The sequence below is a fragment of the Notothenia rossii genome (genome assembly GCF_949606895.1).
Source record: "Notothenia rossii genome assembly, chromosome: 8".
NCBI lineage: Eukaryota > Metazoa > Chordata > Actinopteri > Perciformes > Nototheniidae > Notothenia > Notothenia rossii.
In genome coordinates, this window is record NC_136906.1 from 11,854,133 (window position 1) to 11,998,311 (window position 144,179).

The 144,179-nt window shown below is 40.3% G+C and overlaps 1 gene segment (V, D, J or C); it reads left to right on the plus strand.

Moving 5' to 3' along the window:
• Positions 1-74,712: 74,712 nt before the first annotated feature.
• LOC307014380 (immunoglobulin heavy variable 1-24-like) lies at positions 74,713-75,135 on the plus strand. The segment is given in 2 exons: positions 74,713-74,755; positions 74,831-75,135.
• Positions 75,136-144,179: the final 69,044 nt, after the last annotated feature.

A 144,179-nucleotide genomic window follows, 5' to 3' on the forward strand; every position in this document is an offset into this window, starting at 1 on the left:
CTGATTCAGTGACTAAAAGGCCTGGAGAATCTCACAGATTGACCTGTACAGCCTCTGGATTCACATTCAGTAGCCACTGGATGGCCTGGGTCAGACAGGCTCCTGGAAAAGGACTGGAGTGGGTTGCGAGTATGTATGATAGGAGCAACATCAACTACTCTGAGTCATTTAAAGGCCGGTTCACCATCTCCAGAGACAACAACAGACAGCAGGTGTATCTGCAGATGAGCAGTCTGACGGCTGTAGACTCTGCTGTTCTCATTCATAACACTCCGTTCGATGTCTCACTATGGGATGCGCCTCATCGCGGAGCAAACAGAAGCATTAATCTCATTACGCCAATCCTGATTGGCTGGTGATCTTGACGTCAGCGTCAGGGAATCCACCCCCTATAAGTAGCTTGCGCTACGCCGCATGCGTCATTCAAACACCTCTTCTCGCTTCGGAGCACATCTCGAGAAAGATCAGTAGCTAGCTAGCTTAACGGTCCACAGACTGATTTACGAAGCTAACCTTCGGTCGACGGGCGCTCGCCGGCTACTTCTATATATACTTCTGCAAGAAGACTGTTAATACCAACACACCAGTTAGTATTGCAAATCGACCTCGCCGTTTTCTCCTCGGGAATAAAGGTAAGGTTTTGATTTTTTCAAGCTAGCAACACACGTGTTGCTAGCTTGTCTTCCCTCACTACCGACACCACGGTAGCAAGGACGTTTTTTCTTTTTCTCTCTCACACCAGAGGAGGGGAAGATAAAAAGGGTATTAACACACCAGTTAATATTCTTTGAGAATAAAATTCTACACCGTCGTTTTTTCTCCGGATTAACGACAGTTGGGGAAGTATTTTTTCTCAGCAACGTACCTGTTACGAGCGGGTCCTCTCCACGCCGTCACCACGGCGACCGAGATGGACGCTTCTCTCCCTCACACCAGAGGAGTCAGGGACTCGGAGGCTCGGCTCTGTGGCTGCGGGTTGAAGATATCAGGCACAGACTCACACCAGGTCTGCTCGTCCTGTCTCGGGCTGGAACACGCCCAGGAGGCTATCGACAACCCCGGCTCGTGCGGACATTGTGCCCGCTTCACCATCAAGAGCCTCCGCCGACGGCTAGCACGCCAAGCTAGCTTGTCGGGTCAGGACTCCCTCATGTCCTCTGATTTACCGGACGGAAATCAGGACACGGGGGCGTCCACCACAGAGATGGAGCCCCGCACTGTGTCGGTCTGGGGCTCATCAGTAGTGGCAGCTGCAGAACCGGAGTCCCGCGCCGTGTCAGGCTGGGACTCGGTGGCAGCGAGGGACGTGCGAGCGGAGCCACGCGCTGTGTCAAGCTGGGGCTCCCAACTGGACCTCACCATGGTCTCGCCCGCGGATGATGTCCCGGAGTTGGACTACATGGAGGACGAAGAGGATGAAACCTCTGGATTCCTCCTGTCCGACTCTGATGAGCAAGACGATGATGTCTTCTTGTCATCAGCTCAGGCTGCAAAGCCGGGAGCGATGGCTGCTCTCCCGGGCGATAGCACACCAGCTTCGCCCTGTCTGAGCATAGACCTGCAGGCCGTGTGTCAGCGTGCCGCAGCCAGCCAAGACATCCCATGGCCCGAAATGGCCAAGGAGACCTACAGGTCCCGTTACGAGGGGAAAAATTTGCCCCAAGCAACGAGGACAAAGAGGCAACTCCTGCCGGTCTTCCCGGAGATGTTGGATGAGGTGTCGGTCTCGTGGAGAGACCGGCCCTTCAGCAACAAGGCCCCAATCCAGGGTGCCTCCTCCCCTAGACTGCGACGGTATGGAGAGGCTCGGCCTGCTCCGCATACCGCCGATGGAACCGCTGGTGGCAGCTCACCTCCTCCCGAGGATGGCGACTACACCGAGCAGGAACCCCACGCTGCCGGCAAAGGCGGACCGGTTCCAGTCAACCATGACTGAACGGTCCTACAGAGCCGCAGCATTGTCTGCCAGGGCTTTGAACATTTCCTCGCTGCTAACCGCTTACCAAGCGGAGCTCTGCGAGGATCTATCGAGTAATCCTGGACCGGCAGTACTGGACGAGATAGCCGCGATCACGGACATCTGTCTCCGCGTTCAACGCTGCGCCGTCCAGGCCACGGGAAAGGCAATGGGAATTATGGCGGTGCAGGAAAGAGCTAGATGGCTCAACCTCACCAACCTCCCAAAACCGGGAAAGAGAGGATGTGCTGGACATGCCCATCGTTCCCGAGGGGATTTTCGGATCTGCGCTCGCTTCTATGCAGAAGAGATGCGAGTCCAAGAAGAAGGAAGACGAGGCCCTCCACCTCTGTCTTCCTCGATGGGTCCAGCCGCTGCCTTCACAGCGGCAGTCCCTCGCCCAAGCTACCTCAGCTGCTCGGTTTAAAGTACCGAAACAGCAGAGGTCACGGCCCGCCCCGAGTCCCCAGCCCAGGCAGGAGACGAAGGCGAATTGGCCCAGAAAGTCTCCGGTTCCGGCTGCAGCCCAGGCGCAGCCAACCCGGAATTTCGGCCAGCAGGCGAGGAAGAAGAAGCTGGCGGCCTGACAGCCTCCTCTTCTTCCCTCGGTGACGGAGCTGGAAGGTTCCCCAGCTCCAGATGTGTTCCCGCTGCCTCGAGAGATGCCTCAAAGCCATCCTCAAGTGCACCAAAACACATGTCACAATATTGCTCTGTTTTCTCGGATAAAGCATTTTCCGCTGACGCATCCAGGCCTCAGGCTGAGGGCGCAGCTCAGAAAAATGAAAGAGAAAACAATAAAACCAATAAACAGCCCGCCATTTGTTCCCCTTTTGAGAGCAGCTACGGCCTCTCTCAAAAGGCGGACGATGAACGGGTCTGTGAAGGCACCGCCGCCACACGCATGCGCAGTAACGACTGGGGCTGTGAGGCTACCACCGTCACGTGCAGGCGCAGTGCCGGCTGGGGTTGTGAAGGCACCTCCGTCACGCGCATGCGCAGTGTCGGTGGGGACTGTCAAATCGGGGTACCACCGTGTTCAGACACTAGAGGGCCCCATAACACAACAAATAGAGACTCAGAGGGCAAAAGACGTGACATCTCCGCTGGCTCTAAGGAGCGAACAGTGGAAGATGCTCACAACGTCTGCTTGGGTGTTCAAGACAGTTACACGGGGTTACAGACTCCAATTCGCTGTCACCCCCCCTTGCTTCTCGGGCGTTCTGTATTCACAGGCCCGAGGGGAGTCAGCCCACATTCTAGAAAGAGAGATTCTCTCACTTCTAGAAAAGGAGGCTATATCTATAATACCCGCCGAGCAGAGTCAGAGCGGCTTTTATTCCAAGTATTTCCTCGTTCCCAAACGGGGAGGGAACGGAATTCGGCCAATACTAGATTTGAGGGCTCTGAACAATATCTAAGAAGATACAAATTCAGAATGCTCACTCACACATCTCTGCTGCGTCTCGTGCGACAAAACGACTGGTTTACATCAGTCAACCTGAAAGATGCGTATTTCCACATCCCAGTATATTACCCACACAGGAAATATCTGAGGTTCGCATTTCAGGGGATCTGTTACGAATACAGAGTACTTCCCTTCGGTCTGTCTCTCAGTCCAAGAGTGTTTGTACGATGTACGGAAGCCGCGATAGCCCCGTTAAGACAACAGGGTATTCGCCTGGCAACCTACCTAGACGACTGGCTGCTTCTCGCACAGTCGGAACAGGAGGCTATTACGCAGACAAATGTCCTCGTAAAGCACCTGCTCAACCTGGGTTTCATAATAAACACAGAAAAGAGCATGTTGTGCCCGGCACAGACTGTACTCTTCCTGGGTTTACACCTGAACTCGGTGCCCAGCCCGCCTGTCAGCGGAAAGAGTGAAAGCTTTCAGAGCTTGCCTCGCTCATTTCCAGCTGCGCAAACATGTTCTTTTCAGATCATGCCTGCGGTTACTGGGGCTCATGGCGTCAGCCATCCTGGTTGTACGGCTGGGACGGTTACACATGAGGGAGTTTCAGCGCTGGGTAGCCGCTCTAAAACTAAACCCCGTGCGTCATGGAGCACGGAGAGTGATGGTTACTGTGAAATGCGTAATGGCACTGCGCCACTGGCTGCACCCGACTTTTCTGGTACGGGGCGTGCCTATGGGTGATGTCCTTTCAGGGAAGGTGGTCACCACAGACGCATGTCTGACAGGCTGGGGAGGTATTTACGAAGGTCGTCCGGTGAGGGGTCTCTGGAGCAGAGACCTCCAGCGGTCGCACATAAATTACCTGGAGCTTTTAGCGGTGTTCCTCACCCTAAAACGCTTTCTGCCTTTTCTCAGAGGACACCATGTCCTTGTGAGGACGGACAATACGACCACAATATCGTATATAAACCGACAAGGGGGTTTGCGCTCTCTCCAGTTACACATGCTGGCACGCAAACTGATCTTGTGGAGCTGCGGCCGTCTCCTCTCTCTGAGAGCGACGCACGTACCGGGTGTGATGAACCTCGGTGCAGACCTGCTGTCCAGAGGTGTACCACTATATGCAGACTGGACTCTACATCCAATGGTTGTGAGCCAGCTGTGGGTGCGTTACGGCCGAGCCACGGTAGATCTGTTCGCATCAAAAGAAAATGCTCACTGTCAGCTTTTCTTTTCAATGCGCGATCAAAACGCACCATTAGGCGTGGACGCGCTCGCGCACATTTGGCCTCCGGTCCTCCTGCTTCCTCCACTCGGTCTCTTTATGACTGTAAGTGGAGGGTGTTTGAGGACTGGTGCCTTCAAAAAGGGCACACCTCTTTTCAATGCCCTGTGGGAGTGATTTTATCATTTCTACAGGACCTAATTGATAAACACAGAGCTTTCTCCACGATCGAAGTCTACCTGGCTGCTATTGCTGCATGCCATGTGGGTTTTGAGGGTAAGACGGCCGGCCAGCATCCTCTGGTCTGCCGTTTTATGAAGGGAGCTCGCAGGCTCCTTCCTGTTTCCAGGTCACTGGTGCCCTTATGGGACTTGACAGTGGTTTTAGATGGGCTCACTCGAGCCCCATTTGAACCCCTGGAAGAAGCTGACATGAAGCACCTGTCACTCAAGATAGTGCTGTTACTGACCCTGGCATCCGCCAAGCGAGTCAGTGACATTCATGCGCTATCTGTACATCCTTCATGCACTCAGTTCGCCCGAGGGTTAACGAGAGTGTTGCTGAAGCCCAATCCTGCCTTTATACCTAAGGTGGTTGGTTCATGTACCCCCTTTGACATTGAGGTATTTCCTCCGCCGCTGTGTCCCTCCGGGGAACAGCAGCCGAATTTGCTATGTCCAGTCCGTGCTTTACGCACTTATATGGACAGATCAAAAGAGTTTCGTCATAATGACCAACTCTTTGTGTCCTGGGCTAACCCTCAGAAGGGCAAGCCTGTTACTAAGCAACGGCTCTCTCACTGGATTGTGGAGGAAATTGCTTTGGCTTACACGAGTCAGGGTCTGCAGGCACCTTCGGGTTTGCGTGCTCATTCGACTCGTGGTCTGGCTACATCCTGAGCTTTGTTCAGGGGTGTTTCCATCCAAGACATTTGTGCAGCAGCGAGCTGGTCCTCGCCGCTCATTTTTGTCCGCTTTTACAGATTAGACGTCTTTGCTCCCAGTGTGGCCCATGCAGTGCTGGGCCCCCTGCTGAGTTAGAGCTCTAACTGTTAAGTTCTGGTTGGTCTTGGTGACTTTTGAGATAAGCTCGTCTGGCAATTCGGGAGCTACAATATCCCATAGTGAGACATCGAACGGAGTGTTATGAATGAGAACTATAGGTTACTTACGTAACCCCAGTTCTCAGAGTAACATGAAGTGAGATGTCTCACCAGACGGCCCTCCTTGCTATGGTGAAGCGAGAAGAGGTGCTTATTTTGAATGACGCATGCGGCGTAGCGCAAGCTACTTATAGGGGGTGGATTCCCTGACGCTGACGTCAAGATCACCAGCCAATCAGGATTGGCGTAATGAGATTAATGCTTCTGTTTGCTCCGCGATGAGGCGCATCCCATAGTGAGACATCTCACTTCATGTTACTCTGAGAACTGGGGTTACGTAAGTAACCTATAGTTTATTACTGTGCTCGAGAGACACAGTGACTGAAGCTGGTTTAGCAGCTGTACAAAAACCTACAGTCCTCATCCTTGATGTGTTGATAGAGTACAAAGAGAATTCTACGTTGACTAAATCATTCGTTGTCGAAGTTTTTATGAAAAGGAAAAAACAGTTGCTACTGAACCAAGTTATAAAACACATTAATAAATGAAAATGTCTTTAAAAAAATGATTGCCTCATAAGACAGGCAAGGACTGAATAAACATATTGTAAATATATTTCATGTATGGGCAAAAAATAAACTCTAAATGTAGATATGTCAGTCACATTACTCACACAAGCACCAACAGGTGGCAGAAGAGGATAAAAAGACAGATGACAATAACGGGAATATGACAATGTCTCTAAACCCATACTATGAAAGTCTTGAGGCTTTCCTTCAACAATAATGTCCCATTATTAATTTATTAACAGCAGGTATCAATAATATATGTATGCATAATGTTTCCAGTATGTGGATGGGCAACCAATGTTGTGCAAAGCAGAATAAATGATTACATCTTATTTAGGTTTGGATAAAAGGAACTGACAAATAATTTGAAATTCAATCTTATAATTTAAGGATATAAGCATTCAATCATAGTATGCAAAAAATAAATCTATATCTTATTTATTCAGGGGATGTGCTGTGTTTCTGTTTGAGGAGGAGGAGTCAATGCAAACTCGGACCTCTTCCATCTCTACATATGTGTTGCAGAGTGAAGGACAGACACTAAATCACTGACACACTGTAGACTGGACAGAGACAACTGGCTTTCACAATGATCAGACCTGATTATCTGCTGGTTTTTCTCATCCTGTCAATTTACTCTGCAGGTAACAACAAAACCTGTTTTTCTGACAGAGCTCCTGGTACAAAGACAATATGGCTGCTTTACAGAAACTAATGAGCTGTTTACATGTCTGTAGGTACTGAGGGTCAAACACTGACTGAGTCTGAACCAGCGGTTAAAAAGCCTGGAGAGTCCCACAGACTGACCTGCACATATTCAGGGTTTGGTGGTAATATCGATACTGCTTGGATCAGACAAGCTGCTGGAAAAGGACTGGAGTGGGTTGTTACTATCAGTGATAGCAGTAGCAGCATCTACTACTCTGAGTCAGTGAAAGGCCGGTTCAGAGACACACTGTGACACACACCATCAGTAGAGCTGAACAAAAACCCCTCAGAGCCTGAACACTTGTAACATGAAGCCACCAGAGGAGGAGCCCCCAGACCAGAAATGATCTCAACACCAGCTCAGTGTTACATCATCAGTTTAAACATTTAGAGGTTCGAGTCACTGATACATTACTGTATTTATTCCCAGAAAAAAACATGAATAACTCTTCTTTAAATTGTTAAACCTCAGCCTTTTCAAGTATCAAGTGTTATATATTTTCAGTAATTTAATTTTTTGCTCTAAATTTAAGTTTCTTTACAACCAATTTCAGCTCTAAGAATATTGTTCAAACTATTTATTCACAAATACTAAACTGTACATCTACGACCGAGACACGAAATAAAAAATGTATTTCAGAGTCTTTTCCAAAAACAAATGCATGCAATTCTGTTCTTTATTTGACTAAAACCTGTAAAGTGATTTATTTAATAAATTAACCCTTTATTGTAATCAACAGTAAATAACATCCATTATTTGTTTGTTTCATCTGACAAATCTGAATTACATAACGATATTATAATGTTACAAAGTGACTTACAGCGCAATAAGGAATGTTTACCAATTTAAATGTGAGAGATAATGTTTTTAACAGTATTTTATGTTTTTAACATAAAATACTGTTAAAAGAGGACAATGTTCAATCAGAAAGGAGGAGTCAATGCAAAACTCAGATATATCCTCCTCTACTTATGTGACTGCAGAGAGGAGGACAGAGGACAGAGGACTCACAGTTGAACATGATGGACAAAAGGACAGGACTGCTGCTGCTCACTGTCTGCTGGGCAGGTCAACATCTTTACTGATCTGTATCTAACACAGCTTCTAATTGTGTCAACAGTTTATTTCACCAGATGTGTTTTTATCCTCTTGACAGGTGTTGATGGTCAGACTCTGACAGAATCTGATTCAGTGACTAAAAGGCCTGGAGAATCTCACAGGTTGACCTGTACAGCCTCTGGATTCACATTCAGTGACTACAGCATGCACTGGGTCAGACAGGCTCCTGGAAAAGGACTGGAGTGGATCGCTTATATACAGATTACTTCTACCTATTACTCTCAGTCGGTCCAGGGAAGATTCACTATCTCCAGAGATGACTCCAGCAGTAAAGTGTATCTGCAGATGAACAGTCTGAAGGCCGAGGACACAGCAGTGTATTACTGTGCCAGAGAGACACAGTGAGAGACAGTAACAGGAGAGTCGTACAAAAACTACTTCCTCTATTTACCACCACCCATGAGAGCATTCACTTTATATTGAAATACTGAGTAACTGAATATTGACGTCCTATTTCATCTCATTTGACGCAAAGTTTAATTCAGTTGCAACCTAAATACATATAGTGAATTCAAACAGAAAATATATATGTTTTGAAGGAAATATGTATTTTTGTGTCTTTTGTGCCTCCAACAAAATGTATCATAATATAAAAATGTCCCATTTCAAACAACGCAATCTGTTTATCTGATTCAGTATGGTTAAACTGTGCCCATGTATCTCTAGAAGTACATTCATGAATGCTCACTTTGATTACATTAATACACATCTTTTTACTTTGCTGATTGTACACCAATCATCATTATATCCTAAACATTATCATCAGGGAAGTTTTATCTGTTTGAAGTGAGTATTTTGACCATATCATAATTTGTATGCATATTTTGTAACCCCAAGCTGTATAAACTTGAATGCGTATTGGATTTAAGCATATATATACATATATATATATATGTATATATATATCTATATATCTATATATCTATATATATATATATATATTATATGTATCTATATCTATATATAGATATATATAGATATAGATATATATCTATATATATCTCCGTTATTTAACCAGGTAAAAGTCTCATTGAGATTAAAATCAGGTGATGTCTAAAGAGGGAGGGTGTGGCCTATATCACGGTGTGAACAATTAGAAGCCATTTCCTTTGTCTCTTGCAAAATGGGTCAAAAAAGAGATTTAACTGACTCTGAAAAGTCAAAACTGTAAAAAGTATTTCAGAGGAATGCAGCACTCTTGAGATTGCTAAGATATTTGGGAGTAATCACAGAACCTTCAAACGTTTGGTGCAAATGGTCAACGGGGTCAGCAGAAACGTATTGAGAACGCAAAAGAACTGCCAAAGATTTGCGAAGAATCAAACGTGAAGCTACCAGGAAGCCCTTATCCTCGAGTGCTGTCATATTCAAGAACTGAAACCTACCCGGAGTGTCCAGAAGTACAAGATGTTCAGTGCTCAGAGACAATAAAGGTTAGGAAGGCTGAAACCCGACCACAACTGACCAAGACACATAAGATAAAATGTCAAGACTGGACCAAGAAATATCTAAACACAGATTTTCCAAAGGTTTCATGGACTGATGAGATGAGAGTGACTCTTGACGGACCAGATAGATGGTCCGTGGCTGGATCAGTAACGGGCCCAGAGCTCCACTTTGATGCCAGTAAGGTGGAGGAGGGGTTCTGGTATGGGCTGGTATTATTACAAAGTACTATAAAGTCAACTCCCAAATATACTGTCAGTTTTTAGACATTTTTTTCAAGCAGTGGTACAGGAAAAATCTGCATCTTTCAAGAAGACCATGATTTCTATGCAGGACAAATGCTGTTTGTTTTATTGTTCTCTCTTTAACAGATGAAAATAAACAAGTAAGATGGGAGCATTTTAGTTGTTTTATTTAGTTTAGACTACCCCTCAATCTATAAAGCAAGGAGAGGGTTTCCTCATACTTTACATCAAGTCTACTTGTTTGCGCTTTATCAATGGCCTTGCAAAATTAATCTGAAAAAGACACACACACTTAGCTATAGGAGGAGTCAATGCAAAACTCAGATATCTCCTCCTCTACTTATGTGACTGCAGAGAGGAGGACAGAGGACAGAGGACACACAGTTTAACATGATGGACTATAGGACAGGACTGCTGCTGCTCACTGTCTGCTGGGCAGGTCAACCTCTTTACTGATCTTTATCTAACACAGCTTCTAATTGTGTCAACAGCTTATTTTACCAGATGTGTTTTTATCCTCTTTACAGGTGTTGATGGTCAGACTCTGACAGAATCTGATTCAGTGACTAAGAGGCCTGGAGAATCTCACAGATTGACCTGTACAGCCTCTGGATTCACATTCAGTAGCATCTACATGAACTGGGTCAGACAGGCTCCTGGGAAAGGACTGGAGTGGATCGCTTATATCCACCCTACCAGCAGCAGTGCAATCTACTACTCTGAGTCAGTGAAAGGCCGGTTCACCATCTCCAGAGACAACAACATACAGCAGGTGTATCTGCAGATGAGCAGTCTGACGGCTGTAGACTCTGCTGTTTATTACTGTGCTCGAGAGACAGAGTGACTGAAGCTGGTTGAGCAGCTGTACAAAAACCCCTCATTATTACCACAGTTTTCTCCCACTGTTAATGTGAGATTTGGAGTCTTTAAATATCATGACACGACGGTAGTTACACCAAACAATGTAAGATTAGAAAAATATTTCTTAACATATAGCTGAATGTAGAAATGAAATCACTAAATATATTTATCATGTTTATTGCAGAACAGAGCCTTATCAAAATGTCTCTTTGGAGAAGACAGCAGCTGAACCATAAAAAGCATTTATGTGCCAACATTTAGAAAATGGTCTAATCTGAGATCCTACGGCTTTTAACTTATTTAATTTGCATTTTTCATGCACTGCAGAAATGTGTTTTTGCACATTGTCAAATAGGTTTCAGTTCCTTAGTAGTTTATGTCCTCTTAAGGCTCCAAGTTTCTCTGTATCTGTCCTCAAATTGCCACTATTTGAATACTGAAACCTCTTAAAGTAAAAAAAGAAACAAAACCCAGGTCTTCATCCAGCTGCAGCAAACACAAGTAAACATTTAGACCATCATGCTTTCCTTCATTGCAGTTACAAAATAAAAAATAAAAAAAATGAATTTTTTTCGAACTGTTACAACTAAAACAATGATTAGAAGGCTTGTATATGATGCATAGGAGTTATAGTCAAATTAAAGAAAAAAAATCTGCTGGAGCCTTAGTTGTAAAAATATAATTATAGTATTTTAATTTAATCAAAAGTTCATTTTTGTCAACAATTGCCTTAAATAACTATTTGCCGCTAGTTTAAATGATATTTAATTCTGTTTGTATAGTCTTGAATTTGACATTTAAAGCAGAATGAGAAGTAGGAGGAGCTAATCGTAAAATGAATTCTCAAAGGGATCAAGTTTACTTCATATTTAAAGAGGGATTCAAGCTTTTGAAAACACAAGAAACTGTGTGAACATGGCTCAGGGAAAGCTAACACTCTTGGTGGTTGCTCTGTTTGTTTGGTCTGTCGCTGAAGGTCAGACCATAACTGAGTCTGAACCAGCAGTCAGGAAACCCAGAGAATCTCACAGACTCACCTGCACAACATCTGGATTCAACTTTGGAGGCTCACGATGGAACTGGATACACACTCAGAGTACTCCTATATCTTACTCTCAGTCGGTCCAGGGTAGATTCACTATCTCCAGAGATGACTCCAGCAGTAAAGTGTATCTGCAGATGAACAGTCTGAAGGCCGAAGACACAGCAGTGTATTACTGTGCCAGAGAGACACAGTGAGAGACAGTAACAGGAGAGTCGTACAACAACTACTTCCTCTGTTCAATCCCACCACTTGAAAATTAAATAGATCCTTAACTACATTTATTGCATTGCTCATATTTTTTAAAGGCGTCCCTTTTTCACTATTCAATTATCTAAGGATATAACATAACTAATGATGTAGGTACATTAAAAACTCTTCAAATTCTTCTCATGAAAAAAGGACAAAAATAAAACCATCTATAGCAAAAACAGAATGAACTGTCATTAGTAAACCACTCAAATAAAAAGATCATTAGTGTTTTTGTTTTAAAAATGTTTTAAGGACAATAATAGCAATGTCACTCTGTCTGTGACACTTATAACACTGATTTGAAAAACATACAGAAAAAATGAATTCACTGCCCTTAATAAAGTATTTAAATATACATTTCAGGAGTGCTGTTTTGTTTAGTAATGGATATTGAATATGGAATAAAAGTTTTGACAAGATCTGGTGTAGAAATGATCAAAACTAATTTAATGATCTGTTTTTGCAAAAATAAAGTATACAAAGTTGATTGTAGACTCTTGAAACACTGAGGTGATTGTATTCTTGTAATAGTAACAATTTCATTTCATTTCATGGTTTACTTGAATCGGGACAGTGCACATTGATGAACACTTTAAAACAAAATAATGCTTACAAGTGTAAATTAGCCGGATTTGAGCTTTGAGCTAATTGCCATCCTTAGTCCCGACACATACAACATATAAGAACATGACATTTATATACATAGCAAAAATAAAAGCATGATATGCAGGAAGAGCAAGAGCAGCATGCAAGCATTTACCACATGGCAGTACAATCTAGCAGCAACGGCATATAAAGTGCAAGAGGAGAAACCCCTGTATAAAAGTGGGTGATTGCACGTCTGTTTGTTTCTCAACCATTCTTTAAGTTGACCTTTAAAACTATTGAGAGTGGGACAATCCTGTATCTCAGTTGGAAGGCTATTCCAGAATGAGCTGCCTTTAATGGAGAGGACATTTTGTCCAAAAGTTGTCCGTCTACGGTGGACTTCACAGTCTCCTCTGGTTTCTGACCTAGTGCAGCGTCCAGTGTGTTTTTTGTGAATGAATTCCCCTAAGGGAGGGGAGGGGAGGGGGCAGTCCATGTAAACATTTATAAAAAAAACACAAACTTTGAAAAGACTTAAAATGGTCAAAAATCAAGAAATTGTGTTTCTCAAGGATGGTACAGTGGTGGTATGCATTTAGCTTTCTGTCAAACACCTTGATAGCTCTCTTGTACTGTTGTTCTATGGGTTTCAGGTTTGTGGCAAAAGCAAACGACCAGTTTGTCAAACAGTATTCAATGTGGGATAGAACAACCCAGTCTCACGGCATGTCGTGTTATAGTCACAACATTTCATCTATTGATTCGTGTTCACCAACACCATTTCCCCCTTTTTTTCGTGTCACACAGAACAATTTTAAAAGCAATGTATTTCTAGTGGTAGTGTGTTTCGTCTTTTTGTCCAGTCGGGTCTTGGAAGACCGGAAGCCGTGTGGTTCATAAAAACATGTTCTTTATATATACAGTACAGTCTATGGTTCTTACTCAATATCAAGCCATGATTATTGTTTTTAATTAGCATTTTTTAATGACAATAATGTTAATAAATACCTTTATTTTATTCAACAGTAAATAAAATCCATTATTTGTTTGTTTCATCTGAAAAATCTGAATACCATAACAATCATACAATGTTCCAAAGTGACTTACAGCCCTATAAGAAATGTTTACCAATTTAAATGTTAAGAGATAATGTTTTTAACATAACATACTGTTAAAAGAGGACGATGTTCAATCAGAAAGGAGGAGTCAATGCAAAACTCAGATATCTCCCCCTCTACTTATGTGACTGCAGAGAGGAGGAAAGAGGACAGAGGACACACAGTTTAACATGATGGACTATAGGACAGGACTGCTGCTGCTCACTGTCTGCTGGGCAGGTCAATATTTTAACCAATAATTATTTGACATAGATCCTATTTGTGTGCCAAGTAAACTCATGTTACTTTCTTCTTCATTTTTACAATTCTTTATTTTGTTTTATGTGCATCTTATACAATGTTACATTCATGTTACTTTTTATCCTCTTGACAGGTGTTGGGGGTCAGACTCTGACAGAATCTGAACCAGTGACTAAAAGGCCTGGAGAATCTCACAGATTGACCTGTAAAACCTCTGGACTGTCATTCAGTAGCTACTACATGGCCTGGATCAGACAGGCTCCTGGGAAAGGACTGGAGTGGATCGCTACTATGCACCCTACTAGCAGTAGCAGCATCTTGTACTCTGAGTCAGTGAAAGGCCGGTTCACCATCTCCAGAGACAACAACAGAGAGCAGCTGTATCTGCAGATGAACAGTCTGACGGCTGTAGACTCTGCTGTTTATTACTGTGCTCGAGACACACAGTGACTGAAGCTGGTTGAGCAGCTGTACAAAAACCTAAAGACCTCATCCTTGATGTGCTGAAAGAACACAAAGAGAATTATACGTTGAATAAATCTTTCCTTCTTGTAGCTTTTATGAAAATTTAAAAAACTATAGGTTACTTACGTAACCCCAGTTCTCAGAGTAACATGAAGTGAGATGTCTCACTATGGGATGCGCCTCATCGCGGAGCAAACAGAAGCATTAATCTCATTACGCCAATCCTGATTGGCTGGTGATCTTGACGTCAGCGTCAGGGAATCCACCCCCTATAAGTAGCTTGCGCTACGCCGCATGCGTCATTCAAAATAAGCACCTCTTCTCGCTTCACCATAGCAAGGAGGGCCGTCTGGTGAGACATCTCACTTCATGTTACTCTGAGAACTGGGGTTACGTAAGTAACCTATAGTTCTCATTCATAACACTCCGTTCGATGTCTCACTATGGGATATTGTAGCTCCCGAATTGCCAGACGAGCTTATCTCAAAAGTCACCAAGACCAACCAGAACTTAACAGTTAGAGCTCTAACTCAGCAGGGGGCCCAGCACTGCATGGGCCACACTGGGAGCAAAGACGTCTAATCTGTAAAAGCGGACAAAAGTGAGCGGCGAGGACCAGCTCGCTGCTGCACAAATGTCTTGGATGGAAACACCCTTGAACAAAGCCCAGGATGTAGCCAGACCACGAGTCGAATGAGCACGCAAACCCGAAGGTGCCTGCAGACCCTGACTCGTGTAAGCCAAAGCAATTGCCTCCACAATCCAGTGAGAGAGCCGTTGCTTAGTAACAGGCTTGCCCTTCTGAGGGTTAGCCCAGGACACAAAGAGTTGGTCATTATGACGAAACTCTTTTGATCTGTCCATATAAGTGCGTAAAGCACGGACTGGACATAGCAAATTCGGCTGCTGTTCCCCGGAGGGACACAGCGGCGGAGGAAATACCTCAATGTCAAAGGGGGTACATGAACCAACCACCTTAGGTATAAAGGCAGGGTTGGGCTTCAGCAACACTCTCGTTAACCCTCGGGCGAACTGAGTGCATGAAGGATGTACAGATAGCGCATGAATGTCACTGACTCGCTTGGCGGATGCCAGGGTCAGTAACAGCACTGTCTTGAGTGACAGGTGCTTCATGTCAGCTTCTTCCAGGGGTTCAAATGGGGCTCGAGTGAGCCCATCTAAAACCACTGTCAAGTCCCATAAGGGCACCAGTGACCTGGAAACAGGAAGGAGCCTGCAAGCCCCCTTCATAAAACGGCAGACCAGAGGATGCTGGCCAGCCGTCTTACCCTCAAAACCCACATGGCATGCAGCAATAGCAGCCAGGTAGACTTCGATCGTGGAGAAAGCTCTGTGTTGATCAATTAGGTCCTGTAGAAATGATAAAATCACTCCCACAGGGCATTGAAAAGAGGTGTGCCCTTTTTGAAGGCACTAGTCCTCAAACACCCTCCACTTACAGTCATAAAGAGACCTAGTGGAGGAAGCAGGAGGACCGGAGGCCAAATGTGCGCGAGCGCGTCCACGCCTAATGGTGCGTTTTGATCGCGCATTGAAAAGAAAAGCTGACAGTGAGCATTTTCTTTTGATGCGAACAGATCTACCGCGGCTCGGCCGTAACGCACCCACAGCTGGCTCACAATCATTGGATGTAGAGTCCAGTCTGCATATAGTGGTACACCTCTGGACAGCAGGTCTGCACCGAGGTTCATCACACCCGGTACGTGCGTCGCTCTCAGAGAGAGGAGACGGCCGCAGCTCCACAAGATCAGTTTGCGTGCCAGCATGTGTAACTGGAGAGAGCGCAAACCCCCTTGTCGGTTTATATACGATATTGTGGTCGTATTGTCCGTCCTCACAAGGACATGGTGTCCTCTGAGAAAAGGCAGAAAGCGTTTTAGGGTGAGGAACACCGCTAAAAGCTCCAGGTAATTTATGTGCGACCGCTGGAGGTCTCTGCTCCAGAGACCCCTCACCGGACGACCTTCGTAAATACCTCCCCAGCCTGTCAGACATGCGTCTGTGGTGACCACCTTCCGTGAAAGGACAGCACCCATAGGCACGCCCCGTACCAGAAAAGTCGGGTGCAGCCAGTGGCGCAGTGCCATTACGCATTTCACAGTAACCATCACTCTCCGTGCTCCATGACGCGCGGGGTTTAGTTTTAGAGCGGCTACCCAGCGCTGAAACTCCCTCATGTGTAACCGTCCCAGCCGTACAACCAGGATGGCTGACGCCATGAGCCCCAGTAACCGCAGGCATGATCTGAAAAGAACATGTTTGCGCAGCTGGAAATGAGCGAGGCAAGCTCTGAAAGCTTTCACTCTTTCCGCTGACAGGCGGGCTGGGCACCGAGTTCAGGTGTAAACCCAGGAAGAGTACAGTCTGTGCCGGGCACAACATGCTCTTTTCTGTGTTTATTATGAAACCCAGGTTGAGCAGTTGCTTTACGAGGACATTTGTCTGCGTAATAGTCTCCTGTTCCGACTGTGCGAGAAGCAGCCAGTCGTCTAGGTAGGTTGCCAGGCGAATACCCTGTTGTCTTAACGGGCTATCGCGGCTTCCGTACATCGTACAAACACTCTTGGACTGAGAGACAGACCGAAGGGAAGTACTCTGTATTCGTAACAGATCCCCTGAAATGCGAACCTCAGATATTTCCTGTGTGGGTAATATACTGGGATGTGGAAATACGCATCTTTCAGGTTGACTGATGTAAACCAGTCGTTTTGTCGCACGAGACGCAGCAGAGATGTGTGAGTGAGCATTCTGAATTTGTATCTTCTTAGATATTGTTCAGAGCCCTCAAATCTAGTATTGGCCGAATTCCGTTCCCTCCCCGTTTGGGAACGAGGAAATACTTGGAATAAAAGCCGCTCTGACTCTGCTCGGCGGGTATTATAGATATAGCCTTCTTTTCTAGAAGTGAGAGAATCTCTCTTTCTATAATGTGGGCTGACTCCCCTCGGGCCTGTGAATACAGAACGCCCGAGAAGCAAGGGGGGGTGACAGCGAATTGGAGTCTGTAACCCCGTGTAACTGTCTTGAACACCCAAGCAGACGTTGTGAGCATCTTCCACTGTTCGCTCCTTAGAGCCAGCGGAGATGTCACGTCTTTTGCCCTCTGAGTCTCTATTTGTTGTGTTATGGGGCCCTCTAGTGTCTGAACACGGTGGTACCCCGATTTGACAGTCCCCACCGACACTGCGCATGCGCGTGACGGAGGTGCCTTCACAACCCCAGCCGGCACTGTGCCTGCACGTGACGGTGGTAGCCTCACAGCCCCAGTCGTTACTGCGCATGCGCGTGGCGGCGGTGCCTTCACAGACCCGTTCATCATCCGCCTTTTGAGAGAGGCCGTAGCTGCTCTCAAAAGGGGAACAAATGTGGGGCTGTTTATTGGTTTTATTGTTTTCTCTTTCATTTTTCTGAGCTGCGCCCTCAGCCTGAGGCCTGGATGCGTCAGCGGAAAATGCTTTATCCGAGAAAACAGAGCAATATTGTGACATGTGTTTTGGTGCACTTGAGGATGGCTTTGAGGCATCTCTCGAGGCAGCGGGAACACATCTGGAGCTGGGGAACCTTCCAGCTCCGTCACCGAGGGAAGAAGAGGAGGCTGTCAGGCCGCCAGCTTCTTCTTCCTCGCCTGCTGGCCGAAATTCCGGGTTGGCTGCGCCTGGGCTGCAGCCGGAACCGGAGACTTTCTGGGCCAATTCGCCCTCGTCTCCTGCCTGGGCTGGGGACTCGGGGCGGGCCGTGACCTCTGCTGTTTCGGTACTTTAAACCGAGCAGCTGAGGTAGCTTGGGCGAGGGACTGCCGCTGTGAAGGCAGCGGCTCGACCCATCGAGGAAGACAGAGGTGGAGGGCCTCGTCTTCCTTCTTCTTGGACTCGCATCTCTTCTGCATAGAAGCGAGCGCAGATCCGAAAATCCCCTCGGGAACGATGGGCATGTCCAGCACATCCTCTCTTTCCCGGTTTTGGGAGGTTGGTGAGGTTGAGCCATCTAGCTCTTTCCTGCACCACCATAATTCCCATTGCCTTTCCCGTGGCCTGGACGGCGCAGCGTTGAACGCGGAGACAGATGTCCGTGATCGCGGCTATCTCGTCCAGTACTGCCGGTCCAGGATTACTCGATAGATCCTCGCAGAGCTCCGCTTGGTAAGCGGTTAGCAGCGAGGAAATGTTCAAAGCCCTGGCAGACAATGCTGCGGCTCTGTAGGACCGTTCAGTCATGGTTGACTGGAACCGGTCCGCCTTTGCCGGCAGCGTGGGGTTCCTGCTCGGTGTAGTCGCCATCCTCGGGAGGAGGTGAGCTGCCACCAGCGGTTCCATCGGCGGTATGCGGAGCAGGCCGAGCCTCTCCATACCGTCGCAGTCTAGGGGAGGAGGCACCCTGGATTGGGGCCTTGTTGCTGAAGGGCCGGTCTCTCCACGAGATCGACACCTCATCCAACATCTCCGGGAAGACCGGCAGGAGTTGCCTCTTTGTCCTCGTTGCTTGGGGCAAATTTTTCCCCTCGTAACGGGACCTGTAGGTCTCCTTGGCCATTTCGGGCCATGGGATGTCTAGGCTGGCTGCGGCACGCTGACACACGGCCTGCAGGTCTATACTCAGAAAGGGCAAAGCTGGTGTGCTATCGCCCGGGAGAGCAGCCATCGCTCCCGGCTTTGCAGCCTGAGCTGATGACACGAAGACATCATCGTCTTGCTCATCAGAGTCGGACAGGAGGAATCCAGAGGTTTCATCCTCTTCGTCCTCCATGTAGTCCAACTCCGGGACATCATCCGCGGGCGAGACCATGGTGAGGTCCAGTTGGGAGCCCCAGCTTGACACAGCGCGGGGCTCCGCTCGCACGTCCCTCGCTGCCACCGAGTCCCAGCCTGACACGGCGCGGGACTCCGGTTCTGCAGCTGCCACTACTGATGAGCCCCAGACCGACACAGTGCGGGGCTCCATCTCTGTGGTGGACGCCCCCGTGTCCTGATTTCCGTCCGGTAAATCAGAGGACATGAGGGAGTCCTGACCCGACAAGCTAGCTTGGCGTGCTAGCCGTCGGCGGAGGCTCTTGATGGTGAAGCGGGCACAATGTCCGCACGAGCCGGGGTTGTCGATAGCCTCCTGGGCGTGTTCCAGCCCGAGACAGGACGAGCAGACCTGGTGTGAGTCTGTGCCTGATATCTTCAACCCGCAGCCACAGAGCCGAGCCTCCGAGTCCCTGACTCCTCTGGTGTGAGGGAGAGAAGCGTCCATCTCGGTCGCCGTGGTGACGGCGTGGAGAGGACCCGCTCGTAACAGGTACGTTGCTGAGAAAAAATACTTCCCCAACTGTCGTTAATCCGGAGAAAAAACGACGGTGTAGAATTTTATTCTCAAAGAATATTAACTGGTGTGTTAATACCCTTTTTATCTTCCCCTCCTCTGGTGTGAGAGAGAAAAAGAAAAAACGTCCTCGCTACCGTGGTGTCGGTAGTGAGGGAAGACAAGCTAGCAACACGTGTGTTGCTAGCTTGAAAAAATCAAAACCTTACCTTTATTCCCGAGGAGAAAACGGCGAGGTCGATTTGCAATACTAACTGGTGTGTTGGTATTAACAGTCTTCTTGCAGAAGTATATATAGAAGTAGCCGGCGAGCGCCCGTCGACCGAAGGTTAGCTTCGTAAATCAGTCTGTGGACCGTTAAGCTAGCTAGCTACTGATCTTTTTCGAGATGTGCTCTGAAGCGAGAAGAGGTGTTTGAATGACGCATGCGGCGTAGCGCAAGCTACTTATAGGGGGTGGATTCCCTGACGCTGACGTCAAGATCACCAGCCAATCAGGATTGGCGTAATGAGATTAATGCTTCTGTTTGCTCCGCGATGAGGCGCATCCCATAGTGAGACATCGAACGGAGTGTTATGAATGAGAACAGTTGCTTCTGAGCCAAGTTATAAAACACATTAATAAATAAAAATGTGTTTTTTATTTATTAAAAATAATTTCCTTATAAAACAGCCAAGGACAGGAAAAAGATTTTATACAGTATATGTATTTTTCATGTATGGGCAAAAATAAACAGTAAATGTAGAAATGTCAGTCACATTACTCACACAAGCACCAACAGGTGGCAGTAGAGGATAAAAAGACAGGTGACAATAACGGGAATGTGACAATGTCTCTAAACGTATACTATGAAAGTCTTGAGGCTTTCCTGCAACAATAATGTCCCATTATTAATTTCCTAACAGAAGGTATCAATAATATATTTATGCATGATGTTTCCAGTATGTGGATGGGCAACCAATGTTGTGCAAAGCAGAATAAATGATTACATCTTATTTTGGTTTAAATAAAAGGGCTGTTTATTACCGTGCTCGATACACACAGTGACATAGAAAGGAGAAACGCTGTACACAAACTCAACAAGTCAAAAAAAAGTTTTCATCACCACATAAAAAATGAGGTTGAACATCATCAAGACGCTCAAAGAGATTTAATAAAACTGCTTGTTCAGATGGCAGCTTCACAAAATATAGTCAAAGCACACATTTGGTATTCTTTTAATCTGAGTGTACATTTGAGTCTGTTTTTCTGACCTGTGTGAGAAGTTGTGTTAGAAATGTCCAAATACAAATCCAAACTTGGACTGCTCGAGACAGGACAGACCGTCCCTCTTTTATAGCCTGTCAGTGTCCCTCTCTATGCAAAGTGAACTTCCTCACAGTCTGCTATAAAGACTTGATATCATGCTGTCAGCTGCAGCAGAAGAAGAGAAGCTCCATCAGGTCACCTTCAACACCAACCATGTTCTCTCTAGCTCTGCTGCTGCTGCTGGCTGCTGCATCCTGTGAGTCTCACTGAGGCAGAGACACTGACAGAACGCTCACACTGACCGCTCTCTGTTATTAACCTCGCTCACTATTCAACATGTTTCCCTCCACAGGTGTGAAGTGTGAGCAGTTGATACAGCCAGCCTCTGTGACTGTGCAGCCAGGTCAACGTCTGACCATCACCTGTCAGGTCTCTTATTCTGTGGGCAGTCATCATACTCATTGGATCAGACAGCCTGCAGGGAAAGGACTGGAGTGGATTATCGGCGCACGTGTTGGATACACCACATACCAAAAAGATTCACTGAAGAGCAAGTTCAGTATCGACTCTTCCAGCAACACAGTGACTCTGAACGGACAGAGCATGCAGCCTGGAGACTCTGCTGTGTATTACTGTGCCAGAGACACACTGTGACACACACCCTCAGTAGAGCTGAACAAAAACCCCTCAGAGCCTGAACACTTGTAACATGAAGCCACCAGAGGAGGAGCCCTCAGACCAGAACTGATCTCAACACCAGCTCACTGTTACATCATCAGGTTAAACTTTTAGAGGTTATAATCACTGACACATTACTGTATGTATTCCCAAGACAAATTCAAATGACAAATTGTCGAACATTAAACTTAAAAGTGTAGCAGGATGTATTCCCCACAACAATATCAATTAATACAAGCTACGAGACAAAACTTACATTTTTTTGTATGTCAGGGAGGCGTGTGGCGCAGTGGATAGAGCCTTGGTGTTGGAATCAGGGCGTCACAGGTTCAAACCCCACTGCAGTCAGCATGTCGTTGTGTCCCTGGGCAAGACACTTCACCCCAAGAGCCCACAGTATTGAGTATGTAAGTCGCTTTGGATAAAAGTGTCTAAAACGTAACATGTAATGTGATGTCACAATTTCTCATGAAACAAATGCATTAATTGCTGCACCGATAGAAGCGACACACAACGTCAGCTTTAATACAAAAAAAATGAAAAGACATGGGATGCTGTATGTCTATTTCAAACCTAGCCTGCAAAGTGATATACAAAACTTAATCATAACAATTGTAAGACCTTTTTTCAATAAACAGCAGCAGTAATATGTTTGCATCGGAAGAAACTGAATAAAATAAGAAATGTAAATGTAACCAAGCAATATAAGGATAACATTGATATCAGACAGGACAACGTTCAGTCAGAAAGGAGGAGTCAATGCAAAACTCAGATGTCTCCCCCTCTACTTATGTGACTGCAGAGAGGAGGACAGAGGACAGAGGACACACAGTTTAACATGATGGACTATAGGACAGGACTGCTGCTGCTCACTGTCTGCTGGGCAGGTCAACATCTTTACTGATCTGTATCTAACACAGCTTCTAATTGTGTCAACAGTTTATTTCACCAGATGTGTTTTTATCCTCTTGACAGGTGTTGATGGTCAGACTCTGACAGAATCTGATCCAGTGACTAAAAGGCCTGGAGAATCTCACAGATTGACCTGTAAAACCTCTGGACTGTCATTCAGTAGCTACGGCATGAACTGGATCAGACAGGCTCCTGGAAAACGACTGGAGTGGATCGCTTATATCCACCCTACTAGCAGTGCCCACATCTTCTACTCTGAGTCAGTGAAAGGCCGGTTCACCATCTCCAGAGACAACAACAGACAGCAGCTGTATCTGCAGATGAACAGTCTGACGGCTGTAGACTCTGCTGTTTATTACTGTGCTCGAGACACACAGTGACTGAAGCTGGTTGAGCAGCTGTACAAAAACCCCTCATTATTACCACACTTTTCTCACACTGTTAATGTGAGATTTGGAGTCTTTCAATATCATGACACAACGGTAGTTACACCAAACACTGTACGATTAGAAAAATATTTCTTAACATATAGCTGAATGTAGAAATCATATCACTTAATATATTTATCATGTTTATTGCAGAACAGAGCCTTATCAAAATGTCTCTTTAGAGAAGACAGCAGCTGAACCATAAAAAGCATTTATGTGCTAACATTTAGAAAATGGTCTAATCTGAGATCCTACTTCTTTTAACTTTTAGTTTGCATTTTTCATGCACTGCAGGAATGTGTTTTTGCACATTGTCAAATAAGTTTCAGTTCCTTAGTAGTTTATGTCCTCTTAAGGCTCCAAGTTTCTCTGTATCTGTCCTCAAATTGCCACTATTTGAATACTGAAACCTCTTAAAGTAAAAAAAGAAACAAAACCCAGGTCTTCATCCAGCTGCAGCAAACACAAGTAAACATTTAGACCATCATGCTTTCCTTCATTGCAGTCACAAAATAAAACAAATAAAAACATATCGTTCAACCAATTTCTGAATTAGTTTCTAATGTTAAAACTAAAACAGTGATTGGAAGTAAAGATTTTATGTTACTCATTATGAGTTATAGTCAAATTAAAGAAAAATAATAATTAAAGAAATGTAATCAACAGTTCATTTTGTCAGCAATTGCCTTAAATAACTATTTTCTGTTAGTTTAAATGATGTTTAATGCTGTTTGTATAGCCTTGAATTTGAATTTTAAAGCAGAATGCAAAGTAGGAGGAGCTAATCGTCAAATTAATTCTCAAAGGGATCAAGTTTACTTCATATTTAAAGAGGGACTCAAGCTTTTGAAAACACAAGAAACTGTGTGAACAAGGCTCAGGGAAAGCTAACACTCTTGGTGGTTGCTCTGTTTGTTTGGTCTGTCGCTGAAGGTCAGACCATAACTGAGTCTGAACCAGCAGTCAGGAAACCCGGAGAATCTCACAGACTCACCTGCACAACATCTGGATTCAACTTTGGAGACTCACGATGGAACTGGATACACACTCAGAGTACTCCTATATCTTACTCTCAGTCGGTCCAGGGTAGATTCACTATCTCCAGAGATGACTCCAGCAGTAAAGTGTATCTGCAGATGAACAGTCTGAAGGCCGAGGACACAGCAGTGTATTACTGTGCCAGAGAGACACAGTGAGAGACAGTAACAGGAGAGTCGTACACAAACTACTTCCTCTATTCAATCCCACCACTTGAACATTAAACAGATCCTTAACTACATTTATTGCATGCTCATATTTTTTAAAAGGCGTCCCTTTTCCACTTTTCAATTATCTAATGATTTAACGTTGATTGTAGGTACATCAAAAACTCTTCAAATTCTTCTCATGAGAAAAGGGCAAAAATAAAACCATCTTTAGCAAAAACAGAATGAACTGTCATTAGTAAACCACTCAAATAAAAAGATCATAAGTGGTTTTGTTTTACATATATTTTCAGGACAATAATAGCAATGTCACTCTGTCTGTGACACTTATAACACTGATTTGAAAAACATACAGAAAAAATGAATTCCCTGCCCTTAATAAAGTATTTAAATATACATTTCAGGAGTGCTGTTTTGTTTATTAATGGATATTGAATATGGAATAAAGGTTTTGACAAGATCTGGTGTAGAAATGATCAAAAATAATTTAATGATCTGTTTTTGCAAAAACAAAGTATACAAAGTTGATTGTAGACTCTTGAAACACTGAGGTGATTGTATTCTTGTAATAGTAACAATTTCATTTCATTTTATGGTTTACTTGAATCGGGACAGTGCACATTGATGAACACTTTAAAACAAAATAATGCTTACAAGTGTAAATTAGCCGGATTTGAGCTTTGAGCTAATTTCCATCCGTAGTCCCGACACATACAACATATAAGAACATGACATTTATATACATAGCAAAAATAAATGCATGATATGCAGGAAGAGCAAGAGCAGCATGCAAGCATTTACCACATGGCAGTACAATCTAGCAGCAACGGCATATAAAGTGCAAGAGGAGAAACCCCTGTATAAAAGTGGGTGATTGCACGTCTGTTTGTTTCTCAGCCATTCTTTAAGTTGACCTTTAAAACTATTGAGAGTGGGACAATCCTGTATCTCAGTTGGAAGGCTATTCCAGAATGAGCTGCCTTTAATGGAGAGGACATTTTGTCTAAAAGATGTCCGTCTACGGTGGACTTCACAGTCTCCTCTGGTTTCTGACCTAGTGCAGCGTCCACTGTGTTTTTTGTGAATGAATTCCCCTAAGGGAGGGAGGGGGGGGGGGGGGGGGGGGGGCAGTCCATGTAAACATTTATAAAAAAAACACAAACTTTGAAAAGACTTAAAATGGTCAAAAATCAAGAAATGGTGTTTCTCAAGGATGGTACAGTGGTGGTATGCATTTAGCTTTCTGTCAAACACCTTGATAGCTCTCTTGTACTGTTGTTCTATGGGTTTCAGGTTTGTGGCACAAGCAAACGACCAGTTTGTCAAACAGTATTCAATGTGGGATAGAACAACCCAGTCTCACAGCATGTCGTGTTATAGTCACAACATTTCATCTCTTGATTCGTGTTCACCAACACCATTTCCCCCTATTTTTCGTGTCACACAGAACGATTTTAAAAGCAATGTATTTCTATTGGTAGTGTGTTTCGTCTTTTTGTCCGGTCGGGTCTTGGAAGACCGGAAGCCGTGTGGTTCATAAAAACATGTTCTTTATATATACTGTACAGTCTATGGTTCTTACTCAATATCAAGCCACGATTAATGTTTTTAATTAGCATTTTTTAATGACAATAATGTGAATACCTTTATTTTATTCAACAGTAAATAAAATCCATTATTTGTTTGTTTCATCTGAAAAATCTGAATAACATAACAATCATACAATGTTCCAAAGTGACTTACAGCCCAAAAGGAAATGTTTACCAATTTAAATGTTAAGAGATAATGTTTTTAACATAAAATACTGTTAAAAGAGGACAATGTTCAATCAGAAAGGAGGAGTCAATGCAAAACTCAGATATCTCCCCCTCTACTTATGTGACTGCAGAGAGGAGGACAGAGGACAGAGGACACACAGTTTAACATGATGGACTATAGGACAGGACTGCTGCTGCTCACTGTCTGCTGGGCAGGTCAATATTTTAACCAACAATTATTTGACATAGATCCTATTTGTGTGCCAACTAAACTCATGTTACTTTCTTCTTCATTTTTACAATTCTTTATTTTGTTTTATGTGCATCTTATACAATGTTACATTCATGTTACTTTTTATCCTCTTGACAGGTGTTGGGGGTCAGACTCTGACAGAATCTGAACCAGTGACTAAAAGGCCTGGAGAATCTCACAGATTGACCTGTAAAACCTCTGGACTGTCATTCAGTAGCAACCGGATGGCCTGGATCAGACAGGCTCCTGGAAAAGGACTGGAGTGGATCGCTTCTATGCACCCTACTATCAGTAGCGGCATCTACTACTCTGAGTCAGTGAAAGGCCGGTTCACCATCTCCAGAGACAACAGCAGACAGCAGCTGTATCTGCAGATGAACAGTCTGACGGCTGTAGACTCTGCTGTTTATTACTGTGCTCGATACACAGTGACTGAAGCTGGTTGAGCAGCTGTACAAAAACCTACAGACCTCATCCTTCATGTGCTGAAAGAACACAAAGAGAGTTATACGTTGACTAAATCTTTCCTTGTTGTAGTTTTTATGAAAATGAAAAAAACAGTTGCTACTGAGCCAAGTTATAAAACACATTAATAAATAAAAATGTGTTTTTTATTTATTAAAAATAATTTCCTCATAAAACACCCAAGGAAAGAAAAACATCTTCTAAATGTATTTTTCATGTATGGGCAAAAATAAACACTAAATGTAGAAATGTCAGTCACATTACTCACACAAGCACCAACAGGTGGCAGTAGAGGATACAAATACAGATGACAATAACGGGAATATGACAATGTCTCTAAACGTATCCTATGAAAGTCTCGAGGCTTTCCTTCAACAATAATGTCCCATTATTAATTTATTAACAGCAGGTATCAATAATATATGTATGCATGATGTTTCCAGTATGTGGATGGGCAACCAATGTTGTGCAAAGCAGAATAAATGATTACATCTTATTTAGGTTTAAATAAAAGGAAATGACAAATAACTTGAAATTCAACCTTATAATCTAAGGATATAAGCATTCAATCATAGTATGCAAAAAATAAATCTATATCTTATTTATTCAGGGGATGTGCTGTGTTTCTGTTTGAGGAGGAGGAGTCAATGCAAACTCTGACCTCTTCCATCTCTACGTATGTGTTGCAGAGTGAAGGACAGACACTAAATCACTGACATACACACTGTAGACTGGACAGAGGCAACTGGCTTTCACAATGATCAGACCTGATTATCTGATGGTTTTTCTCATCCTGTCAATTTACTCTGCAGGTAAGAACAAAAGCTATTTTTCTGACAGAGCTCCTGGTACAAAGACAATATGGCTGCTTTACAGAAACTAATGAGCTGTTTACATGTCTGTAGGTACTGAGGGTCAAACACTGACTGAGTCTGAACCAGGGGTTAAAAAGCCTGGAGAGTCCCACAGACTGACCTGCACATATTCAGGGTTTAGTGGTAATATCGATACTGCTTGGATCAGACAAGCTGCTGGAAAAGGACTGGAGTGGATCGTTTATATCAGCAGTGGCAGTAGCAGCATCTACTACTCTGAGTCTGTGAAAGGCCGGTTCACCATCTCCACTGCAGATGAGCAGTCTGACGGCTGTAGACTCTGCTGTTTATTACTGTGCTCGAGAGAAGTGACACAGAAAGGAGAAATGCTGTACAAAAACTCAACAAGTCAAAACAAAGTCAAAACTTTGTGTTCTGCTTCTCACAATCACCAAAAAGCTTGAGCTCAACATCATCAAAACACTGAATGAAATATTGCCTCGAGATTTGATTAGAAATAAAAAGATAATTTTCATTTATTGTTTTAAAAAATAAATGTTATGTCATATGTCCAAACACAAATCCAAAAGACAACTCTTGACAGGACAATCCGTCCCTCTTTTATAGCCTGTCAGTGTCCCTCTCTATGCAAAGTGAACTTCCTCACAGTCTGCTATAAAGACTTGATATCATGCTGTCAGCTGCAGCAGAAGAAGAGAAGCTCCATCAGGTCACCTTCAACACCAACCATGTTCTCTGTAGCTCTGCTGCTGCTGCTGGCTGCTGGATCCTGTGAGTCTCACTGAGGCAGAGACACTGACAGAACGCTCACACTGACTGCTCACTGTTATTAACCTCGCTCACTATTCAACATGTTTCCCTCCACAGATGTGAAGTGTGAGCAGTTGATACAGCCAGCCTCTGTGACTGTGCAGCCAGGTCAACGTCTGACCATCACCTGTCAGGTCTCTTATTCTCTTGGCTACTACACAGCCTGGATCAGACAGCCTGCAGGGAAAGGACTGGAGTGGATAGGATGGAAATACACTGGAGGCTCAAATTACAAAGATTCACTGAAGAGCAAGTTCAGTATCGACTTAGACTCTTCCAGCAACACAGTGACTCTGAACGGACAGAGCATGCAGCCTGGAGACTCTGCTGTGTATTACTGTGCCAGAGACACACTGTGACACACACCATCAGTAGAGCTGAACAAAAACCCCTCAGAGCCTGAACACTTGTAACATGAAGCCACCAGAGGAGGAGCCCTCAGACCAGAAATGATCTCAACACCAGCTCACTGTTACATCACCAGTTTAAACATTTAGAGGTTATAATCACTGATACTGTATATCATTGTAGGTCTAACATCTAAAAGGGATAGTCAGACCATACGTTAGTTTTAAAAGTGTCTGATAATATAGTAGATTCCTTTCTATGGCAGAATGGGATCCTCTAAAAGACAGTTCCTATCAAATAATTATTCAATAACATAAAAGACAACTTTATCAGTGTCATAACTGGATTCGGAGAATAATTAATATTTTAATCAGACTTCATGGTGATGTTATTTTGATAAAACTATAGAAAAGTTTTTTTTTTAGAATCTAAATTGTGTTGCTCAACCTTTTCGATGTGATTAAAACCACACCTGAACATTTCCTCATGTTTTGGATAATTTACATGAACTCAAGTCAGCTGATTTCCAATCATCAGTATGTAAATGATCTGTGTGTGTTGCCTCATAAACCAGCAAAGTGTGTGTGTGTGTGTGTGTGTGTGTGTGTGTGTGTGTGTGTGTGTGTGTGTGTGTGTGTGTGTGTGTGTGTGTGTGTGTGTGTGTGTGTGTGTGTGTGTGTGTGTGTGTGTGTGTGTGTGTGTGTGTGTGTGTGTGTGTGTGTGTGTGTGTGTGTGTGTGTGTGTGTTTGTGCCACAAAGCAATGCGATCCTATACACTTCCGGGTTTTCTCACAAATTAAAAAAGCACTTGGATGTATCCACATCAGATTTCTATGTGTTTCCCATTAATCACCAGATAGTCCCTCATTATTTCTTATTATTTTATTTTAAATAACATATGTCATATTTATAAATACAAGCCCCAAATTACATTAAATATGAAAAGAGAAACAAGCTGAATAACAATATTTGAACAGACACAGAGCTTGGCTGGGTGACTAGATTATTAGAAAGGTGAAATGTGAGAGGAGAATAAAGCACATTTCCTAAACACTACTTTATATTGGGCTCTCGTCTTTCAATCAGAAGGTTGTGTGTTCGATCCCAGTCAACATGTCAATGTGTCCTTGGGCAAGGTACTTAACCCTGAGTTGGAATGTTAGTTCCTAGAGTAAGGTACACTGCTCTGTGTGAATGGGTGAATGACATGCAGTATGTAAAGTGCTTTGAGGGGTCGTAAAGACTGGATAAAGGGCTATATAAGTACAGTTGCCATTTACTATAAGAACTAAACTGCAGAATATTTATATTATAGTAAATCTGCTTCCATTATGCTCAAACTGACATATGAAAAACATAGCATTTATTATAACATGAATTATATAATATATATATATATATATATATATATATATATATATATATATATATATACTGTATATATACAATTCGTTTAGATAAATGTGTCAAATGTCGAAGCTAAGATAATCATTTGTGTATTATTGGAATAAATGTGATTATGTAACTGCAATACAATTATTCTACACAATTTAAAACTAGTTTAGAGAAAAGTCAGCTGAGATGGAGGGATGATATTTTGTACAAACCCTGTGAGGAGGAGTCAATGCAAAACTCAGATATCTCCCCCTCTACTTATGTGACTGCAGAGAGGAGGACAGAGGACAGAGGACACACAGTTTAACATGATGGACTATAGGACAGGACTGCTGCTGCTCACTGTCTGCTGGGCAGGTCAACATCTTTACTGATCTTTATCTAACACAGCTTCTAATTGTGTCAACAGCTTATTTCACCAGATGTGTTTTTACCCTCTTGACAGGTGTTGATGGTCAGACTCTGACAGAATCTGATTCAGTGACTAAAAGGCCTGGAGAATCTCACAGATTGACCTGTACAGCCTCTGGATTCACATTCAGTAGCTACAGGATGGCCTGGGTCAGACAGGCTCCTGGGAAAGGACTCGAGTGGATCGCTTATATCGATACATATAGTTCTCCGATCTCTTACTCTCAGTCGGTCCAGGGTAGATTAACTATCTCCAGAGATGACTCCAGCAGTAAAGTGTATCTGCAGATGAACAGTCTGAAGGCCGAGGACACAGCAGTGTATTACTGTGCCAGAGACACACAGTGAGAGACAGTAACAGCAGAGTCGTACAAAAACTACTTCCTCTATTTACCACCACCCATGAGAGCATTCACTTTATATTGAAATACTGAGTAACTGAATATTGACATCCTGTTTCATCTCATTTGAGGCAATGTTTAATTCAGTTGCAACCTAAAGAAATATAGTGAATTTAAACAGAAAAATATGTAATATTGTTTATTTTGGGCCTCCAACTAAATATAGGCCTATCACAGATAATATAAAATGTCCCATTTCAAACAACGCAGCTGTTTATCTGATTCAGTTTGGTTAAACTGTACCCATGTATCTCTAGAAGAACATTAATGAATTCACACTTTGATTACATTAAAAATAAAAAATAAATCTATTTGATTTGCCAATTGAACACAAATCATCATTATATCATAAACATTATCATCAGGAAAGCTTCATCTGTTAGAATTTGAAACATTACTGTCACATAACCACAACCAAATGAAGCATATTCTATATTTAGAACTGGAGACAAACAACTGATTCCAGTCAGCTAACTGCCAAACTTTAATCCACACTAAACACATTTGAGAAGTTTTTATTAAATACATAAAATTCATAAATAATGTTTCCCTTAAAGAAGCAACTCTGATCATCTATTCTCTAACCCAAAATAAAACAAATACACCTGAGATTAATCGTTAGTTAATTAATTGAATTTATTGTCATATTGGGTGTAGGTCTAGGTGTGTCCCTCTGGCAATCAAAATCTTTCTACTTTAGTCAATTGTTTGTCCCTTTATAAATGACCTTGCAAAATTATTCTGAAAAACACACACTTAGTTAAAGGAGGAGTCAATGCAAAACTCAGATATCTCCCCCTCTACTTATGTGACTGGAGAGAGGAGGACAGAGGACAGAGGACACACAGTTTAACATGATGGACTATAGGACAGGACTACTGCTGCTCACTGTCTGCTGGGCAGGTCAACATCTTTACTGATCTTTATCTAACACAGCTTCTAATTGTTTCAACTGTTTATTTCACCAGATGTGTTTTTATCCTCTTGACAGGTGTTGATGGTCAGACTCTGACAGAATCTGATCCAGTGACTAAAAGGCCTGGAGAATCTCACACATTGACCTGTACAGCCTCTGGATTGGACATTAGTAGCTCTTGGATGGCTTGGGTCAGACAGGCTCCTGGGAAAGGACTGGAGTTGGTTGCGATTATTGAATATGATAGCGATCGTATCTACTACTCTGAGTATGTGAAAGGCCGGTTCACCATCTCCAGAGACAACAACAGACAGCAGCTGTATCTGCAGATGAGCAGTCTGACGGCTGTAGACTCTGCTGTTTATTACTGTGCTCGAGACACACAGTGACTGAAGCTGGTTGAGCAGCTGTACAAAAACCTACAGACCTCATCCTTATCTCAGATAGATCTTTAAAATTCATTATATTATTCAGTTATCTTTTGCTTTGGTTGTATATAATACAATTATGAAATTCAGCCTTGAGAGAGTTCATAAATTACCAGCAACATAAATCAATTAAAAAAATATCTAGATGAATTGATCACTCCCAAACCAAATAGCCAAGGTCAAAACAAAAAGAAAGAATCCGCTGAGATCAATGTCCAAATAGGAATAAAATAAACACTACATGAACACGTTTCAGCACCATGAATGCATATCATGGAGCAGCTGCTCTCACAAAGACACTAGATGGCAGTCAGTGTTGAGTTCCCCTCTCCTCTGTCAGTAAAAGGAAACACTCAGATCTGCTGCTCTCACTGCTCTGAACTACAGGTTTATATTCTCACCCTTTGAGAAGTTGCTTCATTATAACACACAACAAAGAGCTGGATCAGCAGTCACTGCAGGTTCATGAGTTCATTTAGTTCTCCCTCAAAATGATTTCAGTATCTCAGGCATTTCTTCCTGTGTGTCTTGTTTGATAACGAATGGTTTCTATATAAAACAGCTAAACGGTTGAGGCAGATTGTTCATTTTATCAGAATTTAAATATTAATTTAAATATTCTTCATGTTCAGCACTGAGAGGAGGAGCCAATGCAAATCTTCATCTCTTCCATCTTTATTTATCTCACTGCAAACTGAAGAGGAGAGCTCAAACCACTGCAGCACACACAACACATTTCCACAATGACTTTAGCTACATGTTTAATGTTTCTGATGCTTTCATGGATTTCTGGTGAGCACATACTCCTGCACTCTTCTTTTTCTTAGCTTTATGTTTGGCTCTGTTGTGATCAAACTGCTTTTCTCTCCAGGTGTTTGCAGTCAGACTCTGACTGAGTCTGAAGCGGTGGTAAAGCTCCCTGGACAGTCCCACAAACTGACCTGTACATATGCAGGAATATCAGATAGTGATGCTGCTATCAGCTGGATCAGACAAGCTGAAGGAAAAGGACTGGAGTGGGTTGCCCAAATTTCTGCTCCGAGTGGAACTAATAAATATTATTCTACGCCAGTCAAGAATCGCTTCACCATTTCCAGAGACAACAACGTGGACCAGGTGTATCTGCAGATGAACAGCCTGACGTCTGAAGACTTTGCTGTTTATTATTGTGCTCGACAGAAACAGTGATACAGGAAGCCACAGAGCTGTACAAAAACCACTGCATTGTCAGTGGCATTAACCAATAGAGAGTGCAAGTCATTTTCCACCTTAAATCAGGATATCTTATACACAAGATGTAAATACTTCCCCATACAATGCTTTTGTCACAAGACGTCTTTAGTGTTTTAAAATAAAGTCAGAGACAAAGGTTACCCCAAAAGGGCAACACTGGTGGAAGTCCCCAGTGAAGCTATGCAAAAACCTTGCAGACTGTTAATGTCCAAATGTGTTTGTCTTCCTCTGTGTTATATGGCTTTTAATGAATAAAACATAAATATGAGGAGTTTGTTTGAAATATTAATCAAAATCACATTATTTTGGAGACTTTTAAGCTAGGGGGTATTTTGTATAATTCTTTACGCTTATTAAACATTTGAGTGATCAACATGACGTAGGGATCCCCAAATATTTTCTCAGGCCTCCGCATGTATTATATTGAAAACAAGATATTGAGATATGTATAGAATGACAGAGCCATTGGTGAACAGAGAGAAGAAGAGGGGACTCAGGACGCACCCCTGAGGGACCTCATTGAGGAGGGTCAGACACACATCCTCTCAAAGTTACCCTGTAGGTTCAGTCTTTGAATAATCTAAGATGGGTGTCACCAGCCTGGAGCAGATCTCACTAATAAACAGATCAGAAACACTGAGTGGGCCGATTAATGATTGAGATTATGTTGATTTGTGTTTCCACAGGCATGAATATTATTGATCTGATCCAGTCGGACTCAATGGTTTGAACTAATGATATCAGTCCCTGCAAAAGCCCCTCCCTCCCCATGCTATCCTGATGCAAATCTCCAGTGTGTGCAGAGTACTTCTGTCTGACTGCTCTGTACTTTGTGTGGAGCATCAGAGGTCACATCTCCAGTCTCAGGATGATCAACACTCTCTCTCTTCTGCTGGTTGCTCTCTCTCTGCCATGTGAGCTCTCCTGCTTCTTGATGTTTTATCTTTTATCAGACAACTTCCACTGATGGTCAGTCAGTGATACCTGAACATTTTCAAAATATCTCACTATCTTCTTTGGTTCTCTTTCTCTTCTTTTTCTCTCATAAGGTTGCACAGGTCAGAGTATGGAGTCTATTCCTTCCTCTTCAGTAGTGAAGAGGCCTGGGGAGACTCTCAGTCTCTCCTGCAGGGGATCTGGCTTCACATTTAGTTGCTGTGTTATGATCTGGGTCAGACAACCTGCTGGAAAAGCACTGGACTGGATCGGGAGCGGCTTCTCTTCGGCTAGTAAAAACACATATGCCAGCAGTGTGGAGGGACGTGTAGAAATCAGTAGAGATGATAGCAACAGCATGGTGCATCTGAGGCTTTCCAACTTGAAGCCAGAGGACTCTGCTGTGTATTACTGCGCCAAACACACACACTGGTTAAAGGAAGCCCAGAGGCTTTACAAAAACCTCTTACTATTTATTATCACTAGTACCAACAGGTGGCAGTAAATGATAAAAAGTCAGATGACAATAAGGAGAAAAAGACAGCTTTCCTAAACACACTATGAAAGCAACAGCTGATGTGGAATTTCACTTCCCCTTTTTTAGATATACATTTTACCTCAGGCATTCTTGCAACAATATTGTCCTATTATTTTTATATTTTACAGAAAGTATCGAGAATGGATTTATGCATGATGTATCCAGTATGTGGGTTAGGGTTTTGCTGAGCAGAATAAATGATCACATCTTATTTAACTTGAAATAAAAAGTTAGTAATAAGTAACTTAAAATGTATCCTTATAATTGTCTAACCACAACTCCAAAAGACAACTCGAGACAGGACAGTCCGTCCCTCTTTTATAGCCTGTCAGTGTCCCTCTCTATGCAAAGTCAACTTCCTCACAGTCTGCTATAAAGACTTGATATCATGCTGTTAGCTGCAGCAGAAGAAGAGAAGCTCCATCAGGTCAACTTCAACACCAACCATGTTCTCTGTGGCTCTGCTGCTGCTGCTGGCTGCTGGATCCTGTGAGTCTCACTGAGGCAGAGACACTGACAGAACGCTCACACTGACTGCTCACTGTTATTAACCTCGCTCACTGTTCAACATGTTTCCCTCCACAGGTGTGAAGTGTGAGCAGTTGATACAGCCAGCCTCTGTGACTGTGCAGCCAGGTCAACGTCTGACCATCACCTGTCAGGTCTCTTATTCTGTTAGCAGCCACTACACAGCCTGGATCAGACAGCCTGCAGGGAAAGGACTTGAGTGGATAGGAATGAGACAAGGTTCAACTACATACTACAAAGATTCACTGAAGAGCAAGTTCAGTTTCGACTTAGACTCTTCCAGCAACACAGTGACTCTGAACGGACAGAGCGTGCAGCCTGGAGACTCTGCTGTGTATTACTGTGCCAGAGACACACTGTGACACACACCATCAGTAGAGCTGAACAAAAACCCCTCAGAGCCTGAACACTTGTAACATGAAGCCACCAGAGGAGGAGCCCTCAGACCAGAAACGATCTCAACACCAGCTCACTGTTACATCACCAGTTTAAACATTAGAGGTTATAATCACTGATACATTACTGTATGTATTCCCAGAATAAAACATGAATAACACATATAGTTCACACTATTTATTCACAAATACTAAACAGCTCATTTACGAGCCAAAACACAACAACAAATTGATGGATGTCAGAGTTTCTTTCCAAAAACAAATGCATGCATTTTTGTTCTTTATTTGACACAAAACATAATCTTTGATTAAAATAAAATGTTAAAGAGCCTCGCCTTTATGTAGATAAAACATGTAAAGCTATTTGTTTAATAAATGAACTCAAATCATTTTATAATGACAATAATATGAATACCTTTATTTTAATCAACATTAATTAAAATCCATTATTTGTTTGTTTCATCTGAAAAATATGAAATAAAAAACAATATTAAAATGTTAAAAAGTGACTTACAGCCCAATAAGAAATGTTTACCAATTTAAATGTTAAGAGATAATGTTTAACATAAAATACTGTAAAAAGAGGACAATGTTCAATCAGAAAGGAGGAGTCCATGCAAAACTCAGATATCTCCCCCTCTACTTATGTGACTGCAGAGAGGAGGACAGAGGACAGAGGACACACAGTTTAACATGATGGACTATAGGACAGGACTGCTGCTGCTCACTGTCTGCTGGGCAGGTCAACATCTTTACTGATCTGTATCTAACACAGCTTCTAATTGTGTCAACAGCTTATTTCACCAGATGTGTTTTTATCCTCTTTACAGGTGTTGATGGTCAGACTCTGACAGAATCTGAACCAGTGACTAAAAGGCCTGGAGAATCTCACAGATTGACCTGTACAGCCTCTGGATTCACATTCAGTGACCACAGCATGCACTGGATCAGACAGGCTCCTGGAAAAGGACTGGAGTGGGTCGCTTATATCAGCAGTGGTGGTGGCACCCAGTACTACTCTGAGTCAGTGAAAGGCCGGTTCACCATCTCCAGAGAAAACAACAGACAGCAGGTGTATCTGCAGATGAGCAGCCTGACGGCTGTAGACTCTGCTGTTTATTACTGTGCTCGACACACAGTGATACAGGAAGCCACAGAGCTGTACAAAAACCAGTGTGGTTTTCAGTGGCATTAACCAATAGAGAGTGCTCGTCATTTCCCACCTTAAATCAGGATATCTTATATACACAAGATGCAAATACTTCCCCACACAATGCTTCTGTCACAAAACGTCTTTAGTGTTAAAAAAAATAATAATTCAGGGTCAAAGGTTTCCGCAAAAGGGCGACACTGGTGGAAGTCCCCAGTGAAGCTATGCAAAAACCTTGAAGATTTAGTTTTTAACAATGTCTAACGGGGTACAGCAGCAAGTTTAAAATATCATGGCAGAAAGAGCCAGGAGGAATTATGTCACTAATTCCACAAAGAAAAGAAAAACTCCAAATGTAGATTATTTTGTGTTTTTCAATTCCTACTTGTGTTTGAATCCGACTTGAATGAGAATGTTAATGTCCGAATGTGTTTTTATTCCTCTGTGTTATAAGAAAACATAAATATGATGAATTTGTTTGAAATATTAATCCCAATACCATTATTTTGAGACTGTATAGCTACTGGGTATTTTTTTATAATACTGTAGGCTCCTTAAACATTTGAGGGATCAAAATGACGTAGAGATCCCCAAAGTTCTTTTCTCAGGCCTCTGCATGTGATAACTACATATTATATTGAACACAACAAAATATCTAAATATATCATGTGAGCAGGGCAGTACACAGTCTGAGACTCCAATAGTTCTTGGAGGGTGTGAAGAAGGATCTTGCGGGTTACCATGAAAAACACAGCAGAAAGATCCAGAAGGATGATGACAGAGGAGAGCGATGCAGATGCTGCTCTAACAGTGCGCAGTTCTGAATTGACTGAGGAGGACAATCTCAGTTGAGTGCAACCAGCAACTGATCAAAATCTCAACAAGTCAAGACTTTGTGTTCTGCTTCTGACAACAACAGAACAAGCTTCAGTTCAACATCATCAAGACACTGAAAGAAACATTGCCTTAATAAAACTGCTTCATTCAGATTATAGCTTCACAAAATATATTCAAAGCAGAATTTTAATATTCTGATAATCTGAGTGTAAATGTGAGTCTGTTTGCCTGATATGTCTGTTAGAAGCTTTGTGAAGAATACAACAATGAACTTTCAGTTATTGTTTTAAAAGAATATCATTTCTTTCACATGTCCAACAACAAATCCACATTTGGACTGTTCGAGACGGACTCTGTCCCTCTTTTATAGCCTGTCAGTGTCCCTCTCTATGCAAAGTGAACTTCCTCACAGTCTGCTATAAAGACTTGATATCATGCTGTCAGCTGCAGCAGAAGAAGAGAAGCTCCATCAGGTCACCTTCAACACCAACCATGTTCTCTGTAGCTCTGCTGCTGCTGCTGGCTGCTGGATCCTGTGAGTCTCACTGAGGCAGAGACACTGACAGAACGCTCACACTGACTGCTCACTGTTATTAACCTCGCTCACTATTCAACATGTTTCCTTCCACAGGTGTGAAGTGTGAGCAGTTGATACAGCCAGCCTCTGTGACTGTGCAGCCAGGTCAACGTCTGACCATCACCTGTCAGGTCTCTTATTCTGTTAGCAGTTACTACACAGCCTGGATCAGACAGCCTGCAGGGAAAGGACTGGAGTGGATAGGAATGAAACACACTGGAGCTTCATACTACAAAGATTCACTGAAGAGCAAGTTCAGTATTGAGGTAGACTCTTCCAGCAACACAGTGACTCTGAACGGACAGAGCGTGCAGCCTGGAGACTCTGCTGTGTATTACTGTGCCAGAGACACACTGTGACACACACCATCAGTAGAGCTGAACAAAAACCCCTCAGAGCCTGAACACTTGTAACATGAAGCCACCAGAGGAGGAGCCCTCAGACCAGAAATGATCTCAACACCAGCTCACTGTTACATCATCAGTTTAAACATTTAGAGGTTATAATCACTGATACATTACTGTATGTATTCCCAGAACAAACAATGCATGACTCTTCTTTAAATTGTTAAACATCAGCCTTTTCAAGTAACAAGTATTATACATTTTTCAGTAATTGAATGTTTTGCTCTAAATTTAAGTTTCTTTACAACCAATTTCAGCTCTAAGAATATTGTTCACACTATTTATTAACAAATACTAAACAGTACATCTACGACCAAAACACAACAAAAAATGGTTGGATGTCAGAGTTTCTTTCCAAAAAAGAAATGCATGCCTTTCTGTTATTTATTTGACACAAAACGTCATTTTTGATTAAATATATAAATGTTAAAGACATGAGATGTAGATAAAACCTGAAAAGTGATTTATTAACTAAATTAACTGAAAACATTTTTGAATGACAATAATGTTAATACCTTTATTTTAATCAACAGTAAATAAAATCCATTATTTGTTTTTTTCATCTGACAAATGTGAATAACATACACATATTTAAATGTTACAAAATGACTTACAGCCCAATAACACATTTTTACCAAATTAAATTTGTAGAGATAATGTTTTTAACATAAAATACTGTTAAAAGAGGACAATGTTCAATCAGAAAGGAGGAGTCAATGCAAAACTCAGATATCTCCCCCTCTACTTATGTGACTGCAGAGAGGAGGACAGAGGACAGAGGACACACAGTTTAACATGATGGACTATAGGACAGGACTGCTGCTGCTCACTGTCTGCTGGGCAGGTCAACATCTTTACTGATCTGTATCTAACACAGCTTCTAATTGTGTCAACAGCTTATTTCACCAGATGTGTTTTTATCCTCTTTACAGGTGTTGATGGTCAGACTCTAACAGAATCTGAACCAGTGACTAAAAGGCCTGGAGAATCTCACAGATTGACCTGTACAGCCTCTGGATTCACATTCAGTAGCTACCATATGAACTGGGTCAGACAGGCTCCTGGAAAAGGACTGGAGTGGATCGCTTTTAACGACAATGGCGGTAGCACCAAGTACTACTCTGAGTCAGTGAAAGGCCGGTTCACCATCTCCAGAGACAACAGCAAAGAGCAGCTGTATCTGCAGATGAGCAGCCTGACGGCTGTAGACTCTGCTGTTTATTACTGTGCTCGAGACACACAGTGACTGAAACTGGTTGAGCAGCTGTACAAAAACCCCTCATTATTACCACAGTTTTCTCACACTGTTAATGTGAGATTTGGAGTTTTTCAATATCATGAAACAACGGTAGTTACACCAAACAATGTAAGATTAGAGAAATATGTCTTAACATATAGCTGAATGTAGAAATCATATCACTAAATAGAGTTATCATGTTTATTGCAGAACAGACTCATATCAAAATGTCTCTTTAGAGAAGACAGCAGCTGAACCATAAAAAGCATTTATGTGCTAACATTTAGAAAATGGTCTAATCTGAGACCCTACGTCTTTTAACTTATTTAGTTTGGATTTTTCATGCACTGCAGGAATGTGTTTTTGTACATTATCAAATAGGTTTCAGTTCCTTAGTAGTTTATGTCCTCTTAAGGCTCCAAGTTTCTCTTTATCTGTCCTCAAATTGCCACTATTTGAATACTGAAACCTCTTAAAGTAAGAAAAGAAACAAAACCCAGGTCTTCATCCAGCTGCAGCAAACACAAGTAAACATTTAGACCATCATGCTTTCCTTCATTGCAGTTACAAAATAAAAAAACATAATTCAATCAATTTCTGAATTAGTTTAAAGTTTTATGTTACTCATATGAGTTATAGTTGAATTAAATTAAATAATCAACTTTTCGTTTTTTTCGTTGAAAAATAATAATTATAGTATTTTTATTTAATCAACAGTTCATTTTTGTCAACAATTGCCTTAAATAACTATTTGCTGTTAGTTTAAATGATGTGTAATGCTGTTTGTATAGCCTTGAATTTGACATTTAAAGCAGAATGCGAAGTAGGAGGAGCTAATCGTCAAATGGGTTCTCAAAGGGATCAAGTTTACTTCATATTTAAAGAGGGATTCAAGCTTTTGAAAACACAAGAAACTGTGTGAACATGGCTCAGGGAAAGCTAACACTCTTTGTGGTTGCTCTGTTTGTTTGGTCTGTCGCTGAAGGTCAGACCATAACTGAGTCTGAACCAGCAGTCAGGAAACCCGGAGAATCTCACAGACTCACCTGCACAACATCTGGATTCAACTTTGGAGGCTCACGATGGAACTCTGTAGTTTCGGTCGTTGAAGAAAGACTTGAGCAGGGAGAGTGCACAGCCTGAGACTCCAATGGTTATTGGAGGGTGTGAAGAGAGATCTCGTGGGTTACTATACAGAGCATGCAGCCTGGAGACTCTGCTGTGTATTACTGTGCCAGAGACACACTGTGACACACACCATCAGTAGAGCTGAACAAAAACCCCTCAGAGCCTGAACACTTGTAACATGAAGCCACCAGAGGAGGAGCCCTCAGACCAGAAATGATCTCAACACCAGCTCACTGTTGTAGAGGGAAAGAGTACTAAGATGCCATAGAAATATTCTTAACTTAATTCAACAGAAAGGGTTTTCACCAATTTAAATAATCTGAAATTACAATCACTGATACTGTATATCATTGTAGGTATAACATCTAAAAGGGATAATCAGACCATAAGTTCGTTTTTAAAGTGTCTGATAATATAGTAGATTCCTTTCTATAGCAGAATGGGATCCTCTAAAAGACATTTCCTATTAAATAATTATTCAATAACATAAAAGACAACTTTATCAGTGTCATAACTGGATTAGGAGAATAATTAATATTTTAATCAAACTTCATGGTGATGTTATTTTGATAAAACTATAGAAAAGTTTGTTTTTATAATCTAAATTGTGTTGCTCGACCTTTTCTATGTGATTAAAACCACACCTGAACATTTCCTCATCTTTTGGATAATTTACACGAACTCAAGTCAGCTGATTTCCAATCATCAGTAGCCTATGTATATTATCTGTGTGTGTTGCTTCATAAACCAGCAAAGTGTGTGTGTGTGTGTGTGTGTGTGTGTGTGTGTGTGTGTGTGTGTGTGTGTGTGTGTGTGTGTGTGTGTGTGTGTGTGTGTGTGTGTGTGTGTCACAAAGAAATCCTATACACTTCTGGGTTTTCTCACAAATTAAAAAAGCACTTTGATGTATCCTGTTGGAGCACCACCCAATTGAGTGGTGGGAAGGTTCACCTCTGCTCCACGCGTCCCTTGATGACTGATGAGCTGGTCAAATCATAAGAAAAGGCATTCAAAGCACCAGGATAAAGGTTAAACAATAATCTGTTTTAATGGTAAAATACAACAATACAAAAATACAGAGTACCCTGTAACAAAGCGCTCCGGGCTGAAATCTACCACTGTGTGACAATACGTACCACGACAGCCAGTCAGAAAACAGCACCGTGTAATAAGAATATCATATTATTTATACACCCAAGTGGGGAGGAGTTGTGTCGGTTGCTCCTCCCTAGGGGTCCTCTTATTGGAAGATGCAAAAACGATAGACCTGTCGCAGCGAATCAGCGCGAGCCAGCCGAGGCGACCCGGAAACAAGAGTCTCTTAAGTTTGAGGTAAAGCAGACACATTCGGTGTCCGGCACGAACCAGCTCCGAATAACAAGATCGTTATCTTGTGCCTCTTACGAACTGCTCCAAATAACAAGTTTGTTAACTTACATCTTGCACACACACACACACACACACACACACACACACACACACACACACACACACACACACACACACACACACACACACACACACACACACACACACACACACACACACACACACACACACACACACACACACACACACACACACACACACACACACACACACATCTTTTGCATAGACATCCTTCTCTCCGGCCCCCTCCCCCATCAGCTTAATGCACACAGCTTCACATACTTTTGGCATCTTTAAGATATAGTTGTTTTTAGTTGGGTAATACAAGTAATACATGTGACTTATTATCAATAATAACGAGGAAAACATAACCTCTGCTGTCAAGCAGTGAAATAGCAGGACTTTACATAAACCTATATAGAGAACGCACACTCATTTCCCTTAGCATGTGTAACGCACACTCATTTTATCCTGCAGCATTCCAGAGATTTGAGCTGTGTCCAAATAAGGATATCCCCTCGCTCACATCTTACTCCAAATACAAAGGTTTCACTTCTCATATTTCCAGCTTCTTGTTACACAGACTGCCATTATTTGATACAAAGTAATTAAACACACACATATATTTAAGCAAACTCAATGTCTGGACACTGTGAACACAGGTTACTTTAATCCACATCAGATTTCTATGTGTTTCCCATTAATCACCAGATAGTCCCTCATTATTTCTTATTATTTTATTTTAAATAACATATGTCATATTTATAAATACAAGCCCCAAATTACATTGAATATGAAAAGAGAAACATGCTGAACAACAATATTTGAACAGACACAGAGCTTGGCTGGGTGACTAGATTATTAGAAAGGTGAAATGTGAGAGGAGAATAAAGCACATTTCCTAAACACTACTTTATATTGGGCTCTCGTCTTTCAATCAGAAGGTTGTGGGTTCGATCCCAGTCAACATGTCGATGTGTCCTTGGGCAAGGTACTTAACCCTGAGTTGCTCCCGATGGCATGGCCAACGGTGTGTGAGTGTGTTTGAATGTTAGTTCCTAGAGTAAGGTACACTGCTCTGTGTGAATGGGTGAATGACATGTAGTATGTAAAGTGCTTTGAGGGGTCGTAAAGACTGGATAAAGCTCTATATAAGTACAGTTACCATTTACTATCAGAACTAAACTGCAGATTATTTATATTATAGTAAATCTGCTTCCATTATGCTCAAACTGACATATGAAAAACATAACATTTATTACAACATGAATTATGTAATATATATATATATCTATATATAATTCGTTTAGATAAATATGTCACATGTCGAAGCTAAGATAATCATTTGTGTATTATTAGAATAAATGTGATTATGTAACTGCAATACAATTATTCTACACAACTTAAAACTAGTTAAGAGAAAAGTCTAAACTGCTGAGATGGAGAGTTGATATTTTGTACAAACCCTGTGAGGAGGAGTCAATGCAAAACTCAGATATCTCCCCCTCTACTTATGTGACTGCAGAGAGGAGGACAGAGGACAGGGGACACACAGTTTAACATGATGGACTATAGGACAGGACTGCTGCTGCTCACTGTCTGCTGGGCAGGTCAACATCTTTACTGATCTTTATCTAACACAGCTTCTAATTGTGTCAACAGCTTATTTCACCAGATGTGTTTTTATCCTCTTTACAGGTGTTGGTGGTCAGACTCTAACAGAATCTGATTCAGGGACTAAAAGGCCTGGAGAATCTCACAGATTGACCTGTACAGCCTCTGGATTCACATTCAGTAGCTACTGGATGGCCTGGGTCAGACAGGCTCCTGGGAAAGGACTGGAGTGGGTTGCTATTATGCACCCTACTAGCAGTAGCCACATCTACTACTCTGAGTCAGTGAAAGGCCGGTTCACCATCTCCAGAGACAACAACAGAGAGCAGGTGTATCTGCAGATGAGCAGTCTGACGGCTGTAGACTCTGCTGTTTATTACTGTGCTCGAGAGACACAGTGACTGAAGCTGGTTGAGCAGCTGTACAAAAACCTACAGTCCTCATCCTTGATATGTTGATAGAGCACAAAGAGAATTATACTTTGACTAAATATTTTTCTTGTTGTAGTTTTATGAAAAGGGAAACAAGAGTTGCTACTGAGCCAAGTTATAAAACACATTAATACATTCAAATGTCTTAAAAAATGTTATTTCCTAATAAAACAGCCAAGGACAGAATAATCATCTTCTATATGTATGTTTCATGTATGGGCAAAACGAAAAACTAAATGTAGACATTTCTGTCACATTACTCACATTCAGTTGGAAGTGCAGCAGCCTCAAGTGTTAATCTCACGTCTAAAATAAATTCATGATAAACAGAAGGAAGAATGGCTGTTTGTTCTTGTGATTGTGCAGTGTGGTGTAAGCTGGATAAATAAATCATTCTGCAATAAGACAAACTTTCCCTTTCTGGGAGAAAATCTATGTCTTCCTGAGTGACATGTTGCTGCAGTAATCCCCCTCACTGAGGTGACCTATCATTTTCAAATGAAAGTATGAGACTGACAGTGCAGCTTGTTTTGTATACATTAAATCAACCACCACACTGTTAGTCTCTCAGAAATGCAAATACCAACAAGTAAAAAAGACTAAACAACATCTTATTTTTGGGTCTGTTATGGAGCTTCTCTCATATTTCAGCACTCCTCCTTCTCTCACAAATTAAGTATTTATGTATCAACACTGCGACCCCGCAAAAAAATGCAAATCCCAACACACTGATGGATAATCCCCACCCATTCTGCGAGCACAATATATATCCTTCATACAGCCTCTGTTGTTGCAGACTCTGACAAGTTCCCACCATGACATTGGTACAAAGCGTGGTCCTCCTGGCTCTGGTTTCAGGTGAGTGAAGTCGGTCCAGCAGAGGAGGAGAAGAGCTGCTGGTTCCCCGTCATCTAAACTCTGTGTCTCTTTCAGCGGCTCAGGGCCAGTCCCTCACCTCCTCAGAGCCGGTGGTCAGCAGAGCAGGAGAACCAGTCTCTCTGTCCTGTAAGGTGGAAGGACTTCCTCTGGCTTGGCTGCACTGGATCAGGCAGAAACCAGGGAAAGGACTGGAGTGGATCGGACGCATTGATAGTGGAACAGGAACCATATTTGCCCAAAGACTGCAAGGCCAGTTTTCCATCACCAAAGACACTTCCAAAAATGTTGTGTACTTAGAGGTGAAGAATCTGACACAAGAAGACTCTGCAGTTTATTACTGTGCATGAGAGACACAGTGACACACTCGACTACCACGCTGTACACAAACTGAACAACACTGATCCCTGTATGAAAACCACTGAAGCATGTCAGGGCTGTGAAAACACAATTCCCATTGGATGATCACCAGCTGATAATGACATGTATTTCATTTAGAAAAACATGTGTGTTATTGCGTAAAGAGTCATGACTCACAGCAATGCCTGCATTTTTGAAAGGATAACCCTGTACAACATAGATTAGAATCCAGTGAATACTGTGGTTTAATTACAGAATTATTTTTTACTGAAATAACATCTACTCATTTTGAGAGTTTTAGGAAATGTTTTTACAATAAATTAAATAATGGCAACACAATCTTTGCTAAATATAGTGATATCTCACTATCTTCTTTGGTTATCTTTCTCTTCTTTTCTCTTATCAGGTTGTACAGGTCAGAGTATGGAGTCTATTCCTTCCTCTTCAGTAGTGAAGAGTTCTGGGGAGACTCTCAGTCTCTCCTGCAGGGGATCTGGCTTCACATTTACTTGCTGTGTTATGATCTGGGTCAGACAACCTGCTGGAAAACCTCTGGAGTTGATAGGGAGCGGCTTCTCTTCGGCTAGTAGCAACAAATATGCCAGCAGTGTGGAGGGACGTGTAGAAGTCAGTAGAGATGATAGCAACAGCATGGTGCATCTGAGGCTGTCCAACTTAAAGCCAGAGGACTCTGCTGTGTATTACTGCGCCAAAGAGACACACACTGGTTAAAGGAAGCCCAGAGGCTTTACAAAAACCTCTAACTCTTTCATTTTCACTAGCACCAACAGGTGGCAGTAGAGGATAACAAGACAGATGACAATAACTGGAATATGAGTGTCTCTAAACACACACTATGAAAGTCTTGAAGCTTTCCTGCAACAATAATATCCCATGATTAATTTTTTTAACATAAGGTATCAATAATATATTTAAGCATGATGTTTCCAGTATGTGGATGGGCAACCAATGTTTTGCTGGAAAAACTGATTACAACTTACTTAGGTTTAAACACAAGTAACTGAATATTGACATCCTGTCTTCATTTGACGCAATGTTTAATTCACTTGCAACCTAAAGAAATATAGTGAATTCAAACAGAAAATATGTATTTTTGTTTATTTTGTGCCTCCAACTAAATATATCAAAGATAATATAAAAATGTCACATTTCAAACAATGCAGCTGTTTATCTGATTCAGTATGGTTAAACTGTGCACATGTATCTCTAGAAGTACATTATTGAAAGCACACTTTGATTACATTAAACATTGAACAACATCTATTTGATTTGCCGATTGAACACAAATCATCATTACTGTATATCATAAACATTATCATCAAGAAACCTTCATCTGTTTGAATTTGAAACATTTCTGCAACATAACCAAAACCAAATCAAACAAATTAAATATTTAACACTGGAGATAAACAACTGATTCCAGTCAGCTAACTGGAAACATTAAGTCCACCCTAAACACATTGGAGAAGTTAATTTAATACAAATGATATATTAATAAGGTTTCCCTGAAAGAAGTAGCTCTGATCATCTAATCTCTAACCCAAATTAAATCAAATACACCCGAGATTAATGGTTAGTTGTATCATTTACATTATTGTCTTCTTGGATGTAGGCCTAGATGTGTCCCTCTGGCAATCAAAATTATAATTTTCTATTTGTTGTCACTTTGTTAATTGGCTTGCTAAATTATTCTTAAAACGACACACAAACTTAGTTAAAGGAGGAGTCAATGCAAAACTCAGATATCTCCCCCTCTACTTATGTGACTGCAGAGAGGAGGACAGAGGACAGAGGACACACAGTTTAACATGATGGACTATAGGACAGGACTGCTGCTGCTCACTGTCTGCTGGGCAGGTCAACATCTTTACTGATCTGTATCTAACACAGCTTCTAATTGTGTCAACAGTTTATTTCACCAGATGTGTTTTCATCCTCTATACAGGTGTTGATGGTCAGACTCTGACAGAATCTGATTCAGTGACTAAAAGGCCTGGAGAATCTCACAGATTGACCTGTACAGCCTCTGGATTCACATTCAGTAGCTACTGGATGGCCTGGGTCCGACAGGCTCCAAAGGACTGGAGTGGATCGCTTTTTTCGACACTGGTAGCACCCCGTACTACTCTGAGTCATTTAAAGGCCGGTTCACCATCTCCAGAGACAACAACAGACAGCAGCTGTATCTGCAGATGAACAGTCTGACGGCTGTAGACTCTGCTGTTTATTACTGTGCTCGAGAGACACAGTGACTGAAGCTGGTTGAGCAGCTGTACAAAAACCCCTCATTATTTCCACAGTTTTCTCACACTGTTAATGTGAGATTTGGAGTCTTACAATATAATGACACAACGGTAGTTACACCAAACACTGTAAAAAATATTTCTTAACATATATCTGAATGTAGAAATGAAATGACTAAATACACTTATCATGTTTATTGCAGAACAGAGCCTTATCAAAATGTCTATTATCTATTATTTGACATAGATCCTATTTGTGTGCCAACTAAACTAATGTTACTTTCTTCTTCATTTTTACAATTCTTTATTTTGTTTTATGTGCATCTTATACAATGTTACATTCATGTTACTTTTTATCCTCTTGACAGGTGTTGGGGGTCAGACTCTGACAGAATCTGAACCAGTGACTAAAAGGCCTGGAGAATCTCACAGATTGACCTGTAAAACCTCTGGACTGTCATTCAGTAGCAACTACATGGCCTGGATCAGACAGGCTCCTGGAAAAGGACTGGAGTGGATCGCTTATATCAGCAGTGGCAGTAGCAGCATATACTACTCTGAGTCAGTGATCATGTTTAATGCAGAACAGAGCCTTATCAAAATGTCTCTTTAGAGAAGACAGCAGCTGAACCATAAAAACCATTTATGTGCTAACATTTAGAAAATGGTCTAATCTGAGATCCTACGTCTTTTAACTTATTTAGTTTAGATTTTTCATGCACTGCAGAAATGTGTTTTTGCACATTGTCAAATAGGTTTCAGTTCCTTAGTAGTTTATGTCCTCTTAAGGCTCCAAGTTTCTCTGTATCTGTCCTCAAATTTTCACTATTTGAATATTGAAACCTTTAAAGTAAAAAAAGAAACAAAACCCAGGTCTTCATCCAGCTGCAGCGAACACAAGTAAACATTTAGACCATCATGCTTTCCTTCATTGCAGTTATAAAAAAAATAAATAAAAACATATCGTTCAACCAATCTCTGAATTGGTTTTGAATTGTTCCAACTAAAACAATGATTAGAAGTAAAGCTTTTATGTTACTCATATGAGTCATAGTCAAATTAAAGAAAAAAATAAACCAACTGGATCTTTTGTTGAAAAATAATAATTATAGTATTTTATATATATCAACAGTTCATTTTTGTCAACAATTGCCTTAAATAACTATTTGGTGTTAGTTTAAATTACGTTTAATTCTGTTTGTATAGCCATGAATTTGATTTTTAAAGCAGAATGTGAAGTAGGAGGAGCTAATCGTCAAATTAATTCTCAAAGGGATCAAGTTTATTTCATATTTAAAGAGGGATTCAAGCTTTTGAAAACACAAGAAACTGTGTGAACATGGCTCAGGGAAAGCTAACACTCTTGGTGGTTGCTCTGTTTGTTTGGTCTGTCGCTGAAGGTCAGACCATAACTGAGTCTGAACCAGCAGTCAGGAAACCCAGAGAATCTCACAGACTCACCTGCACAACATCTGGATTCAACTTTGGAGGCTCACGATGGAACTGGATACATACTCAGAGTACTCCTATATCTTACTCTCAGTCGGTCCAGGGTAGATTCACTATCTCCAGAGATGACTCCAGCAGTAAAGTGTATCTGCAGATGAACAGTCTGAAGGCCGAGGACACAGTAGTGTATTACTGTGCCAGAGAGACACAGTGAGAGACAGTAACAGGAGAGTCGTACAAAAACTACTTCCTCTGTTCAATCCCACCACTTGAACATTAAATAGATCCTTAACTACATTTATTGCATAGCTCATATCTTTTAAAAGGCGCCCTTTTTTCACTATTAAATTATCTAATGATTTAACATAACTAATGATGCATGTACATTAACAACTTTTCAAATTCTTCTCATGAGAAAAGGACACAAATAAAACCATCTATAGCAAAAACAGAATTAACTGTCATTAGTAAACCACTCAAATAAAAAGATCATAAGTGGTTTTGTTTTACAAATACTTTAAGGACAATAATAACAATGTCACTCTGTCTGTGACACTTATAACACTGATTTGAAAAACATACAGAACAAATGAATTCCCTGCCCTTAATAAAGTATTTAAATATACATTTCAGGAGTGCTGTTTTGTTTAGTAATGGATATTGAATATGGAATAAAGGTTTTGACAAGACCTGGTGTAGAAATGATCAAAACTAATTTAATGATCTGTTTTTGCAAAAACAAAGTATACAAAGTTGATTGTAGACTCTTGAAACACTGAGGTGATTGTATTCTTGTAATAGTAACAATTTCATTTCATTTCATGGTTTACTTGAATCGGGACAGTGCACATTGATGAACACTTTAAAACAAAATAATGCTTACAAGTGTAAATTAGCCGGATTTTAGCTTTGAGCTCATTTCCATCCGTAGTCCCGACACATACAACATATAAGAACATGACATTCATTTACATAACAAAAATAAATGCATGATATGCAGGAAGAGCAAGAGCAGCATGCAAGCATTTACCACATGGCAGTACAATCTAGCAGCAACGGCATATAACGTGCAAGAGGAGAAACCCCTGTATAAAAGTGGGTGATTGCACGTCTGTTTGTTTCTCAACCATTCTTTAAGTTGACCTTTAAAACTATTGAGAGTGGGACAATCCTGTATCTCAGTTGGAAGGCTATTCCAGAAAGAGCTGCCTTTAATGGAGAGGACATTTTGTCCAAAAGTTGTCCGTCTACGGTGGACTTCACAGTCTCCTCTGGTTTCTGACCTAGTGCAGCGTCCAGTGTGTTTTTTGTGAATGAATTCCCCTAAGGGAGGGGAGAGGGGGGGGGGGGGCAGTCCATGTAAACATTTATAAAAAATGTAAACATTTATTAAAAAAACACAAACTTTGAAAAGACTTAAAATGGTCAAAAATCAAGAAATTGTGTTTCTCAAGGATGGTACAGTGGTGGTATGCATTTAGCTTTCTGTCAAACACCTTGATAGCTCTCTTGTACTGTTGTTCTATGGGTTTCAGGTTTGTGGCACAAGCAAACGACCAGTTTGTCAAACAGTATTCAATGTGGGATAGAACAACCCAGTCTCACGGCATGTCGTGTTATAGTCACAACATTTCATCTATTGATTCGTGTTCACCAACACCATTTCCCCCTTTTTTTCGTGTCACACAGAACGATTTTAAAAGCAATATATTTCTAGTGGTAGTGTGTTTCGTCTTTTTGTCCGGTCGGGTCTTGGAAGACCGGAAGCCGTGTGGTTCATAAAAACATGTTCTTTATATATACAGTACAGTCTATGGTTCTTACTCAATATCAAGCCACGATTATTGTTTTTAATTAGCATTTTTTAATGACAATAATGTGAATAAATACCTTTATTTTATTCAACAGTAAATAAAATCCATTATTTGTTTGTTTCATCTGAAAAATCTGAATAACATAACAATCATACAATGTTCCAAAGTGACTTACAGCCCAAAAGGAAATGTTTAACAATTTAAATGTTAAGAGATAATGTTTTTAAAATAAAATACTGTTAAAAGAGGACGATGTTCAATCAGAAAGGAGGAGTCAATGCAAAACTCAGATATCTCCCTCTCTACTTATGTGACTGCAGAGAGGAGGACAGAGGACAGAGGACACACAGTTTAACATGATGGACTATAGGACAGGACTGCTGCTGCTCACTGTCTGCTGGGCAGGTCAATATTTTAACCAATAATTATTTGACATAGATCCTATTTGTGTGCCAACTAAACTCATGTTACTTTCTTCTTCATTTTTACAATTCTTTATTTTGTTTTATGTGCATCTTATACAATGTTACATTCATGTTACTTTTTATCCTCTTGACAGGTGTTGGGGGTCAGACTCTGACAGAATCTGAACCAGTGACTAAAAGGCCTGGAGAATCTCACAGATTGACCTGTAAAACCTCTGGACTGTCATTCAGTAGCAACTGGATGGCCTGGATCAGACAGGCTCCTGGAAAAGGACTGGAGTGGGTTGCTACTATCAGTGATAGCAGTAGCTACATCTACTACTCTGAGTCAGTGAAAGGCCGGTTCACCATCTCCAGAGACAACAACAGAGAGCAGCTGTATCTGCAGATGAACAGTCTGACGGCTGTAGACTCTGCTGTTTATTACTGTGCTCGAGAGACACAGTGACTGAAGCTGGTTGAGCAGCTGTACAAAAACCCCTCATTATTACCACACTTTTCTCACACTGTTAATGTGAGATTTGGAGTTTTTCAATATCATGAAACAACGGTAGTTACACCAAACAATGTAAGATTAGAGAAATATGTCTTAACATATAGCTGAATGTAGAAATCATATCACTAAATAGATTTATCATGTTTATTGCAGAACAGAGCCTTATCAAAATGTTTCTTTAGAGAAGACAGCAGCTGAACCATAAAAAGCATTTATGTGCTAACATTTAGAAAATGGTCTAATCTGAGATCCTCCGTCTTTTAACTTATTTAGTTTGCATTTTTCATGCACTGCAGAAATGTGTTTTTGCACATTGTCAAATAGTTTTCAGTTCCTTAGTAGTTTATGTCCTCTTAAGGCTCCAAGTTTCTCTGTATCTGTCCTCAAATTGCCACTATTTGAATACTGAAACCTTTAAAAGTAAAAAAAGAAACAAAACCCAGGTCTTCCTCCAGCTGCAGCTAACACAAGTAAACATTTAGACCATCATGCTTTCCATCATTGCAGTTACAAAATAAGAATAAATAAAAACATATTGTTCAACCAATTTCTGAATTAGATTTGAATTGTTACAACAAAAACAATGATTAGAAGTAAAGCTTTTATGTTACTCATATGAGTTATAGTCAAATTAAATTAAATAATCAACAGGATCTTTCGTTGAAAAATAATAATTATAGTATTTTAATCAACAGTTCATTTTTGTCAACAATTGCCTTAAATAACTATTTGCTGTTAGTTTAAATGATGTTTATTGCTGTTTGTATAGCCTTGAATTTGACTTTTAAAGCAGAATACAAAGTAGGAGGAGCTAATCGTCAAATGAATTTTCAAAGGGAACAAGTTTACTTCATATTTAAAGAGGGATTCAAGCTTTTGAAAACACAAGAAACTGTGTGAACATGGCTCAGGGAAAGCTAACACTCTTGGTGGTTGCTCTGTTTGTTTGGTCTGTCGCTGAAGGTCAGACCATAACTGAGTCTGAACCAGCAGTCAGGAAACCCGGAGAATCTCACAGACTCACCTGCACAACATCTGGATTCAACTTTGGAGGCTCACGATGGAACTGGATCAGACAGGCTCCTGGGAAAGGACTGGAGTGGATCGCTTTTATCGGCAAAAGCAGTTCTCCGATCTCTTACTCCCAGTCGGTCCAGGGTAGATTCACTATCTCCAGAGATGACTCCAGCAGTAAAGTGTATCTGCAGATGAACAGTCTGAAGGCCGAGGACACAGCCGTGTATTACTGTGCCAGAGAGACACAGTGAGAGACAGTAACAGGAGAGTCGTACACAAGCTACTTCCTCTATTTACCACCACCCATGAGAGCATTCACTTCAAATTGAAATACTGAGTAACTGAATATTGACATCCTGTTTCATCTCATTTGACGCAATGTGTAATTCAGTTGCAACCTAAATACATATAGTGAATTTAAACAGATAATTTGTATGTTTTGAAGGAAATATGTATTTTTGTTTCTTTTGAGCCTCCAACTAAATGTATCACAGATAATATAAAATGTCCCATTTGAAACAACGTAGCTGATTATCTGATTCAGTATGGTTAAACTGTGCCCATGTATCTCTAGAAGTACATTAATGAAAGCAAACTTTGATAAAATTAAACATGAAACAAATCTATTAGATTTGCCGATTGAACACAAATCATCATTATATCATAAATATTATCATCAGGAAAGTTTTATCTGTTTGAATTTGAAACATTACTGTAACACAACCACAACCAAATGAAGCAAATTCTATATTTAACACTGGAGACAAACAACTGATTCCAGTCAGCTAACTGGCTAACTTTAATCCACCGTAAACACATTTGAGAAGTTGATTTAATACAAATTATATCTTAATAATATTTCCCTTAAAGAAGCAGCTCTGATCATATACTGTAGTCTCTAACCCAAATTAAATCAAATACACCTGAGATGAATGGTTAGTTAGTTATTTTAGTTTATTGTCGTATTGGATGTAGGCCTAAGTGAGTCCCTCTGGCAATCAAAATCGTTATACTTTATATGAAGTCTATTTTTTGTCCTTTTATAAATGGCCTTGCAAATTCCTAAGATTTACATTTCACATGAAGATTTCCTGCAAAAACAATGTCCCCTTTTTATAAAAAGCCGGTATCAAGCATGAGTTATGCATGATGTTTCCAGTATGTGGGTTGGGGCTTTGCTAAGCAGAATACAATTATTACATCTTATTTAAGTTTACATAAAAGTTACTGATGAATAACCTGAAACCTGAAATGTGAGTCTGTTTTTCTGACCTGTGTGTTAGAAGTTTTGTTAGAAATACAAAAATGAACTTTCATTTATTGTTTTTAAATAATAAATGTTCTTTCACATGTCCAACCCCATTTACAAAAGACAACTCTTGACAGGACAATCCGTCCCTCTTTTATAGCCTGTCAGTGTCCCTCTCTATGCAAAGTGAACTTCCTCACAGTCTGCTATAAAGACTTGATATCATGCTGTCAGCTGCAGCAGAAGAAGAGAAGCTCCATCAGGTCACCTTCAACACCAACCATGTTCTCTGTAGCTCTGCTGCTGCTGCTGGCTGCTGGATCCTGTGAGTCTCACTGAGGCAGAGACACTGACAGAACGCTCACACTGACTGCTCACTGTTATTAACCTCGCTCACTATTCAACATCTTTCCCTCCACAGGTGTGAAGTGTGAGCAGTTGATACAGCCAGCCTCTGTGACTGTGCAGCCAGGTCAACGTCTGACCATCACCTGTCAGGTCTCTTATTCTGTTAGTAGCTACAACACAGCCTGGATCAGACAGCCTGCAGGGAAAGGACTGGAGTGGATAGGGAGCAAATACATTGGAGGCTCAAATTACAAAGACTCACTGAAGAGCAAGTTCAGTATTGAGGTAGACTCTTCCAGCAAAACAGTGACTCTGAACGGACAGAGCGTGCAGCCTGGAGACTCTGCTGTGTATTACTGTGCCAGAGACACACTGTGACACACACCCTCAGTAGAGCTGAACAAAAACCCCTCAGAGCCTGAACACTTGTAACATGAAGCCACCAGAGGAGGAGCCCTCAGACCAGAAATGATCTCAACACCAGCTCACTGTTACATCATCAGTTTAATCATTTAGAGGTTATAATCACTGACATATTACTGTATGTATTCCCAAGACAAATTCAAATGACAAATTGTCGAACATTAAACTTTTCAAGTAGACCTATTAAAATAAAATCAGCTGAATTGGTTTCAGTAGATGAATTGCTTTAAATGTAGCAGGATGTATTCCCCACACAAATATCAATTAGTACAAGCTACGAGCCAAAACTTAAATTGTTTTGGATGTCATGGAGGCGTGTGGCGCAGTGGATAGAGCCTTGGTGTTGGGATCAGGGCGTCACAGGTTCAAACCCCACTGCAGTCAGCATGTCGTTGTGTCCCTGGGCAAGACACTTCACCCCAAATTGCTCCTGTGGGAATTGCCCACAGTATTGAGTATGTAAATCGCTTTGGATAAAAGCGTCTAATAAGTAACGTGTAATGTGATGTCACAATTTCTCATGAAACAAATGCATTAATTACTGCACCGATAGAAGTGACACACAACGTCAGCTTTAATAAAAAAATAATTAAAAGACATGGGATGCTGTATGTCTATTTCAAACCTAGCCTTCAAAGTGATATACAAAACTTAATCATAACAATTGTAATGCCTTTTTTCAATAAACAGCAGCAGTAATTCTAGTTGCATCGGAAGAAACTGAATAAAATAAGAAATGTAAATATAACCAAGCAATATAAGGATAACATTGATATCAGACAAGACAACGTTCAATCAGAAAGGAGGAGTCAATTCAAAACTCAGATATCTCCACCTCTACTTATGTGACTGCAGAGAGGAGGACAGAGGACAGAGGACACACAGTTTAACATGATGGACTATAGGACAGGACTGCTGCTGCTCACTGTCTGCTGGGCAGGTCAACATCTTTACTGATCTGTATCTAACACAGCTTTTAATTGTGTCAACAGCTTATTTCACCAGATGTGTTTTTATCCTCTTGACAGGTGTTGATGGTCAGACTCTGACAGAATCTGATCCAGTGACTAAAAGGCCTGGAGAATCTCACAGATTGACCTGTACAGGCTCTGGATTCACATTCAGTAGCTACTACATGCACTGGGTCAGACAGGCTCCTGGAAAAGGACTGGAGTGGATCGCTTATACCTATAGTACTTCTACCTATTACTCCCAGTCGGTCCAGGGTAGATTCACTATCTCCAGAGTTGACTCCAGCAGTAAAGTGTATCTGCAGATGAACAGTCTGAAGGCCGAGGACACAGCAGTGTATTACTGTGCCAGAGACACACAGTGAGAGACAGTAACAGGAGAGTCGTACAAAAACTACTTCCTCTATTTACCACCACCCATGAGAGCATCCACTTTATATTGAAATACTAAATAATAAACAAAATCAACACATATTTTGGACCGCATTTCCACAAGCTACTAAACATATATGATAAATACGAATAAATTAGACCTAAATAAATTAGATCAAATATGTTGCAGTGCACTGTCACAACCTACAGTAGCAAAGCAAAATAATCGTTTTTTTTCGATGATGTTGTTTTCTTAATTGTGGCAGGCCAAAATCGTAATTGCCCCATTCAGTATGGTTAAACTCTGCCCACATATGAGAAGTACATTAATGAATCCAGACTTTGATTACATTAATTAATTTAGTTTCTTGCCGTATTGGATATAGGCCTATGTGTTTCCCTCCGTCAATCAAAATCCTTATACTATTACTTTACATGAAGTCTATTTTTTTTCCCTTTAGAAATGCCCTTGCAAAATTATTCTGAAAAACACACACACACTTAGTTATAGGAGGAGTCAATGCAAACTCAGATATCTCCCCCTCTACTTATGTGACTGCAGAGAGGAGGACAGAGGACAGAGGACACACAGTTTAACATGATGGACCATAGGACAGGACTGCTGCTGCTCACTGTCTGCTGGGCAGGTCAACATCTTTACTGATCTGTATCTAACACAGCTTCTAATTGTGTCAACAGCTTATTCCACCAGATGTGTTTTTATCCTCTTTACAGGTGTTGGTGGTCAGACTCTGACAGAATCTGATCCAGTGACTAAAAGACCTGGAGAATCTCACAGATTGACCTGTACTACTTCTGGATTCACATTAAATAGCTACTACATGCACTGGGTCAGACAAGTTGAAGGAAAAGGACTGGAGTGGATCGCTGCAATCAGTGGTGGCACAGTTTACTACTCTGAGTCAGTGAAGGGCCGGTTCACCGGCTCCAGCAACAACATACAGCAGGTGTATCTGCAGATGAACAGTCTGACGGCTGTAGACTCTGCTGTTTATTACTGTGCTCGAGACACACAGTGACTGAAGCTGGTTGAGCAGCTGTACAAAAACCCCTCATTATTACCACAGTTTTCTCACACTGTTAATGTGAGATTTGGAGTCTTTCCAATATCATGACAACAGTAGTTACACCAAACACTGTACGATTAGAAAAATATTTCTTAACAGTTAGCAATGAAATCACCAAATAGTTATAATTTGTATTGCAGAAAAGAGCCTTATCAAAAGTTCTCCTTAGAAGACAGCAGCTGAACCATAAAAAGCATTTATGTAGGCCTACTAACATTTAGAAAATGGTCTAATCTGAGATCGTCTTTTAACTTATTTAGTTTGCATTTTTCTTACACTGCAGAAATGTGTTTTTGCACATTGTCAAATAGGTTTCAGTTCCTTAGTAGTTTAAGGCATCACGTTTCTCTGTATCTCTCCTCAAATTGCCACTATTTGAATACTGAAACCTTTTGAAGTAAGAAAATAAACACAAGTAAACATTTAAACCATCATGCTTTCCTTCATTGCAGCTACAAAATAAAAAAAATAAAAACATATCGTTCAACCAATTTCTGAATTAGATTTGAATTGTTACAACTAAAACAATGATTAGAAGTAAAGCTTTTATCTTACTCATATGAGTTATAGTCAAATTCAAGAAAGAAAAAAAACTATCTTTCGTTGAAAAATAATAATTATAGTATTTCAATCAACAGTTCATTTTTGTCAACAATTGCCCATAAGAACCCGGACCCAGTTCTACTTTTTGGAAAATTAAGGGGAATATCATTTAGACTAAATAGACCACCTCGAACACATTTCTGACAAAAAACCCCTCATAGTGTCAAATATCTGAAGTGTGACATATATGTCACATTGGGCTTTAATGTTAAAATAACTCTTATTTATAACTTAATTAATGAGGATGATTTTTTGGTTTAAATTAGTTTGAACGTTCTTTGAATTGAAGAATAAAGAATATATTAACTAAATATAATTGAATCAGCTAAATTAACTGAACAGATCATAATCATATTTCTAATTATGCATATATGTCACTCTGGGTTTACTGTGAAAGTTTAGGGTTAAAGTCCAGATGTGACATCAGTGTCACAGCGATGTTTGTCTCGATTTTTCATATTAATTTGATCGAGGAATGTTTCCACAACAGGTTAAATGTAATAAACGACATGTTATGTAGGCATTTTAATTCTTTAATGGCTAGAACTTTTCCTTTAGCAACACAAAAAAAGCTTTTGAAATGTAGCTCGTTCTGTCACATCTGTTAGTCTGGCACATGGACATCTTGGACATGTTGCTATGGGAACACAAAATCAAATGACCTGGACCATGACCCACCAGACTGTTAAGTGTGTGTCACTTAGGGACTTTATGAGATAAAATAAAGGCCAAAGCTGTATAAGGAACTTTCCAGAACATTTAAAGTTCATGTGACACCCGTGTCACGGTGGGTCCTTATTAAATACCTATTTGCTGTTAGTTTAAATGATGTGTAATGCTGTTTGTATAGCCTTGAATCTGACTTTTAAAGCAAAATGTGAAGTAGGAGGAGCTAATCGTCAAATTCATTCTCAAAGGGATCAAGTTTACTTCATATTTAAAGAGGGATTCAAGCTTTTGAAAACACAAGAAACTGTGTGAACATGGCTCAGGGAAAGCTAACACTCTTGGTGGTTGCTCTGTTTGTTTTGTCTGTCGCTGAAGGTCAGACCATAACTGAGTCTGAACCAGCAGTCAGGAAACCCGGAGAATCTCACAGACTCACCTGCACAACATCTGGATTCAACTTTGGAGGCTCACGATGGAACTGGATACACACTCAGAGTACTCCTATATCTTACTCTCAGTCGGTCCAGGGTAGATTCACTATCTCCAGAGATGACTCCAGCAGTAAAGTGTATCTGCAGATGAACAGTCTGAAGGCCGAGGACACAGCAGTGTATTACTGTGCCAGAGAGACACAGTGACACACAAAGGAAAAACATGTACAAAAACTAAACAAGTCAAAACTTTGGTTTCTGCTTCTCACAACCACCAAAAGCTTGAGCTCAACATCATCAAGACACTGAGAGAAACCTCGTCTGAATAAAACTGCTTCTATCAGATAGCAGCTACCAATTAGTTAAATCAGATCAGGCTTCTGCATGTGTCGACCACGTATTATATTGAAAACAACATATAAACAAATGTATGGAATGACAGAGCCAACGCATTGGTGAACAGAGAAAAGCAAAGGGGACCTAGGATAGACCCTTGAGGGACCTAAGTGAGGAGGGTCGGACACAACTCCACTCAAAGTTATCCTTTAGGTTCAGTCTTTGAAGAAGGATGTGAGCAGGGAGAGTGCAGAGCCTGAGACTCCAATAGTTATTGGAGGGTGTGAAGAAAGATCTTGTGGGTTACTTCACTGAAAAAACTGAGACATTGACTTTAATTAAATGTATTATGTCAACAAATGTCACATAACTAAATTAAGTCAGTTGAAAGCAATAATATTGACTTGAACCTCATATTTTTCATTTAAACTTAATGTTGAACACAGTGGAAAGGTCAAAAAGTAGGACGAGAGTGAAGGGGAATGAGGGGAACTGACAATCTCAGTTTAGTGCAGGGCTTCTCAAACTCCGGACCAAGGTCCGCATCCGGACCGAACTGCAAATCAATCCGGACCGAGCCCTGTGTCCCATTGTAAAAAAAAATAAAAAAAATAAAAACGTTCTGATTCTGATGTAAATTAGATTGCTTTGTTGGAGGGTTAGGAGAAACAGGAGATGTCTGAGAAATGAGCGGAAGCGCTCTCATTTCTTCTCTCACTCTCTCTCTCTCTCCCTCCCCTGACAGCCTGTCAGTACCTCATGCAGCTCACTGATCCAGTAATGAGTGACCCGACAATGAAGAATAAACATATTTATAACTAGTTTAGCTTGTTCAGGAGGTAGATAAAATAGCTAAATATGTTAGGTCTAACTAGATGTGTGTGTTTTGCTCTGCTTACTGGTCCGTCACAGCGGCAGGATTTCTGCTTCACACACACGGAGCATACCGCTATTTTATTGTCTTTTTCGGACACCTTAAAATACTGCCAGTGAAGCCATTTTGGCGATGTTGTTTTGCCAGGCACAGAGAAAAGTGTCATGTATTTTACGTCATGTGATCGGCTCTCCTGATCGGCCTTTATAGAGAGCACCGATCGATCGGCCGAGAGTGAATATCGCCCGATAACGATCGGCGGCCGATCGATCGGAGCATCCCTAAAATTAATGTATATTGTAGCGACCCTGATAGGATGCTGAGGGTGTCACTCAGGCATCCCCCGTCTCTTTGCCAATCACAGAGCTGCACAGTGATGCTGGTCTAGGTGCGGTCCTGTGGTTGGGGGAGCAGGCGGGGAAGTTGTGACGTAGACACTGTTATATATATGGGTATGTGTGGGAGTTAGCGTCAGAGTGTGTAAGGTGGAAACCCCAAGCTGTACTTGTACCTGTACCTGTATCTGTACCTGTATTCCTATAAGCTAAGAAGAGTTATTAAAGCCTAATAACTTGAAGCCGGTTTCCGACTCCTTCTGTGAACGTTACAATATTTTCTTGTGTCTGACGCGTTGTCAGAGTGAACGTGCATATACATTTACTTGTGTGCGTGAGCGTGACACGCATTGCAGACCGCATGTTAACCGCAAGTTTAACTTGACTTTCTAATGCTCCCATAAAACATTGGTAGCATTCGGGAGGGGGAGGAGTCAGGGATCGAGGGAGTTTTTCCCCAATCAGAAGCGCAGCTTCATTGCTATGATATTTTCCTGCACAAGTTATTGCAAATGCTGGTAGCTTGTTGTTCTCAAACTTCGCAAAGCAAAGGAAAGTTGATCAAGAGAACCGAGAATTCAAAGAAGAATGGACAGAGAAATATGCATTTATTCTCCCACAGTCCAGCACCAAACCAATGTGCTTGATTTGCACAGAAACCGTGGCCATCATAAAGAGTGGTAATGTGAAACGCCACTATGAATCGAAGCACAGCTATTTTGAGTATCCCCAGAACACAGAGGTGAGCACAGCAAAACTTGCTAAGTTAAAATCTGCGTATCAAGCTACAAACAGTCTGTTTGTTAGATCTATGTCAATGCAAGAGAGAGTAAATGAAGCCTCACTCAGAGTGGCATGGGTTTTGGGCAAGCACAAAAAGCCCTTTTCTGATTCAGAAGTAGTGAAGGAGTGCATGACTGAAGTAACTGAGGCTTTGTTGGAGGGTAAGGACAAACAGGAGATGTCTGAGAAAATTAAGCAGATACCCTTATCAAACTCCACTACAACCAGGAGAACTGAATTAATAGCTAAAGACCTGGTGACACAGCTGACGGATGACATAAAAAATGCAGAGTGCATTTCATTGGCTGTTGATGAATCAACTGACAGCACTGACAACGCCCAGCTAAGCGTATTCGTTAGGTATTACAGTGAGGCAAAGGGAACATTTTGTGAGGACATATTAGGCCTCAAAACCCTCCATGGCCACACCAGGGGAGAGGACATCTATGAAGCCATCATGCAGATGCTAAATGAAATGGGAATTGACCTCAAGACTGTGGTGTCAATTGCAACTGATGGAGCTCCAGCCATGATTGGGAGAGAGAAGGGAGCTGTTCAGCGGCCGAAAGAGCACCATCCAGACCTGCTGTCATACCACTGCATCATTCACCAGTCAGTGCTGTGTGCCAATCTTGGAAAAGAATACTCAGATGTCATGGAGACAATTATGAAGCTTGTGAACTACCTGAGAGCCTCCTCAGCCCTTCAGCACCGCCTTATGCATGCATTTTTGACAGAGGTAAGTGTAATACACTTGGTTGCATTGTATGATGGCCAGTCATCTGTATTAAACAGACTAGGTTTACTTTGTTAAAATAATTACTCTTATTTTGCTGTGTTTGAGTATACTTGACATTTGGCTAAATCAAAAATGAAAAAAAGTATTATTTTGAGTTCATAGTAAAGAAAATTGTGTGTGTGTCTGTCACTGTGTGTCATTCTCTCTCGCTCATTCTCTCACTCTCTCTCACCAGGTCAATGCAGCTTATGATGACATTCTCCTTCATAACAATGTGAGGTGGCTGAGAAAGAAAAGGAAAGACCTGCAGATGTTTTTGTCTGAGCAGAAAAATGCCAAAGCCAAACAGTATCTTGATTTTCTGCAGGATGATGAAAAGATGGAATGTGTGGCCTTTTTGGTGGATGTGACATCTCATCTAAATGAGCTCAACCTCAAACTCCAAGGCCAAGGCAACACAGTGTGTGACCTTATGTCTGCAGTACGTTCTTTCCAAAGAAAGTTGGAGATCTTCAGGAGTGACATAACAGAGGCACATCTCCACTTTCCAACTCTATTGGAGCAAACTAATGGTAATCACCATCACACTCATGTTGCATTCCTGGAGAGGCTGGCTGAGAATTCTCAAAAACGTTTTGATGATTTCAGTCTTGGTAAGCAAGTCCTGCTCTGTATTGGATCTCCATTTCTGGTGAAGAATGTTCAAGAATTCTCAAGAGAGGCACAGGGCATCTTCCCTTGGGCAAATGTTTCATCTCTGCAAACTGAGCTCATAGATCTCCAGGAGAATGTTGCTCTGAAGGAAGTGGACTGTGACCCTGTGACATTCTGGACAAAGATGGCTACCGCAGCAAATGTCCCCCACCTTCAGAAGGTGGCCATTCATTTGCTCACCATGTTCGGTTCAACATATTGCTGTGAGTCTGGATTTAAACTCATACCGCAGCAGATTGACAAATGAACACTCCGCCTGGGTATCACACCTTTTGTGCCAAGGTTCAAGGCATTGGCTACAGGCAAACAGTGCCATTTCTCCCACTAGCTCAATACAATGTATGTATTGAATGTGTGTGTATATGTTATGGATGTTGATTTATGTCACGCACTTTACTGGCATTGTTCCGGACCCGTGACCTTGTTTAAAATTCACAAGTGGACCTTTAATAAAAAAAGTTTGAGTACCCCTGGTTTAGTGTAACCAGCCTGGTGCAGATTATTACTAATAAACACATCAGAAACACAGAGTAGGCCGATTAATGATTGAGATAAAATTTATTTGTTTTTCCACAGGTGTGAACATTATTGATCTGATCCAGTCATACTCAAAAGTTTAAATTAATTATATCAGTCCCTCCAAAAGCCCATCCCATTCCTATCCTGATGCAAATCTCCAGTGTGTGCAGAGTACTTCTGTCTGACTGCTCTGTACTTTGTGTGGAGCATCAGAGGTCACATCTCCAGTCTCAGGATGATCAACACTCTCTCTCTTCTGCTGGTTGCTCTCTCTCTGCCCTGTGAGCTCTCCTGCTTCTTGATGTTTTATCTTTTATCAGACAACATCCACTGATGGTCAGTCAGTGATACCAGAACATTTTCAAAATATCTCACTATCTTCTTTGGTTCTCTTTTTTTTAATCTCATCAGGTTGCACAGGTCAGAGTATGGAGTCTATTCCTTCCTCTTCAGTAGTGAAGAGGCCTGGAGAGACTCTCAGTCTCTCCTGCAGGGGATCTGGCTTCACATGTAGCTGCTGCAGCATGCACTGGATCAGACAACCTGCTGGAAAAGCACTGGAATGGATGGGTCGTGTTTACAGCGATGCAAGTGGAACAGAATATGCAGTAGATTACAAGAACGGATAGAAGTCACCAGATATAATACCAACAGCATGGTGCATCTGAGGCTGTCCAACTTGAAGCCAGAGGACTCTGCTCTGTATTACTGCGCCAGAGACACACACTGGTTAAAGGAAGCCCAGAGGCTTTACAAAACCTCTAACTATGTATTATCACTAGTACCAACAGGTGGCACTAAATGATAAAAAGTCAGATGACAATAAGGAGAAAAAGACAGCTTTTCTAAACACACTATGAAAGCAACAGCTGATGTGGAATTTCACTTCCCCTTTTTTAGATAAACATTTTACTTCAGGCATTCTTACAACAATATTTTCCCATTATTTTTATATCGCGAATGGATTTCTGCATGATGTATCCAGTATGTGGGTTAGGGTTTTGCTGAGCAGAATAAATGATTACATCTTATTTAAGTTTAAATAAAAGTTTGTGATTAGTAACTTAAAATGTATCCTTATAATTGTCTAACCACAAATCCAAAAGACTACTCTTGACAGGACAGTCCGTCCCTCTTTTATAGCCTGTCAGTGTCCCTCTCTATGCAAAGTGAACTTCCTCACAGTCTGCTATAAAGACTTGATATCATGCTGTCAGCTGCAGCAGAAGAAGAGAAGCTCCATCAGGTCACCTTGAACACCAACCATGTTCTCTGTAGCTCTGCTGCTGCTGCTGGCTGCTGGATCCTGTGAGTCTCACTGAGGCAGAGACACTGACAGAACGCTCACACTGACTGCTCACTGTTATTAACCTCACTCACTATTCAACATGTTTCCCTCCACAGGTGTGAAGTGTGAGCAGTTGATACAGCCAGCCTCTGTGACTGTTCAGCCAGGTCAACGTCTGACCATCACCTGTCAGGTCTCTTATTCTCTTAGCAGCTACCTCACAGCCTGGATCAGACAGCCTGCAGGGAAAGGACTGGAGTGGATAGGTAGCAAATACACCGGAGCTTCATACTTTAAAGATTCACTGAAGAGCAAGTTCAGTATCGACTTAGACTCTTCCAGCAAAACAGTGACTCTGAACGGACAGAGCATGCAGCCTGGAGACTCTGCTGTCTATTACTGTGCCAGAGACACACTGTGACACACACCATCAGTAGAGCTGTACAAAAACCCCTCAGAGCCTGAACACTTGTAACATGAAGCCACCAGAGGAGGAGCCCTCAGACCAGAAATGATCTCAACACCAGCTCACTGTTACAGTCAAGAGGGAAAGAGTACTAAGATGTTATAGAAATATTCTTAACTTAATTCAACAGAAAGGGTTTTCACCAATTTAAACAATCTGACATTACAATCACTGATACTGTATATCATTGTAGGTATAACATCTAAAAGGGATAGTAAGACCATAAGTTTGTTTTAAAAGTGTCTGATAATATAGTAGATTCCTTTCTATAGTAGAATCATGATATCCTCTAAAGAACAAGTTCAGCTACAGCAGAGACTCTTCTGCTGGAACAGTGACTCTAACTGGACAGAGTGTGCAGCCTGCAGACACAGCTGTGTATTACTGTGTACGTCTGCCCACAGTGACACAAACCACCAGCAGACCTGCACAAATACTCAGCAACCATGTGACTCAACCACACAGAGTATAAATGTGAACAATGATACACACCTCACTCTCTGATAAGTTCATTTCAAAATGTATTTAAATATCTGTGTAATATTATTTCACTTCCACTGCAGCCAAGATCAGTATAGAAGAGACTGAGAGAAGCTTCATTTTGCATAAATGCAAAACACATATGACCAATTTAATTCATACTAAATGAGTTGTGTGCCTTGTGGTGCCTGTTAAATATAGAACACATTTTCTGTGTTTATGTTTAGATCTACTAGAATAGAAAATAACAGTAGCTCTACCACTGAAGAGACAGGATGTCATTGCAGAACATAAACAAACTAATTTCCTCTTTTTTTGTTTTCATGAATCCAGAAATAAGTTGACAGGAAATGTAAGTGAACGTGAAATGTAAATGCAGCCGTCGTAGAGATACTCTGCTTATGGAAATGTTGATGTCACATGTTGCTTTTTGAATCTGTAGAGGGAGGTCGATGCAAACTCTTCCTCTCTTTAAAACACACCATCAGCGACTTGTTGCAGAACACCAGAGAAGTGTTATATGTTTCTGAAACACTCAGATCAGAAAGCACTGACAGTGTCTCTCAAATAATGGAAAGGACAATTATCTGGAGTTTATTATTTTTAGTTACTATTCATGGTGAGAAAATCTATTCTGATTTACTTGTTTTTTTATGTCTTTGATAAAATGTTGGATAATGAGCAAACATGATTTACTTACAGGAGTCTGGAGTGAGATCAAACTGGAGCAGTCCTCCTCTCAGGTGCAAAGACCTGGAGGGACAGTGAAGATGTCATGTATCATATCTGGTTATACAATGACAAGAAATAATATTCACTGGATCAGACAGAGACCAGGACAAGCTCTGGAGTGGGTTGGGAGGATGTACACAGGTTCAAACTCTGCTATCTATGGCAGCTCCTTTCAAAGCCGCTTCACCATGACTGAAGATGTTCACAGCAGCACTCAGTACCTCGAGGTCAGCAGCCTGGCAGCAGGAGACTCTGCTGTTTACTTCTGTGCTCGTGACACACAGTGACTAAAGACAGTGGAGCAGCTGCACAAAAACCTCCACTAACCACAAAGCAATGTGATCCTACACTTCTGGGTTTTCTCACACATTGCAAAAACACTTGGATGTATCCATATTAGATTTCTATGTGTTTCCCATTAATCACCAGATAGTCCCTCATGATATCTTATTATTTTGTATTAAATAACATTTGTCATATTTATCAAAATCAAGCCACAAATTACATAGAATATGAAAAGAGAAAGAAGCTGAAAAACAATATTTGATCAGACAGAGAGCTTGGCTGGGTGACGAGATTATTAGAAAGGTGAAATGTGAGACTATAATGAAGCACATTTCCTAAACACTACTTTTTATTGGTGATCAGAACAAAATTGTAGATTATTTATATTATAGTAAATGTGCTTCCATTAGGATCAAAGTGACTTGTGTGAAACAGAGCATTGATACCAACATGAATGATCTAATATATATATATATATAATAAATATATAGATATATATAATATATATATCTATATATATATATATCATTTGTTTAGGTAAATGTGATAAAGATAAATTATGATTTCACAGGTTTGAATAATTTGAGTATAAACTTGTCAAAAGTCGGATCAAACATAATCATCTGTCTATTATTACAATACTTTTGTTTTTGATGTTCCCGCAATACTGATAGACATTCTACAAAACATGAAACTAGTTCAGAGAAAAGTCTAAACAGCTGAGATGGAGAGTTGATATTTTTTACAAACCCTGTGAGGAGGAGTCAATGCAAAACTCAGATATCTCCTCCTCTACTTATGTGACTGCAGAGAGGAGGACAGAGGACAGAGGACACATAGTTTAACATGATGGACTATAGGACAGGACTGCTGCTGCTCACTGTCTGCTGGGCAGGTCAACATCTTTACTGATCTTTATCTAACACAGCTTCTAATTGTGTCAACAGTTTATTTCACCAGATGTGTTTTTATCCTGTTTACAGGTGTTGATGGTCAGACTCTGACAGAATCTGATTCAGTGACTAAAAGGCCTGGAGAATCTCACAGATTGACCTGTACAGCCTCTGGATTCACATTCAGTAGCTACTGGATGGCCTGGGTCAGACAGGCTCCTGGAAAAGGACTGGAGTTGGTTGCGAGTGTGTATGACAGTAGCAACATCTTCTACTCTGAGTCAGTGAAAGGCCGGTTCACCATCTCCAGAGACAACAACAGACAGCAGCTGTATCTGCAGATGAGCAGTCTGACGGCTGTAGACTCTGCTGTTTATTACTGTGCTCGAGACACACAGTGACTGAAGCTGGTTGAGCAGCTGTACAAAAACCTTCAGTCCTCATCCTTGATGTGTTGATAGAGTACAAAGAGAATTCTACGTTGACTAAATCATTCGTTGTCGAAGTTTTTATGAAAAGGAAAAAACAGTTGCTACTGAGCCAAGTTATAAAACACATTAATAAATGAAAATGTCTTTAAAAAAATGATTGCCTCATAAGACAGGCAAGGCCTGAATAAACATATTGTAAATATATTTCATGTATGGGCAAAAAAATAAATTCTCAATGTAGAAATGTCAGTCACATTACTCACACAAGCACCAACAGGTGGCAGTAGAGGATAAAAAGACAGGTGACAATAACGGGAATATGACAATGTCTCTAAACGTATCCTATGAAAGTCTTGAGGCTTTCCTTCAACAATAATGTCCCATTATTAATTTCTTAACAGCAGGTATCAATAATATATGTATGCATGATGTTTCCAGTATGTGGATGGGCAACCAATGTTGTGCAAAGCAGAATAAATGATTACATCTTATTTAGGTTTGGATAAAAGGAACTGACAAATAACTTGAAATTCAACCTTATAATTTAAGGATATAAGCATTCAATCATAGTATGCAAAAAATAAATCTACATATATATATTCAGGGGATGTGCTGTGTTTCTGTTTGAGGAGGAGGAGTCAATGCAAACTCTGACCTCTTCCATCTCTACATATGTGTTGCAGAGTGAAGGACAGACACTAAATCACTGACATACACACTGTAGACTGGACAGAGACAACTGGCTTTCACAATGATCAGACCTGATTATCTGGTGGCTTTTCTCATCCTGTCAATTTACTCTGCAGGTAAGAACAAAAGCTGTTTTTCTGACAGAGCTCCTGCTACAAAGACAATATGGCTGCTTTACAGAAACTAATGAGCTGTTTACATGTCTGTAGGTACTGAGGGTCAAACACTGACTGAGTCTGAACCAGCGGTTAAAAAGCCTGAAGAGTCCCACAGACTGACCTGCACATATACTCAGGGTTTAGTAGTAGCCTAATATTGATACTGCTTGGATCAGACAAGCTGCTGGAAAAGGACTTGAGTGGGTTGCTCATATCAGCAGTGGCAGTAGCAGCATCTACTACTCTGCGTCAGTGAAAGGCCGGTTCACCATCTCCAGAGACAACAACAGACAGCAGGTGTATCTGCAGATGAGCAGTCTGACGGCTGTAAACTCTGCTGTTTATTACTGTGCTCGAGAGACAGTGACACAGAAAGGAGAAATGCTGTACAAAAACTCAACAAGTCAAAACAAAGTCAAAACTTTGTGTTCTGCTTCTCACAATCACAAAAAAGCTTGAGCTCAACATCATCAAAACACTGAAGGAAATATCGCCTCAATAAAACTGCTTCCATCAGAAAGCAGCTACCAAAAGTTACATCAGACAATCAATATACTATTTGTCTGAGATTTGATTAGAAATAAAATATCATTTTCATTTATTGTTTTAAAAAATAAATGTTATTTCATATGTCCAAACACAAATTCAAAAGACAACTCTTGACAGGACAGTCCGTCCCTCTTTTATAGCCTGTCAGTGTCCCTCTCTATGCAAATTGAACTTCCTCACAGTCTGCTATAAAGACTTGATATCATGCTGTCAGCTGCAGCAGAAGAAGAGAAGCTCCATCAGGTCACCTTCAACAGCAACCATGTTCTCTGTAGTTCTGCTGCTGCTGCTGGCTGCTGGATCCTGTGAGTCTCACTGAGGCAGAGACACTGACAGAACGCTCACACTGACTGCTCACAGTTATTAACCTCGCTCACTATTCAACATGTTTCCCTCCACAGGTGTGAAGTGTGAGCAGTTGATACAGCCAGCCTCTGTGACTGTGCAGCCAGGTCAACGTCTGACCATCACCTGTCAGGTCTCTTATTCTGTTAGCAGCTACTCCACAGCCTGGATCAGACAGCCTGCAGGGAAAGGACTGGAGTGGATAGGAATGAAATACACCGGTGCTTCATACAATAAAGATTCACTGAAGAGCAAGTTCAGTATCGACTTAGACTCTTCCAGCAACACAGTGACTCTGAACGGACAGAGCATGCAGCCTGGAGACTCTGCTGTGTATTACTGTACCAGATACACACTGTGACACACACCATCAGTAGAGCTGAACAAAAACCCCTCAGAGCCTGAACACTTGTAACATGAAGCCACCAGAGGAGGAGCCCTCAGACCAGAAATGATCTCAACACCAGCTCACTGTTACAGTCAAGAGGGAAAGAGTACTAAGATGTCATAGAAATATTCTTAACTTAATTCAACAGAAAGGGTTTTCACCAATTTAAATAATCTGACATTACAATCACTGATACTGTATATCATTGTTGGTGTAACATCTAAAAGGGATAGTAAGACCATAAGTTAGTTTTAAAAGTGTCTGATAATATAGTAGATTCCTTTCTATAGCAGAACGAAATCCTCTAAAAGACAGTTCCTATTAAATAATTATTCAATAACATATGAAAAAGACAACTTTATCAGTGTCATAATTGGATTAGGAGAATAATTAATAGTTTTGATCCGACTTCATATTTTCATAAAACTATAGGAAAGTTTGTTTTTATCATCTAAATCGTGTTTGCTATGTGATTAAAAACCACACCTGAACATTTCCTCATGTTTTGGATAATTTCCATGAACTGAAGTCAGCTGATTTCCAAACATCAGTATGTAAATGATCTGTGTGTGTTTCCTCATAAACCAGAAATGTGTGTGTGTGTGTGTGTGTGTGTGTCAGAGAGAGGACAGAAGAGCTCACATCAGTTCAGCTTCAACATCAACATGTTCTCTGCAGCTCTGATACTGCTGCTGGCAGCTGGATCCTGTGAGGAGCTTTCAGTGGATTCTCACTAATAAACACATCAGAAACACTGAGTGGTCAGATGAATGATGGAGATAATGTTGCTTTGTGTTTCCACAGGTGTGAACAGTATTGATCTCATCCAGCCAGACTCAATGGTTGTGCAGCCTGGACAGCCTTTGACCATCACCTGTCAGGTCTCTGGTTATTCTCTGACTGATAGCAGCTATGCAACAGGTTGGATCAGACAGTGTGAAGGAAAACCAATGGACTGGATTTCATACATGTGGGGTGATGGCACCCTTCATCAAAACAATGCTCTGAAGAACAAGTTCAGCTACAGCAGAGACTCTTCTGCTGGAACAGTGACTCTAACAGGACAGAGTGTGCAGCCTGCAGACACAGCTGTGTATTACTGTGTACGTCAGCCCACAGTGACACAAACCACCAGCAGAGCTGCACAAATACTCAGCAACCATGTGACTCAAAAACACACAGTATAAATGTGAACAATGATACACACCTCACTCTCTGATAAGTTCATTACAAAATGTATTTAAATGTCTGTGTAATATTATTTCACTTCCACTGCAGCTAAGATCAGTTTAGAAGAGACTGAGAGAAGCTTCATTTTGCACAAATGCAAAACACATATGACCAATTGAATTCATACTAAATTAGTTGTGTGCCTTGTGGTGCCTGTTAAATATAGAACACATTTTCTGTGTTTCTGTTTAGATCTACTGGAATAGAAAATAACAGTAGCTCTACCACTGAAGAGACAGGATGTCATTGCAGAACATAAACAAACTAATTTCCTCTTTTTTTGTTTTCATGAATCCAGAAATAAGTTGACAGGAAATGTAAGTGAACGTGAAATGTAAATGCAGCCGTCGTAGAGATACTCTGCTTATGGAAATGTTGATGTCACATGTTCCTTTTTGAATCTGTAGAGGGAGGTCGATGCAAACTCTTCCTCTCTTTAAAACACACCATCAGCGACTTGTTGCAGAACACCAGAGAAGTGTTATATGTTTCTGAAACACTCAGATCAGAAAGCACTGACAGTGTCTCTCAAATAATGGAAAGGACAATTATCTGGAGTTTATTATTTTTAGTTACTATTCATGGTGAGAAAATCTATTCTGATTTAGTTATTTTTTTAATTTCTTTGGTAAAATGTTGGATAATGAGCAAACATGATTTACTTACAGGAGTCTGGAGTGAGATCAAACTGGAGCAGTCCTCCTCTCAGGTGCAAAGACCTGGAGGGACAGTGAAGATGTCATGTATCACATCTGGTTTTAAAATGACAAGCTATTATATTCACTGGATCAGACAGAGGCCAGGACAAGCTCTGGAGTGGGTTGGGAGGATGAACGCAGGTTCAAACTCTGCTGATTATGGCAGCTCCTTTCAAAGCCGCTTCACCATGACTGAAGATGTTCCCAGCAGCACTCAGTACCTCGAGGTCAGCAGCCTGGCAGCAGGAGACTCTGCTGTTTACTTCTGTGCTCGTGACACACAGTGACTAAAGACAGTGGAGCAGCTGCACAAAACCTCCACTAACCACAAAGCAATGTGATCCTACACTTCTGGGTTTTCTCACACATTGCAAAAACACTTGGATGTATCCACTTCAGATTTCTATGTGTTTCCCATTAATCACCAGATAGTCCCTCATGATATCTTATTATTTTATTTTAAATAACATATGTTATATTTATAAATACAAGCCACAAATTACATAAATCTGAAAAGAGAAAAAAGCAGAAAAACAATATTTGATCAGACAGAGAGCTTTGCTGGGTGACGAGATTATTAGAAAGGTGAAATGTGAGACTATAATGAAGCACATTTCCTAAACACTACTTTATATTGGTGATCAGAACAAAATTGTAGATTATTTATATTATAGTAAATGTGCTTCCATTATGATCAAAGTGACTTGTGTGAAACAGAGCATTGATACCAACATGAATGATCTAATACATAATTTGTTTAGGTAAATGTGATAAATATAAATTATGATTTCACAGTTTTGAATAATTTGTGTATAAACTTGTCAAAAGTCAGATCAAACATAATCATCTGTGTATTATTACAATACTTTTGTTTTTGATGTTCCCGCAATACTGATAGACATTCTACAAAACGTGAAACTAGTTTAGAGAAAAGTCTAAACAGCTGAGATGGAGGGTTGATATTTTTTACAAACCCTGAAAGGAGGAGTCGATGCAAAACTCAGATATCTCCCCCTCTACTTATGTGACTGCAGAGAGGAGGACAGAGGACAGAGGACACACAGTTTAACATGATGGACTATAGGACAGGACTGCTGCTGCTCACTGTCTGCTGGGCAGGTCAACATCTTTACTGATCTGTATCTAACACAGCTTCTAATTGTGTCAACAGTTTATTTCACCAGATGTGTTTTTATCCTCTCTACAGGTGTTGATGGTCAGACTCTGACAGAATCTGATTCAGTGACTAAAAGGCCTGGAGAATCTCACAGATTGACCTGTACAGGCTCTGGATTCACATTCAGTAGCTACGACATGGCCTGGGTCAGACAGGCTCCTGGGAAAGGACTGGAGTGGATCGCTTATATCTACAGGGATGGCAGTAGCTACATCTTCTACTCTGAGTCAGTGAAAGGCCGGTTCACCATCTCCAGAGACAACAGCAGACAGCAGGTGTATCTGCAGATGAGCAGTCTGACGGCTGTAGACTCTGCTGTTTATTACTGTGCTCGATACACACAGTGACTGAAGCTGGTTGAGCAGCTGTACAAAAACCTACAGACCTCATCCTTGATGTGTTGGAAGAGCACATAGAGCGTTGACTAAATCTTTCCTTGTTGTAGCTTTTATGAATGAAAAAAACAGATGCTTCTGAGCCAAGTTATAAAACAAATTATTATTAAAGAAATGTCTTTAAATAATAATTTCCTAATAAAACAGCCAAGGACAGAATAACATCTTCTAAATGTGTGTTTCATGTATGGGCAAAAAGAAACACTAAATGTAGACATTTCTGTCACATTACTCACATTCAGTTGGAAGTGCAGCAGCCTCAAGTGTTAATCTCACTGCTAAAAGAAATTCATGATAAACAGAAGGAAGAATGGCTGTTTGTTCTTGTGATTGTGCAGTGTGGTGTAAGCTGAATAAATAAATCATTCTGCAATAAGACAAACTTTCCCTTTCTGGGAGAAAATCTATGTCTTCCTGAGTGACATGTTGCTGCAGTAATCCCCCTCACTGAGGTGACCTATCATTTTCAAATGAAAGTATGAGACTGACAGTGCAGCTTGTTTTGTATACATTAAATCACCCACCACACTGTTAGTCTCTCAGAAATGCAAATACCAACAAGTAAAAAAGACTAAACAACATTTTATTTTTGGGTCTGTTATGGAGCTTCTCTCATATTTCAGCACTCCTCCTTCTCTCACAAATTAAGTATTTATGTATCAACACTGCGACCCCCCCAAAAAATGCAAATCCCAACACACTGATGGATAATCCCCACCCATTCTGCATGCACAATATATATCCTTCATACAGCCTCTGTTGTTGCAGACTCTGACAAGTTCCCACCATGACATTAGTACAAAGCGTGGTCCTCCTGGCTCTGGTTTCAGGTGAGTGAAGTCGGTCCAGCAGAGGAGGAGAAGAGGTGCTGGTTCCCCATCATCTAAACTCTGTGTCTCTTTCAGCGGCTCAGGGCCAGTCCCTCACCTCCTCAGAGCCGGTGGTCAGCAGAGCAGGAGAACCAGTCTCTCTGTCCTGTAAGGTGGAAGGACTTCCTCTGGCTTGGCTGCACTGGATCAGGCAGAAACCAGGGAAAGGACTGGAGTGGATCGGACGCATCGATAGTGGAACTGGAACCATATTTGCCCAAAGACTGCAAGGCCAGTTTTCCATCACCAAAGACACTTCCAAAAATGTTGTGTACTTTGAGGTGAAGAGTCTGACACAAGAAGACTCTGCAGTTTATTACTGTGCACGAGAGACACAGTGACACACTAGACTACCACGCTGTACACAAACTAACAACACTGATCCCTGTATGAAAACCACTGAAGCATGTCAGGGCTGTGAAAAGACAATTCTCATTGGATGATCGCCAGCTGATAATGACATGTATTTCATTTAGAAAAACATGTGTGTTATTGCGTAGAGACAGGTTCTCATGACTCACAGCAATGCCTGCATTTTTGAAAGGATAACCCTGTACAACATACATTTTAATCCAGTGAACACTTTGGTTTAAAAAGCTCTGTATAATACATAATTATGTTCTTACTGAAATAGCATCTAATCATTTTGAGAGTTTTAGGATATTTTTTTACAATAAATCAAATAATGGCAACACAATCATAGCTAAATCAACTATGGTGACTCTTCTACATCCTTAGAGACTTTTCGGCAGCCTGAAGAGGACACTGTCGGGTTTTACTGTGTAACTGTAAGAAGTACAAGGATACGAACCACCAACAAAGCCAACAAATACTCAATAACCAATTTACATTTTATGGAACCATGGGTCATTTTTTGGCATGGATAAAATACTTCAAAACAATAAGGGAACATGACTCTGAGTTTATTGTCAGATGTCAAATAGAAGGATAAGTGAATATAAAAAAAAGGCCGATAATTGAGTCAATTAGATCAAACTACAAGTCCCTGCATGAGCCCCTCCCTCCCCATGCTATCCTGATGCAAATCTCCAGTGTTTAGAGTACTTCTGTCTGACTGCTCTGTACTTTGTGTGGAGCATCAGAGGTCACATCTCCAGTCTCAGGATGATCAACACTCTCTCTCTTCTGCTGGTTGCTCTCTCTCTGCCCTGTGAGCTCTCCTGCTTCTTGATGTTTTATCTTTTATCAGACAACATCCACTGATGGTCAGTCAGTGATACCAGAACATTTTCAAAATATCTCACTATCTTCTTTGGTTCTCTTTCTCTTTCTTTTTATCTCATCAGGTTGTACAGGTCAGAGTATGGAGTCTATTCCTTCCTCTTCAGTAGTGAAGAGGCCTGGGGAGACTCTCAGTCTCTCCTGCAGGGGATCTGGCTTCACATTTAGTTGCTGTGTTATGATCTGGGTCAGACAACCTGCTGGAAAAGCACTGGAGTTGATAGGGAGCGGCTTCTCTTCGGCTAGTAGCAACACATATGCCAGCAGTGTGGAGGGACGTGTAGAAGTCAGTAGAGATGATAGCAACAGCATGGTGCATCTGAGGCTGTCCAACTTAAAGCCAGAGGACTCTGCTGTGTATTACTGCGCCAAAGAGACACACACTGGTTAAAGGAAGCCCAGAGGCTTTACAAAAACCTCTAACTATTTATTATCACTAGTACCAACAGGTGGCAGTAAATGATAAAAAGTCAGATGACAGTAAGGAGAAAAAGACAGCTTTTCTAAACACACTATGAAAGCAACAGCTGATGTGGAATTTCACTTCCCCTTTTTTAGATATACATTTTACTTCAGGCATTCTTGCAACAATATTGTCCCATTATTTTATTTTTAATGTTAAGTATCGAGAATAGATTTCTGCATGATGTATCCAGTATGTGGGTTAGGGTTTTGATGAGCAGAATAAATGATTACATCTTATTTAAGTTTAAATACAAGTTAGTGATAAGTAACTTGAAATGTATCTTTATAATTGTCCAATCACAAATCCAAAAGACAACTCTTGACAGGACAGTCCGTCCCTCTTTTATAGCCTGTCAGTGTCCCTCTCTATGCAAAGTGAACTTCCTCACAGTCTGCTATAAAGACTTGATATCATGCTGTCAGCTGCAGCAGAAGAAGAGAAGCTCCATCAGGTCACCTTCAACACCAACCATGTTCTCTGTAGCTCTGCTGCTGCTGCTGGCTGCTGGATCCTGTGAGTCTCACTGAGGCAGAGACACTGACAGAACGCTCACACTGACTGCTCACTGTTATTAACCTCGCTCACTATTCAACATGTTTCCCTCCACAGGTGTGAAGTGTGAGCAGTTGATACAGCCAGCCTCTGTGACTGTGCAGCAAGGTCAACGTCTGACCATCACCTGTCAGGTCTCTTATTCTGTTAGCAGCCACTACACAGCCTGGATCAGACAGCCTGCAGGGAAAGGACTGGAGTGGATAGGAATGAAAAACACCGGAGCTTCATACTATAAAGATTCACTGAAGAGCAAGTTCAGTATCGACTTAGACTCTTCCAGCAAAACAGTGACTCTGAACGGACAGAGTGTGCAGCCTGGAGACTCTGCTGTGTATTACTGTGCCAGAGACACACTGTGACACACACCATCAGTAGAGCTGAACAAAAACCCCTCAGAGCCTGAACACTTGTAACATGAAGCCACCAGAGGAGGAGCCCTCAGACCAGAAATGATCTCAACACCAGCTCACTGTTACATCATCAGTTTAAACATTTAGCGGTTATAATCACTGATACATTACTGTATGTATTCAAGAATAAAACATGAATAACTCTTCTTTACATTTTTAAACATCAGCCTTTTCAAGTATTACATATTTTTAGTAATATTTGCTCTAAATTTACGAGACAAACCACAACAAAAAATGGTTGGATGTCAGATTTTCTTTTCAAAAACAAATGCATGCATTTCTGTTCTTTATTAGATACAAAACGTCATTTTTTTATGACAATAATGTTAATACCTTTATTTTAATCAACAGTAAATAAAATCCATTATTTGTTTGTTTTCTTCTGACAAATCTGAATTACATACAAATATTTAAATGTTACAAAGTGACTTAAAGCCCAATAAGAAATGTTTACCAATTTATAAGTATAAGAGATAATGTTATTAACATAACATACTGTTAAAAGAGGACAATGTTCAATCAGAAAGGAGGAGTCAATGCAAAACTCAGATATCTCCCCTCTACTTATGTGACTGCAGAGAGGAGGACAGAGGACAGAGGACACACAGTTTAACATGATGGACTATAGGACAGGACTGCTGCTGCTCACTGTCTGCTGGGCAGGTCAATATTTTAACCAACAATTATTTGACATAGATCTTATTTGTGTGCCAACTAAACTCATGTTACTTTCTTCTTCATTTTTACAATTCTTTATTTTGTTTTATGTGCATCTTATACAATGTTACATTCATGTTACTTTTTATCCTCTTGACAGGTGTTGGGGGTCAGACTCTGACAGAATCTGAACCAGTGACTAAAAGGCCTGGAGAATCTCACAGATTGACCTGTAAAACCTCTGGACTGTCATTCAGTAGCTACTACATGGCCTGGGTCAGACAGGCTCCTGGAAAAGGACTGGAGTGGATCGCTACTATCGACACTGGCGGTAGCACCAAGTACTACTCTGAGTCAGTGAAAGGCCGGTTCACCATCTCCAGAGACAACAACAGAGAGCAGCTGTATCTGCAGATGAACAGTCTGACGGCTGTAGACTCTGCTGTTTATTACTGTGCTCGAGACACAGTGACTGAAGCTGGTTGAGTAGCTGTACAAAAACCTACAGACCTCATCCTTCATGTGCTGAAAGAACACAAAGAGAGTTATACGTTTACTAAATCTTTCCTTGTTGTAGTTTTTATGAAAATGAAAAAAACAGTTGCTTCTGAGACAAGTTATAAAACACAATAATAAATAAAAATGTGTTTTTTATTTATTAAAAATAATTTCCTTATACTGTAAAACAGCCAAGGACAGGAAAAAGATTTGATATATGTATTTTTCATGTATGGGCAAAAATAAACAGTAAATGTAGAAATGTCAGTCACATTACTCACACAAGCACCAACAGGTGGCAGTAGAGGATACAAAGACAGATGACAATAACGGGAATATGACAATGTCTCTAAACGTATACTATGAAAGTCTTAAAGCTTTTCTGCAACAATAATATCCCATTATTAATTTCCTAACAGAAGGTATCAATAATATATGTATGCATGATGTTTCCAGTATGTGGATGGGCAACCAATGTTGTGCAAAGCAGAATAAATGATTACATCTTATTTTGGTTTAAATAAAAGGGCTGTTTATTACCGTGCTCGATACACACAGTGACATAGAAAGGAGAAACGCTGTACACAAACTCAACAAGTCAAAAAAAAGTTTTCATCACCACATAAAACATGAGGTTGAACATCATCAAGACGCTCAAAGAGATTTAATAAAACTGCTTGTTCAGATGGCGGCTTCACAAAATATAGTCAAAGCACACATTTGGTATTCTTTTAATCTGAGTGTACATTTGAGTCTGTTTTTCTGACCTGTGTGAGAAGTTGTGTTAGAAATGTCCAAATACAAATCCAAACTTGGACTGCTCGAGTCAGGACAGTCCGTCCCTCTTTTATAGCCTGTCAGTGTCCCTCTCTATGCAAAGTGAACATCCTCACAGTCTGCTATAAAGACTTGATATCATGCTGTCAGCTGCAGCAGAAAAAGAGAAGCTCCATCAGGTCACCTTCAACACCAACCATGTTCTCTCTAGCTCTGCTGCTGCTGCTGCTGGCTGCTGGATCCTGTGAGTCTCACTGAGGCAGAGACACTGACAGAACGCTCACACTGACTGCTTACTGTTATTAACCTCGCTCACTATTCAACATGTTTCCCTCCACAGGTGTGAAGTGTGAGCAGTTGATACAGCCAGTCTCTGTGACTTTGCAGCCAGGTCAACGTCTGACCATCACCTGTCAGGTCTCTTATTCTGTTAGCGGCATCTACACAGCCTGGATCAGACAGCCTGCAGGGAAAGGACCGGAGTGGATAGGGAGCAAATACACTGGAGCTTCATACTATAAAGATTCACTGAAGAGCAAGTTCAGTATCGACTTAGACTCTTCCAGCAACACAGTGACTCTGAACGGACAGAGCGTGCAGCCTGGAGACTCTGCTGTGTATTACTGTGCCAGAGACACACTGTGACACACACCATCAGTAGAACTGAACAAAAACCCCTCAGAGCCTGAACACTTGTAACATGAAGCCACCAGAGGAGGAGCCCTCAGACCAGAAATGATCTCAACACCAGCTCACTGTTACATTCAAGAGGGAAAGAGTACTAAGATGCCATAGAAATATTCTTAACTTAATTCAACAGAAATGGTTTTCACCAATTTAAATAATCTGAAATTACAATCACTGATACTGTATATCTGTAGGTATAACATCTAAAAGGGATAATCAGACCATAAGTTCGTTTTTAAAGTGTCTGATAATATAGTAGATTCCTGTCTATAGCAGAATGGGATCCTCTAAAATACATTTCCTATTAAATAATTATTCAATAACATAAAAGACAACTTTATCAGTGTCAAAACTGGATTAGGAGAATAATTAATATTTTAATCAGACTTCATGGTGATGTTATTTTGATAAAACTATAGAAAAGTTTGTTTTTATAATCTAAATTGTGTTGCTCGACCTTTTCTATGTGATTAAAACCACACCTGGACATTTCCTCATCTTTTGGATAATTTACATGAACTCAAGTCAGCTGATTTCCAATCATCAGTAGCCTATGTAAATTATCTGTGTGTGTTGCTTCATAAACCAGCAAAGTGTGTGTGTGTGTGTGTGTGTGTGTGTGTGTGTGTGTGTGTGTGTGTGTGTGTGTGTGTGTGTGTGTGTGTGTGTGTGTGTGTGTGTGTGTGTGTGTGTGTGTGTGTCACAGAGAAATCCTATACACTTCTGGGTTTTCTCACAAATTAAAAAAGCACTTTGATGTATCCTGTTGGAGCACCACCCAATTGAGTGGTGGGAAGGTTCACCTCTGCTCCGCGCGTCCCTTGATGACTGATGAGCTGGTCAAATCATAAGAAAAGGCATTCAAAGCACCAGGATAAAGGTTAAACAATAATCTGTTTTAATGGTAAAATACAACAATACAAAAATACAGAGTACCCTGTAACAGAGCGCTCCGGGCTGAAATCTACCACTGTGTGACAATACGTACCACGACAGCCAGTCAGAAAACAGCACCGTGTAATAAGAATATCATATTATTTATACACCCAAGTGGGGAGGAGTTGTGTCGGTTGCTCCTCCCTAGGGGTCCTCTTATTGGAAGATGCAAAAACGATAGACCTGTCGCAGCGAATCAGCGCGAGCCAGCCGAGGCGACCCGGAAACAAGAGTCTCTTAAGTTTGAGGTAAAGCAGACACATTCGGTGTCCGGCACGAACCATCTCCGAATAACAAGATCGTTATCTTGTGCCTCTTACGAACTGCTCCTAATAACAAGTTTGTTAACTTACATCTTGCAGCCTGCACACACACACACACACACACACACACACACACACACACACACACACACACACACACACACACACACACACACACACACACACACACACACACACACACACACACACACACACCCACACACACACACACACACACACACACACACACACACACACACACACACACACACACACACACACACACACACACACATCTTTTGCATAGACATCCTTCTCTCCGGCCCCCTCCCCCATCAGCTTAATGCACACAGCTTCACATACTTTTGGCATCTTTAAGATATAGTTGTTTTTAGTTGGGTAATACAAGTAATACATGTGACTTATTATCAATAATAACGAGGAAAACATAACCTCTGCTGTCAAGCAGTGAAATAGCAGGACTTTACATAAACCTATATAGAGAACGCACACTCATTTCCCTTAGCATGTGTAACGCACACTCATTTTATCCTGCAGCATTCCAGAGATTTGAGCTGTGTCCAAATAAGGATATCCCCTCGCTCACATCTTACTCCAAATACAAAGGTTTCACTTCTCATATTTCCAGCTTCTTGTTACACAGACTGCCATTACTGTATTTGATACAAAGTAATTAAACACACACATATTTAAGCAAACTCAATGTCTGGACACTGTGAACACAGGTTACTTTAATCCACATCAGATTTCTATGTGTTTCCCATTAATCACCAGATAGTCCCTCATTATTTCTTATTATTTTATTTGAAATAACATATGTCATATTTATAAATACAAGCCCCAAATTACATTGAATATGAAAAGAGAAACAAGCTGAACAACAATATTTGATCAGACACAGAGCTTGGCTGGGTGACTAGATTATTAGAAAGGTGAAATGTGAGAGGAGAATAAAGCACATTTCCTAAACACTACTTTATATTGGGCTCTCGTCTTTCAATCAGAAGGTTGTGTGTTCGATCCCAGTCAACATGTCGATGTGTCCTTGGGCAAGGTACTCAACCCTGAGTTGCTCCCGATGGCATGGCCAACGGTGTGTGAGTGTGTTTGAATGTTAGTTCCTAGAGTAAGGTACACTGCTCTGTGTGAATGGGTGAATGACATGTAGTATGTAAAGTGCTTTGAGGGGTCGTGAAGACTGGATAAAGGGCTATATAAGTACAGTTACCATTTACTATCAGAACTAAACTGCAGAATATTTATATTATAGTAAATGTGCTTCCATTATGCTCAAACTGACATATGCAAAACATAACATTTATTATAACATGAATTATGTAATATATATATCTATATATAATTTGTTTAGATAAATGTGATGATGTAACTGCAATACAATTATTCTACACAACTTAAAACTAGTTAAGAGAAAAGTCTAAACAGCTGAGATGGAGGGATGATATTTTTTACAAACCCTGTGAGGAGGAGTCAATGCAAAACTCAGACATTCCCCCTCTACTTATGTGACTGCAGAGAGGAGGACAGAGGACAGAGGACACACAGTTTAACATGATGGACTATAGGACAGGACTGCTGCTGCTCACTCTCTGCTGGGCAGGTCAACATCTTTACTGATCTGTATCTAACACAGCTTCTAATTGTGTCAACAGTTTATTTCACCAGATGTGTTTTTATCCTCTTTACAGGTGTTGATGGTCAGACTCTGACAGAATCTGAACCAGTGACTAAAAGGCCTGGAGAATCTCACAGATTGACCTGTACAGCCTCTGGATTCACATTAAGTAGCTACTACATGCACTGGGTCAGACAGGCTCCTGGAAAAGGACTGGAGTGGATCGCTTTTAACGACAATGGCGGTAGCACCAAGTACTACTCTGAGTCAGTGAAAGGCCGGTTCACCATCTCCAGAGACAACAACAGACAGCAGCTGTATCTGCAGATGAACAGTCTGACGGCTGTAGACTCTGCTGTTTATTACTGTGCTCGAGAGACACAGTGACTAAAGCTGGTTGAGCAGCTGTACAAAAACCTACAGTCTTCATCCGTACTTTGTTGATAGAGTACAAGGAAAATTATACGTTGACTAAATCATTCGTTGTTGTCGTTTTTATGAAAATGAAAAAAACGGTTGCTTCTGAGCCAAGTTAAAAAACACAATAATAAAAAGAAATATGTATTTAAAATAATAATTTCCTCATAAAACAGCCAAGGACAGAATAATCTTCTTCTAAATGTATGTTTCATGTATGGGCAAAAAGAAAAACTAAATGTAGACATTTCTGTCACATTACTCACATTCAGTTGGAAGTGCAGCAGCCTCAAGTGTTAATCTCAAGTCTAAAATAAATTCATGATACACAGAAGGAAGAATGGCTGTTTGTTCTTGTGATTGTGCAGTGTGGTGTAAGCTGGATAATAAATCATTCTGCAATCAGACAAACTTTCACTTTCTGGGAGAAAATCTATGTCTTCCTGAGTGACATGTTGCTGCAGTAATCCCCCTCACTGAGGTGACCTATCATTTTCAAATGAAAGTATGAGACTGACAGTGCAGCTTGTTTTGTATACATTAAATCACCCACCACACTGTTAGTCTCTCAGAAATGCAAATACCAACAAGTAAAAAAGAATAAACAACATCTTATTTGTGGGTCTGTTATGGAGCTTCTCTCATATTTCAGCACTCCTCCTTCTCTCACAAATTAAGTATTTATGTATCAACACTGCGACTCCCCCAAAAAATGCAAATCCCAACACACTGATGGATAATCCCCACCCATTCTGCGAGCACAATATATATCCTTCATACAGCCTCTGTTGTTGCAGACTCTGACAAGTTCCCACCATGACATTGGTACAAAGCGTGGTCCTCCTGGCTCTGGTTTCAGGTGAGTGAAGTCGGTCCAGCAGAGGAGGAGAAGAGCTGCTGGTTCCCCGTCATCTAAACTCTGTGTCTCTTTCAGCGGCTCAGGGCCAGTCCCTCACCTCCTCAGAGCCGGTGGTCAGCAGAGCAGGAGAACCAGTCTCTCTGTCCTGTAAGGTGGAAGGACTTCCTCTGACTTGGCTGCACTGGATCAGGCAGAAACCAGGGATAGGACTGGAGTGGATCGGACGCATTGATAGTGGAACTGGAACCATATTTGCCCAAAGACTGCAAGGCCAGTTTTCCATCACCAAAGACACTTCCAAAAATGTTGTGTACTTAGAGGTGAAGAGTCTGACACAAGAAGACTCTGCAGTTTATTACTGTGCACGAGAGACACAGTGACACACTAGACTACCACGCTGTACACAAACTGAACAACACTGATCCCTGTATGAAAACCACTGAAGCATGTCAGGGCTGTGAAAACACAATTCCCATTGGATGATCACCAGCTGATAATGAAATGTATTTCATTTAGAAAAACATGTGTGTTATTGCGTAGAGAGTCATGACTCACAGCAATGCCTGCATTTTTTAAAGGATAACCCTGTACAACATAGATTAGAATCCAGTGACCACTTTGGTTTAAAAAGCTCTGTATAATACATAATTATGTTCTTACTGAAATAGCATCTAATCATTTTGAGAGTTTTAGGATATTTTTTTACAATAAATCAAATAATGGCAACACAATCATAGCTAAATCAACTATGGTGACTCTTCTACATCCTTAGAGACTTTTTCTGCAGCCTGAAGAGGACACTGTTGGGTTTTACTGTGTAACTGTAAGAAGTACAAGGATACGAACCACCAACAAAGCCAACAAATACTCAATAACCAAGTTACATTTTATGGAACCATGGGTCATTTTTTGGCATGGATAAAATACTTCAAAACAATAAGGGAACATTACTCTGAGTTTATTGTCAGATGTCAAATAAGGATAAGTGAATATAAAAAAAGACCGATAATTGAGTCAATTAGATCAAACTACAAGTCCCTGAATGAGCCCCTCCCTCCCCATGCTATCCTGATGCAAATCTCCGGTGTGTGCAGAGTACTTCTGTCTGACTGCTCTGTACTTTGTGTGGAGCATCAGAGGTCACATCTCCAGTCTCAGGATGATCAACACTCTCTCTCTTCTGCTGGTTGCTCTCTCTCTCTCTGCCCTGTGAGCTCTCCTGCTTCTTGATGTTTTATCTTTTATCAGACAACTTCCACTGATGGTCAGTCAGTGATTCAGCCCTGTGTTTGCTGTGTTAGTGATCATTTCTCTTTTTTATCTCATCAGGTTGCACAGTGTTGGGGCAAAACCTCTGCTCCGCGCCGTTCCTATATGAGCGGGTTCTCAGAAGAAGGAAAAATTCAAAAATTCAAAGCAGCCAGGATAAGGGTTAAACAATAATCTGTTTTAATGGTAGAACATACAATACATCACCTAATCACCTAATCACCTAATCACGAAGCACTCTGCAGAGTACTCCGGGCTCAGGTTCTACCACCGTGTGATATACAGTACGTACCACGACAGCCAGTCAGAAACAAGAGCGCCGATCTTCAAAATGATCACAACATTTATACACAGGTGGGGAGGAGATGTATTGCTTGCTCCTCCCTAGCGTGTGTGTGTGTGTGTGTTTCTGTCCCTCTGCCCTCAGGCAGTCCCCAAATCAATGATTTGGAGTCATGACAGAAGACTCTTTGACAGGACACATACTCATTCCCCCTAAACATCTTCAACACACACACACATCCTATCATGTATCTTATCACACAACAGTCACCTGTTTTTCTTTATGAAAGCCATACTTGTAAATATCCAAACGCCATCGTCCCATGACGGCCAAAGAATCAGTCAACCAACAGAAGTTAACTGTTCCCATGCCCTAAGGTCTTCCCTGACCTTCTTCTCACGTAAAAGTCAGCTCTCTGGAATGAATACATTTAAAAATGAGAACAAAGGACTATGGTCTCGTTTAACTGTGTGACTCAATTCTCAAGGCCTCTTTTGGGGTCTACATGAAATGAATCATTTATTTAACAAGACTTTAACAGCATTATATTTGAGGAAAACCCCCTTTGGCTTAATCAATAATAGTTTTAGCAATTAACAGAGGAAGCCAGAGACTCAGGGCCTCTTCAGAGGTCTGGGAACTGCAAAGCAGATGTCAAAGGTCATTTGTATTATTCTCAACCACAGATAGCCAAAAAACCACCCTTTTGATTACACATAAAAGTGGAAGAAAAGACTATTGCGCTATATTTAAAAGAGGAAAAATGTACTTTGTCCCTTCAAATTTAACACACACGAGTATATGAGGTGACATTAAAATGAATATACCAGAAATACACTATATCAAACTTTGTGCCTCCCTCAACAGGTCAGAGTATGGAGTCTGTTCCTTCCTCTTCAGTAGTGAAGAGGCCTGGGGAGACTCTCAGTCTCTCCTGCAGGGGATCTGGCTTCACATTTAGTTGCTGTGTTATGATCTGGGTCAGACAACCTGCTGGAAAACCTCTGGAGTTGATCGGGAGCGGCTTCTCTTCGGCTAGTAGCAACAAATATGCCAGCAGTGTGGAGGGACGTGGAGAAGTCAGTAGAGATGATAGCAACAGCATGGTGCATCTGAGGCTGTCCAACTTGAAGCCAGAGGACTCTGCTGTGTATTACTGCGCTAGAGACACACACTGGTTAAAGGAAGCCCAGAGGCTTTACAAAAACCTCTAACTCTTTAATTTTCACTAGCACCAACAGGTGGCAGTAGAGGATAACAAGACAGATGACAATAACTGGAATATGAGTGTCTCTAAACACACTATGAAAGTCTTGAAGCTTTCCTGCAACAATAATATCCCATGATTAATTTTTTTAACATAAGGTATCAATAATATATTTAAGCATGATGTTTCCAGTATGTGGATGGGCAACCAATGTTTTGCGGGAATAAAAGATTAAAACTTACTTAAGTTTAAACACAAGTAACTGATAAATAACTTGAAATTCATCCCTATAATTTAAGAATATATAAGCATTCAATATGCAAAAGGGATATCTACACTCTAATAATCACAATAAAAAACCTTGAGCTCAACATAATCAAAACACTGAAGGAAATATCGCCTCAATAAAACTGCTTCCATCAGAAAGCAGCTACCAAAAGTTACATCAGACAATAAATATACTATTTGTCTGAGGTTTGATGGAAAATAAAAAGATCATTTTCATTTATTGTCTTAAACAATAAATGTTCTTTCATACGTCCAAACACAAATCCAAATGACAACTCGAGACAGGACAGTCCGTCCCTCTTTTATAGCCTGTCAGTGTCCCTCTCTATGCAAAGTGAACTTCCTCACAGTCTGCTATAAAGACTTGATATCATGCTGTCAGCTGCAGCAGAAGAACACAGTTTAACATGATGGACTATAGGACAGGACTGCTGCTGCTCACTGTCTGCTGGGCAGGTCAACATCTTTACTGATCTTTATCTAACACAGCTTCCAATTGTGTCAACAGTTTATTTAACTTGTTGTTCTCCATAATCTTGACAGGTGTTGATGGTCAGACTCTGACAGAATCTGATTCAGTGACTAAAAGGCCTGGAGAATCTCACAGATTGACCTGTACAGCCTCTGGATTCACATTCAGTAGCTACGGCATGAACTGGGTCAGACAGGCTCCTGGGAAAGGACTGGAGTGGATCGCTTATACCTATAGTACTTCTACCTATTACTCTCAGTCGGTCCAGGGTAGATTCACTATCTCCAGAGATGACTCCAGCAGTAAAGTGTATCTGCAGATGAACAGTCTGAAGACCGAGGACACAGCAGTGTATTACTGTGCCAGAGAGACACAGTGAGAGACAGTAACAGGAGAGTCGTACAAAAACTACTTCCTCTGTTCAATCCCACCACTTGAACATTAAACAGATCCTTAACTACATTTATTGCATTGCTCATATTTTTTAAAAGGCGCCCCTTTTTCACTATTAAATTATCTAATGATACATAACTAATGATGTAGGTACATTAACAACTCTTCAAATTCTTCTCATGAGAAAAGGACAAAAATAAAACCATCTATAGCAAAAACAGAATGAACTCTCATTAGTAAACCACTCAAATAAAAAGATCATAAGTGTTTTTGTTTTATACTCTAAGGACAATAATAACAATGTCACTCTGTCTGTGACACTTATAACACTGATTTGAAAAACATACAGAAAAAATGAATTCCCTGCCCTTAATAAAGTATTTAAATATACATTTCAGGTGTGCTGTTTTGTTTAGTAATTAATATTGAATATGGAATAAAAGTTTCGACAAGACCTGGTGTAACAATCATCAAAACCAATTTAATGATCTGTTTTTGCAAAAACAAAGTATACAAAGTTGATTCCAGACTCTTGAAACACTGAGTTGATTGTATTCTTGTATTAGTAACAATAACAGGCTCCATTTTCTATCTACAGTCCGACTCATATTCATATGCAATGTGTTTGGTTCTATGCAAACTCAGTAATCTCCATTGTGATACAGTTATAAGGCCTTCACATGAGACTGTCAGTGGAGATTAAAGGAGATCAGGAGCTCACGTTTCATCATCATCATCATCATCATCATCATCATCATCATCATCAACATCATGTTCTCTGCAGCGCTGCTGCTGCTGCTGGCAGCTGGAAGTGAGTCTCTCTCTGCACGAGTCTACACTTATTCTACTGCTGTTTAACAGGATAACCTGTCATATACATTTTTATTTGTACAGGTGTGAACAGTTGAAACAGCCAGTCACTGTGACTGTGAATGAGAGTTGGTTCAACTACATTCTATAAAGATTCACTGAAGAGCAAGTTCAGTATTGGGGTAGACTCATCCAGAAACACAGTGACTCTGAACGGACAGAGCGTGCAGCCTGGAGACTCTGCTGTGTATTACTGTGCCAGAGACACACTGTGACACACACCATCAGTAGAGCTGAACAAAAACCCCTCAGAGCCTGAACACTTGTAACATGAAGCCACCAGAGGAGGAGCCCTCAGACCAGAAAGGATCTTAACACCAGCTCACTGTTACATCACCAGTTTAAACATCTAGAGGTTATAATCACTGATACATTACTGTATGTATTCCCAGAATAAAAACATGAATAATTCTTCTTTAAATTGTTAGATATCAGCCTTTTCAAGTATTATATATTTTCAGTAAATGGATATTTTCCTCTAAATTTAAGTTTCTTTACAACCATTTTCAGTTCTAAAAATATTGTTCACACTATTTATTCACAAAAACTAAACTCTACATCTACGACTGAAACACACACACACAAAAAAAAAATGTATTTCAGAGTTTTTTCCAAAATCAAATGCACTTCTGTTCTTTATTTGACAAAAAAAATCATTTTTGATTAAATATATAAATGTTAAAGACATGAGATGTAGATAAAACCTGTAAAGTGATTTGTTTACTAAATTAACTCAATTTTTTTTTTAATGACAATAATGTTAATACCTTTATTTACCTTTATTTTATTTTAATCAACAGTAAATAAAATCCATTATTTGTTTGTTTCATCTGACAAATCTGTATTGCATAACAATAATACAATGTTAAAAAGTGACTTACAGCCCAATGAGAAATGTTTACCAATTTAAATTGTAAGAGATAATGTTTTTGACATAAAATACTGTTAAAAGAGGACAATGTTCAATCAGAAAGGAGGAGTCAATGCAAAACTCAGATATATCCTCCTCTACTTATGTGACTGCAGAGAGGAGGACAGAGGACAGAGGACACACAGTTTAACATGATGGACTATAGGACAGGACTGCTGCTGCTCACTGTGTGCTGGGCAGGTCAACATCTTTACTGATCTGTATCTAACACAGCTTCTAATTGTATCAATAGCTTATTTCACCAGATGTGTTTTTATCCTCTTTACAGGTGTTGATGGTCAGACTCTGACAGAATCTGATTCAGTGACTAAAAGGCCTGGAGAATCTCACAGATTGACCTGTACAGCCTCTGGATTCACATTCAGTAGCTACTACATGCACTGGGTCAGACAGGCTCCTGGGAAAGGACTGGAGTGGATCGCTCTCGACAATGGCGGCAGCACCAAGTACTACTCTGAGTCAGTGAAAGGCCGGTTCACCATCTCCAGAGACAACAGCATACAGCAGCTGTATCTGCAGATGAGCAGTCTGACGGCTGTAGACTCTGCTGTTTATTACTGTGCTCGAGACACAGTGACTGAAGCTGGTTGAGCAGCTGTACAAAAACCTACAGTATCCATCTGTAGACCAGGAAAGACCCTCAAAATCAGTTATATTATTCATTTATCTTTTGCTTTTGTTGTTTTTAATAAAAGTAGGAGATTCAGACTTGAGAAAGATCATCAATTACCAGCAATGTTTAATTAACACATTGTTGGAACAATATTATCCATGTGTTGATCGCTGGAACACAAAATAGCCAAGAAGAAAAAAACAAAAAGTCTCCTGAAATCAATGTCCAGAAAAGGAATAAAATCAACAATACATGAACACCTTTCAGACACATATTGCATATATATGTGAGTCAAATCATGCAGCTGTTGCTCTAATAAACGGTACTAGAGTTCCCCTCTCCTCTGTCAGTAAAAGGAAAGACTCAGATCTGCTGCTCTCACTGATCTTAACTCACACTCAGACCCTGGACTGAACTACAGGTTTATACTCTCACTCTTTGAGAGGTTGCTTCATTAAAACACACACCAAATATTTTAAGAGCTGGATCAGCAGTCACTGCAGATTCATGAGTTCATTTAGTTCTCCCTCAAACAGATTTCAGTATCTCAGGCATTTCTTCCTGTGTGTCTTGTTTGATAATGAATGGTTTCTATATAAAACAGCTAAACAGTTTAGGCAGATTGTTCATTTTATCAGAATTTAAATATGAATTTAAATATTCTTAATTTTCAGCACTGAGAGGAGGAGCCAATGCAAATCTTCATCTCTTCCATCTTTATTTATCTCACTGCAAACTGAAGAGTTCAGCTCAAACCACTGCAGCACACACAACACATTTCCACTATGACTTTAGCTACATGTTTAATGTTTCTGATGCTTTCATGGATTTCTGGTGAGCACATACTCCTGCACTCTTCTTTTTCTTAGCTTTATGTTTGGCTCTGTTGTGATCAAACTGCTTTTCTCTCCAGGTGTTTGCAGTCAGACTCTGACTGAGTCTGAAGCGGTGGTAAAGCTCCCTGGACAGTCCCACAAACTGACCTGTACATATGCAGGAATATCAGATAGAGATGCTCTTATCAGCTGGATCAGACAAGCTGAAGGAAAAGGACTGGAGTGGGTTGCCTTCATTTCTGCTCCGAGTGGAACGAAGATATATTATTCTACGCCAGTCAAGAATCGCTTCACCATTTCTAGAGACAACAACGTGGACCGGGTGTATCTGCAGATGAACAGCCTGACGTCTGAAGACTCTGCTGTTTATTATTGTGCTCGAAAGACACAGTGATACAGGAAGCCACAGAGCTGTACAAAAACCTCTGCATTGTCAGTGGCATTAACCAATAGAGAGTGCAAGTCATTTTCCACCTTAAATCAGGATATCTTATATACACAAGATGTAAATACTTCCCCACACAATGCTTTTGTCACAAGACGTCTTTCGTGTTTTAAAAAAAAAGTCAGTGTCAAAGGTTACCCCAAAAAGGCAACACTGGTGGAAGTCCCCAGTGAAGCTATGCAAAAACCTTGCAGACTGTTAATGTCCAAATGTGTTTGTCTTCCTCTGTGTTATATGGCTTTTAAAGAATACAACATAAATATGAGGACTTTATTTGAAATATTAACCAAAATCATATTCTTGTGGAGACTTTTAAGCTAGGGGGTATTTTGTATAATTCCTTAGGCTTATTAAACATTTGAGTGATCAACATGACGTAGATATCCCCAAATATTTTTTCACTGGCCTCTGCATGTATTATATTGAAAACAAGATATTGAGATATTTATAAAATGACAGAGCCAATGAATTGATGAATAGAGAGAAGAAGAGGGGACCCGGGATGCACCCCTGAGGGACCTCATTGAGGAGGGTCAGACACACATCCTCTCAAAGTTACCCTGTAGGTTCAGTCTTTGAATAATCTAAGATGGGTGTCACCAGCCTGGTTCAGATCTCACTAATAAACACATCAGAAACACTGAGTGGGCCGATTAATGATTGAGATTATGTTGATTTGTGTTTCCACAGGTATGAACATTTTGATCTGATCCAGCCCGACTCAATGGTTTGAATTAATTATATCAGTCCCTGCATGAGCCCCTCCCTCCCCATGCTATCCTGATGCAAATCTCCAGTGAGTACTTCTGTCTGACTGCTCTGTACTTTGTGTGGAGCATCAGAGGTCACATCTCCAGTCTCAGGATGATCAACACTCTCTCTCTTCTGCTGGTTGCTCTCTCTCTACCCTGTGAGCTCTCCTGCTTCTTGATGTTTTATCTTTTATCAGACAACATTCACTGATGGTCAGTCAGTGATACCAGAACATTTTCAAAATATCTCAGTATCTTCTTTGGTTCTCTTTCTCTTCTTTTCTCTTATCAGGTTGTACAAGTCAGAGTATGGAGTCAATTCCAAAAGACAACTCTTAACAGTCAGTCCGTCCCTCTTTTATAGCCTGTCAGTGTCCCTCTCTATGCAAAGTGAACTTCCTCACAGTCTGCTATAAAGACTTGATATCATGCTGTCAGCTGCAGCAGAAGAAGATAAGCTCCATCAGGTCACCTTCAACACCAACCATGTTCTCTGTAGCTCTGCTGCTGCTGCTGGCTGCTGGATCCTGTGAGTCTCACTGAGGCAGAGACACTGACAGAACGCTCACACTGACTGCTCACTGTTATTAACCTCGCTCACTATTCAACATGTTTCCCTCCACAGGTGTGAAGTGTGAGCAGTTGATACAGCCAGCTTCTGTGACTGTGCAGCCAGGTCAACGTCTGACCATCACCTGTCAGGTGTCTTATTCTCTTGGCTCCTGGACAGCCTGGATCAGACAGCCTGCAGGGAAAGGACTGGAGTGGATAGGAATGAAATACACCGGAGCTTCATACTATAAAGATTCACTGAAGAGCAAGTTCAGTATTGGGGTAGACTCTTCCAGCAAAACAGTGACTCTGAACGGACAGAGCGTGCAGCCTGGAGACTCTGCTGTGTATTACTGTGCCAGAGACACACTGTGACACACACCATCAGTAGAGCTGAACAAAAACCCCTCAAAGCCTGAACACTTGGAACATGAAGCCACCAGAGGAGGAGCCCTCAGACCAGAAATGATCTCAACACCAGCTCACTGTTACAGTCAAGAGGGAAAGAGTACTAAGATGTCATAGAAATATTCTGAATTCAACAGAAAGGGTTTTCACCAATTTAAACAATCTGACATTACAATCACTGATACTGTATATCATTGTCGGTATAACATCTAAAAGGGATAGTCAGACCATAAGTTTGTTTTAAAAGTGTCTGATAATATAGTAGATTCCTTTCTATAGTATAATCATGATATCCTCTATAAGACATTTCCTATTAAATAATTATTCAATAACATAAAAGACAACTTTAACAGTGTCATAACTGGATTAGGAGAATAATTAATATTTTAATCAAACTTCATGGTGATGTTATTTTGATAAAACTATTGAAAAGTTTGTTTTTATAATCTAGATTTTTGTTGCTCGACCTTTTCTATATGATTAAAACCACACCTGAACATTTCCTCATCTTTTGGATAATTTACATGAACTCAAGTCAGCTGATTTCCCATCATCAGTATGTAAATTATCTGTGTGCGTTGCTTCATAAACCAGCAAAGTGTGTGTGTGTGTGTGTGTGTGTGTGTGTGTGTGTGTGTGTGTGTGTGTGTGTGTGTGTGTGTGTGTGTGTGTGTGTGTGTGTGTGTGTGTGTGTGTGTGTGTGTGTGTGCCACAAAGCAATGTGATCCAATACACTTCTGGGTTTTCTCACAAATTAAAAAAGCACTTTGATGCATCCTGTTGGAGCACCACCCAATTGAGTGGTGGGACGGTTCACCTCTGCTCCGCACGTCCCTTGATGACTGATGAGCTGGTCAAATCATAAGAAAAGGCATTCAAAGCACCAGGATAAAGGTTAAACAATAATCTGTTTTAATGGTAAAATACAACAATACAAAAATACAGAGTACCCTGTAACAGAGCGCTCCGGGCTGAAATCTACCACTGTGTGACAATACGTACCACGACAGCCAGTCAGAAAACAGCACCGTGTAATAAGAATATCATATTATTTATACACCCAAGTGGGGAGGAGTTGTGTCGGTTGCTCCTTCCTAGTGGTCCTCTTATTGGGAGATGCAAAAACGATAGACCTGTCGCAGGGAATCAGCGCGAGCCAGCCGAGGCGACCCGGAAACAAGAGTCTCTTAAGTTTGAGGTAAAGCAGACACATTCGGTGTCCGGCACGAACCATCTCCGAATAACAAGATCGTTATCTTTTGCCTCTTACGAACTGCTCCAAATAACAAGTTTGTTAACTTACATCTTACAGCCTGCACACACACACACACACACACACACACACACACACACACACACACACACACACACACACACACACACACACACACACACACACACACACACACACATCTTTTGCATAGACATCCTTCTCTCCGGCCCCCTCCCCCATCAGCTTAATGCACACAGCTTCACATACTTTTGGCATCTTTAAGATATAGTTGTTTTTAGTTGGGTAATACAAGTACTACATGTGAGTTACCTTAATATCAATAATAATGAGGAAAACATAACCTCTGCTCTCAAGCAGTGAAATAGTAGGACTTTACATAAACCTATATAGAGAACGCACACTCATTTCCCTTAGCATGTGTAACGCACACTCATTTTATCCTGCAGCATTCCAGAGATTTGAGCTGTGTCCAAATAAGGATATCCCCTCGCTCACATCTTACTCCAAATACAAAGGTTTCACTTCTCATATTTCCAGCTTCTTGTTACACAGACTGCCATTATTTGATACAAAGTAATTAAACACACACATATATTTAAGCAAACTCAATGTCTGGACACTGTGAACACAGGTTACTTTAATCCACATCAGATTTCTATGTGTTTCCCATTAATCACCAGATAGTCCCTCATTATTTCTTATTATTTTATTTTAAATAACATATGTCATATTTATAAATACAAGCCCCAAATTACATTGAATATGAAAAGAGAAACAAGCTGAACAACAATATTTGAACAGACACAGAGCTTGGCTGGGTGACTAGATTATTAGAAAGGTGAAATGTGAGAGGAGAATAAAGCACATTTCCTAAACACTAATTTATATTGGGCTCTCGTCTTTCAATCAGAAGGTTGTGTGTTCGATCCCAGTCAACATGTCGATGTGTCCTTGGGCAAGATACTTAACCCTGAGTTGCTCCCGATGGCATGGCCAACGGTGTGTGAGTGTGTATGAATGTTAGTTCCTAGAGTAAGGTACACTGCTCTGTGTGAATGGGTGAATGACATGTAGTATGTAAAGTGCTTTGAGGGGTCGTGAAGACTGGATAAAGCGCTATATAAGTACAGTTACCATTTACTATCAGAACAACATAGTAGATTATTTATATTATAGTAAATCTGCTTCCATTATGCTCAAACTGACATATGTGAAACAGAGCATTGATACCAACGTGAATTATGTGATATATATACAGTATATATAATTTGTTAAGATAAATGTGTGAAATGTCGAAGCTAAGATAATCATTTGTGTATTATTGGAATAAATGTGATTATGGAACTGCAATACAATTATTCTACACAACTTAAAACTAGTTAAGAGAAAAGTCTAAACTGCTGAGATGGATGGATGATATTTTTTACAAACCCTTTGAGGAGGAGTCAATGTAAAACTCAGATATCTCCCCCTCTACTTATGTGACTGCAGAGAGGAGGACAGAGGACAGAGGACACACAGTTGAACATGATGGACTATAGGACAGGACTGCTGCTGCTCACTGTCTGCTGGGCAGGTCAACATCTTTACTGATCTTTATCTAACACAGCTTTTAATTGTGTCAACAGTTTATTTCACCAGATGTGTTTTTATCCTCTTGACAGATGTTGATGGTCAGACTCTGACAGAATCTGATTCAGTGACTAAAAGGCCTGGAGAATCTCACAGATTGACCTGTACAGCCTCTGGATACACATTCAGTAGCCACTCCATTGCCTGGGTCAGACAGGCTCCTGGGAAAGGACTGGAGTGGATCGCTTTTATCGACACTGGCGGTAGCACCAAGTACTACTCTGAGTCAGTGAAAGGCCGGTTCACCATCTCCAGAGACAACAGCAGACAGCAGGTGTATCTACAGATGAGCAGTCTGAAGGCTGTAGACTCTGCTGTTTATTACTGTGCTCGAGAGACACAGTGACTGAAGCTGGTTGAGCAGCTGTACAAAAACCCCTCATTATTACCACACTTTTCTCACACTGTTAATGTGAGATTTGGAGTCTTTCAATATTACGACAACGGTAGTTACACCAAACAATTTAAGATTAGAAAAATATTTCTTAGCATATGGCTGAATGTAGAAATCATATCACTTAATATATTTATCATGTTTATTGCAGAACAGAGCCTTATCAAAATGTCTCTTTAGAGAAGACAGCAGCTGAATCATAAAAAGCATTTATGTGCTAACATTTAGAAAATGGTCTAATCTGAGATCCTACTTCTTTTAACTTTTAGTTTGCATTTTTCATACACTGTAGAAATGTGTTTTTGCACATTGTCAAATAGGTTTCAGTTCCTTAGTAGTTTATGTCCTCTTAAGGCTCCAAGTTTCTCTGTATCTGTCCTCAAATTGCCACTATTTGAATACTGAAACCTCTTAAAGTAAAAAAAGAAACAAAACCCAGGTCTTCATCCAGCTGCAGCAAACACAAGTAAACATTTAGACCATCATGCTTTCCTTCATTGCAGTCACAAAATTAAAGAAATAAAAACATATCGTTCAACCAATTTCTGAATTAGTTTCTAATGTTAAAACTAAAACAATGATTGGAAGTAAAGATTTTATGTTACTCATTATGAGTTATAGTCAAATTAAAGAAAAATAATAATTAAAGAAATGTAATCAACAGTTCATTTTGTCAGCAATTGCCTTAAATAACTATTTTCTGTTAGTTTAAATGATGTTTAATGCTGTTTGTATAGCCTTGAATTTGAATTTTAAAGCAGAATGCAAAGTAGGAGGAGCTAATCGTCAAATGGATTCTCAAAGGGATCAAGTTTACTTCATATTTAAAGAGGGATTCAAGCTTTTGAAAACACAAGAAACTGTGTGAACAAGGCTCAGGGAAAGCTAACACTCTTGGTGGTTGCTCTGTTTGTTTGGTCTGTCGCTGAAGGTCAGACCATAACTGAGTCTGAGCCAGCAGTCAGGAAACCCAGAGAATCTCAAAGACTCACCTGCACAACATCTGGATTCAACTTTGGAGGCTCACGATGGAACTGGATCAGACAGGCTCCTGGGAAAGGACTGGAGTGGATCGCTTTTATACACACAGCTAGTACTCCTATATCTTACTCCCAGTCGGTTCAGGGTAGATTCACTATCTCCAGAGATGACTCCAGCAGTAAAGTGTATCTGCAGATGAACAGTCTGAAGGCCGAGGACACAGTAGTGTATTACTGTGCCAGAGAGACACAGTGAGAGACAGTAACAGGAGAGTCGTACAAAAACTACTTCCTCTGTTCAATCCCACCACTTGAACATTAAATAGATCCTTAACTACATTTATTGCAATGCTCATATTTTTTAAAAGGCGCCCCTTTTTCACTATTAAATTATCTAATGATTTAACATAACTAATGATGCATGTACATTAACAACTCTTCAAATTCTTCTCATGAGAAAAGGACAAAAATAAAACCATCTATAGCAAAAACAGAATTAACTGTCATTAGTAAACCACTCAAATAAAAAGATCATTAGTGTTTTTGTTTTACATATATTTTAAGGACAATAATAACAATGTAACTCTGTCTGTGACACTTATAACACTGATTTGAAAAACATACAGAAAAAATGAATTCACTGCCCTTAATAAAGTATTTAAATATACATTTCAGGAGTGCTGTTTTGTTTAGTAATGGATATTGAATTTGGAATAAAGGTTTTGACAAGACCTGGTGTAGAAATGATCAAAACTAATTTAATGATCTGTTTTTGCAAAAACAAAGTATACAAAGTTGATTGTAGACTCTTGAAACACTGAGGTGATTGTATTCTTGTAATAGTAACAATTTCATTTCATTTCATGGTTTACTTGAATCGGGACAGTGCACATTGATGAACACTTTAAAACAAAATAATGCTTACAAGTGTAAATTAGCCGGATTTGAGCTTTGAGCTAATTTCCATCCGTAGTCCCGACACATACAACATATAAGAACATGACATTTATATACATAGCAAAAATAAAAGCATGATATGCAGGAAGAGCAAGAGCAGCATGCAAGCATTTACCACATGGCAGTACAATCTAGCAGCAACGGCATATAAAGTGCAAGAGGAGAAACCCCTGTATAAAAGTGGGTGATTGCACGTCTGTTTGTTTCTCAACCATTCTTTAAGTTGACCTTTCAAACTATTGAGAGTGGGACAATCCTGTATCTCAGTTGGAAGGCTATTCCAGAAAGAGCTGCCTTTAATGGAGAGGACATTTTGTCCAAAAGATGTCCGTCTACGGTGGACTTCACACTCTCCTCTGGTTTCTGACGTAGTGCAGCGTCCAGTGTGTTTTTTGTGAATGAATTCCCCTAAGGGAGGGGGGGGGGGGGGGGGCAGTCCATGTAAACATTTATAAAAAAAACACAAACTTTGAAAAGACTTAAAATGGTCAAAAATCAAGAAATTGTGTTTCTCAAGGATGGTACAGTGGTGGTATGCATTTAGCTTTCTGTCAAACACCTTGATAGCTCTCTTGTACTGTTGTTCTATGGGTTTCAGGTTTGTGGCACAAGCAAACGACCAGTTTGTCAAACAGTATTCAATGTGGGATAGAACAACCCAGTCTCACGGCATGTCGTGTTATAGTCACAACATTTCATCTATTGATTCGTGTTCACCAACACCATTTCACCCTTTTTTTCGTGTCACACAGAACGATTTTAAAAGCAATGTATTTCTAGTGGTAGTGTGTATCGTCTTTTTGTCCGGTCGGGTCTTGGAAGACCGGAAGCCGTGTGGTTCATAAAAACATGTTCTTTATATATACAGTACAGTCTCTGGTTCTTACTCAATATCAAGCCACGATTATTGTTTTTAATTAGCATTTTTTAATGACAATAATGTGAATACCTTTATTTTATTCAACAGTAAATAAAATCCATTATTTGTTTGTTTCATCTGAAAAATCTGAATACCATAACAATCATACAATGTTCCAAAGTGACTTACAGCCCAAAAGGAAATGTTTACCAATTTAAATGGTAAGAGATAAAGTTATTAACATAAAATACTGTTAAAAGAGGACGATGTTCAATCAGAAAGGAGGAGTCAATGCAAAACTCAGATATCTCCCCCTCTACTTATGTGACTGCAGAGAGGAGGACAGAGGACAGAGGACACACAGTTTAACATGATGGACTATAGGACAGGACTGCTGCTGCTCACTGTCTGCTGGGCAGGTCAATATTTTTAACCAATCATTATTTGACATAGATCCTATTTGTGTGCCAACTAAACTCATGTTACTTTCTTCTTCATTTTTACAATTCTTTATTTTGTTTTATGTGCATCTTATACAATGTTACATTCATGTTACTTTTTATCCTCTTGACAGGTGTTGGGGGTCAGACTCTGACAAAATCTGAACCAGTGACTAAAAGGCCTGGAGAATCTCACAGATTGACCTGTAAAACCTCTGGACTGTCATTCAGTAGCAACTGGATGGCCTGGATCAGACAGGCTCCTGGGAAAGGACTGGAGTGGGTTGCTACTATCAGCAATGATGGCAGTAGCTACATCTACTACTCTGAGTCAGTGAAAGGCCGGTTCACCATCTCCAGAGACAACAGCAGAGAGCAGCTGTATCTGCAGATGAACAGTCTGACGGCTGTAGACTCTGCTGTTTATTACTGTGCTCGAGACACAGTGACTGAAGCTGATTGAGCAGCTGTACAAAAACCTACAGACCTCATCCTTCATGTGCTGAAAGAACACAAAGAGAGTTATACGTTGAATAAATCTTTCCTTGTTGTAGTTTTTATGCAAATTAAAAAAAACAGTTGCTTCTGAGCCAAGTTATAAAACACATTAATAAATAAAAATGTGTTTTTTATTTATTAAAAATAATTTCCTCATAAAACAGCCAAGGACAGGAAAAAGATTTTATATGTATTTTTCATGTATCGGCAAAAATGTCAGTCACATTACTCACACAAGTACCAACAGGTGGCAGTAGAGGATACAAAGACAGATGACAATAACGGGAATATGACAATGTCTCTAAACGTATACTATGAAAGTCTTGAGGCTTTCCTGCAACAATAATATCCCATTATTAATTTCCTAACAGAAGGTATCAATTATATATTTATGCATGATGTTTCCAGTATGTGGATGAGCAACCAATGTTGTGCAAAGCAGAATAAATGATTACATCTTATTTTGGTTTAAATAAAAGGGCTGTTCATTACCGTGCTCGATACACACAGTGACATAGAAAGGAGAAACGCTGTACACAAACTCAACAAGTCAAAAAAAAGTTGATCTCAACACCAGCTCACTGTTACAGTCAAGAGGGAAAGAGTACTAAGATGTCATAGAAATATTCTTAATTCAACAGAAAGGGTTTTCACCAATTTAAACAATCTGACATTAAAAACATTGATACTGTATATCATTGTAGGTATAACATCTAAAAGGGATAGTAAGACCATAAGTTAGTTTTAAAAGTGTCTGAAAATATAGTTGATTCCTTTCTATGGTAGAATGAAATTCTCTAAAAGACAGTTCCTATTAAATAATTATTCAATAACATATGTAAAAGACAACTTTATCAGTGTCATAACTGGATTAGGAGAAGAATGAATAGTTTTTATCCGACTTCATATTTTTTATAAAACTATAGAAAAGTTTGTTTTTATAATCTAAATCGTGTTTCTCAACCTTTTCTTTGCTCAGTAAACTTCATTAATCCCGCAAGGGGCAATTGGTTATGAGCAGCAGCTTGTGTCAAGTACACAGGCAGGAACATACAGGAAGAAAACACACAGATACACCCGGGAGCACAGATGTGGATCATTCCAATTTACACAAAAAATAGTTCATAGCATCACAATAATACATGAATAAATAATCAAGTTAAAAGCCTTTCAAGAATTAAAAAGTTTGAGTGCAGAGGGATGATTGATTTTGAAAAGCGATTAGTCTTTAGAGCAGGTAGAGCATATCTTCGCCCTGATGGCAACAGATGAAATTCATGTGAAAGAACAGGACCTGGAGAGGCCAGAATGCTCTCTGCTTTCCGCAGAATCTGTTGGTTACAGAAGGAGTTTAAGTCTCTCTGTTTCATGCCGATGACCTTAGAGCAGGTTTTAACAATGCTGTTCAGGCTGTTCCTGTCTTTCAGTGTAAGGCTATGGAACCAGCAGATAAAAGAAAAACAAATAAGGCTCTCAATGAATGCTTGGTAAAAACAACAAAGAATGAAAGACCTGACAGAGAAAGAGTTCAGTTTGCGAAGAAGGTGCATTCTCTATTGACCCCGCTTCACAATACACTCAGTATTCAAATCAAATGTGAGGTGGTCATCGAAAATGGTGCCCAAGTATTTGTATGATGTGACAATTTCTACCTTGTCATTGTGTATGATGCACTCCTTAGGAACATCCTTGTGACGTATATTATCAATTATCAATTCCTGGGCTATGTGATTAAAACCACACCTGAACATTTCCTCATGTTTTGGATAATTTCCATGAACTGAAGTCAGCTGATTTCCAATCATCAGTATGTAAATGATCTGTGTGTGTTGCCTCATAAACCAGCGAAGTGTGTGTGTGTGTCAGAGAGAGGACAGAAGAGCTCACATCAGTTCTTCTTCAACCTCAACATGTTCTCTGCAGCTCTGATACTGCTGCTGGCAGCTGGATCCTGTGAGGAGCTTTCAGTGGATTCTCACTCATAAACACATCAGAAACACTGAGTGGTCAGATGAATGATGGAGATAATGTTGCTTTGTGTTTCCACAGGTGTGAACAGTATTGATCTCATCCAGCCAGACTCAATGGTTGTGTAGCCTGGACAGCCTTTGACCATCATCTGTCAGGTCTCTGGTTATTCTCTGACTGATAGCAGCTATGCAACAGGTTGGATCAGACAGTGTGAAGGAAACCCAATGGACTGGATTTCACACATGTGGGGTGGAGGTAGCGTAACTCAAAACAATGCCCTGAAGAACAAGTTCAGCTACAGCAGAGACTCTTCTGCTGGAACAGTGACTCTAACAGGACAGAGTGTGCAGCCTGCAGACACAGCTGTGTATTACTGTGTACGTCAGCCCACAGTGACACAAACCACCAGCAGACCTGCACAAATACTCAGCAACCATGTGACTCAAAAACACACAGTATAAATGTGAACAATGATACACACCTCACTCTCTGATAAGTTCATTACAAAATGTATTTAAATGTCTGTGTAATATTATTTCACTTCCACTGCAGCCAAGATCAGTATAGAAGAGACTGAGAGAGGCTTCATTTTGCATAAATGCAAAACACATATGACCAATTGAATTCATACTAAATGAGTTGTGTGCCTTGTGGTGCCTGTTAAATATAGAACACATTTTCTGTGTTTATGTTTAGATCTACTGGAATAGAAAATAACAGTAGCTCTACCACTGAAGAAACAGGATGTCATTGCAGAACATAAACAAACTAATTTCCTCTTTTTTTGTTTTCATGAATCCAGAAATAAGTTGTCAGGAAATGTAAGTGAACGTGAAATGTAAATGCAGCCGTCGTAGAGATACTCTGCTTATGGAAATGTTGATGTCACATGTTGCTTTTTGAATCTGTAGAGGGAGGTCGATGCAAACTCTTCCTCTCTTTAAAACACACCATCAGCGACTTGTCGCAGAACACCAGAGAGGTGTTATATGTTTCTGAAACACTTCCTCTATTCAATCCCACCACTTGAACATCAAATAGATCCTTAACTACATTTATTGCATTGCTCATATTTTTTAAAAGGCGTCCCTTTTCCACTATTAAATTATCTAAGGATATAACATAACTAATGATGTAGGTACATCAAAAACTCTTCAAATTCTTCTCATGAGAAAAGGACAAAAATAAAACCATCTTTAGAAAAAACAGAATGAACTGTCATTAGTAAACCACTCAAATAAAAAGATCATAAGTGGTTTTGTTTTAAAAATGTTTTAAGGACAATAATAGCAATGTAACTCTGTCTGTGACACTTATAACACTGATTTGAAAAACATACAGAACAAATGAATTCCCTGCCCTTAATAAAGTATTTAAATATACATTTCAGGAGTGCTGTTTTGTTTAGTAATGGATATTGAATATGGAATAAAGGTTTTGACAAGACCTGGTGTAGAAATGATCAAAACTAATTTAATGATCTGTTTTTGCAAAAACAAAGTATACAAAGTTGATTGTAGACTCTTGAAACACTGAGGTGATTGTATTCTTGTAATAGTAACAATTTCATTTCATTTCATGGTTTACTTGAATCGGGACAGTGCACATTGATGAACACTTTAAAACAAAAATAATGCTGACAAGTGTAAATTAGCCGGATTTGAGCTTTGAGCTCATTTCCATCCGTAGTCCCGACACATACAACATATAAGAACATGACATTTATATACATAGCAAAAATAAATGCATGATATGCAGGAAGAGCAAGAGCAGCATGCAAGCATTTACCACATGGCAGTACAATCTAGCAGCAACGGCATATAAAGTGCAAGAGGAGAAACCCCTGTATAAAAGTGGGTGATTGCACGTCTGTTTGTTTCTCAACCATTCTTTAAGTTGACCTTTCAAACTATTGAGAGTGGGACAATCCTGTATCTCAGTTGGAAGGCTATTCCAGAATGAGCTGCCTTTAATGGAGAGGACATTTTGTCCAAAAGTTGTCCATCTACGGTGGACTTCACAGTCTCCTCTGGTTTCTGATCTAGTGCAGCGTCCAGTGTGTTTTTTGTGAATGAATTCCCTAAGGGAGGGGGGGCGGGGGGGGGGGGGGGGACAGTCCATGTAAACATTTATAAAAAAAACACAAACTTTGAAAAGACTTAAAATGGTCAAAAATCAAGAAATTGTGTTTCTCAAGGATGGTACAGTGGTGGTATGCATTTAGCTTTCTGTCAAACACCTTGATAGCTCTCTTGTACTGTTGTTCTATGGGTTTCAGGTTTGTGGCACAAGCAAACGACCAGTTTGTCAAACAGTATTCAATGTGGGATAGAACAACCCAGTCTCACGGCATGTCGTGTTATAGTCACAACATTTCATCTATTGATTCGTGTTCACCAACACCATTTCCCCCTTTTTTTCGTGTCACACAGAACGATTTTAAAAGCAATGTATTTCTAGTGGTAGTGTGTTTCGTCTTTTTGTCCGGTCGGGTCTTGGAAGACCGGAAGCCGTGTGGTTCATAAAAACATGTTCTTTATATATACAGTACAGTCTATGGTTCTCACTCAATATCAAGCCACGATTATTGTTTTTAATTAACATTTTTTAATGACAATAATGTGAATAAATACCTTTATTTTATTCAACAGTAAATAAATTCCATTATTTGTTTGTTTCATCTGAAAAATCTGAATACCATAACAATCATACAATGTTCCAAAGTGACTTACAGCCCAAAAGGAAATGTTTACCAATTTAAATGGTAAGAGATCATATTTTTAACATAAAATACTGTTAAAAGAGGACAGTGTTCAATCAGAAAGGAGGAGTCAATGCAAAACTCAGATATCTCCCTCTCTACTTATGTGACTGCAGAGAGGAGGACAGAGGACAGAGGACACACAGTTTAACATGATGGACTATAGGACAGGACTGCTGCTGCTCACTGTCTGCTGGGCAGGTCAATATTTTAACCAATAATTATTTGACATAGATCCTATTTGTGTGCCAACTAAACTCATGTTACTTTCTTCTTCATTTTTACAATTCTTTATTTTGTTTTATGTGCATCTTATACAATGTTACATTCATGTTACTTGTTATCCTCTTGACAGGTGTTGGGGGTCAGAGTCTGACAGAATCTGAACCAGTGACTAAAAGGCCTGGAGAATCTCACAGATTGACCTGTAAAACCTCTGGACTGTCATTCAGTAGCAACTGGATGGCCTGGATCAGACAGGCTCCTGGAAAAGGACTGGAGTGGGTTGCTACTATCAGCAATGGCAGTAGCTACATATACTACTCTGAGTCAGTGAAAGGCCGGTTCACCATCTCCAGAGACAACAACAGGGAGCAGCTGTATCTGCAGATGAGCAGTCTGACGGCTGTAGACTCTGCTGTTTATTACTGTGCTCGACACACAGTGACTGAAGCTGGTTGAGCAGCTGTACAAAAACCCCTCATTATTACCACACTTTTCTCACACTGTTAGATTTGGAGTCTTTCCAGTATCATGAAACAACCTTAGTGACACCAAACAATATAGCATATGACATATAGCTGAATGTAGAAATCATATCACTAAATAGATTTATCATGTTTATTGCAGAACAGAGCCTTGTCAAAATGTCTCTTTAGAGAAGACAGCAGCTGAACCATAAAAAGCATTTATGTGCTAACATTTAGAAAATGGTCTAATCTGAGATCCTACGTCTTTTAACTTATTTAGTTTGCATTTTTCATGCACTGCAGGAATGTGTTTTTGCACATTGTCAAATAGGTTTCAGTTCCTTAGTAGTTGTGTCCTCTTAAGGCTCCAAGTTTCTCTGTATCTGTCCTCAAATTGCCACTATTTGAATACTGAAACCTCTTAAAGTAAGAAAATAAACAAAATCCAGGTCTTCATCCAGCTGCAGCAAACACAAGTAAACATTTAGACCATCATGCTTTCCTTCATTGCAGTTACAAAATAAAAAAACATAATTCAATCAATTTCTGAATTAGTTTAAAGTTTTATGTTACTCATATGAGTTATAGTCAAATTAAATTAAATAATCAACTTTTCGTTTTTTTCGTTGAAAAATAATAATTATACTATTTTTAATTAATCAAGAGTTCATTTTTGTCAACAATTGCCTTAAATAACTATTTGCTGTTAGTTTAAATGATGTTTAATTCTGTTTGTATAGCCATGAATTTGACTTTTAAAGCAGAATGCGAAGTAGGAGGAGCTAATCGTCAAATGAATTCTCAAAGGGATCAAGTTTACTTCATATTTAAAGAGGGACTCAAGCTTTTGAAAACACAAGAAACTGTGTGAACATGGCTCAGGGAAAGCTAACACTCTTGGTGGTTGCTCTGTTTGTTTGGTCTGTCGCTGAAGGTCAGACCATAACTGAGTCTGAACCAGCAGTCAGGAAACCCGGAGAATCTCACAGACTCACCTGCACAACATCTGGATTCAACTTTGGAGGCTCACGATGGAACTCTGTAGTTTCAGTCGTTGAAGAAAGACGTGAGCAGGGAGAGTGCACAGCCTGAGACTCCAATGGTTATTGGAGGGTGTGAAGAGAGATCTCGTGGGTTACTATACAGAGCATGCAGCCTGGAGACTCTGCTGTGTATTACTGTGCCAGAGACACACTGTGACACACACCATCAGTAGAGCTGAACAAAGACCCCTCAGAGCCTGAACACTTGTAACATGAAGCCACCAGAGGAGGAGCCCTCAGACCAGAAATGATCTCAACACCAGCTCACTGTTACATCATCAGTTTAAACATTTAGAGGTTATAATCACTGATACATTACTGTATGTATTCCCAAAATACAAGACAAATACAAATGACAAATTGTCGAACATTAAACTTTTCAAGTAAACCTTATAAAATAAAATCAGCTGAATTGGTTTCAGTAGATGAATTGCTCTAAATGTTAGATGTATAACAGGATCTATTCCCCTAAAAATATCAATCAGTACAAGCTACGAGCCAAAACTGAACATTTTTTGCCTCTCACAATTGCAACAAATGCATTAATTGATGTACCGATTATAGTGACACAATACGTCAGCTTTGATAAAAAGTAAGGGATGCTGTTTGTCTATTTCAAACATAGCCTGCAAAGTTATATACATGATACATGATATAAAACTAAATTATAACAATTTTAAAGCCTATTTTCAATAAACAGCAGCAGAAATTCAAGTTGCATCGGAAGAAACTGAAATAAATAAGAAATGTAAATGTAACGAAGCAATATAAGGATAACATTGATATCAGGTTAACATTTTTGACAAAATCAACATTTAAAGAGATATTTTTTAAAGATAAATATTATGGTTAATAGAGGACAATGTTCAATCAAAAAGGAGGAGTCAATGCTCAGTCAAAACTCAGATATCTCCCCGTCTACTTATGTGACTGCAGAGAGGAGGACAGAGGACAGAGGACACACAGTTTAACATGATGGACTATAGGACAGGACTGCTGCTGCTCACTGTCTGCTGGGCAGGTCAACATCTTTACTGATCTGTATCTAACACAGCTTCTAATTGGTTCAACTGTTTATTTCACCAGATGTGTTTTTATCCTCTCTACAGGTGTTGATGGTCAGACTCTGACAGAATCTGATCCAGTGACTAAAAGGCCTGGAGAATCTCACAGATTGACCTGTACAGCCTCTGGAGTTGACTTTGAAAGCTATTGGATGGCTTGGATCAGACAGGCTCCTGGGAAAGGACTGGAGTGGGTTGCGATTATTGAAGATGATAGTGATAGTATCTACTACTCTGAGTCAGTGAAAGGCCGGTTCACCATCTCCAGAGACAACAACATACAGCAGCTGTATCTGCAGATGAGCAGTCTGATGGCTGTAGACTCTGCTGTTTATTACTGTGCTCGACACACAGTGACTGAAGCTGGTTGAGCAGCTGTACAAAAACCTACAGACCTCATCCTTATCTTAGAAAGACCCTTAAAATGAATTATATTCTTCAGTTATCTTTTGCTTTGGTTGTATATAATACAATTATGAAATTCAGCCTTGAGAGAGTTCATAAATTACCAGCAATTTAAATAAATTAAAAAACAATCTATATTAATTAATCACTCCCAAACCAAATAGCCAAGGACAAAACAAAAAAAAGAATCCGCTGAGATCAATGTCCAAATAGGAATAAAATCAACACTACATGAACACGTTTCAGCACCATGAATGCATATCATGGAGCAGCTGCTCTCATAAAGACACTAGATGGCAGTCAGTGTTGAGTTCCCCTCTCCTCTGTCAGTGAAAGGAAACACTCAGATATGCTGCTCTCACTGATCTTAACTCACACTCAGACCCTGGACTGAACTACAGGTTTATACTCTCTCCCTTTGAGAAGTTGCTTCATTAAAACACACAACAAACATTTTAAGATCTGGATCAGCAGTCACTGCAGATTCATGAGTTCATTTAGTTCTCCCTCAAACAGATTTCAGTATCTCAGCATTTCTTCCTGTGTGTCTTGTTTGATAACGAATGGTTTCTATATAAAACAGCTAAACGGTTTAGGCAGATTGTTCATTTCATCAGAATTTAAATATTAATTGAAATATTCTTCATTTTCAGCACTGAGAGGAGGAGCCAATGCAAATCTCCATCTCTTCCATCTTTATTTATCTCACAGCAAACTGAAGAGTTCAGCTCAAACCACTGCAGAACACACAACACATTTCCACTATGACTTTAGCTACATGTTTAATGTTTCTGATGCTTTCATGGATTTCTGGTGAGCACATACTCCTGCACTCTTCTTTTTCTTAGCTTTATGTTTGGCTCTGTTGTGATCAAACTGCTTTTCTCTCCAGGTGTTTGCAGTCAGACTCTGACTGAGTCTGAAGCGGTGGTAAAGCTCCCTGGACAGTCCCACAAACTGACCTGTACATATGCAGGAATATCAGATAGTGGTGCTGCTATCAGCTGGATCAGACAAGCTGAAGGAAAAGGACTGGAGTGGGTTGCCTTCATTTCTGCTCCGAGTGGAAATAATAAATATTATTCCACGTCAGTCCAGAATCGCTTCACCATCTCCAGAGACAACAACGTGGACCAGGTGTATCTGCAGATGAACAGCCTGACGTCTGAAGACTCTGCTGTTTATTATTGTGCTCGACAGACACAGTGATACAGGAAGCCACAGAGCTGTACAAAAACCTCTGCATTGTCAGTGGCATTAACCAATAGAGAGTGCAAGTCATTTTGCAGCTTCAATCAGGATATCTTATACACAAGATGTGAATACTTCTCCATGCAGTGCTTCTGTCACAAGAAGTCTTTAGTGTTTTAAAATAAAGTCAGAGACAAAGGTTACCCCAAAAGGGCAACACTGGTGGAAGTCCCCAGTGAAGCTATGCAAAAACCTTGCAGACTGTTAATGTCCAAATGTGTTTGTCTTCCTCTGTGTTATATGGCTTTTAATGAATAAAACATAAATATGAGGACTTTGTTTGAAATATTAATCAAAATCACATTATTTTGGAGACTGTTAAGCTAGGGGGTATTTTGTATAATTCTTTACGCTTATTAAACATTTGAGTGATCAACATGACGTAGAGATCCCCAAATGTTTTTCTCAGGCCTCCGCGAGTATTATATTGAAAACAAGATCTTGAGATATGTATAGAATGACAGAGCCATTGGTGAACAGAGAGAAGAAGAGGGGACAGAGGACGCACCCCTGAGGGACCATATGGAGGAGGGTCAGACACACATCCTCTCAAAGTTACCCTGTAGGTTCAGTCTTTGAAGAATCTAAGATGGGTGTCACCAACCTGGTGCAGATCTCACTAATAAACACATCAGAAACACAGAGCGGGCTGATTAATGATTGAGATTATGTTGATTTGTGTTTCCACAGGTATGAACATTATTGATCTGATCCAGTCGGACTCAATGGTTTGAACTAATGATATCAGTCCCTGCAGAAGCCCCTCCCTCCCCATGCTACCCTGATGCAAATCTCCAGTGTGTGCAGAGTACTTCTATCTGACTGCTCTGTACTTTGTGTGGAGCATCAGAGGTCACATCTCCAGTCTCAGGATGATCAACACTCTCTCTCTTCTGCTGGTTGCTCTCTCTCTGCCCTGTGAGCTCTCCTGCTTCTTGATGTTTTATCTTTTATCAGACAACTTCCACTGAAGGTCAGTCAGTGATACCAGAAGATTTTCAAAATATCTCACTATCTTCTTTGGTTCTCTTTCTCTTCTTTTATCTCATCAGGTTGTACAGGTCAGAGTATGGAGTCTGTTCCTTCCTCTTCAGTAGTGAAGAGGCCTGGGGAGATTCTCAGTCTCTCCTGCAGGGGATCTGGCTTCACATTTAGTTGCTGTGTTATCTGGGTCAGACAACCTGCTGGAAAACCTCTGGAGTTGATAGGGAGCGGCTACTCTGAGGCTAGTAGCAACAAATATGCCAGCAGTGTGGAGGAACGTGAAATCAGTAGAGATGATACCAACAGCATGGTGCATCTGAGGCTGTCTAACTTAAAGCCAGAGGACTCTGCTGTGTATTACTGTGCCAGAGACACACACTGGTTAAAGGAAGCAGAGAAGCTTTACAAAAACCTCTAACTGTTTATTATCACTAGTACCAACAGGTGGCAGTAAATGATAAAAAGTCAGATGACAGTAAGGAGAAAAATACAGCTTTTCTAAACACACTATGAAAGCAACAGCTGATGTGGAATTTCACTTCCCTTTTTTTAGATATACATTTTACTTCAGGCATTCTTACAACAATATTGTACCATTATTTTTATTTTGACAGAAAGTATCGAGAGTGGATTTCTGCATGATGTATCCAGTATGTGGGTTAGGGTTTTGCTGAACAGAATAAATGATTACATCTTATTTAAGTTTAAATAAAAGTTAGTGATAAGTCGCTTATTATTCTTATAGTTGTCCAAGTACAAGTCCAAAACACAGCTCGAGACAGGACAGTCCGTCCCTCTTTTATAGCCTGTCAGTGTCCCTCTCTATGCAAAGTGAACTTCCTCACAGTCTGCTATAAAGACTTGATATCATGCTGTCAGCTGCAGCAGAAGAAGAGAAGCTCCATCAGGTCACCTTCAACACCAACCATGTTCTCTGTAGCTCTGCTGCTGCTGCTGGCTGCTGGATCCTGTGAGTCTCACTGAGGCAGAGACACTGACAGAACACTCACACTGACTGCTCACTGTTATTAACCTCGCTCACTATTCAACATGTTTCCCTCCACAGGTGTGAAGTGTGAGCAGTTGATACAGCCAGCCTCTGTGACTGTGCAGCCAGGTCAACGTCTGACCATCACCTGTCAGGTCTCTTATTCTGTTAGCAGCTACTACACAGCCTGGATCAGACAGCCTGCAGGGAAAGGACTGGAGTGGATAGGAATGGGAGCTGCTGGATACACCACATACTATAAAGATTCACTGAAGAGCAAGTTCAGTATTGAGGTAGACTCTTCCAGCAACACAGTGACTCTGAACGGACAGAGCGTGCAGCCTGGAGACTCTGCTGTGTATTACTGTGCCAGAGACACACTGTGACACACACCATCAGTAGAGCCGAACAAAAACCCCTCAGAGCCTGAACACTTGTAACATGAAGCCACCAGAGGAGGAGCCCTCAGACCAGAAATGATCTCAACACCAGCTCACTGTTACATCATCAGTTTAAACATTTAGAGGTTATAATCACTGATACATTACTGTATGTATTCCCAGAACAAACAATGCATGACTCTTCTTTAAATTGTTAAACATCAGCCTTTTCAAGTAACAAGTATTATACATTTTTCAGTAATTGAATGTTTTGCTCTAAATTTAAGTTTCTTTACAACCAATTTCAGCTCTAAGAATATTGTTCACACTATTTATTAACAAATACTAAACAGTACATCTACGACCAAAACACAACAAAAAATGGTTGGATGTCAGAGTTTCTTTCCAAAAAAGAAATGCATGCCTTTCTGTTATTTATTTGACACAAAACGTCATTTTTGATTAAAAATATAAATGTTAAAGACATGAGATGTAGATAAAACCTGAAAAGTGATTTATTTACTAAATTAACTGAAAACATTTTTGAATGACAATAATGTTAATACCTTTATTTTAATCAACAGTAAATAAAATCCATTATTTGTTTGTTTCATCTGACAAATGTGAATAACATACACATATTTAAATGTTACAAAATGACTTACAGCCCAATAACATATTTTTACCAAATTAAATTTGTAGAGATAATGTTATTAACATAAAATACTCTTAAAAGAGGACAATGTTCAATCAGAAAGGAGGAGTCAATGCAAAACTCAGATATCTCCCCCTCTACTTATGTGACTGCAGAGAGGAGGACAGAGGACAGAGGACACACAGTTTAACATGATGGACTATAGGACAGGACTGCTGCTGCTCACTGTCTGCTGGGCAGGTCAACATCTTTACTGATCTTTATCTAACACAGCTTCTAATTGGTTCACCAGTTTATTTCACCAGATGTGTTTTTATCCTCTTTACAGGTGTTGATGGTCAGACTCTAACAGAATCTGAACCAGTGACTAAAAGGCCTGGAGAATCTCACATATTGAGCTGTACAGCCTCTGGATTCACATTCAGTAGCTACCATATGAACTGGGTCAGATAGGCTCCTGGAAAAGGACTGGAGTGGATCGCTTTTAACGGCAATGGCGGTAGCACCAAGTACTACTCTGAGTCAGTGAAAGGCCGGTTCACCATCTCCAGAGACAACAGCAGACAGCAGCTGTATTTGCAGATGAGCAGTCTGACGGCTGTAGACTCTGCTGTTTATTACTGTGCTCGAGACACACAGTGACTGAAGCTGGTTGAGCAGCTGTACAAAAACCCCTCATTATTACCACAGTTTTCTCACACTGTTAATGTGAGATTTGGAGTCTTTCAATATCATGACACAACAGTAGTTACACCAAACACTGTAAAAAATATTTCTTAACAGATATCTGAATGTAGAAATGAAATCACTAAATATATTTATCATGTTTATTGCAGAACAGAGCCTTATCAAAATGTCTCTTTAGAGAAGACAGCAGCTGAACCATAAAAAGCATTTATGTGCTAACATTTAGAAAATGGTCTAATCTGAGATCCTCCGTCTTTTAACTTATTTAGTTTTGCATTTTTCATGCACTGCAGGAATGTGTTTTTGCACATTGTCAAATAGGTTTCAGTTCCTTAGTAGTTCATGTCCTCTTAAGGCTCCAAGTTTCTCTGTATCTGTCCTCAAATTGCCACTATTTGAATACTGAAACCTCTTAAAGTAAAAAAATAAACAAAACCCAGGTCTTCATCCAGCTGCAGCAAACACAAGTAAACATTTAGACCATCATGCTTTCCTTCATTGCAGTTACAAAATAAAACAAATAAAAAAATAATTCAATCAACTTCTGAATTAGTTTCGAACTGTTACAACTAAAACAATGATTAGAAGGCTTGTATATGACGCATAGGAGTTATAGTCAAATTAAAGAAAACAAATCTGCTGGAGCCTTAGTTGTAAAAATATAATTATAGTATTTTAATTTAATCAAAAGTTCATTTTTGTCAACAATTGCCTTAAATAACTATTTGCCGCTAGTTTAAATGATGTTTAATTCTGTTTGTATAGTCTTGAATTTGACTTTTAAAGCAGAATGTGAAGTAGGAGGAGCTAATCGTCAAATGAATTCTCAAAGGGATCAAGTTTACTTCATATTTAAAGAGGGACTCAAGCTTTTGAAAACACAAGAAACTGTGTGAACATGGCTCAGGAAAAGCTAACACTCTTGGTGGTTGCTCTGTTTTTTTTGTCTGTCGCTGAAGGTCAGACCATAACTGAGTTAGGAAACCCGGAGAATCTCACAGACTCACCTGCACAACATCTGGATTCAACTTTGGAGGCTCACGATGGAACTGGATACACACTCAGAGTACTCCTATGTCTTACTCTCAGTCGGTCCAGGGTAGATTCACTATCTCCAGAGATGACTCCAGCAGTAAAGTGTATCTGCAGATGAACAGTCTGAAGGCCGAGGACACAGCAGTGTATTACTGTGCCAGAGACACACAGTGAGAGACAGTAACAGGAGAGTCGTACAAAAACTACTTCCTCTGTTCAATCCCACCACTTGAACATTAAACAGATCCTTAACTACATTTATTGCATTGCTCATATTTTTTAAAGGCGTCCCTTTTTCACTATTAAATTATCTAATGATATAACATAACTACTGATGTAGGTACATTAACAACTCTTCAAATTCTTCTCATGAGAAAAGGACAAAAATAAAACCATCTATAGCAAAAACAGAATTAACTGTCATTAGTAAACCACTCAAATAAAAAGATCATAAGTGTTTTTGTTTTATACTCTAAGGACAATAATAACAATGTCACTCTGTCTGTGACACTTATAACACTGATTTGAAAAACATACAGAAAAAACGAATTCCCTGCCCTTAATAAAGTATTTAAATATACATTTCAGGTGTGCTGTTTTGTTTAGTAATTAATATTGAATATGGAATAAAAGTTTCGACAAGACCTGGTGTAACAATCATCAAAACCAATTTAATGATCTGTTTTTGCAAAAACAAAGTATACAAAGTTGATTCCAGACTCTTGAAACACTGAGTTGATTGTATTCTTGTATTAGTAACAATAACAGGCTCCATTTTCTATCTACAGTCCGACTCATATTCATATGTAATGTGTTTGGTTCTATGCAAACTCAGTAATCTCCATTGTGATACAGTTATAAGGCCTTCACATGAGACTGTCAGTGGAGATTAAAGGAGATCAGGAGCTCACGTCTCATCATCATCATCATCATCATCATCATCATCATCATCATCATCATCATCATCATCATCATCATCACCACCACCACCACCACCACCACCACCATCATCATCATCATCAGTTCAGTATCGACTTAGACACTTCCAGCAACACAGTGACTCTGAACGGACAGAGCGTGCAGCCTGGAGACTCTGCTGTGTATTACTGTGCCAGAGACACACTGTGACACACACCATCAGTAGAGCTGAACAAAAACCCCTCAGAGCCTGAACACTTGTAACATGAAGCCACCAGAGGAGGAGCCCTCAGACCAGAAATGATCTCAACACCAGCTCACTGTTACATCATCAGTTTAAACATTTAGAGGTTATAATCACTGATACATTACTGTATGTATTCCCAGAATAAAAAAATGTATAACACTTCTTTAAATTGTTAATCATCAGCCTTTTCAAGTATCCATAATTATATATTTTCAGTAATTGAATTGTTTGCTCTAAATTTAAGTTTCTTTACAACCAATTTCAGCTCAAAGAATATTGTTCACACTATTTATTAACAAATATTAAACACTACATCTACGACCAAAACACAACAAAAAATGGTTGGATGTCAGAGTTTCTTTCCAAAATAAAAATGCTGTTCTTTATTTGACACACAACGTCATCGTTGATTAAAAATATAAATGTTAAAGACATGAGATGTAGAAAAAACCTGAAAAGTGATTTATTTACTAAATTAACTGAAAACATTTTTTAATGATAATAATGTTAATAATACCTTTATTTTAATGAACAGTAAATAAAATCCGTTATTTGTTTGTTTCGTTTGACAAATCTGAATTACATACAAATATTTAAATGTTACAAAATGACTTTTAGCCCAATAAGAAATGTTTAACAAATTAAAATTGTAGAGATAATGTTTTTAACATAAAATACTCTTAAAAGAGGACAATGTTCAATCAGAAAGGAGGAGTCAATGCAAAACTCAGATATCTCCCACTCTACTTATGTGACTGCAGAGAGGAGGACAGAGGACAGAGGACACACAGTTTAACATGATGGACTATAGGACAGGACTGCTGCTGCTCACTGTCTGCTGGGCAGGTCAACATCTTTACTGATCTGTATCTAACACAGCTTCTAATTGTGTCACCAGTTTATTTCACCAGATGTGTTTTTATCCTCTTGACAGGTGTTGGTGGTCAGACTCTGACAGAATCTGATTCAGTGACTAAAAGGCCTGGAGAATCTCACAGATTGACCTGTACAGCCTCTGGATTCACATTCAGTGACTACAGCATGCACTGGATCAGACAGGCTCCTGGGAAAGGACTGGAGTGGATCGCTTATATACAGATTACTTCTACCTATTACTCTCAGTCGGTCCAGGGAAGATTCACTATCTCCAGAGATGACTCCAGCAGTAAAGTGTATCTGCAGATGAACAGTCTGAAGGCCGAGGACACAGCAGTGTATTACTGTGCCAGAGACACACAGTGAGAGACAGTAACAGGAGAGTCGTACACAAACTACTTCCTCTATTTACCACCACCCATGAGAGCATTCACTTTATATTGAAATACTGAGTAACTGAATATTGACATCCTGTTTCATCTCATTTGACGCAATGTTTAATTCAGTTGCAACCTAAGGAAATATAGTGAATTCAAACAGATCATTTGTATGTTTTGAAGGAAATATGTATTTTTGTGTCTTTTGTGCCTCCAACATAATGTATCACAGATAATATAAAATGTCCCATTTCAAACAACGCAGCTGTTTATCTGATTCAGTATGGTTAAACTGTGCCCATGTATCTCTAGAAATACATTAATGAATGCTCACTTTGATTACATTAATACACATCTTTTTACTTTGCTGATTGTACACCAATCATCATTATATCATAAACATTATCATCAGGGAAGCTTTATCTGTTTGAAGTGAGTATTTTGACCATATCATAATTTGTATGCATATTTTGTAACCCCAAGCTGAATAAACTTGAATGCTTATTGGATTTAAGCATATATATACATATATATATATATATATATATATATGAATCTATATATATCTATATATCTATATATCTATATATATATATATATTATATATATCTATATATATATAGATATATATATATATAGATATATATATATATATATCTCCGTTATTTAACCAGGTAAAAGTCTCATTGAGATTAAAATCAGGTGATGTCTAAAGAGGGAGGGTGTGGCCTATATCACGGTGTGAACAATTAGAAGCCATTTCCTTTGTCTCTTGCAAAATGGGTCAAAAAAGAGATTTAACTGACTCTGAAAAGTCAAAACTGTAAAAAGTATTTCAGAGGAATGCAGCACTCTTGAGATTGCTAAGATATTTGGGCGTAATCACAGAACCTTCAAACGTTTGGTGCAAATGGTCAACGGGGTCAGAAGAAACGTATTGAGAAAAAGACGCAAAAGAACTGCCAAAGATTTGCGAAGAATCAAACGTGAAGCTACCAGGAAGCCCTAATCCTCGAGTGCTGTCATATTCAAGAACTGAAACCTACCCGGAGTGTCCAGAAGTACAAGATGTTCAGTGCTCAGAGACAATAAAGGTTAGGAAGGCTGAAACCCGACCACAACTGACCAAGACACATAAGATAAAATGTCAAGACTGGACCAAGAAATATCTAAACACAGATTTTCCAAAGGTTTCATGGACTGATGAGATGAGAGTGACTCTTGACGGACCAGATAGATGGTCCGTGGCTGGATCAGTAACGGGCCCAGAGCTCTACTTTGATGCCAGTAAGGTGGAGGAGGGGTTCTGGTATGGGCTGGTATTATTACAAAGTACTATAAAGTCAACTCCCAAATATACTGCCAGTTTTTAGACATTTTCTTCAAGCAGTGGTACAGGAAAAATCTGCATCTTTCAAGAAGACCATGATTTCTATGCAGGACAAATGCTGTTTGTTTTATTGTTCTCTCTTTAACAGATGAAAATAAACAAGTAAGATGGGAGCATTTTAGTTGTTTTATTGAGTTTAGACTACCCCTCAATCTATAAAGCAAGGAGAGGGTTTCCTCATACTTTACATCAAGTCTACTTGTTGGCGCTTTATCAATGGCCTTGCAAAATTAATCTGAAAAAGACACACACACTTAGCTATAGGAGGAGTCAATGCAAAACTCAGATATCTCCTCCTCTACTTATGTGACTGCAGAGAGGAGGACAGAGGACAGAGGACACACAGTTTAACATGATGGACTATAGGACAGGACTGCTGCTGCTCACTGTCTGCTGGGCAGGTCAACATCTTTACTGATCTTTATCTAACACAGCTTCTAATTGTGTCAACAGTTTATTTCACCAGATGTGTTTTTATCCTCTTTACAGGTGTTGATGGTCAGACTCTGACAGAATCTGATTCAGTGACTAAAAGGCCTGGAGAATCTCACAGATTGACCTGTACAGCCTCTGGATTCACATTCAGTAGCCACTGGATGGCCTGGGTCAGACAGGCTCCTGGAAAAGGACTGGAGTGGATCGCTTTGATCCACCCTACTACCAGTAGCACCATCTACTACTCTGAGTCAGTGAAAGGCCGGTTCACCATCTCCAGAGACAACAACAGACAGCAGGTGTATCTGCAGATGAGCAGTCTGACGGCTGTAGACTCTGCTGTTTATTACTGTGCTCGAGACACACAGTGACTGAAGCTGGTTGAGCACCTGTACAAAATCCCCTCATTATTACCACAGTTTTCTGACACTGTTAATGTGAGATTTGGAATCTTTCCAATATCATGACACAACAAATATTACATTATTAATGTTGCTGCTAAATACTAACAAACTATGTGCAATATGTGCAATATATAAATGCCGTTAATAACTGTGTAATATATACCTGGCTGCTAAATCCTCAGAACTGTTACAGGATGTGTATTTGTTTAAATTATGTGACTTTTTATTATATTTTTTAGTATATCATAACTTAGTATTTTTTTTAATACATGTCACATATTTAACATACGTAACATTAAGCTGTCTGTGGCTCTTTTTCCTGCTGGAACTACGCACATTTCCCCTCCATGGGACTAATAAAGGTATTCTGATTCTGATTCTGATCCTGAATTATTATTAATTATTCTGAATAGACTTATGCATGATGTATCCAGTATGTGGGTTAGGGTTTTGCTGAGCAGAATAAATGATTACATCTTATTTAAGTTTAAATAAAAGTTAGTGATAAGTAACTTAAAATGTATCCTTATAATTGTCCAACCACAAATCCAAAAGACAACTCGAGTAAGGACAGTCCGTCCCTCTTTTATAGCCTGTCAGTGTCCCTCTCTATGCAAAGTGAACTTCCTCACAGTCTGCTATAAAGACTTGATATCATGCTGTCAGCTGCAGCAGAAGAAGAGAAGCTCCATCAGGTCACCTTCAACACCAACCATGTTCTCTGTAGCTCTGCTGCTGCTGCTGGCTGCTGGATCCTGTGAGTCTCACTGAGGCAGAGACACTGACAGAACGCTCACACTGACTGCTCACTGTTATTAACCTCGCTCACTATTCATCATGTTTCCCTCCACAGGTGTGAAGTGTGAGCAGTTGATACAGCCAGCCTCTGTGACTGTGCAGCCAGGTCAACGTCTGACCATCACCTGTCAGGTCTCTTATTCTGTTAGCGGCTACTACACAGCCTGGATCAGACAGCCTGCAGGGAAAGGACTGGAGTGGATAGGAATGAGACAAGGTTCAACTACATACTACAAAGATTCACTGAAGAGCAAGTTCAGTATCGACTTAGACTCTTCCAGCAACACAGTGACTCTGAACAGACAGAGCATGCAGCCTGGAGACTCTGCTGTGTATTACTGTGCCAGAGACACACTGTGACACACACCATCAGTAGCGCTGAACAAAAACCCCTCAGAGCCTGAACACTTGTAACATGAAGCCACCAGAGGAGGAGCCCTCAGACCAGAAATGATCTCAACACCAGCTCACTGTTACAGTAAAGAGGAAAAGAGTACTGAGATGTCATAGAAATATTCTTAACTTAATTCAACAGAAAGGGTTTTCACCAATTTAAACAATCTGACATTACAATCACTGATACTGTATATCATTGTAGGTATAACATCTAAAAGGGATGGTAAGACCATAAGTTTGTTTTAAAGGTGTCTGATCATATAATATATCCTTTCTATAGTAGAATCATGATATCCTCTAAAGAACAAGTTCAGCTACAGCAGAGACTCTTCTGCTGCAACAGTGACTCTAACAGGACAGAGTGTGCAGCCTGCAGACACAGCTGTGTATTACTGTGTACGTCTACCCACAGTGACACAAACCACCAGCAGACCTGCACAAATACTCAGCAACCATGTGACTCAACCACACAGAGTATAAATGTGAACAATGATACACACCTCACTCTCTGATAAGTTCATTACAAAATGTATTTAAATGTCTGTGTAATATTATTTCCCTTCCACTGCAGCTAAGATCAGTATAGAAGAGACTGAGAGAAGCTTCATTTTGCACAAATGCAAAACACATATGACCAATTGAATTCATACTACATTAGTTGTGTGCCTTGTGGTGCCTGTTAAATATAGAACTTATTTGTTGTGTTTCTTTGTTTTCATGGCATAGGTCTACGGCCTTGGGTATTGCTGCTATCTCTCTTAAGGAAAAGCAGCTTGGGCGCATTGTTGTTGCCAGTCTATGACAGAGCACAAGCTGACATGAGATAGTTTACTGTTCAGGGACGTAGGTTCCCTGGCGCACGTTCTTTTCTATGGACGAGAGCTCTAGTTAGATTCAGGGTCCATAATGTTTAGTCTCACTGATAAAGAATGTTGATTACACTCCGAACTAGTTAAAACCTCGAGCTACAGAAGGAGTTCTTCAGAATTGGTTTGGCAACCGCTGTGTCAACTCGTGACACACCACATGTCTTGTCAACTCTCCTCGTGTCTCTCTGAGTCCTGACACTCCATTGCTTCAGAAGTTTCCCTTACAGTAGAGATACTCTGCTTATGGAAATGTTGATGTCACATGTTCCTTTTTGAATCTGTAGAGGGAGGTCGATGCAAACTCTTCCTCTCTTTAAAACACACCATCAGCGACTTGTTGCAGAACACCAGAGAAGTGTTATATGTTTCTGAAACACTCAGATCAGAAAGCACTGACAGTGTCTCTCAAATAATGGAAAGGACAATTATCTGGAGTTTATTATTTTTAGTTACTATTCATGGTGAGAAAATCTATTCTGATTTACTTGTTTTTTTTATTTCTTTGGTAAAATGTTGGATAATGAGCAAACATGATTTACTTACAGGAGTCTGGAGTGAGATCAAACTGGAGCAGTCCTCCTCTCAGGTGCAAAGACCTGGAGGGACAGTGAAGATGTCATGTATCACATCTGGTTTTAAAATGACAGATTATTTTATTCACTGGATCAGACAGAGGCCAGGACAAGCTCTGGAGTGGGTTGGGAGGATGGACGCAGGTTCAAACTCTGCTATCTATGGCAGCTCCTTTCAAAGCCGCTTCACCATGACTGAAGATTTTCCCAGCAGCACTCAGTACCTTGAGGTCAGCAGCCTAGCAGCAGGAGACTCTGCTGTTCACTTCTGTGCTCGACACACAGTGACTAAAGACAGTGGAGCAGCTGCACAAAAACCTCCACTAACCACAAAGCAATGTGATCCTACACTTCTGGGTTTTCTCACACATTGCAAAAACACTTGGATGTATCCACATCAGATTTCTATGTGTTTCCCATGAATCACCAGATAGTCCCTCATGATATCTTATTATTTTATTTTAAATAACATGTCATATTTATCAAATCAAGCCACAAATTACATTGAATATTTCCTAAACACTACTATTTATTGGGTGACGGTGATTGCGAGGGAGTGCTCTCGTATTTCAATCAGAAGGTTGTGTGTTCGATCCCAACCTGTGCAGTCAATATGTCGATGTATCCTTGGGCAAGATACTTCACCCTGAGTTACTCCCGATGGCATGGCCAACGGTGTTTGAGTGTGTATTAATGTTAGTTCCTAGAGTAAGGTACACTGCTCTGTGTGAATGGGTGAATGACATGCAGTATGTAAAGTGCTCTGAGGGGTCGTAAAGACTGGATGAAGCGCTATATCAGTACAGTTACCGTTTACTATCAGAACAAAATTGTAAATTATTTATATTATAGTAAATGCACTTCCATAATGCTCAAACTGACATTATGCGAAACAGAGCATTGATACCAACATGAATTATGTAATATATATATATACACAGTGACTCTGAACGGACACACTGTGACACACACCATCAGTAGAGCTGAACAAAAACCCCTCAGAGCCTGAACACTTGTAACATGAAGCCACCAGAGGAGGAGCCCTCAGACCAGAACTGATCTCAACACCAGCTCACTGTTACATCATCAGGTTAAACTTTTAGAGGTTATAATCACTGACACATTACTGTATGTATTCCCAAGACAAATTCAAATGACAAATTGTCGAACATTAAACTTAAAAGTGTAGCAGGATGTATTCCCCACAACAATATCAATTAATACAAGCTACGAGACAAAACTTACATTTTTTTGTATGTCAGGGAGGCGTGTGGCGCAGTGGATAGAGCCTTGGTGTTGGAATCAGGGCGTCACAGGTTCAAACCCCACTGCAGTCAGCATGTCGTTGTGTCCCTGGGCAAGACACTTCACCCCAAGAGCCCACAGTATTGAGTATGTAAGTCACTTTGGATAAAAGCGTCTAATAAGTAACATGTAATGTGATGTCACAATTTCTCATGAAACAAATGCATTAATTGCTGCACCGATAGAAGCGACACACAACGTCAGCTTTAATACAAAAAAAATGAAAAGACATGGGATGCTGTATGTCTATTTCAAACCTAGCCTGCAAAGTGATATACAAAACTTAATCATAATAATTGTAAGACCTTTTTTCAATAAACAGCAGCAGTAATATGTTTGCATCGGAAGAAACTGAATAAAATAAGAAATGTAAATGTAACCAAGCAATATAAGGATAACATTGATATCAGACAGGACAACGTTCAATCAGAAAGGAGGAGTCAATGCAAAACTCAGATGTCTCCCCCTCTACTTATGTGACTGCAGAGAGGAGGACAGAGGACAGAGGACACACAGTTTAACATGATGGACTATAGGACAGGACTGCTGCTGCTCACTGTCTGCTGGGCAGGTCAACATCTTTACTGATCTTTATCTAACACAGCTTCTAATTGTGTCAACAGTTTATTTCACCAGATGTGTTTTTATCCTCTTGACAGGTGTTGGTTGTCAGACTCTGACAGAATCTGATTCAGTGACTAAAAGGCCTGGAGAATCTCACAGATTGACCTGTAAAACCTCTGGACTGTCATTCAGTAGCTACGGCATGAACTGGATCAGACAGGCTCCTGGAAAACGACTGGAGTGGATCGCTTATATCCACCCTACTAGCAGTAGCTACATCTTCTACTCTGAGTCAGTGAAAGGCCGGTTCACCATCTCCAGAGACAACAACAGAGAGCAGCTGTATCTGCAGATGAACAGTCTGACGGCTGTAGACTCTGCTGTTTATTACTGTGCTCGAGACACACAGTGACTGAAGCTGGTTGAGCAGCTGTACAAAAACCCCTCATTATTACCACACTTTTCTCACACTGTTAATGTGAGATTTGGAGTCTTTCAATATCATGACACAACGGTAGTTACACCAAACACTGTACGATTAGAAAAATATTTCTTAACATATAGCTGAATGTAGAAATGAAATCACTTAATATATTTATCATGTTTATTGCAGAACAGAGCCTTATCAAAATGTCTCTTTAGAGAAGACAGAAGCTGAACCATAAAAAGCATTTATGTGCTAACATTTAGAAAATGGTCTAATCTGAGATCCTACTTCTTTTAACTTTTAGTTTGCATTTTTCATGCACTGCAGAAATGTGTTTTTGCACATTGTCAAATAAGTTTCAGTTCCTTAGTAGTTTATGTCCTCTTAAGGCTCCAAGTTTCTCTGTATCTGTCCTCAAATTGCCACTATTTGAATACTGAAACCTTTAAATTAAAAAAAGAAACAAAACCCAGGTCTTCATCCAGCTGCAGCTAACACAAGTAAACATTTAGACCATCATGCTTTCCTTCATTGCAGTTACAAAATAAAAAAAATAAAAACATATCGTTCAACCAATTTCTGAATTAGTTTCTAATGTTAAAACTAAAACAATGATTTGAAGTAAAGATTTTATGTTACTCATATGAATTATATTCAAATTAAAGAAAAATAATTATTAAATAAATGTAATCAACAGTTCATTTTTGTCAACAATTGCGTTAAATAACTATTTGCTGTTAGTTTAAATGATGTTTAATGCTGTTTTGTATAGCCTTGAATTTGACATTTAAAGCAGAATGCGAAGTAGGAGGAGCTTATCGTCAAATGAATTCTCAAAGGGATCAAGTTTACTTCACATTTAAAGAGGGATTCAAGCTTTTGAAAACACAAGAAACTGTGTGAACATTGCTCAGGGAAAGCTAACACTCTTGGTGGTTGCTCTGTTTGTTTGGTCTTTCGCTGAAGGTCAGACCATAACTGAGTCTGAACCAGCAGTCAGGAAACCCGGAGAATCTCACAGACTCACCTGCACAACATCTGGATTCAACTTTGGAGGCTCACGATGGAACTGGATACACACTCAGAGTACTCCTATATCTTACTCTCAGTCGGTCCAGGGTAGATTCACTATCTCCAGATATGATTCCAGCAGTAAAGTGTATCTGTAGATGAACAGTCTGAAGGCCGAGGACACAGCCGTGTATTACTGTGCCAGAGAGACACAGTGAGAGACAGTAACAGGAGAGTCGTACAAAAACTACTTCCTCTGTTCAATCCCAGCACTTGAACATTAAACAGATCCTTAACTACATTTATTGCAATGCTCATATTTTTTAAAAGGCGCCCCTTTTTCACTATTAAATTATCTAAGGATATAACATAACTAATGATGCAGGTACATTAACAACTCTTCAAATTATTCTCATGACAAAAACAAAACAAAAAAAGGACAAAAATAAAACCATCTATAGCAAAAACAGAATGAACTTTCATTAGTAAACCACTCAAATAAAAAGATCATAAGTGGTTTTGTTTTACATATACTTTAAGGACAATAATAGCAATGTAACTCTGTCTGTGACACTTATAACACTGATTTGAAAAACATACAGAAAAAATAAGTTCACTGCCCTTATTAAAGTATTTAAATATACATTTCAGGAGTGCTGTTTTGTTTAGTAATTAATATTGAATATGGAATAAAGGTTTTGACAAGATCTGGTGTACAAATAATCAAAAAGGACATTAAAAGATCTACATATGTTAATGATCTGTTTTTGCAAAAACAAAGTATACAAAGTTGATTCTAGAGTCTTGAAACACTGAGGTGATTGTATTCTTGTAATAGTAACAATAACAAGCTTAATTTTCTATCTCCAGTCCGACTCATATTCATATGCAATGTGTTTGGTTCTATGCAAACTCTGTAATCTCCATTGTGATACAGTTATAAGGTCTTCACATGAGACTGTCAGTGGAGATTAAAGGAGATCAGGAGCTCAAGTCTTATCATCATCATCATCATCATCATCACCACCACCATCATCATCATCAGTTCAGTATCGGCTTAGACTCTTCTAGCAAAACAGTGACTCTGAACGGACAGAGCGTGCAGCCTGGAGACTCTGCTGTGTATTACTGTGCCAGAGACACACTGTGACACACACCATCAGTAGAGCTGAACAAAAACCCCTCAGAGCCTGAACACTTACTTAACACTTACTTACTCACTGTTACAGTCAAGAGGGAAAGAGTACTAAGATGTCATAGAAATATTCTTAACTTAATTAAACAGAAAGGATTTTCACCAATTTAAACAATCTGACATTACAATCACTGATACTGTATATCATTGTAGGTATAACATCTAAAAGGGATAGTGAGACCATAAGCTCGTTTTAAAAGTGTCTGATAATATAGTAGATTCCTTTCTATAGTAGAACGAAATCCTCTAAAAGACAGTTCCTATCAAATACTTATTCAATAACATAAAAGACAACTTTATCAATGTCATAACTGGATTAGGAGAATAATTTATATTTTAATCCAACTCATGGTGATGTTATTTTGATAAAACTATAGAAAAGTTAGTTTTTATATAATAATAATAATAATGCATTTTATTTATATAGCGCTTTTCACGACTCAAAGACGCTTTACAATATGAGGGAGGGTAGACAAACAAGGACAGGCAAACAAGTAAGTATAGTAAAATAAATAAAAAGGCAGTCAAGAGGAAATTGATTGAGAGGAGGGGGGCTTATGGGTAGGCAGAGTTGAAAAGATGTGTTTTGAGGCGGGACTGAAAGACTGTGAGGGACTCAGAGTCACGGAGATCTTGGGGGAGGGAATTCCAGAGCCTAGGAGCTGCCACTGAGAAGGCTCTGTCCCCAAAGCTGCAGAGTGTGGATGTGGGAATGGATAGGAGTCCGGCTGCGGTGGATCTGAGGGACCGTGGGGGTTGATAAGGAGTGAGAAGGTTTGTGAGATAAGGGGGGGCCAAATGGTGGAGTGCTTTGTAGGTGAGGACCATCATTTTGTAATTGATGCGATGGGAGACAGGAAGCCAGTGGAGCTCTTTGAGGACTGGGCTGATGTGATGCCATGATTTGGTATGTGTGAGGAGACGTGCAGCTGCATTTTGAACCCGTTGGAGTCTGTTGAGGGATGTAGTGCTGCTGCCGTAAAGAAGTGAGTTGCAGTAGTCAAGGCGGGAGGAAATGAAGGCATGGATTAGTCGTTCGGCTGCGGGGCGGGTGAGAGAGGGTAGGATTTTTGCAATATTGCGGAGGTGGAAAAATGAGGTTTTGACTGTTTGGCGGATGTAAGGTTCGAGGGAGAGGGTGGGGTCAAAGATTACGCCAAGGTTGCGTGCCTGATTGGAGGGGGAAACAATGGTGCCATCGATGGTGAGTGTTATGTTAGTGACCTTGCTGAGGGTGGATTTGGAGCCAATTAGGAGGAGTTCTGTTTTGTTGCTGTTCAGTTTGAGGAGGTTATGTTACATCCAAGTTTTAATAGCTGTCAGACAGGAATCGATGTGGGTAAAGGGTGGGTTATGGAGGGATTTGGTGCTGAGGTAGATCTGAGTGTCATCAGCATAGCAGTGGAAGTCCAGGTTGAAGTGGCGGAGTATCTGACCGAGGGGCAGGATGTAAATGATGAAGAGGAGGGGTCCAAGTACTGATCCTTGAGGAACACCTTGGGTGACTGAAGCTGTGGCAGAGGAGTGGTTGGGGAGGGAGATGAAGTGGGATCGTTCAGTGAGGTAGGACTGGAGCCATCTGAGTGCAATACCTTCAATACCAATGTCCCTGAGTCGGGTGAGCAGGATGTTGTGGCTCACGGTATCGAAGGCTGCACTCAGGTCGAGGAGGATGAGAATATTGAGGGAACCAGTGTCAGCAGAGGTGAGGAGGTCATTGAGGACTTTGACGAGTGCAGTTTCTGTACTGTGGTGAGGACGAAATCCAGACTGAAGGGGTTCATAAAGCTGGTTGGTTTGGAGATGGCAGTGAATTTGATTGGCTACAATGCGTTCAAGAGTTTTTGAGAGGAATGGTAGGTTGGAGATGGGGCGGTAATTAGTGAGGGAGGAGGGATCAAGACCAGGTTTTTTGAGGATTGGAGTAACGGCAGCAGTTTTGAAGGCAGAGGGGACGGTTCCATGGGACAGCGAGGAGTTGAAAAGATTAGCAAGATAGGGGCAGAGGACGGGGAGGCAGGACTTCAGGAGAGGAGTGGGTAGAGGGTCAAGGGAGCAGGTTGTGGGATTTGAGGAACCGATCAGATGGAGTATTTCAATTGGGGTAACGAGGTTGAACTGGGAAAGGCGGCGCTGGGGAGGAGGAGTCAGGAGGTCAAGGGAGATGGGGGGAGAAATGGTAGCGGTGGAGGTTGGGGGAGATGCTTGTATATCAGATGGAGCTGAGAAGGAGTGGTTAATGGCGTTAATTTTGTCTGCGAAAAACTGGAGGAATGAGCTGCAAGTAGCGGAAGTAGAAGTAGGGAGGTTATCAGCACGAGGTTTGAAGAGCTTGTTAACTGTGGAGAAGAGGGTCCTGGGGTTACGGGAGGGGTCAGTGAAGATGTTGGAGAGGTAGGCAGATTTAGCGGCAATAAGAGCATCTCTGTATGCATTGAGATGGAGTTTGTAGCTTATGTAATGGACTGTGAGGGATGATTTCTTTGAAAGACGTTCAAGTTGGCGGCCTCGCTGCTTCATTTTACGCAGTGCGGGTGTGAACCAGGGTGAGGAGGTCTTGAAAGTAACAGTTTTATTTTTGAGGGGGGCTAAAGTGTTGAGGGAGGTGAGTAGGGTGGAGTTGAGGTGGTTGAGCAGATCGTCAGGTGAGCTGAGGGTTGCGTCCCGGGGGAGATTAGACGATAGCAGTTCAGAGAGATGGTTATGGTCAATGGAATGTAGATTACGGAAGGTGATGTTTCTGGGTGGGCAGGGGTTTCGGGTGGGGGGGGCAATGTTGAATTGTATGAGTTTGTGGTCGGAGAGGGGAAATGGGCAAGGGTGGAGGTCAATCACTGGGAGGTTGGTAGAGCAGACGAGATCAAGAATGTGTCCTTTCTCATGGGTGGGGAAGGTGACATGTTGGGTGATAGAGAAATTGTCCAGTAGGGTTGTGAATTCGGATGCCAGCTTGCAGGTGGGTGAGTCAATGTGAATGTTGAGGTCACCAAGTAGTAACAGACGTTGAGAGAGGGATGAGGCAAGTGTGAGGAACTCAGTGAAATCGGAGAGGAAGGAGGGATGAGGTTTAGGAGGCCGGTAGATGAGGATGACTGTCAGTGAGGGAGGGGCTTTGAAGGCAATGAATTCAAAGGATGATACTGAGGGGAGGGTTAGTTCTGTGATCTGGATGTTCTGATTGTGGATTACAGCAAGGCCGCCACCACGGCGGGAGGGGCGGGGTTTAGTGATGTATTTAAAGCCAGGGGGGGATGTTTGGTTGAGGGAGGAGAAGTCATCGGGCTGTTGCCAGGTTTCGGTGAGCAGAAGGAAATCAAGGGATTTTTCCAAGATTAGTTCATGGAGGATGAGGGCTTTCTTGTTGAGTGATCGGATGTTAAGGAGGGCAATATTAGTTGAGTGGGAGGGGCGTGGTATGGTCACAGGCTGAAGAGGTGAGAGGTTGTCCAGGTTGACAGTGCGGGGAGGAATGTGAGATGGGGGGGAGGAGCGGAGAGGAGGTGGAAGGAAGTGTGTTATTATCAGTTTTTGGTGGTTGAGGGCGGTGGTATCCACTCCAGGTATTTGGGCCAGCTCTGAGCAGAGGGCGGTGGAATCCACTCCAGGTATTTGGGCCAGCTCTGAGCAGAGGGCAGTGGAATCCACTCCAGGTATTTGGGCCAGCTCTGAGCAGAGGGCAGTGGAATCCACTCCAGGTATTTGGGCCAGCTCTGAGCAGAGGGCAGTGGAATCCACTCCAGGTATTTGGGCCATCTCTGAGCAGAGGGCAGTGGAATCCACTCCAGGTATTTGGGCCAGCTCTGAGCAGAGGGCAGTGGGATCCACTCCAGGTATTTGGGCCAGCTCTGAGCAGAGGGCGGTGGAATCCACTCCAGGTATTTGGGCCAGCTCTGAGCAGAGGGATCCACTCCAGGAATTTGGACCAGCTCTGAGAAGAGGGCAGTGGAATCCACTCCAGGTTTTTGGTACAGCTGGGATTGTAACGGACCAGTGGTGGGTGTATAATATGGAGTAATAAGTGCGCTCAGAGGACATGACAGTTGTGGGACATGGCGGTTAGTCGACCAGATAGATGTTATGGATGATTTTCCGGACTGGGAGTAAACAAATCTGCGTTTGGAACCTCTATGGACATACCTCGGTCTGCGTAGAAGCCCGAGGCAATTGATGACAGACAAGCTTAGAGGAAGCACAGAAAAGTTGTTGAGATTAAAAAGTTGGGAGACAGAGTATCGTAACATCGTAGTGCCGCGGTAGGATGCTAGCGTTAGCACAGCGCTGGCTATGGTTGTAGACCAGCGGCGCTGAAAGTGGAGCTGTTGGCAGCCGTCAGACAGGATGAGAGGTCAGTTGCAGGCTGTCCTTTACAGCAGATGGGGGGACCGGCAGGAAGAAGAACCAGAGTCAGGGCCCACGGGGAGGGGCAGGACGAAGAATGGGGCTGGTTATTTGATGGATGGAGCAGCGTTAGCAGGTAGGTGTAGCAGGGTAGAGAACCAAGCGTCCGTCAAAAATGGCAATCGGGTGTAACAAATATGTCCAGATCAGAACAAAAAACAAAACAACAGAATAGTTAGCAATCTATAGCAGTAGAAAGTGGTCAGAAACTCTTAGATTAACACAAAGAAAGACGAGATTTTCGGACAGAGAAGCGGCGAACAGTCAGCGCCAGCGTCCTCTCACGCCGAAGTGATTAGACAAGTGATTGTTTTGTTTTTATAATCTAAATTGTGTTGCTCAACCTAAAAACTATTTGATTAAAAACCACACCTGAACATTTCCTCATCTTTTGGATAATTTACATGAACTTAAGTCAGCTGATTTCCTGACATCAGTTCAGCTTCAACATCAAAATGTTCTCTGCAGCTCTGATACTGCTGCTGGCAGCTGGATCCTGTGAGGAGCTTTCAGTGGATTCTCACTAATAAACACATCAGAAACACTGAGTGGTCAGATGAATGATGGAGATAATGTTGCTTTGTGTTTCCACAGGTGTGAACAGTATTGATCTCGTCCAGCCAGACTCAATAGTTGTGCAGCCTGGACAGCCTTTGACCATCACCTGTCAGGTCTCTGGTTATTCTCTGACTGATAGCAGCTATGCAACAGGTTGGATCAGACAGTGTGAAGGAAAACCAATGGACTGGATTTCACACATGTGGGGTGGAGGTACCTTTTATCAAAACAATGCTCTGAAGAACACGTTCAGCTACAGCAGAGACTCTTCTGCTGGAACAGTGACACTAACAGGACAGAGTGTGCAGCCTGCAGACACAGCTGTGTATTACTGTGTACGTCAGCCCACAGTGACACAAACCACCAGCAGAGCTGCACAAATACTCAGCAACCATGTGACTCAACCACTCAGAGTATAAATGTGAACAATGATACACACCTCACTCTCTGATAAGTTCATTCCAAAATGTATTTAAATGTCTGTGTAATATTATTTCACTTCCACTGCAGCTAAGATCAGTTTAGAAGAGACTGAGAGAAGCTTCATTTTGCACAAATGCAAAACACATATGACCAATTGAATTCATACTAAATTAGTTGTGTGCCTTGTGGTGCCTGTTAAATATAGAACACATTTTCTGTGTTTATGTTTAGATCTACTGGAATAGAAAATAACAGTAGCTCTACCACTGAAGAAACAGGATGTCATTGCAGAACATAAACAAACTAATTTCCTCTTTTTTTGTTTTCATGAATCCAGAAATAAGTTGACAGGAAATGTAAGTGAACGTGAAATGTAAATGCAGCCGTCGTAGAGATACTCTGCTTATGGAAATGTTGATGTCACATGTTGCTTTTTGAATCTGTAGAGGGAGGTCGATGCAAACTCTTCCTCTCTTTAAAACACACCATCAGCGACTTGTTGCAGAACACCAGAGAAGTGTTATATGTTTCTGAAACACTTCCTCTGTTCAATCCCACCACTTGAACATCAAATAGATCCTTAACTACATTTATTGCAATGCTCATATTTTTTAAAAGGCGCCCCTTTTCCACTATTAAATTATCTAATGATTTAACGTTGATTGTAGGTACATCAAAAACTCTTCAAATTCTTCTCATGAGAAAACGACAAAAATAAAACCATCTATAGCAAAAACAGAATGAACTGTCATTAGTAAACCACTCAAATAAAAAGATCATAAGTGGTTTTGTTTTACATATACTTTAAGGACAATAATAGCAATGTCACTCTGTCTGTGACACTTATAACACTGATTTGAAAAACATACAGAACAAATGAATTCACTGCCCTTAATAAAGTATTTAAATATACATTTCAGGAGTGCTGTTTTGTTTAGTAATGGATATTGAAAATGGAATAAAGGTTTTGACAAGACCTGGTGTAGAAATGATCAAAACTAATTTAATTATCTGTTTTTGCAAAAACAAAGTTGATTGTAGACTCTTGAAACACTGAGGTGATTGTATTCTTGTAATAGTAACAATTTCATTTCATTTCATGCTTTAGTTGAATCGGGACAGTGCACATTGATGAACACTTTAAATCAAAAATAATGCTGACAAGTGTAAATTAGCCGGATTTTAGCTTTGAGCTAATTTCCATCCTTAGTCCCGACACATACAACATATAAGAACATGACATTTATATACATAGCAAAAAAAAAAAGCAGTCCATGTAAACATTTATAAAAAAAACACAAACTTTGAAAAGACTTAAAATGGTCAAAAATCAAGAAATTGTGTTTTTCAAGGATGGTACAGTGGTGGTATGCATTTAGCGTTCTGTCAAACACCTTGATAGCTCTCTTGTACTGTTGTTCTATGGGTTTCAGGTTTGTGGCAAAAGCAAACGACCAGTTTGTCAAACAGTATTCAATGTGGGATAGAACAACCCAGTCTCACGGCATGTCGTGTTATAGTCACAACATTTCATCTATTGATTCGTGTTCACCAACACCATTTCCCCCTTTTTTTCGTGTCACACAGAACGATTTTAAAAGCAATGTATTTCTATTGGTAGCGTGTTTCGTCTTTTTGTCCGGTCGGGTCTTGGAAGACCGGAAGCCGTGTGGTTCATAAAAACATGTTCTTTATATATACAGTACAGTCTATGGTTCTTACTCAATATCAAGCCACGATTATTGTTTTTAATTATTATTTTTTAATGACAATAATGTTAATAAATACCTTTATTTTATTCAACAGTAAATAAAATCCATTATTTGTTTGTTTCATCTGAAAAATCTGAATACCATAACAATCATACAATGTTCCAAAGTGACTTACAGCCCAAAAGGAAATGTTTACCAATTTAAATGTTAAGAGATAATGTTTTTAACATAAAATACTGTTAAAAGAGGACGATGTTCAATCTGAAAGGAGGAGTCAATGCAAAACTCAGACATCTCCCTCTCTACTTATGTGACTGCAGAGAGGAGGACAGAGGACAGAGGACACACAGTTTAACATGATGGACTATAGGACAGGACTGCTGCTGCTCACTGTCTGCTGGGCAGGTCAATATTTTCACAAATAATTATTTGACATAGATCCTATTTGTGTGCCAACTAAACTCATGTTACTTTCTTCTTCATTTTTACAATTCTTTATTTTGTTTTATGTGCATCTTATACAATGTTACATTCATGTTACTTTTTATCCTCTTGACAGGTGTTGGGGGTCAGACTCTGACAGAATCTGAACCAGTGACTAAAAGGCCTGGAGAATCTCACAGATTGACCTGTAAAACCTCTGGACTGTCATTCAGTAGCAACTGGATGGCCTGGATCAGACAGGCTCCTGGGAAAGGACTGGAGTGGGTTGCTACTATCCACCCTGATGGCAGTAGCAACATCTACTACTCTGAGTCAGTGAAAGGCCGGTTCACCATCTCCAGAGACAACAACAGAGAGCAGCTGTATCTGCAGATGAGCAGTCTGACGGCTGTAGACTCTGCTGTTTATTACTGTGCTCGACACACAGTGACTGAAGCTGGTTGAGCAGCTGTACAAAAACCTACAGTCCTCATCCTTGTCTCAGATAGACCCTCAAAATCAGTTATATTCTTCATTTACCTTTGCTTTTGTTGTTTTTAATAAAAGTAGGAGATTCAGACTTGAGAAAGATCATCAATTACCAGCAATGTTTAATTAACACATTGTTGGAATAATATTATCCATGTGTTGATCGCTGGAACACAAAATATACAAGAAGAAAAAAACAACAGACAGCAGCTGTATCTGCAGATGAACAGTCTGACGGCTGTAGACTCTGCTGTTTATTACTGTGCTCGAGGCACACAGTGACTGAAGCTGGTTGAGCAGCTGTACAAAAACCCCTCATTATTACCACACTTTTCTCACACTGTTAGATTTGGAGTCTTTCCAGTATCATGAAAACAACCTTAGTGACACCAAACAATATAGCATATGACATATAGCTGAATGTAGAAATCATATCACTAAATAGAGTTATCATGTTTTTTGCAGAACAGAGCCTTATCAAAATGTCTCTTTAGAGAAGACAGCAGCTGAACCATAAAAAGCATTTATGTGCTAACATTTAGAAAATGGTCTAATCTGAGATCCTCCGTCTTTTAACTTATTTAGTTTAGATTTTTCATGCACTGCAGGAATGTGTTTTTGCACATTGTCAAATAGGTTTCAGTTCCTTAGTAGTTGTGTCCTCTTAAGGCTCCAAGTTTCTCTGTATCTGTCCTCAAATTGCCACTATTTGAATACTGAAACCTCTTAAAGTAAGAAAATAAACAAAATCCAGGTCTTCATCCAGCTGCAGCTAACACAAGTAAACATTTAGACCATCATGCTTTCCTTCATTGCAGTTACAAAATAAAAAAACATAATTCAATCAATTTCTGAATTAGTTTAAAGTTTTATGTTACTCATATGACTTATAGTCAAATTAAATTAAATAATCAACTTTTCGTTTTTTTCGTTGAAAAATAATAATTATAGTATTTTTATTTAATCAACAGTTCATTTTTGTCAACAATTGCCTTAAATAACTATTTGCCGCTCGTTTAAATGATGTTTAATGCTGTTTGTATAGCCTTGAATTTGACTTTAACAGCAGAATGTGAAGTAGGAGGAGCTAATCGTAAAATGAATTCTCAAAGGGATCAAGTTTACTTCATATTTAAAGAGGGATTCAAGCTTTTGAAAACACAAGAAACTGTGTGAACATGGCTCAGGGAAAGCTAACACTCTTGGTGGTTGCTCTGTTTGTTTGGTCTGTCGCTGAAGGTCAGACCATAACTGAGTCTGAACCAGCAGTCAGGAAACCCGGAGAATCTCACAGACTCACCTGCACAACATCTGGATTCAACTTTGGAGGCTCACGATGGAACTCTGTAGTTTCGGTCGTTGAAGAAAGACTTGAGCAGGGAGAGTGCACAGCCTGAGACTCCAATGGTTATTGGAGGGTGTGAAGAGAGATCTCGTGGGTTACTATACAGAGCATGCAGCCTGGAGACTCTGCTGTGTATTACTGTGCCAGAGACACACTGTGACACACACCATCAGTAGAGCTGAACAAAAACCCCTCAGAGCCTGAACACTTGTAACATGAAGCCACCAGAGGAGGAGCCCTCAGACCAGAAATGATCTCAACACCAGCTCACTGTTACATCATCAGTTTAAACATCTAGAGGTTATAATCACTGATACATTACTGTATGTATTCCCAAAATACAAGACAAATACAAATGACAAATTGTCGAACATTAAACTTTTCAAGTAAACCTTATAAAATAAAATCAGCTGAATTGGTTTCAGTAGATGAATTGCTCTAAATGTTAGATGTATAACAGGATCTATTCCCCTAAAAATATCAATCAGTACAAGCTGCGAGCCAAAACGGAACATTTTTTGCCTCTCACAATTGCAACAAATGCATTAATTGATGTACTGATTATAGTGACATAATACGTCAGCTTTGATAAAAAGTAAGGGATGCTGTTTGTCTATTTCAAACATAGCCTGCAAAGTTATATACATGCTACATGATATGAAACTAAATCATAACAATTTTAAAGCCTATTTTCAATAAACAGCAGCAGAAATTCAAGTTGCATCGGAAGAAACTGAAATAAATAAGAAATGTAAATGTAACGAAGCAATGTAAGGATAACATTGATATCAGGTTAACATTTTTGACAAAATCAACATTTAAAGAGATATTTTTTTAAGGTAAATATTAGTGTTACAAGAGGACAATGTTCAATCAGAAAGGAGGAGTCAATGCAAAACTCAGATATCTCCTCCTCTACTTATGTGACTGCAGAGAGGAGGACAGAGGACAGAGGACACACAGTTTAACATGATGGACTATAGGACAGGACTGCTGCTGCTCACTGTCTGCTGGGCAGGTCAACATCTTTACTGATCTGTATCTAACACAGCTTCTAATTGTGTCAACAGTTTATTTCACCAGATGTGTTTTTATCCTCTTGACAGGTGTTGATGGTCAGACTCTAACAGAATCTGAACCAGTGACTAAAAGGCCTGGAGAGTCTCACAGATTGACCTGTACGACTTCTGGATTCACATTAAGTAGCTACCATATGAACTGGGTCAGACAGGCTCCTGGAAAAGGACTGGAGTGGATCGCTTTTAACAACAATGGCGGTAGCACCAAGTACTACTCTGAGTCAGTGAAAGGCCGGTTCACCATCTCCAGAGACAACAGCAGACAGCAGCTGTATCTGCAGATGAACAGTCTGACGGCTGTAGACTCTGCTGTTTATTACTGTGCTCGAGACACACAGTGACTGAAGCTGGTTGAGCAGCTGTACAAAAACCCCTCATTATTACCACACTTTTCTCACACTGTTAATGTGAGATTTGGAGTCTTTCAATATCATGACACAACAGTAGTTACACCAAACACTGTAAAAAATATTTCTTAACAGATATCTGAATGTAGAAATGAAATCACTAAATATATTTATCATGTTTATTGCAGAACAGACTCATATCAAAATGTCTCTTTAGAGAAGACAGCAGCTGAACCATAAAAAGCATTTATGTGCCAACATTTAGAAAATGGTCTAATCTGAGATCCTACGTCTTTTAACTTATTTAGTTTTGCATTTTTCATGCACTGCAGGAATGTGTTTGAACACATTGTCAAATAGGTTACAGTTCCTTAGTAGTTTATGTCCTCTTAAGTCTCCAAGTTTCTCTGTATCTGTCCTCAAATTGCCACTATTTGAATACTGAAACCTCTTAAAGTAAAAAAAGAAACAAAACCCAGGTCTTCATCCAGCTGCAGCAAACACAAGTAAACATTTAGACCATCATGCTTTCCTTCATTGCAGTTACAAAATAAAACAAATAAAAAAACAATTCAATCAACTTCTGAATTAGTTTCGAACTGTTACAACTAAAACAATGATTAGAAGGCTTGTATATGACGCATAGGAGTTATAGTCAAATTAAAGAAAAAAAATCTGCTGGAGCCTTAGTTGTAAAAATATAATTATAGTATTTTAATTTAATCAAAAGTTCATTTTTGTCAACAATTGCCTTAAATAACTATTTTCCGCTAGTTTAAATGATGTTTAATTCTGTTTGTATAGTCTTGAATTTGACTTTTAAAGCAGAATGTGAAGTAGGAGGAGCTAATCGTAAAATGAATTCTCAAAGGGATCAAGTTTACTTCATATTTAAAGAGGGACTCAAGCTTTTGAAAACACAAGAAACTGTGTGAACATGGCTCAGGGAAAGCTAACACTCTTGGTGGTTGCTCTGTTTGTTTGGTCTGTCGCTGAAGGTCAGACCATAACTGAGTCTGAACCAGCAGTCAGGAAACCCGGAGAATCTCACAGACTCACCTGCACAACATCTGGATTCAACTTTGGAGGCTCACGATGGAACTGGATACACACTCAGAGTACTCCTATATCTTACTCTCAGTCGGTCCAGGGTAGATTCACTATCTCCAGAGATGACTCCAGCAGTAAAGTGTATCTGCAGATGAACAGTCTGAAGGCCGAGGACACAGCAGTGTATTACTGTGCCAGAGAGACACAGTGAGAGACAGTAACAGGAGAGTCGTACAACAACTACTTCCTCTATTCAATCCCACCACTTGAACATTAAATAGATCCTTAACTACATTTATTGCATTGCTCATATTTTTTAAAAGGCGTCCCTTTTTTCACTATTAAATTATCTAATGATTTAACATAACTAATGATGTAGGTACATTAACAACTTTTCAAATTCTTCTCATGAGAAAAGGACACAAATAAAACCATCTATAGCAAAAACAGAATGAACTGTCATTAGTAAACCACTCAAATAAAAAGATCATTAGTGTTTTTGTTTTTAAAATGTTTTAAGGACAATAATAGCAATGTCACTCTGTCTGTGACACTTATAACACTGATTTGAAAAACATACAGAAAAAATGAATTCCCTGCCCTTAATAAAGTATTTAAATATACATTTCAGGAGTGCTGTTTTGTTTAGTAATGGATATTGAATATGGAATAAAGGTTTTGACAAGACCTGGTGTAGAAATGATCAAAACAAATTTAATGATCTGTTTTTGCAAAAATAAAGTATACAAAGTTGATTGTAGACTCTTGAAACACTGAGGTGATTGTATTCTTGTAATAGTAACAATTTCATTTCATTTCATGGTTTACTTGAATCGGGACAGTGCACATTGATGAACACTTTAAAACAAAATAATGCTTACAAGTGTAAATTAGCCGGATTTGAGCTTTGAGCTAATTTCCATCCGTAGTCCCGACACATACAACATATAAGAACATGACATTTATATACATAGCAAAAATAAATGCATGATATGCAGGAAGAGCAAGAGCAGCATGCAAGCATTTACCACATGGCAGTACAATCTAGCAGCAACGGCATATAAAGTGCAAGAGGAGAAACCCCTGTATAAAAGTGGGTGATTGCACGTCTGTTTGTTTCTCAACCATTCTTTAAGTTGACCTTTAAAACTATTGAGAGTGGGACAATCCTGTATCTCAGTTGGAAGGCTATTCCAGAAAGAGCTGCCTTTAATGGAGAGGACATTTTGTCCAAAAGTTGTCCGTCTACGTTGGACTTCACAGTCTCCTCTAGTTTCTGACCTAGTGCAGCGTCCAGTGTGTTTTTTGTGAATTAATTCCCCTAAGGGAGGGAGGGGGGGAGGGGGGTGGGGGGGGGCAGTCCATGTAAACATTTATAAAAAAAACACAAACTTTGAAAAGACTTAAAATGCTCAAAAATCAAGAAATTGTGTTTCTCAAGGATGGTACAGTGGTGGTATGCATTTAGCTTTCTGTCAAACACCTTGATAGCTCTCTTGTACTGTTGTTCTATGGGTTTCATGTTTGTGGCACAAGCAAACGACCAGTTTGTCAAACAGTATTCAATGTGGGATAGAACAACCCAGTCTCACGGCATGTCGTGTTATAGTCACAACATTTCATCTATTGATTCGTGTTCACCAACACCATTTCCCCCTTTTTTTCGTGTCACACAGAACGATTTTAAAAGCAATGTATTTCTATTGGTAGTGTGTTTCGTCTTTTTGTCCGGTCGGGTCTTGGAAGACCGGAAGCCGTGTGGTTCATAAAAACATGTTCTTTATATATACAGTACAGTCTATGGTTCTCACTCAATATCAAGCCACGATTATTGTTGTTAATTAGCATTTTTTAATGACAATAATGTGAATACCTTTATTTTATTCAAGAGTAAATAAATTCCATTATTTGTTTGTTTCATCTGAAAAATCTGAATAACATAACAATCATACAATGTTCCAAAGTGACTTACAGCCCAAAAGGAAATGTTTACCAATTTAAATGGTAAGAGATAATATTTTTAACATAAAATACTGTTAAAAGAGGACAATGTTCAATCAGAAAGGAGGAGTCAATGCAAAACTCAGATATCTCCTCCTCTACTTATGTGACTGCAGAGAGGAGGACAGAGGACAGAGGACACACAGTTTAACATGATGGACTATAGGACAGGACTGCTGCTGCTCACTGTCTGCTGGGCAGGTCAATATCTTTACTGATCTGTATCTAACACAGCTTCTAATTGTGTCAACAGTTTATTTCACCAGATGTGTTTTTATCCTCTCTACAGGTGTTGATGGTCAGACTCTGACAGAATCTGATTCAGTGACTAAAAGGCCTGGAGAATCTCACAGATTGACATGTACAGCCTCTGGATTCACATTCAGTGACTACAGCATGCACTGGATCAGACAGGCTCCTGGAAAAGGACTGGAGTGGGTCGCTTATATCAGCAGTGGTGGTGGTGGCACCCAGTACTACTCTGAGTCAGTGAAAGGCCGGTTCACCATCTCCAGAAACAACAACAGACAGCAGGTGTATCTGCAGATGAGCAGTCTGACGGCTGTAGACTCTGCTGTTTATTACTGTGCTCGACACACAGTGATACAGGAAGCCACAGAGCTGTACAAAAACCAGTGTGGTTTTCAGTGGCATTAACCAATAGAGAGTGCTCGTCATTTTCCACCTTAAATCAGGATATCTTATATACACAAGATGCGAATACTTCCTCACACAATGCTTCTGTCACAAAACTTCTTTAGTGTTAAAAGAATAATAATTCAGGGTCAAAGGTTACCGCAAAAGGGCGACACTGGTGGAAGTCCCCAGTGAAGCTATGCAAAAACCTTGAAGATTTAGTTTTTAACAATGTCTAACAGGGTACAGCAGAACATTTCAAATATCATGGCAGAAAGAGCAAGGAGGAATTATGTCACTAATTCCACTAAGAAAAGAAAAACTCCAAATGTAGATTATTTTGTGTTTTTTACTTCCTACTTGTGTTTGAATCGGACTTTAGTGAGAATGTTAATTTCCAAATGTGTTTTTATTCCTCTGTGTTATAAGAAAACATAAATATGATGAATTTGTTTGAAATATTAATATCAATACCATTATTTTGAGACTGTATAGCTAGTGGGTATTTTTTTATAATACCGTAGGCTCCTTAAACATTTGAGGGATCAAAATGACGTAGAGATCCCCAAATGTCTTTTCTCAGGCCTCTGCATGTGATAACTACATATTATATTGAACACAACAAAATATCTAAATATATCATGTGAGCAGGGCAGTACACAGTCTGAGACTCCAATAGTTCTTGGAGGGTGTGAAGAAGGATCTTGCGGGTTACCATGAAAAACACAGCAGAAAGATCCAGAAGGATGATGACAGAGGAGAGCGATGCAGATGCTGTTCTAACAGTGCGCAGTTCTGAATTGACTGAGGAGGACAATCTCAGTTGAGTGCAACCAGCAACTGATCAAAATCTCAACAAGTCAAAACTTTGTGTTCTGCTTCTCACAACAACAGAACAAGCTTCAGTTCAACATCATCGAAACACTGAAAGAAACATTGTCTAAATAAAACTGCTTCATTCAGATTATAGCTTCACAAATATAGTCAAAGCAGAATTTAAATATTTTGTTCATCTGAGTGTAAATATGAGTCTGTTTGCCTGATATGTCTGTTAGAAGCTTTGTGAAGAATACAACAATGAACTTTCAGTTATTGTTTTAAAAGAATATAATTTCTTTCACATGTCCAACAACAAATCTACATTTGGACTGTTCGAGACAGGACAGTCCGTCCCTCTTTTATAGCCTGTCAGTGTCCCTCTCTATGCAAAGTGAACCTCCTCACAGTCTGCTATAAAGACTTGATATCATGCTGTCAGCTGCAGCAGAAGAAGAGAAGCTCCATCAGGTCACCTTCAACACCAACCATGTTCTCTGTAGCTCTGCTGCTGCTGCTGGCTGCTGGATCCTGTGAGTCTCACTGAGGCAGAGACACTGACAGAACGCTCACACTGACTGCTCACTGTTATTAACCTCGCTCACTATTCAACATGTTTCCCTCCACAGGTGTGAAGTGTGAGCAGTTGATACAGCCAGCCTCTGTGACTGTGCAGCCAGGTCAACGTCTGACCATCACCTGTCAGGTCTCTTATTCTCTTGGCTCCTGGACAGCCTGGATCAGACAGCCTGCAGGGAAAGGACTGGAGTGGATAGGAATGAAACACACCGGAGCTTCATTCTATAAAGATTCACTGAAGAGCAAGTTCAGTATCGACTTAGACTCTTCCAGCAACACAGTGACTCTGAACGGACAGAGCGTGCAGCCTGGAGACTCTGCTGTGTATTACTGTGCCAGAGACACACTGTGACACACACCATCAGTAGAGCTGAACAAAAACCCCTCAGAGCCTGAACACGTGTAACATGAAGCCACCAGAGGAGGAGCCCTCAGACCAGAAATGATCTCAACACCAGCTCACTGTTACAGTCAAGAGGGAAAGAGTACTAAGATGTCATAGAAATATTCTTAACTTAATTCAACAGAAAGGGTTTTCACCAATTTAAACAATCTGTAATTACAATCACTGATACTGTATATCATTGTAGGTATAACATCTAAAAGGGATAGTAAGACCATTTGTTTTCAAAGTTTCTGATAATATAGTAGATTCCTTTCTATAGTAGAATGGGATCCTCTAAAAGACAATTCCTATTAAATAATGATTCAATAACATATGTAAAAGACAACTTTATCAGTGTCATAACTGGATTGGAGGAAGAATTCATATTTTAATCCAACTTCATGGTGATGTTATTTTGCTAAAACTATAAAAAAGTTTGTTTTTAGAATCTAAATGTTGTTGCTCAACCTTTTCTATGTGATTAAAACCCCACCTGAACATTTCCTCATCTTTTGGATAATTTCCAAGAACTCAAGTCAGCTGATTTCCAATCATCAGTATGTAAATGATCTGTGTGTGTTGCCTCATAAACCAGCAAAGTGTGTGTGTGTGTGTGTGTGTGTGTGTGTGTGTGTGTGTGTGTGTGTGTGTGTGTGTGTGTGTGTGTGTGTGTGTGCCACAAAGCAATGTGATCCTATACACTTCTGGGTTTTCTCACAAATTAAAAAAGCACTTTGATGCATCCTGTTGGAGCACCACCCAATTGAGTGGTGGGACGGTTCACTTCTGCTTCGCACGTCCCTTGATGACTGATGAGCTGGTCAAATCATAAGAAAAGGCATTCAAAGCACCAGGATAAAGGTTAAACAGTAATCTGTTTTAATGGTAAAATACAACAATACAAAAATACAGAGTACCCTGTAACAGAGCGCTCCGGGCTGAAATCTACCACTGTTGACAATACGTACCACGACAGCCAGTCAGAAAACAGCACCGTGTAATAAGAATATCATATTATTTATACACCCAAGAGGGGAGGAGTTGTGTCGGTTGCTCCTCCCTAGGGGTCCTCTTATTGGAGGACACACATATATAAACACACACATATTTAAGCAAACTCAATGTCTGGACACTGTGAACACAGGTTACTTTAATCCACATCAGATTTATATGTGTTTCCCATTAATCACCAGATAGTCCCTCATTATTTCTTATTCTTTTATTTTAAATAACATATGTCATATTTATAAATACAAGCCCCAAATTACATTAAATATGAAAAGAGAAACAAGCTGAACAACAATATTTGACCAGACACAGAGCTTGGCTGGGTGACTAGATTATTAGAAAGGTGAAATGTGAGAGGAGAATAAAGCACATTTCCTAAACACTACTATATATTGGGCTCTCGTCTTTCAATCAGAAGGTTGTGTGTTCGATCCCAGTCAACATGTCGATGTGTCCTTGGGCAAGATACTTCACCCTGAGTTACTCCCGATGGCATGGCCAACGGTGTTTGAGTGTGTATTAATGTTAGTTCCTGGAGTAAGGTACACTGCTCTGTGTGAATGGGTGAATGACATGCAGTATGTAAAGTGCTTTGAGGTCTCTGGTCATAAAGGCTGGATGAAGCGCTATATAAGTACAGTTACCGTTTACTATCAGAACAAAATTGTAAATTATTTATATTATAGTAAATGCACTTCCATAATG